Source organism: Pan paniscus, chromosome 8, assembly GCF_029289425.2.
Source record: "Pan paniscus chromosome 8, NHGRI_mPanPan1-v2.0_pri, whole genome shotgun sequence".
NCBI classification, from domain to species: Eukaryota; Metazoa; Chordata; class Mammalia; order Primates; family Hominidae; genus Pan; species Pan paniscus.
The window spans coordinates 7,945,397-8,089,575 of record NC_073257.2 but is presented as its reverse complement, the minus strand read 5'-3'; positions in this window follow the sequence as shown (position 1 = coordinate 8,089,575).

The window sequence follows — 144,179 nt, the reverse complement described above, 5'->3', positions numbered from 1 at the left end:
ATTATAAAATTATGGGATTTAAAAATTGTATTATAAAACTTTGAAATTTTCAAACTTTCAGAAAAGCAGAGAGATGAGATTAATGACACTCACAGGCAAGCATAGAACATAGATTGTAAACATTTTGCTATATTTGTGTCGTGACTATTTTTTGCTTGTGTTTGAAATTATATTAAAGAAAATGATATTTTACCCCTAAATTCTTTAGTACAGATTTCTAAAAAAAAAGAACATTTTCCTGTATAGTTACAAAATCATCTTTTCAAACAAAATAAAAAATGGCTTTTTTATATCATTTATTACCCAGTCCACATTCAGATTTCCTCAATTATTATGAAATGTCCTTTTATTTTTTGAGACAAAGTCTTGCTCTTTCACACAGCCTGAAGTGCAGTGAAACAATCATAGCTCATTGCAGCCTCAAACTCCTGGGCTCAAGTGATCTTCCTGCCTCAGCTTCCTGAGTAGCTAGGAGTATAGATGCACACCACCATGCCCAGCTAATTGATTGTTTTTGTAGAGATGGAGGTCTTACTACATTGCCCAGGCTGGTCTCAAACTCCTGGCCTGAAGTGATCCTTCCAGCTTGGTCTCCCTGAAAAATCTTTTGTGGCTGGTTTGTTCAAATTAGTTTCTTCTAATCAAGGGACACACATTGCATTTGATTATTTAGCTCAAGACTTTTTTAACCTGGAAAATACCCATACTCTTTGTTTATGTATTAATTTAGTGAAATTGACTTGTTGAAAAACTAGTCAGTTGTCCTGTAGAATATTTCCCCTTCTGGAATTTTCTGGTTGCTTTTTATGGTGTCATTTAACTTTTCACTCTGTTTTATCCTGGTTAACTGGAAGTTAGTTCTAAAGGCTTTTAGGCCTGCTATAACAAAATACCAAAAACTGGATGACTTATAAAGAACAGAAATTTATTTCTCACAGTCCTAGAGGCTAGCAAGTTTAAAATCAAGGAGCATGTGGTTTTGATATCTGGTTAGGACCAACTTTCTGGTTCATAGATTGGCCTTCTTGCTGGGCCCTCACATAGTGGGAGAGACTAGCTAGCTCTCTGGGGCCTCTTTTATAAGGGCACTAATTCCAATCATGAAGCCTCTGTCCTTATGATCTAATGACCCCCTAAAGGCCCCACCTTTTAATACCAGCACCTTTGGGGTTAGGATGTCAACATATTAATTTTGGGAAGACATACACGTTCAGCCCATTGCAAGGTTTAGTTAGATTCAGGTTCAACTTCTTTTTTAAAGACTATTTCATAGGCAATAATGTGTATTCACATCCCATCATTAGTGATGGTGAGACGATCGCAAGGTTAGGGTGATCACTGCCTATCTCCTCTGCTATATTCCCCCTTGGGTCAAGCCAGTAGTCTGTGACGTGAACTTTGTACCATGTGTATATTCAGTTATATTCTGTATCAATAGTTACTTGATTGTTTTAGCATTTATTAATGATCCTTGCTTGAGTTGATTATTTCATTAGGGGTTTCAAAATGGTGAATTTCTAATTCTCTAATTCTATCTACATGCTTTAGCTGGCATTTTTCTATAAGCAGACCATTTTCTTCACAACTGGGTTATTTGGCTACCCTGAAACATAGTTCCTTCCGGGAAGGCAGAACATATGTTTATTTCTGTCTTTTAAAAATTACTGGTGTTTGGAGTGAAGATTAGGTGAGTTAACTACCTCCACAGGTGACAAATGAATTTTGTTTTGTCTCACTTTTGCTTTTTTGAATATCACTGTGGCTGCTTGGATTTTTATATTTAATTTGAATGGATTAGGGAATAAATGAGAAGATAGGTTTTATCTGTTTCTGTAGTTTTTATGTGGCTGTGTGAACTTACTTTTAAAAATTCCCAGAAATATTTTAATTCCCCTTTAAAGATATAAACTATGTCATACTATAAAGCAAAAGAAAAACCAATCATGTGAAGAGTAAATAGTATCGTTTAAACGAATTGTGGTTAAGCTTAGTTTGTAACTAATTAGTTTTTTATTTTCTTTCTACTTTTATCTGCTTCAGAGCCTCTTCAGTGATTTAGATCTTCTATGTGTCAAATTATTCTAATCTCTTAAAAAGTTTAAGAGCTAAAATACAACACAATGACTACAAGAATGCCTTTGTCCTTTTCTGGGTAGGTACACCTAAGGCAACTTCTTTTTCTCTTCTTTGTTCTCTTCTTCTTTCTTATTCTTAAATCATCTTCAATATTGGACAGATGACGGCACTATGCCTGCCTCAAGATGTTTCTGACTTTTTCTTTTCTTTTTTTTTTTGAGTTGGAGTCTTGCTCTGTCACCCAGGCTAGAGTGCAGTGGCACAATCTTGGCTCACTACAACTTCTGCCTCCTGGGTTCCAGTGATTCTCCCAACTCAGCCTCCTGAGTAGCTGGGGTTACAGGCATGCACCACCACGCCTAGCTAATTTTTTGTATTTTTACTAGAGACGGGGTTTCACCATGTCGGCCAGGCTGGTCTTGAACTCCTGACCTCAAGGGATCTGCCTGCCTTGGCCTCGCAAAATGCTGGGATTACACGTGTGAGCCACTGCACCCGGCCGTTTCTGACTTTTTCTAAAGTCTTCTTTCTCTGGAGATGACATTATATAATAGCACTGTTCAATAGAAGTTTCTTTGATGATGGAACTGTTCTATAATCTGCATTGTCCCAGCCACTAGCCATATGTGACTACTGTAACACTTGAAATGTGGCTAGAGCAACTGAAGAACTGAATTTTGCATTTTACTGAATTTTAATTAATTAAAATAGAAATGCAAATAACCATAAGTGGTTAGTAGCTACCATATTGGACAGCAAAGATCTATAATTCAGCATTTAAAATCGATTTTGTTTGTTTTCAAAAATGGAGTCAGACTGTTACAACCCAAAAGAACTGTAGGTTAAATTAAGGTAAATCACCAAATACTACATACACATTTGGGAAATCGAAACCAAATTTTTTCATGTGATAACCACACCCTCTTTTGACTTTAGCCTTGGAGGTAATGGAGTATGGCAGAAAAAACCCTGTATCAGCAGCTGGAAGACTCACCTTCTTTTCCTAGCTCTGCCATATATTGACCAAAAGAGTCAAAGTCCATTCAGATGGTTGAGGGGCCTAGGAATTTTGTTTTTGGTTTTCACATACAAGTTGGAGGGCAGATGCGTTAGCCTCTTGAAATACCCAGAAACCACTTGTTTCCTCATCTAAAATTCAGGTATGGCAGGATCATTTAATTATCCTGGAAATCAGATGAAGCACTGCATATGAAAGCACTTTGTAACATCGATAGCACTGGGGAATGTAAAGACCTTTTACTGAAATATAAAGGTGTATGGTCAACTGAATATATCTCAGATAGTTATGATTTGACTGTATATATTGAATATAACCAGTAGTGGGCCCCTTGGTAAACAGCTTACAGTTTTGTTGCAAGTTTTAGCCAAGAGAAAATTTATTTGTTGACTAGTCATGCCCTTTATTGGCCACATGATGAGCAGCAAAGATATTAACACACAGTGCACCTTGCAGAATTCAAGAATGTCTCAGTGTCTTGTGAACTAGGAAGCTGAAATGCAGTGGTATGCAGAAGGCTGGCTCAGTAGGAGCCTTGGGTGTGTCCTCCAGATAGATGTTTGTGCAGGTTGTATTTGATTCCAGTTGGCCATGAAAAGCTGGTTGCTCTAAAGAATGAGAATATACTTGGTTTTGCATTTACTAGAACTATCTGGGGAACAAATCTTGGGGTGGAAGAAAGAAGGGAGGGAGGGAAAGCTGTGCTTCAATACCTAGGGCTTCTTTCCTGGAATGGATCTGAGAATCTGGGATTGGGTGGCTAATAGCTCATCTCTAGAAGGGAGAAAGAACTGGGTGGTGATGGCTTTGTATTTTCTATTGGAGTCCACTACAGAATAGGTGAATGGAATGGGCTGCTATGATCCAGACATTAGGGAGGACAGGTTTGTGATGCATTAGAAAACTTGAATGAGCCCTTCTATGATTCTCTCTTCCCTTTTTCTGCTTCCCGTTCTTAATCACCATCCGCAGGTTGTGGAATTAGCAAATCTATTATGTGAGCAATAGCAAACTTACAGGAGCCCTTGGCTCCATCTATCTCCCTGTTTGTGTCAGTTCCTTCTGGATGCTTTTAGTCTGTGGTCTTCATTCACTCTTTTTCTGGGGAAGTAAAAGGAGTGGGACAGATTATGAGAACAGCTGGGTCCTCCCAGTTGCTGGGGTGTTTATTTTAAGCTTTGTTTAATGTGTCCAGAGACCCAGATGGCATTTTTAACTAAGCTGCTTTATTAAATCTTGTGATAAAGCATAGTGATGTTTATTGAAAAGGCAGACACACATCAGCAACATTATGCGTGAAACTTGCTCTAAGAATTTTGTGTACAACATCTGTTCTCTTTGAGCCTTTTGTGAACTCTGGAAGTTTGCTAGTTTCTATACAGACTTGAGGACAAGAAGTTGGAACCCACTTTTGGAGATGTACAAGCATAGGTATTGGAATCATTAATCCTAACCCTCTCAGTTTTAAGGCCCCGGATACCCTTCTGTTAGACAACAGTAACATGAGCAAGCACTGTAATAACCTTTAAACAAGATTATTTGGAAATAATGGACAAGAAAAATTAGTATACATTGTTTGGGGATTTTAAAATTAAAGATAAAAATCTAGGGCTTCAATGACCTGTGCCAGCCTGTAGCCTTAAGAGTCAATTTGCAAACACTCAAGATTTGGCCAATATGCCTCTACTACTTCTATTTAACACAGTCAAAGGGAAATTTTTAGATTCTTTCATCTGATTTGACTCTCTTAGTTACGAATAAGAGGACATCTAGAATATATATGTGACTTGTTAAAATGAAAATCCACCTTCTCTGAGTCTTCAAATATCTTTCATGTCTTACATTTTTAGTCACATCAACTTTTGTAGTCATCCCCGTAGTTGTATGAAAAGAAAAATTTCAGGAACATTCAACCTCAAAAGTTCTTTTTCTTAGTCTGAAGTCGTAGAAGCATTTGACTTTTACTTTCTCTTTTTAAGTTTGTACTAGTAGGTATTTTGTATAAATATAATATTTAATTATTGCCTTTGTATTCTTTTTCTCTAGTAAACGTCCTGGTTTTTAGCTATCAATATGTAGTTTTACATTTAGGGATTTCTAATGGAAAGAGAAAGGAATCTGAAATCAGAGGACGAGAGTTTATTCTACTTGACCATACACATACAAAATACTGGAAGGAGAGTTTTACAACAAATATTTAATATCTATGACATGTAAAACGTTTTTTGAAATCAAGAAAATTCAAACAATTCAATACAAATATCATCAATAATAACACATGAACAGGTGGCCAACCTTATTAATAACCAGAGAAATATAAATTAAAACAATCCGTCAACTTGTAAAAAAGATGAAATTACCCAGAGTTGGTGTAGGTGATGGAAAATTGTCATGTTTGTATACTGTTCATAGAAGTTAAATTGACATAACTTTTTGGTCAGGCAATTTGGAAGTATATATCTAAATTAATAGAGTAGTTTTCTAATAACCTGGGAAACTGTTAATCTAAGAATCTTTACTGTAGATTTTTCTAGAACAAATGTACAAACATCTGTGTACAAGGGTACTCACTGCAGCATTTTGCTAAGGAAAAACTCAGAAAAAATCTATATGTTCAACAGAGAACAGGTACATAATTTATGACACAACTGCACAATATACACCACTAAAATAAAGGATATAAATTTATATGTAGTATGAAAAAGATGTGAATGATAGCTTGTTGGTGAAAAACAGCAATGACTGGAATATTGTGTGTAACGTAATCCTGCTTTTCTGTATATAATGTAGGCATAGAAAATAGCATTGAAAGGACATACTCTAGTCAACAGTGTATATAGCTTGGGTGGAGGGGGTGTATAATGGGGAAGGAGAGTCCCTTTTCTTATCTATTCCATATACATCTCTGGATTTAAAAGATCATACATGCATATGCATTACCTTCAAAATTAAAATGATAAAGACAAAAGGAGAAGCTTTGGATTTGAATCATGATACTACTTTTTGCAACTTCTATGACCGTGGGGAAGTTGCCTAGCCTCCTGGGGTTTATTTCCTCATTTATAAAAACAGGGAAAGTAATAATACTTGTCTACATATCTTCTAGGGTTGTTGGGAGGATTGAATGTGATAATGGGTTACAGCATTATGAATTATTTATTCATATAACACAATTATTATAAAAAGATTTTGCTCTGATTAAAATAAAAGAAGGACGAGATCGTGTGTGTTTTTCAGTCCCAGTAGCTTTACTAACCAGGAAGCGCCTGCTGATGTGGTGATCACAGTTGCTTTGGTGCAGCTTCCTCTTGACTTTTGGCATTTCTCCATGCTGCTAGCTAAGGCTGAGGTGGCAACTGTGGAAGGTGTGATCTCCTCCCCCTCCCAGCACACATTTGTGTGCATACTCACACTCACGCACACACAAACACACACATGCACACTCTATCACAGTACATGAGGTGGCAGCAGCTGCTCCGGCATAGACTTTCACACAACATAAAGGGCTTTTTTGGTGTGGTCTGTGCATTATTTCCTATTAAGCATGAGCTGAGTCAGTGCCATGCTTTTCCATCTGAAACCTTTCTGAGGCTCAGGCTGTGTTAAGAGCAAACCCTCTCCCCTCCATGCCCACCCCATGGCCCTCTACTGAAGCCAGATCATAATCTGCTCATTTCATGAGGATTTTCAAACCGAATGGACTGGGCCATGTGAGAGACCACTGAAAGGAACAGACCAAGCAGAGGCTAAGAGACTCTACGCTAATCTGCTGAGTCATCTGAAAATGCACAGCTGTGGGAGCTCACGGTGCTTTAAAGTAGTTTGGCAGGATGTTTGTTCAGGGGGCCTGTTCCTGCAGCCCTGCTGAATGTTTGGTTAGGAGGCATAATCATTTTTTGGACAGGATCTCCCAAATGTAAAGTGATAGATGCTAATGTGGAATATAATACAGAAGATACAGCTTGGATGTCATAAATAACAATAAATTGTTTAATCTTGCTGAGTTGTAAATCTATGATTGCCAGAGGTCTTTAGTTCACAGGAACATAGTATGGGGGCAGGGGCACTTAGCAAATTGGCAGTTATTATTTTCCAACCAGACAGAAACTGGTCTGATGGAATTTATCTAAAAAGGCATACACATGTATTTTAATTAATTGTGACAATTACTCAGAGAAAACACATGCCCCTAAAGAGGCTGAGGGGTTTTATTGTTCTACCTATAAATGTATATGTATATTCACCTATATTCTACCTATGTATAAGTAAGAGATTGAGTTTTTTTTGGGGGATATATATTTATAAATATCTATACAGATAGATATACACATACTTAATTTCTGTCTACCTATTAAGGTGCGGTGCCAGATGGAAAGTATTTTTAAACATTTAGATAGCTTATTCTATAGCATATGTGTGCATATAGCCCCCCCATAAAGCTTTGTCTCTTTTCTGGATATATTTAACAAGAGGCTAGAATAGAGTCCAAAATGTCAGAAATGTTTGAACATTCCATAGAAATGAAGGAGGTGTTTCCAAATGACCTATGTTTCTATGGCAATAAATAGAATTTGTGCTGCGTTGGATGGGTCAGGAGTAAGGAATATAAACAGTGTAAGTATGACTATTCCAGGCAGAAATCTACCTTGTAAGAAGAGCTTTGTGCAGTGAGCTCAACAACATTGATCAGTTAGCAGTCCGGTTCAGTACAACATTGATCAGGTAGCAAGCCGGTTCGGCAGTGCCAGTCGGAGACACAGATGGGGACAATCAAAGAAGATGCAGGTCAGGACAAGGATACAGACATGTACCTGTCACTACCATGGAATTCAGCAGCTTCTTAGTGAGCAGGTTTATGATCAAAGAAGAAAGAGATCGTTGATATGTAAGCATGTTACAATTAATTTGCTGTTTAGTTATTAGCAAACTACATCCAGTTTTTAGTTTTTAGGTTTTTTTTTCTTTTTTCTTTTTTGAAACAGGTTCTTGTTCTGTCATCCAGGCTGGAGTGCAGACGTTATCCAAGCTCACTGCAGCCTTAAACTTCTGGGTTCCGTGGATCCTCCCACCTCAGCCTCCCAAGAAGATGGAACTACAGGTGCACGCCACCATGGCCAGTTAATTTTTCTTATTTTTTTGTAGAGATGAGGTCTTGCTGTATTGCCAAGGCTGCTCTTGAGATCCTGGCAGTGTAGATATTTCCAAGTTTATACAGATGGTGGTGTAGATATTTCCATGTTTATACAGATGAGTGTGAAGACATTTCCATGTTTTTAAGGATGGCGGTGAAGATATTTCCATGATTATAGAGATAGCGGTGTAGATATTTCCATGTTTATAGAGATAGCGGTGTAGATATTTCCATATTTACACAGATAGCGGTGTAGTTATTACCATGTTTATACAGATAGCGGTGTAGATATCTCCATGTTTATACAGATCACGGTGTAGATATCTCCATGTTTACATAGATAGCGGTGTAGGTATTTCCATGTTTATACAGATTGTGGTGGAGATATTTCCATCTTTATACAGATAGAGGTGAAGATATTTCCAAGTTTCTACAGAAGGCGGTGTAGATACTCCCATGTTTATACAGATGGCGGTGTAGTTATTTCCATGTTTATACAGCTGGCGGTGTAGATATTTCCATGTTTATACAGCTGGCGGTGTAGATATTTCCATGTCTATAGAGATGGCGGTATAGATATTTCCAGGTCTATAGAGATGGCGGTGCAGATATATCCATGTTTATACAGATGGCGGTGTAGATATATCCAAGTTTATACAGATAGCGGAGTAGATATTTCCAAGTTTATATAGATGGCTGTGTAGATATTTCCATGATTACACAGATGGCGGTGTAGATATTTCCATGTTCATAGAGATAGCATAGTAAATATTTCCATATTTATACAGATAGCGGTGTAGATATATCCATGCTTATAAAGATAGCGGTGTAGATATTTCCATCTTTATACAGACAGTGGTGTAGATATTTCCATGTTTATACAGATCATGGTGTACATATTTCCATGTTTATACAGATCACGGAGTAGATATTTCTCTCTTTCAACAGATGGCAGTATAGACATTTGCATGTTTATACAGATGGCGGTGTATATATTTCCATGTTTATGTAGATGGCGGTGTAGATATTTCCTTGTTTATGCAGATGGCGGTGAAGATATCTCCATGTTTACAGAGATGGCGGTGTACATACCTCCATGTTTATAGAGATAGCGGTGTAGATATTTCCATGTTTATAGAGATAGCGGCGTAGATATTTCAATGTTTATACAGATAGCGGTGTAGATATTTCCATGTTTATACAGCTCGCGGTGTAGATATTTCCATCTTTATACAGATGGCAGAGTAGATATTTCTATGTTTATACAGATGACGGTGTAGATATTTCCATGTTTATACAGATGGCAGTATAGATATTTCCATGTTTATACAGATTGCGGTGTAGATAATTCCATGTTTATGCAGATGGCGGTGTAGATATTTCCAAGTTTATTCAGATGGCGGTGTAGATATTTCCAAGTTTATAGAGATAGCAGAGAAGATATTTCCATGTTTATAGAGATAGCGGTGTAAATATTTCCACGTTTATAGAGATAGCACTGTAAGTATTTCCATGTTTATAGTGATAGCGGTGTAGATATTTCCATGTTTATACAGATAGCGTTGTAGATATTTCCATGTTTATACAGATGGCGGTGTAGATACTTCCATGTTTATACAGATGGCAGTGTTAATACTTCCAGGTTTATAAAGATAGCGGTGTTGATATTTCCATGTTTATACAGATGGCGGTGTAGATATTTCCATGTTTATACCGATGGCGGTGTAGGTATTTCCATGTTTATACAGATGGCAGTATAGAAATTTCCATGTTTATAGTGATGGCGGTGTAGATATTTCCATGTTTATACAGATGGCGGTGTAGATATTTCCATGTTTCCACAGATAGGGGTTTAGGTATTTCCATGTTTACACAGATAGTGGTGCAGGTATTTCCATGTTTATATAGATAGTGGTGTAGATACTTCCATGTTTACACAGAGAGCGGTGTAGATAATTCCAACTTTACACTTACAGCGGTGTAGATATTTCCATCTTTACATTGATAGCGATGTAGATATTTCCATCTTTACACAGATAGCAGTGTGGATATTTCCATGTTTATACAGATGGCGGTGTACATACTTCCATGTTTATAGAGATGGCGGTGTAGATATTTCCATGTTTATAGGGATGGCGTTGCAGATATTTCCATGTTTATACTGATGGCGTTGTATATATTTCCATGTTTATACAGATGGCGGTGTAGATATTTCCATGTTTATACAGATGGCATTGTAGACATTTGCAAGTTTATACAGATGGCGGTGTAGATATTTCCATGTTTATATAAATGGCGGTGTAGATATTTCCTTGTTTATGTAGATGGCAGTGTATATAACTCCATGTTTATAGAGATGGCGGTGTATATATTTCCATGATTATAGAGATAGCGGTGTAGATATTTCCATGTTTATGCAGATAGCGGTGTAGATATTTCCATGTTTATAAAGATAGCGGTGTAGATATTTCCATTTTTATACAGATAGCGGTGTTGGTATTTCCATGTTTATACAGATGGCAGTGCAGATATTTCCATGTTTATACAGTTGGCGGTGTAGATATTTCCATGTTTATACAGATGGCAATGTAGATATTTCCATATTTATACAGATGGCGGTGTAGATATTTCCATATTTATACAGATGGCGGTGTAGTTATTTCCATGTTTGTTCAGATGGCGGTGTAGATATTTCCAAGTTTATAGAGATGGCGGTGAAGATATTTCCGTGTTTATAGAGATAACGGAGAAAATATTTCCATGTTTATAGAGATAACGCTGTAGGTATTTCCGTGTTTATAGTGATAGCGGTGTAGATATTTCCAAGTTTATACAGATAGCGGTGTTGATAATTCCATGTTCATAGTGATAGCGGTGTAGATATTTCCATGTTCATAAAGATAGCGTTGTAGTTATTTCCATGTTTATACAGATAGCGGTGTAGATATTTCCATGTTTATACAGATGGCTGTGTAGATATTTCCATTTGTATACAGATGTCAGTGTAGATAGGTCCATGTTTATAGAGATAGCGGTGTAGATATTTCCATCTTTATAGAGATAGCTGTGTAGGTATTTCCATGTTTAAAGAGATAGCGGTGTAGATATTTCTATGTTTATACAGATGGCTGTGTAGATATTTCCAGGTGTATACAGATGACTGTGTAGATATTTCCATGTTTATAGAGGTATAAACATGGATATTTTCAAGTTTATAGAGATGGCAGTGTAGATATTTCCATGTTTAAAGAGATAGCGGTGTAGATATTTCCATGTTTATAGAGACAGCGGTGTAGGAATTTCCATGTTTATACAGATAGCGTTGTAGATATTTCCATGTTTATACAGCTCACGGTGTAGATATTTTCATGTTTATACAGATGGCGGTGTAGGTATGTCCATGTTTATACAGATGGCGGTGTAGAAATTTCCATGTTTATACAGATGGCGGAGTTGATAGCTCCATGTTTATGGAGATGGCAGTGTAGATATTTTCAAGTTTATAGAGATGGCAGTGTAGATATTTCCATGTTTATAGAGATTGCGGTGTAGATATTTCCGTTATTTTACAGATAGCGGTGTAGATATTTCCATGTTTATACAGCTCTTGGTGTAGATATTTACATCTTTATCCAGATGGCAGTGAAGATGTCTCCCAGTTTATACAGATGGCGGTGTAGATAGCTCCATGTTTATGGAGATGGCAGTGTAGATATTTTCATGTTTATAGAGATGGCGGTGTAGATAGTTCCATGTTTATAGAGATAGTGGTTTAGATATTTGAATGTTTATAGAGATAGTGGTGTAGGTATTTCCATGTTTATAGAGATAGCGGTGTAGATATTTCCATGTTTATACTGATGGCTGTGGAGGTATTTCCATGTGTATACAGAAGGCATTATAGATATTTCCATATTTATACAGATGGTGGTGTAGATATTTCCATGTTTACACAGATGACTTTGTAGAGATTTCCATGTTTTTACAGATGGCGGTGTAGAAATTTCGATGTTTATAGACATAGCGGTGTAGATATTTCCATGTTTTTACGGATGGCATTGTAGATATTTCCATGTTTATACAGATGGCTGTGTAGATATTTCCATGAGTATAGAGATGGCAGTGAAGATATTTCCATGTTTATACAGATGACTGTGTAGGTATTTCCATGTTTTTACAGAAGGCAGTGCATATATTTCCATATTTACAGAGATAGTGGTGTAGATATTTCCATGTTTGTAGAGATAGCGGTGTAGATATTTCGATGTTTATAGAGATAGCTGTGGAGTTATTTCAATGTTTTTAGAGATAGCGGTGTAGATATTTCCATGTTTATACAGATGGCTGTGTATATATTTCCTTTTGTATACAGATGGCAGTGTGGATATTACCATGTTTATTCAGATGGCGGAGAAGATATTTCCATGTTTATACAGATGACTGTGTAGACATTTCCACATCTTTACAGACGGCGGTGTAGATATTTTCCTGTTTATAGAGATAACGATGTAGATATTTCCATGTTTATACATATAGGGGTGTAGATATTTCCATGTGTATAGAGATAGCAGTGTAGATATTTCCATATTTATACTGATAGCGGTTTACATATTTCCATGTATATATAGATATGGGTGTAGATTTTCCATGTTTATACAGATGGTGGTGAGATATTCCTGTGTTTATACAGATGGCTGTGTAGATATTTCCAGGTTTATACAGATGGCAGCGGAGATATTTCCATGTTTCTACAGATGACTGTGTAGATATTTCCATGTTTATACAGATGGCGCTGTAGGTATTTCCATGTTTATAGAGATAGCGCTGTAGATATTTCCATGTTTATAGAGATAGCGGTGTAGATATTTCCATCTTTATACAGATAGCGGTGTAGATATTTCCAAGTTTATAGAGATCACGGTGTAGATATTTCCATGTGTATACAGATAGCATTGAAGATATTTCCATGTTTATGCAGACAGTGGTGTAGATATTTCCATGTTTATACAGATGACCGTGTAGTGATTTCCATGTTTATACAGATGGCGTAGATATTTCCATGTTTATAGGGATAGCCGTGTAGATATTTCCATATTTATACAGATAGCGGTGTTGATAGTTCCATGATTATACTGATAGCGGTTTAGATATTTCCATGTTTATACAGATAGCAGTGTGGATATTTCCATGTTTATAAAGATCGTGGTGTAGATATTTCCATGTTTATGGAGATAGCGGTCTAGATATTTCCAGGTTTATACAGATAGCGGTGTAGATATTTCCATGTTTACAGAGATAGTGGTCTTGATATTTCCATATTTGCACAGATTGCGATGTAGATATTTCCATCAGTACACAGATAGCAGTGTACATATTTCCATGTTTATACAGATAGCGGTGTAGATATTTCCATGTTTATTCAGATCATGGTGTAGATACTTCCGTGTTTATACAGATAGCTGTGTAGGTATTTCCATGTTTATACAGGTAACGGAGTAGAAATTTCCATGTTTATACAGATCGCGGTGTGGCTATTTCCATCTTTCTACAGATGGCAGTGTAGATATTTCCATGTTTATACAGATGGCAGTGTAGATATTTCCATGTATATACAGATAGAGGTGTAGATATTTCCATGTTTATACAGATGACTGTGTAGATATTTCCATGTTTTTACAGATGGCGGTGTAGATATTTCCATGTTTATACAGATAGCGCTGTGGCTATTTCCATGTTTATAGAGATAGCAGTGTAGCTATTTCAATGTTTACAGAGATGGCTTTGAAGATATTTCCATGTTTATACAGATGGCTGTGTATATATTTCCATGTTTATACAGATGTCAGTGTAGATATTTTCGTGTTTATACAGATAGTGATGTAGATATTTCCATTGATATACAGATGACTGTGTACGTAATTCCATGTTTATACAGATGGCGGTGTAGGTTTTTCCATGTTTATAGAGATAGCCATGTAGATATTTCCATGTTTATACAGACAGCGGTGTAGATATTTCCATGTTTACAGAGATAGCAGTGTAGATATTTGCATATTTGCACAGTTTGTGGTCTAGACATTTCCATCTTTACACAGATAGCGAAGTACATATTTCAATGTTTACACCGATAGCTGTGAAGATATTTCCATGTTTACACAGATAGTGTTATAGATATTTCCATGTTTATAAAGATAACGGTGTAGATATTTCCATGTTTATAGAGATAGCGGTGTAGCTGTTTCCATGTTTATACAGATAGTGGTGGAGATATTTCCATGTTTATACAGATACCGGTGGAGATATTTCCATGTTTATAGAGATAGCGGTGGAGCTATTTCCATGTTTATACAGACAGCGGTGTAAATATTTCCATGTTTATACATATAGCGGTGTAGATATTACCATGTTTATACAGATAGCGGTGTAGATAATTCCATGTTTACAGAAAAAGCGGTGTAGATATTTCCATATTTGCACAGATTGCGGTGTAGATATTTCCATCTTTAAAAAGATAGCGGTGTACATATTTCCATGTTTCAACAGATAACTGTTTAGACACTTCCATGATTACACAGATATTGTTGTAGATATTTCCATATTTATACACGTAGAGGTGTAGATATTTCCATGTTTATAAAGATAGTGGTGTAGACATTTCCATGTATATAGAGATACCGCTGGAGTTATTTCTATGTTTATACAGATAGCGATGTAGATATTTCCACGTTTGTTCAGATAGCAGTGTAGATATTTCCTTGTTTTTACAGATAGCGGTGTAGATATTTCAAAGTTTATAAAGATAGCGGTGTAGATATTTCCATCTTTATACAGAGAGCAGTGTAGATATTTCCATGTTTATACAGATTGCGGTGTTGTTATTTCCATGTTTATAGAGATAGCGGTGTAGATATTTCCATGTTTATACAGATGGCTGTGTAGATATTTCCATGTGTATACAGATGGCAGTGTAGTTATTTCCATGTTTCCACAGATGACTGTGTTGACATTTTCATGTTTTTACAGATGAAGGTGTAGATATTTCCAAATTTATACAGATAGCTGTGTGGCAATTTCCATCTTTATACAGATAGCAGTGTAGATATTTCCATGTTTATAGAGATGGCTGGGAAGATATTTCCATGTTTATACAGTTGGTAGTGTAGATAATTCCATGTTTTTACAGAAAGAGGTGTAGATATTTCCATGTTTATACAGATGACTGTGTAGCTATTTCCATGTTTATAGCGATGGCTCTGTAGATATTTCCATGTTTATAGAGATAGCCATGTAGATATTTCCATGTTTATACGTACAGCGTTGCAGATATTTCCATGTTTATAGAGATAGCAGTGTAGATATTTCCATGTTTATACAGATAGCGGCGTAGATATTTCCAAGTTTATAGATATCATGGTGTAGATATGTCCATATTTATACAGATAGCAGTGCAGATATTTCCATGTTGACACAGATAGCAGTGTAGGTATTTCCATGTTATCACAGATAGTGTTGTAGATATTTCCATGTTTATACAGATATCGGTGTAGATATTTCCTAGGTTATACAGATAGCGGTGTAGATATTTCCATTTTTACAGAGATAGTGGTGTAGATATTTCCATATTTGCACAGATTGCGGTGTAGATATTTCCATCTTTACACAGATAGCGGTATAGATATTTCCATGTTTACACAGATAGCGGTGTAGATATTTCGATGTTTACAAAGATAGTGTTGTAGATATTTCCATGTTTATAAAGATAGCGGTGTAGATATTTCCATGTTTATAAAGATAGCGATGTAGATATTTCCATGCTTATACAGATAGCGGTGGAGATATTTCCATGTTTACACAGATAGTGATGTAGATATTTCCATGTTTATACAGAAGACAGTGTAGATATTTCCATGCTTATATAGATAGCGGTGGAGATATTTCCATGCTTACATAGATAGCGGTGGAGATATTTCCATGTTTTTACAGATGGTGGTGTAGATATTTCCATGTTTATACAGATAGCGGTGTGGCTATTTCCATGTTTATACAGATAGCAGTGTAGACATTTCCATGTTTACAGAGATGGCTGTGTAGATATTTCCATGTATATACAGATGGCATTGTCGATATTTCCATGTTTATACAGATAGTGATGTAGATATTTCCATTTTTATACCGATGACTGTGTAGGTATTTCCATGTTTATACAGATGGTGGTATAGGTATTTCCATGTTACAGTGATAGCCATGTTGATATTTCCATGTTTATACACATAGCGGTGTCGACATTTCCATGTTCATAGATATAGCGGTGTAGATATTTCCATATTTACAGATAGCTGTGTAGGTATTTCCATGTTAATACAGGTAGAGGTGTAGATATTTCCATGTTTATGCAGATCTCTGTGTAGATATTTCCATCTTTCTACAGATGGCATTGAAGATATTTCTATGTTTATAGAGATGGCGGTGTAGATAATTCCATGTTTATAAAGATGGCGGTGTAGATATTTCCATGTTTGTGCTGATGGCGGTGTAGATATTTCCATGTTTATAGAGATGGTGGTGTAGATAATTCTAAGTATATAGAGATAACGGTGTAGATAATTCCATGTTTATAGAGATGACGGTGTAGATATTTCCATGTTTACAGAGATAGTTGTGTAGATATTTCCATGTTTCTACAGATAGCGTTGTAGATATTTCCATGTTTATTCAGATAGTGTTGTTGGTATTTCCATGTTTACACAGGTAGCCATGTACATATTTCCATGTTTATACAGCTCGTGGTGTAGATATTTCCATCTTTATACAGATGGCAGTGTAGATATTTCCATGTTTATAGAGATGGCGGTGTAGATATTTCCATGTTTATAGAGATAACGTTGTAGATATTTCCATGTATTTACAGATAGCGGTGTATATATTTCCATGTTTACACTGATAGCTGTGTAGATATTTCCATATTTGCACAGATTGCAGTGTAGTTATTTACATCTTAACACAGATAGCGGGTTAGATATTTCCATGTTTATACAGAGAGCGGTGTTGTTATTTCCATGTGCATACAGATAACGGTGTAGATATTTCCATGTTTATACGGATGGCGGTGTAGATATTTCCATGTTTATGGAGATGGTGGTGTAGATATTTTCATGTTTATAGAGATGGCAGTGCAGATATTTCCATGTTTATAGAGATTGCGGTGTAGATATTCCCATGTTTATACAGATTGTGGTGTAGGTATTTCCATGTTTATACAGGTAGCGGTGTAGATATTTCCATGTTTATACAGATCGCGATGTAGATATTTCCATCTTTCCACAGATGGCAGTGTAGATACTTCCATGTTTATACAGGTGGTGGAGTAGATATTTCCACGTTTATAGACATGATGGTGTAGATATTTCCATACTTTTGCAGATGACTGTGTAGATATTTCCATGTTTATACAGATGGCGGTGTAGATATTTCCATGTTTATAGAGATAGTGGTGTAGATATTTCCATATTTATACAGATAGCAGTGTAGATATTTCCATGTTTATACAGATGGCGCTGTAGATATTTCCATGTTTATAGAGATGGTGGTGTAGATATTTCCATGTTTATAGAGATAGCGGTGTAGATATTTCCAAGTATATACAGATAGCGGTGTAGATATTTCCATGTTTACACAAATAGCGGTGTAGATGTTTCCATCTTTGCACAGATTTCGGTGTAGATATTTCCATCTTCACACAGATAACAGTGTAGATATTTCCATGTTTATACAGATGGCGGTGTAGATAGTTCCATGTTTCTGGAGATGGCGGTGCAGATATTTTCATGTTTATAGAGATTGCGGAGTAGATATTTCCATGTTTATAGAGATCGTGGTGAAGGTATTTCCATGTTTATACAGAAAGCGGTGTAGAAATTTCCATATTTTACAGATGGCGTTGTAGATATTTCCATGTTTATAGGGATAGCGGTGTAGATATTTCCATGTTTATGTAGATGACGGTGTAGGTATTTCCATGTTTATAGGGATAGCGGTGTAGATATTTCCATATTTATATAGATCGTGGTGAATGTATTTCCATGTTTATACAGAAATCGGTGTAGATATTTCCAAGTTTATACAGATAGCGGTGTAGATATTTCCATGTTTATACAGATCGTTGTGTATATATTTCCATGTTTATACAGATAGCGGTGTAGATATTTCCATGTTTATACAGATGGCGTTGTAGATATTTCCATATTTATACAGATGGCGGTGTTGATTCTTCCATGTTTATACAGATGGCGGTGTTGATATTTCCATGTTTATACAGATGGCGGTGTAGATATTTCCATGTTTATACAGATGGCGGTGTAGATATTTCCATGTTTATAGAGATGGCGGTGTAGATATTTCCATGTTTATACAGATGGCTGTGTAGATATTTCCATGTGTATACAGATGGCACTGTAGATATTTCCATGTTTATAGAGATGGTTGTGTAGATATTAACATGTTTATACAGATGGCTGTGTAAATATTTGCATGTTTATGCGGATGGCGGTGTAGATATTTCCATGTTAATAGAGACACTGGTGTAGCTATTTCCATGTTTATAGAGATAGCGGTGTATATATTTCCATGTTTATACAGATGTCTGTGTAGATATTTCCATGTGTATACAGATGGCAGTGTAGATATTTCCATGTTTATACAGATGGTGGTGTAGATATTTCCATGTTTATACAGATGACTGTGTAGACCTCTCCATGTTTTACAGATAGCGATGTAGATATTTCCATGTTAATACAGATAGCGGTGTAGATCTTTCCATGTTTACACAGATCGTGGTGTAAATATTTCCATGTTTATACAGAAAGCGGTGTAGATATTTCCATGTTTATACAGATGGGGGTGTAGATATTTCCAAGTTTATACAGACGGCGGTGTTGATACTTCCATGTTTATACAGAGAGCAGTGTTGATATTTCCATGTTTATACAGATGACTGTGTAGATATTTCCATATTTTACAGATGGCGTTGTAGATATTTCCATGTTTATAGGGATAGCGGTGTAGATATTTCCATGTTTATGTAGATGAGGGTGTAGGTATTTCCATGTTTATACAGATAGCGGTGTAGATATTTCCATATTTATATAGATGGCGGTGTAGTTATTTCCATGTTTATACAGAAATCGGTGTAGATATTTCCAAGTTTATACAGATAGCGGTGTAGATATTTCCATGATTATACCGATATCGATGGAGATATTTCCCTGTTTACACAGATAGCGGTGGAGATATTTCCATGTTTTTACAGATAGCTGTGTAGGTATTTCCATGTGTATACAATTGGCAGTGTAGATATTTCCATGTTTATACAGATGGCAGTGTAGATATTTCATTGTGTATACAGATGAATTTGTAGATATATTCATATTTTTGCAGATGGCGGTGTAGACATTTCCATGTTTATACAGAGAGCGGTGTGGCTATTTCCATATTTATACAGATTGCGGTGTAGGTATTTTCATGTTTATAGAGATAGCAGTGTAGATATTTCTATGTTTATGCAGATGTCTGTGTAGTTATTTCCATGTTTATACAGATGGCAGTGTAGATATTTCCATGTATATACAGATAGAGGTGTAGATATTTCCATGTTTATACAGATGACTGTGTAGATATTTCCATGTTATTACAGATGGCGGTGTAGATATTTCCATGTTTATACAGATAGCGGTGTGGCTATTTCCATGTTTATAGAGATAGCAGTGTAGCTATTTCAATGTTTACAGAGATGGCTTTGAAGATATTTCCATGTTTATACAGATGGCTGTGTATATATTTCCATGTTTATACAGATGTCAGTGTAGATATTTTCGTGTGTATACAGATAGTGATGTAGATATTTCCATTGATATACAGATGACTGTGTACGTAATTCCATGTTTATACAGATGGCGGTGTAGGTTTTTCCATGTTTATAGAGATAGCCATGTAGATATTTCCATGTTTATACAGACAGCGGTGTAGATATTTCCATGTTTACAGAGATAGCAGTGTAGATATTTGCATATTTGTACAGTTTGTGGTCTAGACATTTCCATCTTTACACAGATAGCGAAGTACATATTTCAATGTTTACACCGATAGCTGTGAAGATATTTCCATGTTTACACAGATAGTGTTATAGATATTTCCATGTTTATAAAGATAACGGTGTAGATATTTCCATGTTTATAGAGATAGCGGTGTAGCTGTTTCCATGTTTATACAGATAGTGGTGGAGATATTTCCATGTTTATAAAATACCGGTGGAGATATTTCCATGTTTATAGAGATAGCGGTGGAGCTATTTCCATGTTTATACAGACAGCGGTGTAAATATTTCCATGTTTATACATATAGCGGTGTAGATATTACCATGTTTATACAGATAGCGGTGTAGATAATTCCATGTTTACAGAAAAAGCGGTGTAGATATTTCCATATTTGCACAGATTGCGGTGTAGATATTTCCATCTTTAAAAAGATAGCGGTGTACATATTTCCATGTTTCAACAGATAACTGTTTAGACACTTCCATGATTACACAGATATTGTTGTAGATATTTCCATGTTTATACACGTAGAGGTGTAGATATTTCCATGTTTATAAAGATAGTGGTGTAGACATTTCCATGTATATAGAGATACCGGTGGAGTTATTTCTATGTTTATACAGATAGCGATGTAGATATTTCCACGTTTGTACAGATAGCAGTGTAGATATTTCCTTGTTTTTACAGATAGCGGTGTAGATATTTCAAAGTTTATAAAGATAGCGGTGTAGATATTTCCATCTTTATACAGAGAGCAGTGTAGATATTTCCATGTTTATACAGATTGCAGTGTTGGTATTTCCATGTTTATAGAGATAGCGGTGTAGATATTTCCATGTTTATACAGATGGCTGTGTAGATATTTCCATGTGTATACAGATGGCAGTGTAGTTATTTCCATGTTTATACAGATGGAGGTGTAGATATTTCCATGTTTCCACAGATGACTGTGTTGACATTTTCATGTTTTTACAGATGAAGGTGTAGATATTTCCAAGTTTATACAGATAGCTGTGTGGCAATTTCCATCTTTATACAGATAGCAGTGTAGATATTTCCATGTTTATAGAGATGGTTGGGAAGATATTTCCATGTTTATACAGTTGGTAGTGTAGATAATTCCATGTTTTTACAGAAAGAGGTGTAGATATTTCCATGTTTATACAGATGACTGTGTAGCTATTTCCATGTTTATAGCGATGGCTCTGTAGATATTTCCATGTTTATAGAGATAGCCATGTAGATATTTCCATGTTTATACGTACAGCGTTGCAGATATTTCCATGTTTATAGAGATAGCAGTGTAGATATTTCCATGTTTATAAAGATAGCGGCGTAGATATTTCCAAGTTTATAGATATCATGGTGTAGATATGTCCATATTTATACAGATAGCGGTGCAGATATTTCCATGTTGACACAGATAGCAGTGTAGGTATTTCCATGATATCACAGATAGTGTTGTAGATATTTCCATGTTTATACAGATATCGGTGTAGATATTTCCTAGGTTATACAGATAGCGGTGTAGATATTTCCATTTTTACAGAGATAGTGGTGTAGATATTTCCATATTTGCACAGATTGCGGTGTAGATATTTCCATCTTTACACAGATAGTGGTATAGATATTTCCATGTTTACACAGATAGCGGTGTAGATATTTCGATGTTTACAAAGATAGTGTTGTAGATATTTCCATGTTTATAAAGATAGCGGTGTAGATATTTCCATGTTTATAAAGATAGCGATGTAGATATTTCCATGCTTATACAGATAGCGGTGGAGATATTTCCATGTTTACACAGATAGTGATGTAGATATTTCCATGTTTATACAGAAGACAGTGTAGATATTTCCATGCTTATATAGATAGCGGTGGAGATATTTCCATGCTTACATAGATAGCGGTGGAGATATTTCCATGTTTTTACAGATGGTGGTGTAGATATTTCCATGTTTATACAGATAGCGGTGTGGCTATTTCGATGTTTATACAGATAGCAGTGTAGACATTTCCATGTTTACAGAGATGGCTGTGTAGATATTTCCATGTATATACAGATGGCAGTGTCGATATTTCCATGTTTATACAGATAGTGATGTAGATATTTCCATTTCTATACCGATGACTGTGTAGGTATTTCCATGTTTATACAGATGGTGGTATAGGTATTTCCATGTTACAGTGATAGCCATGTTGATATTTCCATGTTTATACACATAGCGGTGTCGACATTTCCATGTTCATAGATATAGCGGTGTAGATATTTCCATATTTACAGATAGCTGTGTAGGTATTTCCATGTTAATACAGGTAGAGGTGTAGATATTTCCATGTTTATGCAGATCTCGGTGTAGATATTTCCATCTTTCTACAGATGGCATTGAAGATATTTCTATGTTTCTAGAGATGGCGGTGTAGATAATTCCATGTTTATAAAGATGGCGGTGTAGATATTTCCATGTTTGTGCTGATGGCGGTGTAGATATTTCCATGTTTATAGAGATGGTGGTGTAGATAATTCTAAGTATATAGAGATAACGGTGTAGATAATTCCATGTTTATAGAGATGACGGTGTAGATATTTCCATGTTTACAGAGATAGTTGTGTAGATATTTCCATGTTTCTACAGATAGCGTTGTAGATATTTCCATTTTTATTCAGATAGTGTTGTTGGTATTTCCACGTTTACACAGGTAGCCATGTACATATTTCCATGTTTATACAGCTCGCGGTGTAGATATTTCCATCTTTATACAGATGGCAGTGTAGATATTTCCATGTTTATAGAGATGGCGGTGTAGATATTTCCATGTTTATAGAGATAACGTTGTAGATATTTCCATGTATATACAGATAGCGGTGTATATATTTCCATGTTTACACTGATAGCTGTGTAGATATTTCCATATTTGCACAGATTGCAGTGTAGTTATGTACATCTTAACACAGATAGCGGGTTAGATATTTCCATGTTTATACAGAGAGCGGTGTTGTTATTTCCATGTGCATACAGATAACGGTGTAGATATTTCCATGTTTATACGGATGGCGGTGTAGATATTTCCATGTTTATGGAGATGGTGGTGTAGATATTTTCATGTTTATAGAGATGGCAGTGCAGATATTTCCATGTTTATAGAGATTGCGGTGTAGATATTCCCATGTTTATACAGATTGCGGTGTAGGTATTTCCATGTTTATACAGGTAGCGGTGTAGATATTTCCATGTTTATACAGATCGCGATGTAGATATTTCCATCTTTCCACAGATGGCAGTGTAGATACTTCCATGTTTATACGGGTGTTGGAGTAGATATTTCCACGTTTATAGACATGATGGTGTAGATATTTCCATACTTATGCAGATGACTGTGTAGATATTTCCATGTTTATACAGATGGCGGTGTAGATATTTCCATGTTTATAGAGATAGTGGTGTAGATATTTCCATATTTATACAGATAGCAGTGTAGATATTTCCATGTTTATACAGATGGTGCTTTAGATATTTCCATGTTTATAGAGTTGGTGGTGTAGATATTTCCATGTTTATAGAGATAGCGGTGTAGATATTTCCAAGTATATACAGATAGCGGTGTAGATATTTCCATGTTTACACAAATAGCGGTGTAGATGTTTCCATCTTTGCACAGATTTCGGTGTAGATATTTCCATCTTAACACAGATAACAGTGTAGATATTTCCATGTTTATACAGATGGCGGTGTAGATAGTTCCATGTTTCTGGAGATGGCGGTGTAGATATTTTCATGTTTATAGAGATTGCGGAGTAGATATTTCCATGTTTATAGAGATCGTGGTGAAGGTATTTCCATGTTTATACAGAAAGCGGGGTAGAAATTTCCATATTTTACAGATGGCGTTGTAGATATTTCCATGTTTATAGGGATAGCGGTGTAGATATTTCCATGTTTATGTAGATGACGGTGTAGGTATTTCCATGTTTATAGGGATAGCGGTGTAGATATTTCCATATTTATATAGATCGTGGTGAATGTATTTCCATGTTTATACAGAAATCGGTGTAGATATTTCCAAGTTTATACAGATAGCGGTGTAGATATTTCCATGTTTATACAGATCGTTGTGTATATATTTCCATGTTTATACAGATAGCGGTGTAGATATTTCCATGTTTATACAGATGGCGTTGTAGATATTTCCATATTTAAACAGATGGCGGTGTTGATTCTTCCATGTTTATACAGATGGTGGTGTTGATATTTCCATGTTTATACAGATGGCGGTGTAGATATTTCCATGTTTATACAGATGGTGGTGTAGATATTTCCATGTTTATAGAGATGGCGGTGTAGATATTTCCATGTTTATACAGATGGCTGTGTAGATATTTCCATGTGTATACAGATGGCAGTGTAGATATTTCCATGTTTATAGAGATGGTTGTGTAGATATTAACATGTTTATACAGATGGCTGTGTAAATATTTGCATGTTTATGCGGATGGCGGTGTAGATATTTCCATGTTAATAGAGACACTGGTGTAGCTATTTCCATGTTTATAGAGATAGCGGTGTATATATTTCCATGTTTATACAGATGGCTGTGTAGATATTTCCATGTGTATACAGATGGCAGTGTAGATATTTCCATGTTTATACAGATGGTGGTGTAGATATTTCCATGTTTATACAGATGACTGTGTAGACCTCTCCATGTTTTACAGATAGCGATGTAGATATTTCCATGTTAATACAGATAGCGGTGTAGATCTTTCCATGTTTACACAGATCGTGGTGTAAATATTTCCATGTTTATACAGAAAGCGGTGTAGATATTTCCAAGTTTATACAGATGGCGGTGTAGATATTTCCAAGTTTATACAGACGGCGGTGTTGATACTTCCATGTTTATACAGAGAGCAGTGTTGACATTTCCATGTTTAAACAGATGACTGTGTAGATATTTCCATATTTTACAGATGGCGTTGTAGATATTTCCATGTTTATAGGGATAGCGGTGTAGATATTTCCATGTTTATGTAGATGAGGGTGTAGGTATTTCCATGTTTATACAGATAGCGGTGTAGATATTTCCATATTTATATAGATGGCGGTGTAGTTATTTCCATGTTTATACAGAAATCGGTGTAGATATTTCCAAGTTTATACAGATAGCGGTGTAGATATTTCCATGTTCATACAGATCGTTGTGTATATATTTCCATGTTTATACAGATAGCGGTGTAGATATTTCCATGTTTATACAGATGGTGTTGTAGATATTTCCATATTTATACAGATGGCGGTGTTGATTCTTCCATGTTTATAGAGATGGTGGTGTTGATATTTCCATGTTTATACAGATGGCGGTGGAGATATTTAAATGTTTATACAGATGGCTGTGTAGGTATTTCCATGTGTATGCAGATGGCAGTGTAGATATTTACATGTTTATAGAGATGGTTGTGTAGATATTTCCATGTTTAAACAGATGGCTGTGTAAATATTTGCATGTTTATGCAGATGGCGGTGTAGATATTTCCATGTTTATAGAGATAGTGGTGTAGATATTTCCATGTTTATAGAGATAACGGTGTAGATATTTCCATATTTATACAGATAGCGGTGTAGATAATTCCATGTTTATACACATAGCGGTGTAGGTATTTCCATGTTCATGCAGATGGCGTTGTATATATTTCCATGTTTATACAGATAGTGGTGTACATATTTCCATGTTTATACAGATAGCAGTGTAGATATTTCTATGTTTACAGAGACAGCAGTGTAGATATTTCCATGTTTATAGAGATGGGTGTGTAGATATTTCCATGTTTATACAGATGGCAGTGTAGGTATTTCAATGTTTATACAGATAGTTGTGTAGATATTTCCAAGTTTATACAGATAGTGGTGCAGATATTTCCATCTTTATACAGATGTCGGTGTAGATATTTTCAGGTATATATAGATAGCGGTGTAGATATTTGCATGTTTAAACAGATAGCGGTGTAGATATTTCCATGTTTATACAGATAGCGGTGTTGGTATTTCCATGTTTATACAGATAACGGGGTAGATATTTCCAGGTTTATAAAGATAGCGGTGTAGATATTTCCGTGTTTATGCAGATGCGGTGTTGATAGCTCCATGTTTATGGAGATGGCGGTGTAGATATTTTCATGTTTATAGAGATGGCGGTGAAGATATTTCCATGTTTATAGAGATGGCGGTGTAGATATTTCTAAGTTTATACAGATGGCGGTGTATATATTTCCATGTTTGCACAGATAGCGGTGTAGATATTCCGATGTTTGCACAGATAGTGGTGTAGGTATTTCCATGTTTATATAGATAGTGGCGTAGATATTTGCATGTTTACACAGATAGCGGTGTAGATTTTTCCATCTTTACAGTGAGAGTGGTGTAGATTTTTCCATATTTACACAGATAGCGGTGTAGATATTTGCATGTTAACACACATAGCGGTGTAGATATTTCCATGTTTACGCAGATAGCGTTGTAGATAATTCCATGTTTATACATATGGCGGAGTAGGTATTTCCATGTTTATTGAGATAGCGGTGTAGGTATTTCCATATTTATACAGATAGCGGTGTAGATATTTCCATGTTTATACAGATAGTTGTGTAGATATTTCCATGTTTATACAGATAGCGGTGTAGTTATTTCCATGTTTATTGAGATAGCGGTGTAGGTATTTCCATATTTATACAGATAGCGGTGTAGATATTTCCATGTTTATACAGATAGTGGTGTAGATATTTCTATGTTTATACATATAGCAGTGTAGATATTTCCATGTTAATAGAGACACCGGTGTAGCTATTTCTATGTTTATAGAGATAGCGGTGTAGATATTTCCATGTTTATACAGATGGCTGTGTAGATATTTCCATGTGTATACAGATGGCAGTGTAGATATTTCCATGTTTATACAGATGGCGGTGTAGATATTTCCATGTTTATACAGATGACTGTGTAGACCTTTCCATGTTTTACAGATAGCGATGTAGATATTTCCATGTTAATACAGATAGCGGTGTGGATCTTTCCATGTTTACACAGATCGTGGTGTAAATATTTCCATGTTTATACAGAAAGCGTTGTAGATATTTCCATGTTTATACAGATGGCGGTGAAGATATTTCCAAGTTTATACAGACGGCGGTGTTGATACTTCCATGTTTATACAGAGAGCAGTGTTGATATTTCCATGTTTATACAGATGACTGTGTAGATATTTCCAAATTTTACAGATGGCGTTGTAGATATTTCCATGTTTATAGGGATAGCAGTGTAGATATTTCCATGTTTAGGTAGATGACGGTGTAGGTATTTCCACGTTTATAGAGATAGCGGTGTAGATATTTCCATATTTACATAGACGGTGGTGTAGGTATTTCCATGTTTATACAGAAATCGGTGTAGATATTTCCAAGTTTATACAGATAGTGGTGTACATATTTCCATGTTTATACAGATAGCAGTGTAGATATTTCCATGTTTATAGAGATGGGTGTGTAGATATTTCCATGTTTATACAGATGGCAGTGTAGATATTTCAATGTTTATACAGATAGTTGTGTAGATATTTCCAAGTTTATACAGATAGTGGTGCAGAAATTTCCATCTTTATACAGATAGTTGTGTAGATATTTCCAAGTTTATATAGATAGTGGTGCAGATATTTCCATCTTTATACAGATGTCGGTGTAGATATTTTCAGGTTTATATAGATAGCGGTGTAGATATTTCCATGTTTAAACAGATAGCGGTGTAGATATTTCCATGTTTATACAGATAGTGCTGTTGGTATTTCCATGTTTATACAGATAGCGGTGTAGATATTTCAGGTTTATAAAGATAGCGGTGTAGATACTTCCGTGTTTATGAAGATGGCGGTGTTGATAGTTCCATGTTTATGGAGATGGCGGTGTAGATATTTTCATGTTTATAGAGATGGCGGTGAGGATATTTCCATGTATATAGAGATGGCGGTGTAGATATTTCTAAGTTTATACAGATGGCGGTGTATATATTTTCATGTTTGCACAGATAGCGGTGTAGATATTCCGATGTTTGCACAGATAGTGGTGTAGGTATTTCCATGTTTATATAGATAGCGGTGTAGATATTTGCATGTTTACACAGATAGCGGTGTAGATTTTTCCATCTTTACACTGAGAGTGGTGTAGATTTTTCCATATTTACCCAGATAGCGGTGTAGATATTTCCATGTTTACACACATAGCGGTGTAGATATTTCCATGTTTACGCAGATAGCCTTGTAGATAATTCCATGTTTATACATATGGCGGTGTATGTATTTCCATGTTTATGCATATGGTGGTGAAGATATTTCCATGTTTATACAGATAGTGGTGTGCATATTTCCATGTTTATACAGATAGCAGTGGAGATATTTCCATGTTTATACCAATAGCGGTGTAGATATATCCATGTTTATAGACATAGCGGTGTTGATATTTCCATGTTTATACCGATAGCGATGTAGACATTTCCATGTTTATAGAGATGGCTGTGTAGATATTTCCATATTTATACAGAGGGCTGTGTAGATATTTCCATGATTATGCAGATGGCAGTGTAGATATTTCCATGTTTACAGAGATGATTGTGTAGAGATTTCCTTGTTAATACAGGTAGCAGTGTAGATATTTCCATGTATATACAGATAGTGGTGTAGTTAATTCCATGTTTATTGGGATAGCGGTGTAGATATTTCCATATTTATACAGATAGCGGTGTAGATATTTCCATGTTTATACAGATAATTGTGTAGATATTTCCATGTTTATACAGACAGCGGTGTAGTTATTTCCATGTTTATTGAGATAGCGGTGTAGTTATTTCCATATTTATACAGATAGCGGTGTAGATATTTCCATGTTTATACAGATAGTGGTGTAGATATTTCCCTGTTTATGCATATAGTAGTGTAGATATTTCCATGTTTATAGAGATCGCGGTGTAGGTATTTCCGTGTTTATAGAGATAGCGGTGTAGATATTTCCATGTTAATAGAGACACTGGTGTAGCTATTTCCATGTTTATAGAGATAGCGGTGTAGTTATTTCCATGTTTATACATATGGCTGTGTAGATATTTCCATGTGTATACAGATGGCAGTGTAGATATTTCCATGTTTATACAGATGGTGGTGTAGATATTTCCATGTTTATACAGATGACTGTGTAGACCTTTCCATGTTTTACAGATAGCGATGCAGATATTTCCATGTTAATACAGATAGCGGTGTGGATCTTTCCATGTTTACACAGATCGTGGTGTAAATATTTCCATGTTTATACAGAAAGCGTTGTAGATATTTCCATGTTTATACAGATGGCGGTGTAGATATTTCCAAGTTTATACAGTCGGCGGTGTTGATACTTCCATGTTTATACAGAGAGCAGTGTTGATATTTCCATGTTTATACAGATGACTGTGTAGATATTTCCATATTTTACAGATGGCATTGTCGATATTTCCATGTTTATAGGGATAGCGGTGTAGATATTTCCATGTTTATGTAGATGACGGTGTAGGTATTTCCATGTTTATACAGATAGCGGTGTAGATATTTCCATATTTATATAGATGGTGGTGTAGGTATTTCCATGTTTATACAGAAATCGGTGTAGATATTTCCAAGTTTATACAGATAGCGGTGTAGTTATTTCCATGTTTATACAGATCGTTGTGTATATATATCCATGTTTATACAGATAGCGGTGTAGATATTTCCATGTTTATACAGATGGTGTTGTAGATATTTCCATATTTATACAGATGGTGGTGTTGATTCTTCCATGTTTATACAGATGGTGGTGTTGATATTTCCATGTTTATACAGATGGCAGTGTAGATATTTCCATGTTTATACAGATGGCGGTGTAGTTATTTCCATGTTTATACAGATGGCGGTATAGATATTTCCATGTTTATACAGATGGCAGTGTAGATATTTCCATGTTTATAGAGATGGTTGTGTAGATATTTCCATGTTTATACAGATGGCTGTGTAAATATTTGCATGTTTATGCAGACGGCGGTGTAGATATTTCCATGTTTATAAAGATAGTGGTGTAGATATTTCCATGTTTATAGAGATAACGGTGTAGATATTTCCATACTTATACAGATAGCGGTGTAAATATTTCCATGTTTATACAGATGGCGGTGTAGGTATTTCCATGTTTATGCAGATGGCGGTGTATATATTTCCATGTTTATACAGATAGTGGTGTACATATTTCCATGTTAATACAGATAGCATTGTAGATATTTCTATGTTTACAGAGACAGCAGTGTAGATATTTCAATGTTTATACAGATAGTTGTGTAGATATTTCCAAGTTTATACAGATAGTGGTGCAGATATGTCCATCTTTATACAGATGTCGGTGTAGATATTTTCAGGTTTATATAGATAGCGGTGTAGATATTTCCATGTTTAAACAGATAGCAGTGTAGATATTTCCATATTTATACAGATAGCGGTGTTGGTATTTCCATGTTCATACAGATAGCGGTGTAGATATTTCAGGTTTATAAAGACAGCGGTGTAGATATTTCCGTGTTTATGCAGATGGCGGTGTTGATAGTTCCTTGTTTATGGAGATGGCGGTGTATATATTTCCATGTTTATAGAGATGGCGGTGAAGATATTTCCATGTTTATAGAGATGGCGGTGTATATATTTCCATGTTTGCACAGATAGCGGTGTAGATATTCCGATGTTTGCACAGATAGTGGTGTAGGTATTTCCATGTTTATATAGATAGCGGTGTAGATATTTGCATGTTTACACAGATAGCGGTGTAGATTTTTCCATCTTTACACTGAGAGTGGTGTAGATTTTTCCATATTTACCCAGATAGCGGTGTAGATATTTCCATGTTTACACACATAGCAGTGTAGATATTTCCATGTTTACAAAGATAGCGTTGTAGATAATTCCATGTTTATACATATGGCGGTGTAGGTATTTCCATGTTTATGCATATGGCGGTGAATATATTTCCATGTTTGTACAGATAGTGGTGTGCATATTTCCATGTTTATACAGATAGTAATGGAGATATTTCCATGTTTATACCAATTGCGGTGTAGATATATCCAAGTTTATAGACATAGCGGTGTAGATATTTCCATGTTTATACAGATAGCGATGTAGACATTTCCATGTTTATAGAGATGGCTTTGTAGATATTTCCATGTTAATACAGAGGGCTGTGTAGATATTTCCATGATTATGCAGATGGCAGTGTTGATATTTCCATGTTTACAGAGACGATTGTGTAGAGATTTCCATGTTAATACAGGTAGCAGTGTAGATATTTCCATGTAAATAGACATACCGGTGTAGTTATTTCCATGTTAACAGAGATAGCGATGTAGATATTTCCATATTTATACAGATGGCGGTGTAGATATTACCTTGTTTTTGTAGATGGAGGTGTTGATATCTCCATGTTTATAGATATGGCGGTGAATGTATTTCCATGTTTATAGAGATAGTGGTATAGATATTTCCATGTTTATAGAGATAGAGGAGTAGGTATTTCCATGTTTATAGTGATAGCGGTGTAGATGTTTCCATGTTTATACAGCTCGCGGTGTAGATATTTACATCTTTATACAGATGGCAGTGTAGATATTTCAATGATTATAGAGACGGCGTTGTAGATACTTCCACGTTGATGGAGATGGCAGTGTAGATATTTTCATGTTTATAGAGATGGCGGTGTAGATATTTCCATGTTTATAGAAATAGTGATGTAAATATTTCCATGTTTATAGAGATAGCGGTTTAGGTATTTCCATGTTTATAGAGATAGCGGTGTAGTTATTTCCATGTTTATACAGACAGCGGTGTAGATATTTCCATGTGTATACAAATGGCAGTGCAGATATTTCCATGTTTATAAAGATGGTGATGTAGATATTTCCATGTTAATACAGATGACTGTGTAGATATTTCGATGTTTTTACAGATGGCGGTGTAGATATTTCCATGTTTATAGAGATAGCGGTGTAGATATTTCCCTGTTTATATAGATGGTGGTGTTGGTATTTCCATGCTTATACACATAGCCGTCTAGTTATTTCCATGTTTATACAGCTCGCGGTGTACATATTTACATCTTTTACAGATTACAGTGTAGATATTTCCATGTTTATAGAGATACCGGTTTAGTTATTCTCATGTTTATACACAGAGAGGTGTAGACATTTCCATGTTTATAGAGAATGGGGTGTAGATATTTCCATATATAAAGACAGAGCGGTGTAGATATTTCCATATTTATACATATAGCGGTGTAGATATTTCCATGTTCATACAGATAGTCTTGTAGATATTTCCATGTTTATGAAGATAATGGTGCAGATATTTCCATGTTTATAGAGATAGCGGTGTAGATATTTCCATGATTATACATGCAGCGGTGTACAAATATCCAGGTTTATACAGATCGCGGTGTAGATATTTCCATCTTTGTACAGATGGCAGTGTAGATATTTCCATGTTTATACAGATAGCGGTGTAGATATTTCCATGTTTATATAGCTCGCAGTGTAGATATTTGCATCTTTATACAGATGGCAGTGTAGATATTTCCATGTTTATAGAGATAGCGGTGTAGATATTTCCATGTTTATACAGATGGCTGTGTAGACATTTCCATGTGTATACAGATGGCAGTGCAGATATTTCCATGTTTAAAGAGATGGTGGTGTAGTTATTTCCATGTTTATACGGATGACTGTGTAGATATTTCCAATTTTATACAGATCGCGGTGTAGATATTTCCATCTTTCTACAGATGGCAGTGTAGATATTTCCATGTTTATACAGACGGCGGTGTAGATATTTCCATTTTTATATAGATGGCGGTGTAGATACTTCCTTGTTTATGTAGATGGCGGGGTAGATATCTCCATGTTTATAGAGATGGCGGTGTACATATTTGTATGTTTAGACAGACAGCGGTGTAGTTATTTCCATGTTTATACAGATAGCGGTGTAGATATTTCCATGTTTATACAGATAGCGGTGTAGATATTTCCATGTTTATACCGATAGCGGTGTAGAAATTTCCATGTTTATAAAGCTCACAGTGTAGATATACACATCTTTGTATAGATGGCAGTGTAGATATTTCCATGTTTATAAAGATGGCAGTGTAGATATTTCCATTTTTACAGATGGCGGTGTAGATAGTTCCATGATTATGGAGATGGCGGTGTAGATAATTCAATGATTATGGAGATGGCAGTGTAGATATTTTCATGTTTATAGAGATATCGGTGTAGATATTTCCATGTTTATAGCTATAGCGGTGTAGATATTTCCATGTTTTAGATATAGCGGTGTGGGTATTTCCATGTTTATAGAGATAGCGGTGTAGATATTTCCATGTTTATACAGATGACTGTGTAGATATTTCCATGTGTATACAGATGGCAGTGTAGATATTTCCATGTTTATTCAGATGTTGGTGTAGATAATTCCATGTTTATTCAGATGACTGTGTAGATATTTCCATGTCTTTACAGATGGCGGTGTAGATAATTCCTTGTTTATGTAGATGGCGGTGTAGGTATTTCCATGTTTATAGAGATGGCAGTGTATATATTTAAATGTTTATAGAGATAGCAGTGTAGTTATTTCCATGTTTAAAGAGATAGCGGTTTAGATATTTCCATGTATATATAGATAGAGGTGTAGATATTTCCATGTTTTTACAGATACCGGTGTTGGTATTTCCATGTTTATACAGATAGCGGTGTAGATATTTCCGTTTTTATACAGCTCGCGGTGTAGATATTTCCATCTTTCTACAGATGGCAGTGTAGATATTTCCATGTTTATACAGATAGTGGTGTAGATATTTCCATGTTTATAGAGATGGTGGTGTATATAGTTCCATGTCTATGCAGATAGTGGTGTAGATATTTCCATGTTTATACAGATAGCGGTATAGATATTTCCATATTTACAGATATAGCGGTGTAGAAATTTCCATGTTTGCACAGATTCCAGTGAAGATATTTCCACCTTTACACAGATAGCAGTATACATATATCCATGTTTACACAGATAGCTGTGTAGATATTTCCATGTTTACACAGATAGCGTTGTAGAAATTTCCATGTTTATACAGATAGCAGTGTAGAAATTTCCATGTTTATAAAGATAGCGGTGTAGATATTTCCTTGTTTATACAGATAGTTGTGTAGACCTTTCCATCTTTATAGAGATAGCGGTTGAGATATTTCCATGTTTATACAGATAGCGGTGGAGATATTTCCATGTTTATAGAGATAGCAGTTTAGATATTTCCATACTTATACAGATAGCGCTGTAGGCATTCCCATGTTTATAGAGAGAGCAGTGTAGATATTTCCATATTAGAAGAGATAACGGTGTAGATATTTCCAGGTTTATACAGATTGCGGTGTACATATTTCCATGTTCATAGAGATAGTGGTGTAGATATTTCCATGTTTATGAAAATCATGGTGTAGATATTTCCATGTTTGTAGAGATAGCGGTGTAGATATTTACATGTTTATACAGGTAGCGGTGTAGAAATTTCCATGTTTATACAGATCACGGTGTAGATATTTCCATCTTTCTACAGATGGCAGTGTTGATATTTCCATGTTTATACAGATAGCGGTGTAGATATTTCAATGTTTATACAGCTCGCAGTGTAGTTATTTCCATCTTTATACTGATGGCAGTGTAGATATTTCCATGTTTATACAGATAGTGGTGTAGATATTTCCATGTTTATACAGATGGCGGTGTATATACTTCCATGTTTATGGAGATGTCGGTGTAGGTATTTTCATGTTTATAGAGATGGAGGTGTAGATATTTCCATGTTTGTAGAGATAGCGGTGTAGATATTTCCATGTTTATACAGATGGCTGTGTAGATATTTCCATCTGTATACAGATGGCAGTGCAGATATTTCCATTTTTATCGAGATGGTTGTGTAGATATTTCCTTGTATATACAGATGACTGTGTAGATAATTCCATGTTTATACAGATCGCGGTGGAGATATTTACATTTTTCTACAGATGGGAGTGCAGATATTTCCATGTTTATACAGATGGCTGTGTGGATATTTCCATGTGTATATAGATGGCGGTGTAGATATTTCCTTGTTTATGTAGATGGCGGTGTAGATATTTCCATGTGTATAGAGATGGTGGTGTAGATATTTCCATGTTTATACAGATAGCGTTGTAGATATTTCCATGTTCATACAAATAGAGGTGTAGATATTTCTATGTTTATACAGATAGCGGAGTAGATATTTCCATGTTTATACAGCCTGCGGTGTAGATATATACATCTTTATATAGATGGCAGTGTAGATATTTTAGTGTTTATACAGATGGCGGTGTAGATATTTCCATTTTTATACAGATGGCGGTGTAGATCGTTTCATGATTATGTAGATGCTAGTGTAGATATTTTCATGTTTATACAGATGGCGGTGTAGATATTTCCATGTTTATAGAGATAAAGTTGTAGATATTTCCAAATTTGTAGAGATAGCCGTGCAGGTATTTCCATGTTTATAGAGATAGCGGTGTAGATATTTCCATGTTCATACAGATGGCTGTGTAGATATTTCCATGTGTATACAGATGGCAGTGTAGATATTTCCATCTTTATACAGATGGTGGTGTAGATAATTCCATGTTTATTCAGATGACTATGTAGATATTTCCATGTTTTTACAGATGGCGGTGTAAATATTTCCATGTTTAGAGATAGCGGTGTAGATATTTCCATGTTTATATAGATGGCGTTGTTGAAATTTCCTTGTTTATGTAGATGGCGGTGTAGGTATTTCCATGTTGACAGAGATGGCGGTGAATATATTTCCACGTTTATAGAGATAGCGCTGTAGCTATTTCCATGTTTATAGAGATAGTGATGTCAGTATTTCCATGTTTATAGAGATAGCGGTGTTGATATTTCCATGTTTATACTGCTCGTGGTTTAGATATTTGCATCTTTTTAGAGATGGCAGTGTAGATATTTCAATGTTTATACATACAGCGGTGTAGCTATTTCCATGTTTATACAGATAGCGGTGTAGATATTTCCATGTTTTTACAGATATTGGTGTAGATATTTCCATGTTTATACAGCGCGCGGTTTAGATATTTGCATGTTTTTAGAGATGGCAGTGTAGATATTTCAATGTTTATACAGACAGCGGTGTAGATATTTCCAGGTTTATATAGATAGCATGGTAGATATTTCCATGTATATACAGATGGCGGTGTAGATATTTCCATGTTTATGCAGTTAGCGGTGAAGCTATTTCCATGTTTATACAGATAGCGGTGTAGTTATTTCCATGTTTACAGAAATATCGGTGTTGATATTTCCATGTTTGCACAGATTGCAATGTAGATATTTCCACATTTACACAGATAGCAGTATAGATATTTCCATGTTTACACAGAGAGCTGTGTAGATATTTCTATGTTTACACAGATAGCGTTGTAGATGTTTCCATGTTTATACAGATAGGGGTGTAGATATTTCCATGTTTATAAAGAAAGCGTTGTAGATATTTCCTTGTTTATACAGATAGCAGTGTGGATTTTTCCATGTTTATAGAGATAGCGTTGGAGATATTTCCATGTTTATACAGATAGCGGTGGAGATATTTCCATGTTTATACAGACGGCGGTATAGATATTTCCATGTTTATACAGATAGCGGTGTAGATATTTCCAAGTTTATGCAGATAGCGGTGTACATATTTCAATGTTTATGCAGACAGCTGTGTAGATATTTACATGTTTATAAAGATTTTGGTGTAGATATTTCCATGTTTATACAGATAGCGGTGTAGATATTTCCATGTTTACACAAACGGCCGTTGAGATAGTTCCATGTTTATGGAGACGGCGGTGTAGATATTTTCATGTTTACAGAGCTGGCGGTGTAAATATTTCCATGTTTATAGAGATTGCGGCGTAGATATTTCCATGTTTATGGAGATAGCGGTGTAGCTATTTCCATGTGTATGGAGATAGCGGTGTAGATGTTTCCATGTTTATACTGATGGCTGTGTAGATATTTCCATGTGTATAGAGATGGCAGTGTAGATATTTCCATGTTTATGGAGATGGTGGTGTAGATATTTCCATGTTTATACAGATGATTGTGTAGATATTTCCATGATTATACAGATTGCAGTGTAGATATTTTCATGTTTATAGAGATAGCGGTGTAGATATTACCATGTTTGTACAGATAGCGGTGTAGATATTTCCATGTTTATACAGATAACATTGTAGATATTTCCGTGTTTACACAGATAGCATTGTAGATATTACTAAGTTTATAGAGATAGCAGTTTAGATATTTCCATGTTGACACAGATAGCTTGGTAGATATTTCCATGTTTATAGAGATAGCGGTTTAGATATTTCCATGTTTATACAGATAGCGGTGTAGACATTTCCATGATTATGGAGATGGTGGTATAGATATTTCCATATTGAAAGAGATAGCGGTGTAGTTATTTCCATGTTGATACATATAGCGTTGTAGATATTTCCATGTTTATACAGATAGTGGTGTAGATATTTCCATGTTTATGAAGATCGTGGTGTAGATATTTCCATGTTTATAGAGATAGCGGTGTAGATATTTCCATGTTTATTCAGGTAGTGGTGTAGAAATTTCCAAGTTTATACAGATCGCGGTGTAGATACTTCCTTCTTTCTACAGACGGCAGTGTAGATATTTCCATGTTTATACAGATAGCGGTGTTGATATTTCCATTTTTATACAACTCGCAATGTATATATTTCCATCTTTATACAGATGGCAGTGTAGATATATCCTTGCTTATACATATAGCGGTGTAGATATTTCTATGTTTATACAGATGGCAGTGTAGACAGTTCCATGTATATGGAGATGGTGGTGTATATATTTTCATGTTTTTAGAGATGGCGGTGGAGGTTTTTCCATGCCTTTACACATAGCGGTTTTGGTATTTCCTTGTTTATACAGATAGCGGTGTAGATATTTCCACGTTTACACAGATAGCATTGTAGATATTTCCATGTTTATAGAGATAGCAGTATAGGTATTTCCATGTTTACACAGATAGCATTGTACATATTTCCATGTTTAGAGAGATAGCGTTGTAGATATTTCCATGTTTATACAGATAGTGGTGTAGACATTTCCATGTTTTTAGAGATAGCGGTGTTGATATCTTCATAGTTAAAGAGATAGCGGTGTATTTATTTCCATGCTTATACAGATAGTGGTGTAGATATTTCCATGTTTATACAGATAGCGGTGTAGATATTTCCATGTTTATAGAGATAGCGGTGTGCATATTTCTATATTTATACATATAGTGGTGTAGATATTTCCATGCTTATACAGATAGCGGTGTACATATTTCCATGTTTATACAGATAGCGGTGTAGATATTTGTTTCTACAGAACATGGTGTAGATATTTCCATATTTATATAGATAGCGTTTTAGATATTTCCATGTTTATACAGATAGCGCTGTAGATATTTCCATGTTTACACAGATCGCGGTGTAGATATTTCCATATTTATAGAGATAACGATGTACATATTTCCATGTTTATATAGATAGTGGTGTAGATATGTCCATGTTTATTCAGCTCACGATGTAGATATTTCCATCGTTATACAGATGGCAGTGTAGATATTTCCTTGTTTATACAGATAGAGGTGTGGCTATTTCCATGTTTATGCAGATAGCGGTGAAGATATTGACATGTTTATAGAGATGGCTGTGAAGATATTTCCATGTTTATACAGATGGCAATGTAGATATTTCCATGTTTAAACAGATAATGGTGTAGTTATTCCCATGTGTATACAGATGACTGTTTAGCTATTTCCATATTTATACACATGGCGGTGTAGATATTTCCATGTTTATTGAGATAGCGGTGTATGTATTTCCATGTGTATAGAGTTACCGGTGTAGATATTTACATGTTTATACAGATGGCTGTGTAGATATTTCCGTGTGTATACAGATGGCAGTGTGGAAATTTCCATGTTTATAGAGATAGTGGTGTAGATATTTCCATGTTTATACAGATAGCGGTGCAGACATTTCCATGTTTATTCAGATGGCGGTGTAGATATATCCATGATTATACAGATGGCGGTGTAGATATTTCAGTGTTTATACAGATAGCGGTGTAGATATTTCCGTGTTTATACAGATAGCGGTGTTGTTATTTCCCTGTTTACACAGATAGCATTGTAGATATTTCCATCTTTGCACAGATTGTGGTGTAGATATTTCCATTTTTTCACAGATAGCAGTGTAGATATTTCCATGTTTACACAGATAGCTCTGTAGATTTTTCCATGTTTACACAGATAGCGTTGTAGATATTTCCATATTTATACAGATTGCAGTGTAGATATTTCCGTGTTTAGACAGATAACCGTGTAGATGTTTCCATGTTTGTGCAGATATCGGTGGAGATATTTCCATGTTTATAGAGATAGCGGTGTAGATATTTCATTGTTTATGTAGATTGCGGTGGAGATATTTCCATGTTTATAGAGATGGCGGTGTATATATTTCCATGTTTATACAGATAGCGGTGTAGCTATTTTCATGTATATAGACGGCGGTGTAGATATTTCCTTGTTTGTGTAATTGGCGGTGTAGATATTTCCAAGTTTATAGAGATTGCGGTGTACATATTTCCATGTTAATAGAGATAGCGGTGTAGATATTTCCATGTTTATACAGATAACGGTGTAGATATTTCCATGTTTATACAGATAGCGGTGTAGATATTTACATGTTTATACAGCTCACGGTGTAGATATATACATCTTTATATAGATGGCAGTGTAGATATTTCCATGTTTATACAGATGGCGGTGTAGATATTTCCATGTTTTTACAGAAAGCGGTGTAGATATTTCCACGTTTATGCTGATAGTGGTGTAGATATTTCCACATTTATAGAGATAGCGATGTAGATATTTCCAAATTTACAGAGATAGCAGTGTAGATATTTCCATGTTTACAGAGACACCATTGTAGTTATTTCCCCGTTTATAGAGATAGCGGTGTAGATATTTCCATGTTTATAGTGACAGCGTTTTAGATATTTCCACATTTATGGAGATAGGCTTGTAGATATTTCCAAGTTTATGGAGAGGGTGGTGTAGATATTTGCATGTTTATAGAGCAGTGGTGTAGATATTTTCATGTTTTTAGAGACAGCGGTGTACATATTTCCATGTTTATACAGAGAGCGGTGTAGATATGTCCATATTTATGCAGACAGCAATGTAGATATTAATATGTTTATAGAGATAGCGGTGTAGATATTTTCATGTTCATACACACAACAGTGTAGATATTTTCATATTTATAGAAATAGCGTTGTAGATATTTCCATGTTTATAGAGATAGCGGTGTAAATATTTCCATGTTTATACAGATAGCGGTGTAAATATTTCCATGATTATACAGATAGCGGTGTAAATATTTTCATGTTTATAGACACAGCGGTGTAGATATTTCCATGTTTATAGACATATTGGTGTAAATATTTCCATGTTTATACAGATAGCCGTGTAAATGTTTACAAGTTTATAGAGATAGCGGAGTAGGTATTCCCACGTTTATACAGATAGCTGTGTAGATATTTCCACGTTTATAGAGATAGCGGTGTAGGTATTTCCACGTTTATACAGATAGCAGTGAAGATACTTCCTCGTTTACACAGATTGCGTTGTAGATATTTCCAGGTTTATACACATAGCGTTGTAGATATTTCCACGTTTATACACATACCGGTGTAGATATTTCCCTGTTTATACAGAGAGCGGTGTAGATATTTCCACGTTTATAGAAATAGCGATGTGGATATTTCCACGTCTGTACAGATAGCGGTGAAGATATTTCCACGTTAATACAGATAACGGTGTAGATATTTCCAGGTTTATAGAGACAGTGGTGTAGATATTTCCATGTTTATACAGATAGCGTTGTAGATATTTCCATGTTTATACAGTCAGTGGTGTAGATATTTCCATGTTTAAATAAATAGCCGTGTGTATATTTCCATGTTTATACAGACAGCGGTGTAGATATTTCCATGTTTTACAGGTAGTGGTGTAGATATTTCCATGTTTATAGAGATAGCTTTGTAAATATTTCCATGTTTATACAGATAGCGGTGTAAGAATTTCCATGTTTATAGAGATATCGGTGTAGATATTTCCATGTTTATAGCTATTGCGGTGTAGATATTTCCATCTTCATAGAGATAGCAGTGTGGATATTTCCATAGTTATAGAGGTAGCGGTTAAGGTATTCCCATGTTTATGGAGATATCGGTGTAGTTATTTCCATGTTTGTATAGATGGCTGAGTACATATTTCCACGTTTATACAGATAGCGGTGTAAATGTTTACACATTTACAAAGATAGCGGTGTAGATATTTCCACATTTATACAGATAGCGGTTTAGATATTTCCACGTTTACAAATATAGCGGTGTAGATATTTCCACGTTTATGCAGATCGCAGTGTACATATTTCCTCGCTTATAGAGATAGCGGTGTAGATATTTCCACGTTTATACAGATAGCAGTATAGATATTTCCAAGTTTAGATAGCGGTATAGATATTTCCACGTTTCTACAGATTGTGCTGTAGATATTTCCACGTTTATAGAGGTAGCGGTGTAGATATTTCCATGTTTATACAGATATCGGTGTAGATATTTCCACATTTATACTTATAGCGGTGTAGATATTTCCAGGTTTATAGAGATAGCAGTGCAGATGTTTCCACGTTTATAGAGATAGTGGTGTAGATATCTCCATGTTTATAGAGATAGCGGTGTAGATATTTCCAGGTTTATAGAGATAGCGGTGTAGATATTTCCATGTTTCTAGAGACAGTGGTGTAGATATTTCCATGTTTATAGAGATATCGGTGTAGATATTTCCATGTTTATAGAGACAGTGATGTAGATATTTGCATGTTTATAGAGATAGCGTTGTAGATAATTCCATGTTTATAAAGACAGCGGTGTAGATATTTCCATGTTTATACAGATAGAGGTGTAGATATTTCCATGTTTATAGAGACAGCGGTGGAGTTATTTCCATGTTTATACAGATAGCGGTGTTGATATTTCCTTGCTTATAGAGACAGCGGTGTAGATATTTCCATGTTTTTACAGATAGGGTGTAGGTATTTCCATGTTTATAGAGATAGCGGTGTAGGTATTTCCATGTTTATAGAGATAGCTGTTTACATATTTCCATGTTTTTACAGATAGCGGTGTAAATATTTCTTTGTTTATAGAGATAGCAGTGTAGATATTTCCATGTTTATAGAGACGACGGTTTAAATAGTTCCATGTTTATACAGATAGCGTTGTAAATGTTTACACATTTACAGAGTTAGCGATGTAGATATTTCCACGTTTATACAGAAAGCGGTGTAGATATTTCCACGTTTACAGAGATTTTATGAAACTTTATTTTATGAAGATGAAACAAGTCTTTGGGGTCCCAACCTTATGGCATTTTTTACATTGAGAGTTTTCAAAATACCCCTCCCCTAACCAAAACTCTGACAAATAGAGCCAGGGAAGGCCATGCAAAAAAGGATTCTTGGGATTGTATGCCTGATAACAAAATCTTATCACAGAAGACTGCAAAAAACACAATCTTGCACAAAGCCCATTGCAACTTTGCACACAACAATGCTTCTGAAGGATATTTGCCCAACAACTGCCTGTCCAACCTGGGCCTGGCATCACCTTTGTTATTGATCTTTGTAGCCAAGGATAATCATTTCCAAATGATCATATAATCTTCCTCATTTTTTCTTTTGTCTTCCTTTACCTCCGTGAATATGCATATAGTTTACTCTGGCTTGCCTGTTTCTATTGCAAGGCTCTGTTTCCAAAAGAATATCTTTTTCTTGTGGAGAGCCTCTCTCTGTTTGTTATTAAGTTGATAAGAGAAATGGGAACATTTGAGAGCTCAGGTAAAAGGCCTTAGTCTACAGTGAAACTTTTTTGCACCCTTAGATGCTTACTTCCAGTACAACTTGCAGGTGGGCCTTGAAAAGTTCTTGGAATAAGTTTGAGCTTTGGTCTTCTCCGATTCATTTAGCATAGATTCTCAAAATGTGGTCCCTGGACCCACAGCATCAGCATCACCTGGAGATTGTTAGAAATGCAAATCATCGGGCCTCATTCCAGACCCTCAGCTGGAAGCTCTAGGGGCATGGCCAGACCCTCTGTAGCTGAACAAGCCATCCAGGTAGTTTTGATGCAGCTAAAGTTCTGGAACAACTAATGTAGCCCCATTTGGAAAACGTGGCTCTACAGGCCTCCCTAGCTGGTAAGCTGCTAGCATTTTTTGTTTGTTTGTTTCTTTGTTTTGATACAGGGTCTTGCTCTGTTGACCAGACCGTGACCTCCTGTGTTCAGGCGAGGACTCAGCCTCCTGAGTAGCCGGGACTACAGGTATGTGCCACCACCATGCCCAACTACTTTTTGTATTTTTTTTTTGTAGGGATGGGGTTTTAGCCCAGGCTAGTCTCAAACTCCTGGACTCAAGCAATCTGCCCACTTTGGCCTCACGAAGTGCTGGGATTATAGGCATGAGCCACTGTGCCCGGCCCTGCCAGCTTTTTATAAGCTGAGGAGATTTTAAAAATACCTAGACTCAGGGCAAACCCCAGACACTTAAGTCAGATTCTCTGGGAGGTGAAGCCCAGGCACTGGTATTTTTAAAGTCTCTACAGATGGTTCTAATGTGCTGCTAAGTTAGAGAACCGCTGATCTACACCAGGCCTTTTCAAACTTAATGTGCTCGCGAATTACCTGCACCTTTTTAAAATGCAGATTCAGTCTGCATAGGCCTGGGGTGGAGCCTGAGCTTCTGCATTTTTAACAAGTCTCTAGAGGATGCTGCTGCATCTGGGCTGCTAACTACACTTGGAGATAGGAGGTTCTGGAGAGCAGAGGAAGGAGCATGAACCATAACCTAGGGGCTGGTAGTCCTGACTTCCGAGCCAAGGTTTGCCTTTATGTGGCTGGCAACTTGCTTGGACTCCTACCTCAATTCTTTGGGCCCAAGGTTTGTCCTGCCTCAGAAGGATGTCAAGAAAATTGAGTGAGTAATGCAGAATTGTTTCTTAAAGTGTGTGCAGATGCTCCATGAATTTAGAGAGTATGTGGATGCACATTAGTAAATTTTAATAGTTGTGACCATGTTGTTATGAGTACTTAGAACAAGTAATAATGGCTTTTGATGTATAGTAGTAAGAAAGCTTCCTTTTAAAAGGCATGTATTTAAGTTTCAAAAGTGGGGCTATTTAAAAATATATGAAATAAATAATAGTAGAGGTAATTGACAGAGCAAAATTAGGAAGGCAGGATGAGAATGACTCAAGTTGGGAAATGCTGAGAAAGCAGATGCCCAAGGGCTATGAAAACTTAAAAAAATAGGTAGCACTTGATTTTGATTGGCTGAATGAGATGATGTGTTTGATCATTTATGGGGTTGGCATTTGGCAACATGCACTGGGTGGCTGGGATCACTGTTTATTAAAAAATATTTGAGTCTCTACTTTGCACTAAATACTCTTTTAGTCTCTTGGAAAAGGGATTGGGGGGCAGGCAGGATAAAAACAAATCATTTATGCCCACAAGAAAATTGCAGGAAGATAAAAGTCATGAAATAAACTCTATGCTTCTAATTTAATATTTTTTTATAGATTATGAGAAAAAGGTTTTGCTCATTATCAGCTAGGAAAGCTGTCTTAGCACAACCATTCATTCTTGCACAAATCAAAATCAAGACGAGCCAGATTTAATTTAATATTTTTTCACAGATTATGAGAAAAAAGTTCTAATTTAATTTTTTTATAGATTATGAGAAAAAAGTTTCTCTCTCTATCAGCTAGGAAAGCTGTCTTAGCACAACCATTCATTCTTGCACAAATCAAAATCAAGATGAGCCAGAAGGCTCCATTCTGACAGCTTCTAATGGAGAAGCTACATTTACTGGACATGGGGAAAGTTGCTGGGCTCTAAGGACTGTGCTCATTTCTTGAACTAGATAAATGGTCTTGGTGTAGCATAATACCAAAACTTCTTGTTGCAGCCCGTAAGGACAGAACTCAATCAGCCTGAAAAGGAAGTCAGTGACTCCGACTCAACACAGGAATGTTCTGTGATTCCTAAAGAAGGATGTAGGAGTGTGGCACAATTCAACCACAGTCTGTGGCCCTGTGCCTCTGCCATGACATGAGTGGGATTTCCCAGCTGGTCATTTTCTTCTTATCTAAGACATTGGGAACAAATTACTTGACCTCCTCTGGGCTTCAGTACTCCCACTCATCAAATTAGAGGACTGGGCAGTCGCTAGGCTCTCTTTAGGCATCATATTTTAGTTTCTGTGATTTTACATTTGAGAAGGGGTGTCTAAGGGAGAATACATAGGGGAGGGGAAAGGCTTATTAAAAGTGTAGTTAGACACTGAATGTTTAAGAATTGCATTTTGTAATAATACCTTTACCTAATCAGGACTGACAATCTTACCTGATGACAGCACCTGGAGGAATGGCTGCATTCAAAAATAAAAATGAAATAAAACAAGACCTTATTTGAACTTAGCAATAATGCTGATTCCTCTTTTTGATTTGAGGAGGTTATAGCTGTTGTAAATGCTTGAATTGGGTCTGCCCAGGCAAAACGGAGTCAAGAGTCCATGTCGGATGAATTTTAACAATGTAGACAATAGAAAGGGTTGCTTAAACTGCCCCTCTTTTACCAAAACACATTTACAAATGAAAGAACAACACTTCCATTTCTTAAAAACATTTTTTGAGATGAAGTCTTCCTTTGTCACCCAGAGTGGAGTGCAGTGGTGCAATCTTGTCTCACTGCAAACTTTGCCTCCCAGGTTCACGTGATTCTCCTGCCTCATCCTCCCGAGTAGCTGGGACTACAGGCGCCCACCACCATTCCTAGCTAATTTTTGTATTTTTAGTAGAGACAGGGTTTCACCATGTTGGCCAGGCTGGTCTCGAACTCCTGACCCCAGGTGATCTGCCGACCTCGGCCCCTAAAAGTGCTGGGATTACAGGCGTGAGCCAACAGGCGTGGCCAAAAAATTTCCATTTTTAATTGCAGGGTCTGGGGAATTAAAATGCATCCGTAATTTCTTGCATTTCTCCGCTCGGGCTTGCATGAATGCAGAGGGATGGGGAGGACTGCTTGAGGCAAGCATCCGCCTCTTTTCGCCTGCCATCTGGAGAGAGAGGGCTGTGATTTATCTCACTTTAATCAGGAAGGACCCGATGGGTGGATGGAGAGGTCTGACGGCTTTGTTGCTCCATGTGGGAAAGAAACGGACAGAGTGAATTTGTGTATGATCCCTAAGGAGAAAGCGTCTTTGTGCTCTATTTCTTTTTGACCTGGAGCCCCTGAAAGCAAGCTAGTTACAAGTTGAAATAGGCCGTTTCTAAAGTGTGATTCTGTTTGTGTATGAGCCTTGATTACAAAGGGGAAAAAAACCCGCTTAATTTACATGCACCACATGTAGTGCAGGATCCCCTGGGCTGTCTTTTCAGGTATCAGGAAACTTTGATGAAAGTCGCTTGTCTCATCTAGGAGTCATTTCATATTGTTTAGCAGAGCCTGGTATTAACATTTCCTTCCAACTGTTTACTGGAATCTGTGTGTTCCCTTCAAGTGATGCATACTAGGTGCACAGGCTTCCTGCCACTGTCATCCTAATCTTTCCGTGCAGACAGGAGCAGAGGGGAGAGCGCTGAGCCAGGCCCCAGCTTGCTTTTCTTTCCTGACACAGCCCGGCTCCGCTGCACTTCTCAGCTCTTGCTCTAGGTGGTGCTGTTTGACCATTTTCTTCATGTGACCCTCCACTCGGTAATATAAATTCATTCGGAGGATGACCTGATATCAAAAAAAATTCCTTTTGATTAGTAGAATCAACTTGTTTCTTCACACGATACTCTTCCCACTGAGACACATGGAGACAATTCTGACTCCAGGTTTGCAACCTTGAGATTTCTCTCAGATGCAATAAAAAAAACAAAAAAGCATTTTGAGTGGCACAGTGATGCCTAGTGCATGATCATGTTTGTCTGCTCAAACATTAAAGGGAAACTTGTGGGTTTGAGGATGCCCAGCAGCACGACAGCTGCCAATGTAAATGAGCCGTATAGAGAGAGAGGGGGTGGGAGGGGACTACAAACTTCAGAATATGAGCTGATCGTTTATAAGTTAAAAAAAACAAGTCAAAAGGGAGCCCAGGATGGTGCAAGAAAGAGGAGAAAGGAAGATTTTCCTTGCAGCTAATCAGGAGAGTTCAAAAGGGCTGATTACATGAGTGGAAGCCTTAAGTTCTTTTTTTTAAAAAATGTCAAAGTTTGCATATATGTATGTATGTATGTATGTATGTATGTATGTATGTATGTATGTATAGCTTCGTGTATTACCATTATTATTGCAATCAGCAAATGGATTTACTTCCTTTATCTCATGGGCTCCTTCCCACTCACTTCTGGCAGCACATTTTCCTTTCTCCTTCATCCCAGAACACCAAAGAACAGATGTGCTTCCTAACCCTGGCTCCAGGGGACTTTATACAATGTAAACAGTGCACCTCTAACGTGGTTCACCGCTTAGAGAACGTGTGTCCCATTTTAAAACTGTGACTCCTTTATATTTTGCAGTGCTTATTTTAATAAGAGACATTGGACTTGTGACTTATTTTTCATGGAGGAGTGAGCTTAATGGTTGAAAGTAATTGATAAACTTGTTTTTCCTCTGATGCCATCAGCCAAGATCCTATGGCAATAGTAAGAGGATGACACTGGGCTGGCACCCCCTCCATAACATATTTGGACCATGTTTTTCCCCCAGAATGCACATGCAATAGCTTTGGTTTGGTAAGAGAGAGATGGTGTACTTGGTTTCCTTCTGTCACACTTTTGGTGAAATGAATTAGACTTTTAAATCAGGAAATTCAGCGAGATAAGTTAGATTTTTACACAAGAGCAGTGGAGGACTTCCAGCTGGTTGGGGGAATGATACGGAAATATCTTGCTAAATCAGGGTCTGGTGGAATGCTGCTCCCCTTGCAGGCTCCTCTTCACAGGGAGCAATCTGTGGGTTGCTTATAGAACAGAGCGAGCAGGAGGCATAGCATGGTCTTGCTCAGGGGAAGACCCGGTGTTCAGATGTTTGTCATTAGGAACTGGGTGTGGGCTTTTTCAAGTTAAACTGAAGCAGCAGTTCTATTAGGAAGAGCCTCCCAGATCAGCATCTTCTGTTTCTGGATACTCTCCCTTTGAAAAGCCAGATTTCAGCAAAAAGCTTTGCTAAGGGTGAAATTGCGCAACCGAAACCCTATGGGAGCAATAGGAAAGATGGAGAAAGAGGTGGTTATATCATGTACTTCAACAGTTTATTTAGAGGCTGTTGACGTTAGAATAACAAGCCAAGACAAACAAAAATACTCATTTTGGATGAAAATATTGTCTTTTCATGTTATTATAGATAGCTGAGTCCTAAGACTTCTACAGAAACACATTTTCCTAATGAGTGGCTGATTTTTCTGGTTGTGCAAGTAATATCCAAATTATTGTACAAATTTTTGGCTCAGGAGCAAACATTGTATTGCACATTGAGCTAATCACTTGCCCTTTCTAAGGTAAGCCCTTACCTCTGCTTTCCCTTCATCTTGTCATTTCTGTTTGTTGGGTACAGGTTTCCTGTTGGTTCTTTCTGTTGGCTCTGATGTAACATGAATGAAGTTCTTAACATCCTTTCAGACATAAACACAACTTAGCTCATTGTTTCTGAGTTCATATAGAGGTTTTCTTGCCCCTGAGACTTTCGTGTCAGACAGCTGGATGTTGCTGTGTTCAAGGCTCTATATGTTGATTTTGTATCCTACAACTTTACTGATTTCACCTATCAGTTCAGTTCTAACAGTTTTCAAATTTTATTTATTTGTTTTTGTTTTTTAAATATTGCATGTTTCATTTTAGAGTCAGGAGGGTAGATGTACAGGTTTCTTAAACAGGTATATTGCATGGAGCTGAGGTTTCGGCTTCTAATGATCCCACCACCCAAGCAGTGAGCATAGTAATCGATAGGTAGTTTTTCAACCCTTGCTCCCACCATCCTTCCCTCCCACCTTTGGAGTCCCCCAGTGTCTATTGTTCCCTTCTTTGTGTGGAGTTCTAACCTTTTTTTAGTGAAGTTTGTAGGGTTTTCTATATATAACAAGATCATGCCGTCAGTAGAGACTGTTTCACTTCTTCCTTTCCTATTAGGATGCCTTTTATTTCTTTCTTTTGCCTAATTAACCTGAGAAGTGGTGTCTGTGGGCATCCTTGTCTTGTTCCTGATGGTAGAGGAAAAGTTTCAACTTTTCACCATTGATTATGGTGTTAGCTATGGGTTTGTCATATATGGCCTTTATTTTCTTGGGATACAGTCCCTCAATACGTGATCTGTTGGGTGTTTTTTTTTTTTCACCATGAAAGGGTTTCGAATTTTGTCAAAAGCTTTTTCTATATCTATTGTGATGGCCATATAGTTTCTATCCTTTATTTTTCTAATATGGTATATTATATGTATTGATTTGCTTATGTTGAACCATGACATGATCATGGTGAATGATTCTTTCAATGTGCTATTGAATTTGGTTTGCTAGGATTTTGTTGAGGATTTTTGCATCTATGTAGATCAAGGATATTGGCCTGTCATTTTCCTTTCTTGTAGTATTCTTGTCTGGCTTTGGAATCAGGGTAATGCTGGCCCTGTAAGATAAGTTTGGAAGTATTCCCTCCACTTCAGCTTTTTGGAAGAGTTTGAGAAGGACTGGTATTAGTTCTTAAAATATTTGGTAGAATTAATCTGGGAAGCCATCTAGTTTTGGGTTTTTCATTGATAGGAGACATTTTCTTACTGATTCAACCTCCTTGCTTGCTATTAGTCTGTTCAGATTTTTAAATTTCTTCATGAGTCAATCTTGGTAGGTTTTATGTGTCTGGGAATTTATCCATTTCTTCTAGATGATCCAATTAGTTAGTGTGTAATTATACCTAGCAGTTTCTTAGGATCCTTTGTATTTCTGTGATATTGGCTATGATGTTTCATCTTTCATTTCTGATTTTATGCTCTATTGAAAACATGAGGCATAGCAGGTAGGGGGCACTGGTCAGGACTTGGGGTATAAACTGGCAGATGTTAAGGTGGGTGATTCTGGTTAACTCAGAAACTCCGAAGTCCCGTGTGGAAGAATTAACTGCCTGTACTCACCTAGTAATGTATATCCTTGGTCAAAAAAGATCCAGCTGAGAATGTTGGATGAAGGGACCAAATCAATATTCATCATTATATTGAAAACAAGTCAGATTGGCTGTGGTCTTTTGACAGCAGGTCAGTGGCTAAGTCTATTTGAACAAAGTTAGGGCAGGTTCAAGGGAGAATCCTGAGATCGGTATTCTTTGTTCCATACAAACTTGCCTTTCAGTTTCTTCTCCCCATGCCTCCAGGATGTCCCTGCACAGCCCGTAGGGCCCCCTCCTTCAGTACCTTGCCTTACGAAGGGGAGAAAATGAGTTTTCCAATGTTAGCATATATTTAGCCTTCCAAAATTTTCTATTTCTATTTTAGGGGAGCTCTAGGAAAACAGCAGATTACTCTAAATCCCCAGGTAAAAATCTGAAATGGTGGAATTTCATATGACCAGGAGACATATTTTGGGGCAAGTGGGCTTTTCACAATCACTTGGACATGAAGGCATCTGCTTCTTCTATGCCTAAAATAGTCCTTCAATGTAGTAGTTTAATTCCTCTTCCTCTTTTTCAAATTTCAAGACAATACATGTAGTGACTGAACAATTTGGATCCAAGTTTCACTATTTAACTGCCAGTGTGACCTTGGGCGAGTCACTTAATCTTTTCAAGGCTCAATTTCCTCATGTAAAGTAGAAGTACAAACAATCCCTGACTTAGAATATTTTGACTTATGATTTTTCAAATTTAAGATAGTTTGAAAGCAATACACATTCAGCAGAAGCTGTACTTTGAGTACTCATACAACCATTCTGTTTTCCACTTTCAGTACAGTATTCATTATATTACATGAGATATTCAAAGCCCACTTTATTATAAAATGGGCTTTCTGTTAGATGATTTTGCCTAACTGTAGGTTAATGTGAGTGTTTAAGGTAGGCCGAGCTAAGCTATGATATTTAGTAGGTTAAGTGTATTAAATGCATTTTCAGCTTACAGTATTTTCATAAGTTTATTGGAATATAACCCCATTGTAAATTGAGGGGTATTTGTAATAATGATATCTCTTCAAGGAGACTTTGTGTGCCTCTCATAGGAAAATGCATACACAGATGCATATAAATATATAATCTTTCTTTTCCATACATATGATATTCTTTAAGGATATTCAAAAATCTGGAAACAGTTGCCTCCAGGGAGATAAATGGTAGTGGGTTGGGAAACTTTTAACTGTATACGCTTTTGTACCTTTTGCATTTTGAATCAGATGAATGTATAATCTACATAAAATGTTAAGATTAAAACATCACCGAATAACTTATCAGGAGTTTGGTGAACATAAGGGAAGGCCACCTATGGTGGCTGTATTTTATTCAGTGTTGGTCACTGTTGGGCACTTCATAGAGCTTATTTCATTTCATCCTCACAAGCGCCGTAGGAGGAAGGGGCCCCAGAGGGATTCATGGTTAGAATAGCAGAGTAGGAGCATTTGGCAGCTATATTCTGTGTAGGTGATAACTTTAAAGATATTTTTGTTATAAAATGTTTCAAACATACAAAAAATATAGAGAAGCAGTTTTCTATAGTTATTAAATATTCTTAATGGGTAGTCACAGAAATTATCATCCAAAGTGGGATATTCTTGAGAGAAAAAGGAGGTTCTATTTATAATTATGGTGGGATAACAAACTTAAGATGAACAGCTCTGGACAAACTGGGTTGTATGGTCCCTGGAAAACAAGGATTACTGTAAATGTGAGTCCCGCCTTGTGCTTCTCTCTGTCCCACCAAGAAAATATGATCTTGATACAGATGTTCATTGTGTCAAGGCCACCATGGCAACCATGATCTAGATACACTGTTCAAGTTTTATGCTGATCCTACCTATATATGTCTCAGGAACTTTCCAGAGTTTCCTTTGAGTGCTTCTAAATTTTGCATAAATGGTATGTTGTCCCTTGTCTCTTTTTAAAACCAGTAAGCCATTTTCCCTTCTTTTCCTGGAAAATTAAAGGAACAAAGACCAGGAAATAACAATGTATTAGCTAAGGTTCTGTTGATTGAAAGCAACAGAACCTAATTCTTGCTAGCTTAAACCATGCTAGGATTTAATGAAGAATACTGCAGAATCTTAGATATCTTATGACTGGGAAAGAGGAGGTTCAGGCAGTTCCTGGGATGTCAGCAACAGGTAGCTGTCAATTAACTGCCCCCACACCACCCACTGCTGCTGTCATCAATATAGCACACCACGATGGCTCCCAGCCTCTGTACGTCTGGGTTCCTTTGTTCAAATTCTAGAGACAGCAAGAGAAATCCAATTGAGTCAGGGATCCTTCCCTGGGTCACACTCCCTGCATATGGTCAGAAATGCAGGATTATGTACTAAAGACACAGCTAAAGAGGACCCACTTTACTGTTTGGGGACCATTTGCAGGGGAGGCAAAATTGTGAGCTACTCACTTAATGAGGTGATAACCATAAGTTTGCAGGGGAAAAAAATGGAGAAGAGAAGGATAACACTATCCTATGGTTTCTTCTGAAAATGGACGAAGGGAACAGCATTTCCATTTGGAAATTCTCTCGTGGCATTTCAATATTTATGGATTCTGAATTCTGAGAAAAATCAGTTGAGAAATTAGGAAAATGGGAAGGAACATTCTAATTTTCTTGTGAAAATTACAGCTTAATAGTCAGTATAGAGAACTTACTGGCTTGAAGAAATGCACTGACTTCAAGTCAAGCAAGATGAGGAAGCACTGACATGTGGAGATGAAAGTTAAGGTGAACAGGACAGGAGCAGTAAAGGAGCCTCAGTCAGACTTTCTTGTATCTGCTGCTGTGTTACAAGTGTGTGTTCATGGCCTTGTCCACTGCTAACAGTGAACCATTTCTGCAAATAAATATTAATGTGTTCATATGCATAGTATATGTTTTACAAATCCTATGAGAGGTTTTCTAAGAAATGCCAAGTTTTAGAAACAAAATATGCCCTTAAATCGGCCATTTTGACAGTTGCTTCTTTCTAGTGCTATTCATCTTGCCAGGAGATCAGAATGTTATGTTATTTAAATGGTATTGGAGGGGATGATTGATGCCTTGTTTAACAATGTCATGTAAACAATGATTAAAGCATTAAGTATTTGTGGTGTTACCTTTCAATCTTTAAAGGACTTTTCTTTAGCATTTATTTTGTGATAATATTCATTTCTTTTTAATGTTTTCTCTATTAATGCTATTGGATTTTATAATCTTGTTACAATATGTTGGCTCATAATAATAATAAATCATCATTTGTTATCATATCTTTTTAAAACAGAAGACTACTAAAAGTTTTCATATAATCCTGTTACAGAAAAAAACGACTATTTGCTTGTTATTATAGTCACTTATTATTTTTCAAAAACTTGTAAGTGAAGTGTTATGAAAATCATATGAATTTGGGAATTCCCAAGCATTCTCAGAAATTCTATTTCCTTGTTCCCAAATCCCAATGATTAATATCTGCCAGGAGTCGGAAAACAGTGAAAGGAAGTAACATCCTATGTTGGATACCTGGTAGGGTTAGTGAAGAAACGTTATTGCTGAGCTCTGTGTTACGCTCACGAATGATGCCATTGAGGAAGTCACGCTTGTTGAAAGGAACGCAGATACACAAAGAGTTTTGCTGCTGTCTGTTGGATAAGAACCCCCTGGTCGATTTCAGCTCCTACTGCAAGTTACAAAAATCAATCCAATGATAAATGAAAAGTGCCCAGTGTGCTGGGAAATAACTTATTTTTTGGCTTCAGAGGAAATTTTAGAAACAGTGCCAAGTGAAACGTAAAAACAAACTACGAAGACGTTCATGAATTTCCCTCTGAAGCTGACAGCCGTATTTTAGCAGATGGAACTCCTACTATTAGCCCAACTCTTGGGTTGAAGCAGTGTGTCCAGGAAACCCTATGTTAAAATGCAATGTGTTGGGGATATTGTTCCTCTATTTGCTTGAGTTAATTTTCAAATTAGTGTACTCTTGCTTAGCTGTGCTCTGAGGGAATGAACAAAAGATTGGTAAACTCTGATGGAGAACACTGGTCACGCAGGGCACATAGAATCCCTGGGGATGGTGGTTCCTGACAAATGGGGGAGGAGGACCTGAGCCAGGCTTCGGCTGGGCTGGAGGAACATGAAGATGGGATCTACTCACAACCCCCAAAACTGAGGGGTCCTGGTAACACATTATTTCACCCTCAGCCATGCAAATTCATTATTTTTATGGATAAAATAGCTTTAAAAAACTAATTTACATTGAAATGTTAAAATATTTCTATAGAGATTAGAAATATTTATATAGAGATTATTGGGAATCCCCTCCTAAAGCCCAAACATAAAAACTACCAAAAAAAAAAAAATTCCGTGTAGGCTAAGATTGCAAATGACTGATGGAATGTCATTTAAATTAAACATGGAAAATATATTTCCTCTTTAATAAAGATCTAAATTCTATTCTTTTTAGGAGCCTTCAGAAATGAAATTCAACTATTAAAAAAAGTATAGAGAAGCCTTTAGAAAAGAAACTTTTCTTTTGCTGTATTATATATTAAAGAACTTTGGTGAGAATAGTTCTAAAGTGTTTAATAATCGATTCCACTGATGTTTCTAGGTATTGTGGGGAACACCTAGAAATTAAATTTTCATCTTTGGCAGATCAGAGGCCTATTATTTTTAGGTAAAACAATTAAAATCTGCTTTTAATAAATCACAAATTTTGCAAGTTAGCCATTAATAGTAAGTGCTTTTCAAAGTTTGGCCCAATACATGAAAAAGCCAGAAAAACATACCTGCATTAGTTTTGCCCATCACCTTCTTATGCTGGCCTCAGGAGATTTATTAACAGCATTCAATATTTTAGGTAGGCTGGATGTGGTGGCTCATGCATGGAATCCCAGCACTTTGGGAGGCTGAGGTGAGAGGATGGCTTGAGACCAGGAGTTCAAGACCAGCCTGGTCAACCTAGTGAGCCCCTCGGTCTCTCTGAAAAGAAAAAAAATTTAGGTATCCTGTGGCTACCTCCAAAAACAAACTCCAGAGGATCTGAATTTTCTTTTTTATTTCATGTGTTGGGATAATGGCTTCTTTTGCAGTTACTTACGAAGAATTTAAGGGTCAGTAAAAATATTTTTTCATCCTTAATAACATGAATTCTCTAATTTGTGTGTGATATAATGCTAGATATTGTGCCAAAAGTGTTACATAGACATAATCCATGCCCATTTTCAAAGATAATACTAATATAGAGAATAAGAATCATTATTATTGTAGTAATTATTATTTTAGTAATAGTAGTAATAATCAAAACAATTACATCAAACACTTATTAAACCCTTATTATGTGATAGGTACTGTGTAAGCAATTTCCACATATTAGCTCCTTAAATGTGATCACTAACCCCATGAGGTAGGTAGCATTATGTCCATTTTATAGATGCAGAAACTGAGCTTTGAAGAGGGAAAGCAACTTGCCCAAGGCCATGCAGGCAGTCATTGATAAGGGTGGGGAGCGAGAAGTTGAAGTCTGAGATGTAAGTTCACAGACACGAGTACACAAACACGTACAAGATACTCGTATGACATGTGGGGTTGCTTGAAATATGTAATTGACTTTCCCCAGCACAAGAAAGTGTTTGGACAGATTTCAAAGGGATCTAACACTTCCTCAGAGGACTGCCCTACGACATTTTTCCGTGTGCTTTTCTGCCTCTTGTCCTATACTTTTGGCATTTCTTCTGCTCTTAGAGGCAATGAGTCAACAGCATATTTTTAGCACCTCCTGTGTGCATAGAAGTGGCCCCTGACTCAATGGGAGTGTATAACTACCATGGGCCAAATCAGTCTGCTTTCCTGTTAGCCAGGGGATTATAGAAGAACACGCTCCCCTGATTCCAACAGAACTTGCTGCTACTCTGATCTCTTCATTGTAAGGCCTCTAAATGAATGTTCAAGAAATTCATGTTAAAGGCACGTGTCATGTGTGTAACTTGTAAACATTTGTGTACTTGTCTCTGTGTCCTTACACCTCAGGCTTCAACTCTTGTTTTTACCTTTATCAATGACTACCTGTGTGCTGTGTGGCTTTGGACCAATTGCTCACCCCCTCTAAAGCTCAGTTTCTGCATCTGTAAAATGGATATAATGCCATATATACATAGATATAGATATACATACACCAATATATATACACACATATGTATGTGTGTATATACATATATATATATAATATACAAACTGAAATATATAGTTATATAAATATTTCAGTTTAAGTTTCAAAAATCACTGGAGGGTATTTTTATAATACCCTTCAGCAATTTTACCTGCTGCCTTTGCACGTTCTGGTGAATTTCTAAATGGAAGTCTGATAGAGATTAATCTTTTAATGCATCATAAATAAAAAAGAAAATCACAGAATGATGTAGCTGGAGAGGACCCTGGGGATCTAGTGTTTCATGAAAGATTAATGTCCTTGATCTGTTTGTAAGTGTTTTGGAAAAATCTTCCATGGTCAAGTAAAACTTGGCAATGTTGAATTAAAGTTAAATAGTTTTTTTTTTTTTCCTGCAGAACTTCATAGTCTTTAATATGCTAATATGTTTTGTGAATCTACAAGGAATGAAGTGTTTCAATGCTTATTTTACCCAGATTCTCATTTTGGGACAGGCTGGTCAAGCTGAGTCAGATAGTATATTCTCTAGATGGAGATGATGGCTGATGCCTTTTTGAGAGCAAGAGAGTCCCCAGGGGAAGCAAGGGTATATCAGTTGCTCCATTTCATGCCAAGGATCCTCAGTCTTTAGAGGCTCAGAGAAGGCTGAAAGGCTACTCTAGGCTATCAGGGCTACCATTCATTGTGACCCATGCTACAGAGAAGCTTTGAGCTCAGTGCAAAGGAGTGACCAGCCCTTGAGAATTAGGAAAATTTATTTATTCCTGACTTAGTCCACTGAGGACATACAAGGAATGGGGCAGGGGAGTGTCACCAGCTATGGTTACAAGCTAGTCTGATTCTCTTTCATTAAGAAAACTGTTCCCTGTGAGTTTAGATTGGGAAGCACCAGGTTAAAAATTGTTTAGGCCAGGAGTGGTGGCCACTGTACTCCAGCCTGGGTGACAGAGTGAGAATCTGTCTTAAAAAAAAAAAAAAAAAGTTAAGTGATGTCTTCTGTTGAGGACCTCTCAGAACTTTTAATATGAAAGTGTGCATTGTGAAGAATGGGAGTAGAGTGTACAGGAGTTTTAAAAGCTACTTGGTCATGAAACTCTTGCTTTGTGCAGGATTCGAGGGGCACTAACATTCTGAGGAAAATATTTTGGGAAACATTGATCTAATCCAAACTTCTCATTTTACCAGCAAACAACTGTGGGGCCCTCTAAGTTTCCTTTCTCCATCATTGTGACAAATTCATTGGAATTAATTCAATTAAACCTGGGGTCAGCTTTGAAGAGATTTATTTAGCAGGTAAACCTGTTTTGTACATTTTGAGGGAGTTCTGAGTTTCCATAGTCAAAAACCACAGATCAATTTAACCAACCTTTATGGAATATCACCTATGGCCCAAAGACCCTTTAGCTACAGTGATGGTCTACAAAAATATAAACTGTAATTCTTGCAATACAGGAGATTAGTAATAATGGTAAATATAATGATGATGACACCATGAATAGCTAACATTTATTGAATGCCTTTCTATTAGTCAGGCACTTTACTAAGTATTTTAATCCTCCCAACAATTTATGAGGTAGGGATTATAATAATTCCCATCTTATAGTGAGGACACTGAGGTTAGGAAATTATCCTAGCCTAAATGTTAAGTATAAGCATGAATAGAAAGGTGTTATCAGCCTATAAGACATTCCTTTATGAGTGATACAAAGTCCTGTATAAATTCAGAGAAAAGAAAATGGTTTTAGAAATCCTTGATAAGTGAGTGTGAAGCATGTGGTGGCCCGGTTACTGTTTGGTTGCCCATCTGTCCTCCCTCTGGGGATCAGCACCCCCTTACTTTGGAAGAATTGTTTTCCTTTTCACTGTAAGGTTCTTTCTGGCTATGCGATGGGGCACATTGCCTCAAACTAGCCCTGTTCCAGTCTTTGAGAACCTTGAAATTGGAACCAAGGGAAGAGGATTGCCTCTTGAATGGTAATTCTCTAAAATCTAGTCTGAGGTGCTGGTGCCTAATCCCTGGGTCTGTGGAAGGAGCTGGGCTGTGAGAGGGGAGAATGATGTTGATGTCAAGAGAGAGGCAGGTGCTAGGAGCAGAGAGATGGAGGCCTGGAGGGTTTCTGGGCTTCTCTGAGGCTTAGGGTTTGGATCATTGTCTTCGTTACTGGAACAAAGGATTTACCATACCTGCTCTTCTGGGAATGAAACTGTCCTGCTTTGCAAAATAAAGTGTCATTAGAAAGAGATCTTAAAAACCCCACACCATAGACAGGTGCACAGATCCGTAGAAGTGTTAAAGTTCTGTCTGTTGGATGCTAAGCCAAGACTCTTAAGTATGTTCTAAAGAGAAACTGGTGTGTGTAGGCTGTGCACTCCCAGGGAGTTAAAAAGTTAGTAACTTTATGGGTTGGGCTTGGTGGCTCCCACCTGTAATCCCAGCACTGTGGGAGGCTAAAGTGGGCAGATTGATTGAGCTGAGGAGTTCGAGACCAGCCTAGGCAACATGGTGAAACCCCATGTCTACAAAAACTACAAAAATTAGCTGGGCGTGGTGGCATGTACCTGTAGGCGGGAGGATCGCTTGAGCCCAAGAGGGAGAGGGTGCAGTGAGCCATGATTGTGCCACTGCACTCCACCTGGGTGACAGGAACTTTATGGGGAATGGGATCTTGGAGACTGAGTAGAGACTAGAGGAAAAAAAAAAAAAACTACCTCCCCAACTGGCCACACTATTCTTATAAAAAATGTTAATTGACAAATTAAAATTGTATGTATTTATGGAGGTATAATGTGATGTTATGATATATGTATACATTGTGGAATAATTAAATCCAGAGAATTAATAGATTCATCACCTCAAAACCTATCTTTTTTGTGGTGAGAACATTTGAAATTTATTGTCTTAGCAATTTTGAAATACACAATACTTCATTGTTAACTACAGTCACCATGCTGTGCTGTAGATCTCAACAAAATGTATTCTTCCTGTCTCAACTAAAACATTGTACTCTTTGACAACATTTCCCCATTCCTCTCACCCCCTCCAAAAACACCCATTCTTTATGTTGAAGAGAATGGCTAAAAAGTCCCAGCAGGTTTCAACTGACGGCTTCAGTGGTTGTCCCATCACACTTCAATGTTATTAATAGAAAGGGGAGGGGCAATACATAATTCAGACAGGCGGAAAGTACCATTGTAACCACTTTCCTGACTTCACAGAAAAAGTCCTCTTGTTTTCATCTGTAAAATGGGAACTGCGTGAATACCATTCTTCTTTTCTTCAGCCTCCAAAGAAAAAACAGATGCAAAGCATTTTATCAATTGCAAAACAGTATACAATGTGTGTTATTACTCACAGTTGTCTTACTGTGACCAAACACTTTATAAGCCTGCGGCAAGTCAGCCTTACTCTCAGGAAGTGGACAATATTTGGGGAAGGAGAAGCAGCAGGATCTTTCAGGACAGTAGCGTTGGTGGGTCCAAAAATTCCTTGAGCGAAATGGGAGACAAAACTTTCTTCCTGCTTTGGGGTTTATCCTGTTAGTCTTTTCTCTCTTCACTCCTATTTTCTATGGAGAATTTCCTGGTTTTGGAGTTTGGGTGCGTTTTATGGAGAGGAGGCAGAACATCTTTAGCTCCAGCAGAATGAAAGGATACATGCAAAGGAACCTAGCACAGTATGTGGTACCCAGTTCCCCTTTAACTTGGCTTTATTCATTCACTCCTGGTAGGGCATTAATAAGGGATTTAGCTCCCTCCTATTGAAAACGATTAATTCAGGGAAGAGTTCAGGCAGTGTGGACAGATACAGTGTAGGCCAAGCCTGTTTCTAAGGCAGCAGCTGGGTAGGGAGGGTGAGAAGGGCGAGAAGAATAGGGAAATATGTGTCGTCTCTGTTGCTGCTGTTGCAACCACCACAACAAACAAACAAGTGAAAAAAAAAAAAAAAAAAAGAATTGTCCATACCGGCAAGTGTGCTGTTTTGGAGGAGGCTGGGGAAAGTGTGGATGGCTCGAGTGGGTCCTGTTGGATTGAAGTCTGACAGTGGTGATTCCCTTCAACAAATGTTCGGGGTGGGAGGGTACACACACTCACACACACACACACACACCCCACACGCAGCGCCCATCCTCCGATTTCAGCGCTGGCAGGAGATAACCATTCTTAGCTCGCCTTTCCAGGGTTATTTTTGGCTGAGGCCGTTCGCTGATGGCAAAAGTTTTCAGCCCCCTCCCAAATCCCTCCCCGTGCTTGTTCTAAAGAGAAACTGGTGCGTGTAGGCTGCGCACTCCCAGGGAGACAGGGAGACGGGCCTGGCGCCGGAGAGGAACCCGGACTCTGCCCAAAGTCTCACCGCCCGCCGGCTGTTTTCTGGTAAAGGGTGTGCCCCGGAGGGCGGCGATCGCGTGTGAAGGCTGGGGCCAGGCACGGGTGCAGGCGTCACCGGGGTCGGGCTAGCAGGCCCTGGAATCAGGCTTTTGAGACACCCCAAAAGTGAGTCCAACTTGGGGAGAAACTGAGGGCACCTCGGGAGGTCTGGCAGCGGAGAAGGTGGGCGGGAGAAAACATTACAGGAAGGCAGAAGAAATCTCCGCCGAGGGAGTCAGTGAGCGGCTGCGCGGAGAGGAGGGGCAGGCGGTCCCCAGGCGGCGGGCGCAGGGCGCAGGGCGCCGACCTGCCGGAGAGGGGGCCCGGGCGTGAGGTGGAGTCCCAGCACGCGGCCAGTCTGGCGGAGGCCCCCGGCAGGCTGCAGATTCCCTCCGGCCCCAGGAGCAGCAGCAGGACCGGCCAGGAGGCCCCACGGAGGGGAGCCCCATCCCAGTGCTGACAGTGCCCACCGCGCCCTACGAGGACAGGTGGCCGGCCGGCGGCGGGGGTCTGCGGCGACCTACCGGCCTCTTCGAGGGCCAGCGCAACTACCTGCCCAACTTCATCCAGAGCGTGCTGTCGTCCATCGACCTGCGCGACCGTCGTGGCTGCACCACGGTGGTGGGCAGCGACGGCAAGTACTTTAGCAGGACGGCCATCGAGATCGTGGTGCAGTTGGCCGCGGCCAACGGGGTGAGTGTCCGGATGCCCCTCGCTTCCCGCCATGCCGCTGCCTTGCCCTCTCCTAGCCCTTGTCCCCCTGCTGCCTCCGGGCCCAGCTGGGAAGCCCCTGCCCGGCCCCGGCTTTGCTTCCTCACTCCCGCGTCCTCACCCTCCAGCGCCCCACTCCCGCCGTGCTCGCAGCCTCCCCGGCGCACCCCGAACACTGGGTTCTATTAGTACCCACCGCCCCCAAAGGCCTTGAGGGGTGTCCGTCGTTCCTGGAGCCACTCCGGGCGCCCTGGACTCTTCTCCGACTCTGCACACATCCCGCACCTGCTCATTTTTCTTTCGGACATTCTCTTACCCGGCCCTGTAGATTCCAAGGCAGCTCCCAGTTTTCCATATTGTTCCCAACGCGTTCACTGCCCACAGTCCCCACACAAACTTCTTTCCCAGGCTCACAACATAGTCCCTCTGCCCTGTGCCCTTTTTGCAATAATCTGCCAGTCCCCTAAGTCTTAGCTCTGCCTATTTAACAGTAGTGGTGTCTCAGAACACACACACAAACACACACACACACACACACACACACACACACACACGTTCCCTGACATATTTGGCAAGAGTAGGCCCTGAAGGTTTTTAATATTTTGGTTCTTTAACCCAGTGGAATTACTGAATGATTTATTTAATTAGGGTAGGGATGGAGTGGATCCATTTGTTTGATGCTAAACAGCCTGAGCTCGCAGTTCCCAGGGGGCATATCTCTAAATGGTCTGAAACGAGATTTGCAGTGGTTTTCTTAATGCAATTCCCAACTTCTCTCCAAATGCCTTTTGACATTTGACAACATTTCATGCCTCTTCCCCTTTCGCTTTTCATCCTTGTTTTCTCTCCCTTCTCCCACGACCTCGGTAGTCTTCTGCAATCCAGATTCTCAGACTTCGGGTTTTTCTCCCTCTGCCCCTTTCCTCTCTGTCCTATAACTAGAAGCACCTTTTGGCATAGACCCGTATCCCCGTTTCCTCTTTCCCAGGTCCAGCAGCATCTCAAGGACATCTACAAGAGGGATACCTAACTTCAGGGGTCTCTGAATGATATGTGGGAAACATCGTCTAAAAAAGTAATTTTATCCTTATTCATGCAACCAGACCCACACTCATAGAACTTTTCTTTAAGGGGAGTGTCTTGCAGATGTATAAATGAGTGTTAACATCTTTAAAGGTGAAACTGAACAATTCCCTGGCATTTGAATTCCCTCCTTCCTTCCCAACCCTCTCCTTTTCATTTTCTCATTTATTATTAAAAACATTTTAAAGGATCTCCATGCTTCATATTTATCTACTATAATTCCTCCTTCTCAGTGTTGCAGGGATGGGGAAAGAGGATTTTTTAAAAAACACAACAAAAAGCAATTGGGAGAAACAGGGCCAGTGGTGTTGGGCTGGGTAGTGGAATTGTGATTTTTGACTCCAGTAGACAATGATGCTGGATATATGGGGTTTGATTTCTCTCTGGCTCCTCACTTGAGATTGATGAAGTTTGGCTAGAATCAGGGAGTTGAAGAGAGGTTGACAAATGGTCTTTCACTCTTCTCTGACAGGCTGTTCCTGTGGAGTGATGGAGAATAATGAGCCTTGGGAGAGCTATGGGAGCTCTCATACTCCTTCCCGAGCCAATTTTTTAGGGAGTGAGAGAAACATGGCCTGTCTAATACTTGTTGTGGGTCAGGATATTTTTGAGGCTACGGTTGTTGATTTGCATGGGAAAATTATTACGTCTTATTATTTCTTGTCCCACTTTACCATAAGGGCTCCTCAGCTTCTTACTTCAATGGGTCTTCCATGACAAACACACTTTATTAACTCTAAGAGTGGAATTTATTTTAACAGATAATTAGCATAGGTCAATATATGCTTAAAATAGAGTCAAATTAAACCTACTAGCTGTTATAAAGGACAGATGACAAAATCCACATAGAAGCATCGACTCTTAAATAATCTGAAAGTACTACTTCTAAGAGGGGTGGGCATGGGTGAAGGGATTGGTGGACATGTTTCAGAATTTCAAACGCCAACTTTAACCAATCGTTTCCTCATTTTGTTCACCTTCTTGGGGGCTTATGCTAAAGTGAAGTGAATAGCCATAAGGCTGGCTTCAGGAGAAAGGTGGTCTAAAAGAACTGGATAATTATAAGCAAAATTGGTCTCGTATGATTGAAAATTGATGAGAATGTGCTTGTCTCCTGATTTGGCATCCTGAGTTAGACTCAGGAATACTGAACATGGATGCCAAAGGCTTTGGTCTTTTTTGATATCCTATTGGATAATCATAAGCAGGCTAGAAAAATAGGAAACTAGAATTTATTCTCTTTGAACTGACAAATCTGACCAGTGGGATGCATTCTCTATATCTGAAAAATCTTGGTTTTGATTGAAAAAGTTAATTTTACAAAGCAATTTTCTTTTTTTAAATTAAATTTCATTTTTTTTGAGACAGGGTCTCACTTTGTTGCCCAGGCTGGAGTGCAATGGTACAGTCTTGGCTCACTGTAGCCTTGACCTCCCCAGATTCAGGTGATCTTCCCACCTCAGCCTCCTGAGTAGCTGGGGCTATAGGTGCACACCACTACGCACAGCTGATTTTTGTGTTTTTACTACTCATAGGGTTTCTCTGTGTTGCCCAGTCTAGTCTCAAACTCCTGATCTCAAGAGATCTGCCTGCCTTGGCCTCCTAAAGTGTCATGAACCACCATGCCCAGCCTACAAAGCAATGTTCTAGGAAAAACTACAGTTACTCTTTGATTATGTAATTGCTGGAGAAGAAAAGCATGGCATTTCTAAAATGATGAACTATATTACTAATATTTTAATATCTCATAAAGTTTGAAATAGACATTTCAAACATAAACATGTATAAAAATTTTTATAAATTAAAATATAAAATCAAAAACATTTTACAATGATTTCATTATAAAATTATTATAGAATCAAAAACATTATAAATTTAAACAACTTTTTAAAAAATTTATTTTGGGATTTCCCATGGAGTGATGGAGAATAATGAGCCTTGGGAGAGCTATGACAGCTCTCATACTCCTTCCTGGGCCAAAATTTTAGGAAATGGGAGAAATATACCCTGTTCAATGTTTATTGTGGGTCAGGATATTTTTGAAGCTATAGTTGTTGATTTGCTTCAAAGTTTAAAAAAATTATTATAAAATTATGGGATGTAAAAAAATTTATTATAAAACTTTGAAATTTTCAAACTTTCAGAAAAGCAGAGAGATGAGATTAATGGCACTCACAGGCAAGCATAGAACATAGATTGTAAACATTTTGCTATATTTGTGTCATGACTATTTTTTGCTTGTGTTTGAAAGTCTATTAAAGAAAATGATATTTTACCCCTAAATTCTTTAGTACAGATTTCTAAAAAAATAAGAACATTTTCCTGTATAGTTACAAAATCATCTTTTCAAACAAAATAAAAAATGGCTTTTTTATATCATTTATTACCCAGTCCACATTCAGATTTCCTCAATTATTATGAAATGTCCTTTTATTTTTTGAGACAAAGTCTTGCTCTTTCACACAGCCTGAAGTGCAGTGAAACAATCATAGCTCATTGCAGCCTCAAACTCCTGGGCTCAAGTGATCTTCCTGCCTCAGCTTCCTGAGTAGCTAGGACTATAGGTGCACACCACCATGCCCAGCTAATTTATTGTTTTTGTAGAGATGGAGGTCTTACTACATTGCCCAGGCTGGTCTCAAACTCCTGGCCTCAAGTGATCCTTCCAGCTTGGTCTCCCTGAAATATCTTTTGTGGCTGGCTTGTTCAAATTAGTTTCTTCTAATCAAGGGACACACATTGCATTTGATTATTTAGCTCAAGACTTTTTTAACCTGGAAAATACCCATACTCTTTGTTTATGTATTTATTTAGTGAAATTGACTTGTTGAAAAACTAGTCAGTTGTCCTGTAGAATATTTCCCCTTCTGGAATTTTCTGGTTGCTTTTTATGGTGTCATTTAACTTTTCACTCTGTTTTTTCCTGGTTAACTGGAAGTTAGTTCTAAAGGCTTTTAGGCCTGCTATAACAAAATACCAAAAACTGGATGACTTATAAAGAACAGAAATTTATTTCTCACAGTCCTAGAAGCTAGCAAGTTTAAGATCAAGGAGCATGTGGTTTTGATATCTGGTTAGGACCAACTTTCTGGTTCATAGATTGGCCTTCTTGCTGGGCCCTCACATAGTGGGAGAGACTACCTAGCTCTCTGGGGCCTCTTTTATAAGGGCACTAATTCCAATCATGAAGCCTCTGTCCTTATGATCTAATGACCCCCTAAAGGCCCCACCTTTTAATACCAGCACCTTTGGGGTTAGGATGTCAACATATTAATTTGGGGAAGACATACACGTTCAGCCCATTGCAAGGTTTAGTTAGATTCAGGTTCAACTTCTTTTTTTAAAGACTATTTCATAGGCAATAATGTGTATTCACATCCCATCATTAGTGATGGTGAGATGATCGCAAGGTTAGGGTGATCACTGCCTATCTCCTCTGCTATATTCCCCCTTGGGTCAAGCCAGTAGTCTGTGACGTGAACTTTGTACCATGTGTATATTCAGTTATATTCTGTATCAATAGTTACTTGATTGTTTTAGCATTTATTAATGATCCTTGCTTGAGTTGATTATTTCATTAGGGGTTTCAAAATGGTGAATTTCTAATTCTCTAATTCTATCTACATGTTTTAGCTGGCATTTTTCTATAAGCAGACCATTTTCTTCACAACTGGGTTATTTGGCTATCCTGAAACATAGTTCCTTCCGGGAAGGCAGAACATGTTTATTTCTGTCTTTTAAAAATTATTGGTGTTTGGAGTGAAGATTAGGTGAGTTAACTACCTCCACAGGTGACAAATGAATTTTGTTTTGTCTCATTTTTGCTTTTTTGAATATCACTGTGGCTGCTTGGATTTTTATATTTAATTTGAATGGATTAGGGAATAAATGAGAAGATAGGTTTTATCTGTTTCTGTAGTTTTTATGTGGCTGTGTGAACTTACTTTTAAAAATTCCCAGAAATATTTTAATTCCCCTTTAAAGATATAAACTATGTCATACTATAAAGCAAAAGAAAAACCAATCATGTGAAGAGTAAATAGTATCGTTTAAATGAATTGTGGTTAAGCTTAGTTTGTAACTAATTAGTTTTTTATTTTCTTTCTACTTTTATCTGCTTCAGAGCCTCTTCAGTGGTTTAGATCTTCTATGTGTCAAATTATTCTAATCTCTTAAAAAGTTTAAGAGCTAAAATACAACACAATGACTACAAGAATGCCTTTGTCCTTTTCTGGGTAGGTACACCTAAGGCAACTTCTTTTTCTCTTCTTTGTTCTCTTCTTCTTTCTTATTCTTTAATCATCTTCAATATTGGACAGATGACAGCACTATGCCTGCCTCAAGATGTTTCTGACTTTTTCTTTTTCTTTTTCTTTTTTTTTTTTTTGAGTTGGAGTCTTGCTCTGTCACCCAGGCTAGAGTGCAGTGGCACAATCTTGGCTCACTACAACTTCTGCCTCCTGGGTTCCAGTGATTCTCCCAACTCAGCCTCCTGAGTAGCTGGGGTTACAGGCATGCACCACCACGCCTAACTAATTTTTTGTAGTTTTACTAGAGATGGGGTTTCACCATGTCGGCCAGGCTGGTCTTGAACTCCTGACCTCAAGGGATCTTCCTGCCTTGGCCTCCCAAAGTGCTGGGATTACACGTGTGAGCCACTGCGCCCGGCCGTTTCTGACTTTTTCTAAAGTCTTCTTTCTCTGGAGATGACATTATATAATAGCACTGTTCAATAGAAGTTTCTTTGATGATGGAACTGTTCTATAATCTTCATTGTCCCAGCCACTAGCCATATGTGACTACTGTAACACTTGAAATGTGGCTAGAGCAACTGAAGAACTGAATTTTGCATTTTACTTAATTTTAATTATTTAAAATAGAAATGCAAATAACCATAAGTGGTTAGTAGCTACCATACTGGACAGCAAAGATCTATAATTCAGCATTTAAAATCGATTTTGTTTTGTTTTCAAAAATGGAGTCAGACTTTTACAACCCAAAAGAACTGTAGGTTAAATTAAGGTAAATCACCAAATACTACATACACATTTGGGAAATCCAAACCAGATTTTTTCATGTGATAACCACACCCTCTTTTGACTTTAGCCTTGGAGGTAATGGAGTATGGCAGAAAAAACCCTGTATCAGCAGCTGGAAGACTCACCTTCTTTTCCTAGCTCTGCCATATATTGACCAAAAGAGTCAAAGTCCATTCAGATGGTTGAGGGGCCTTGGAATTTTGTTTTTGGTTTTCACATACAAGTTGGAGGGCAGATGCGTTAGCCTCTTGAAATACCCAGAAACCACTTGTTTCCTCATCTAAAAATCAGGTATGACAGGATCATTTAATTATCCTGCAAATCAGATGAAGCACTGCATATGAAAGCACTTTGTAACATCGATAGCACTGGGAAATGTAAAGACCTTTTACTGAAATATAAAGGTGTATGGTCAACTGAATATATCTCAGATAGTTAGGATTTGACTGTATAAATTGAATATAACCTGTAGTGGGCCCCTTGTTAAACAGCTTACAGTTTTGTTGCAAGTTTTAGCCAAGAGAAAATTTATTTGTTGACTAGTCATGCCCTTTATTGGCCACATGATGAGCAGCAAAGATATTAACACACAGTGCACCTTGCAGAATTCAAGAATGTCTCAGTGTCTTGTGAACTAGGAAGCTGAAATGCAGTGGTATGTAGAAGGCTGGCTCAGTAGGAGCCTTGGGAGTGTCCTCCAGAGAGATGTTTGTGCTGGTTGTATTTGATTCCAGTTGGCCATGAAAAGCTGGTTGCTCTAAAGAATGATAATATACTTGGTATTGCATTTACTAGAACTATCTGGGGAACAAATCTTGGGGTGGAAGAAAGAAGGGAGGGAGGGAAAGCTGTGCTTCAATACCTAGGGCTTCTTTCCTGGAATGGATCTGAGATTCTGGGATTGGGTGGCTAATAGCTCATCTCTAGAAGGGAGAAAGAACTGGGTGGTGATGGCTTTGTATTTTCTATTGGAGTTCACTACAGAATAGGTGAATGGAATGGGCTGCTATGATCCAGACATTAGGGAGGACAGGTTTGTGATACATTAGAAAACTTGAATGAGCCCTTCTATGATTCTCTCTTCCCTCTTTCTGCTTCCCGTTCTTAATTACCATCCGCAGGTTGTGGAATGAGCAAATCTATTATGTGAGCAATAGCAAACTTACAGGAGCCCTTGGCTCCATCTATCTCCCTGTTTGTGTCAGTTCCTTCTGGATGCGTTTAGTCTGTGTTCTTCATTCACTCTTTTTATGGGGAAGTAAAAGGAGTGGGACAGATTATGAGAACAGCTGGGTCCTCCCAGTTGCTGGGGTGGTTATTTTAAGCTTTGTTTAATGTGTCCAGAGACCCAGATGGCATTTTTAACTAAGCTGCTTTATTAAATCTAGTGATAAAGCATAGTGATGTTTATTGAAAAGGCAGACACACATCAGCAACATTATGCGTGAAACTTGCTCTAAGAATTTTCTATAAAACATCTGTTCTCTTTGAGCCTTTTGTGAACTCTGGAAGTTTGCTAGTTTCTATACAGACTTGAGGACAAGAAGTTGGAACCCACTTTTGGAGATGTCCAAGCATAGGTATTGGAATCATTAATCCTAACCCTCTCAGTTTTAAGGCCCCGGATACCCTTCTGTTAGACAACAGTAACATGAACAAGCACTGTAATAACATTTAAACAAGATTATTTGGAAATAATGGACAAGAAAAATTAGTATAAATTGTTTGGGGATTTTAAAATTAAAGATAAAAAGCTAGGGCTTCAATGACCTGTGCCAGCCCATAGCCTTAAGAGTCAATTTGCAAACACTCAAGATTTGGCCAATATGCCTCTACTACTTCTACTTAACACAGTCAAAGGGAAATTTTTAGATTCTTTCATCTGATTTGACTCTCTTAGTTACGAATAAGAGGATATCTAGAATATATATGTGACTTGTTAAAATGAAAATCCACCTTCTCTGAGTCTTCAAATATCTTTCATATCTTACATTTTTAGTCACATCAACTTTTGAAGTCATGTCCGTAGTTGTATGAAAAGAAAAATTTCAGGAACATTCAACCTCAAAAGTTCTTTTTCTTAGTCTGAAGTCGTAGAAGCATTTGACTTTTACTTTCTCTTTTTAAGTTTGTACTAGTAGGTATTTTGTATAAATATAATATTTAATTATTGCCTTTGTATTCTTTTTCTCTAGTAAACATCCTGGTTTTTAGCTATCAATATGTAGTTTTACATTTAGGGATTTCTAATGGAAAGAGAAAGGAATCTGAAATCAGAGGACGAGAGTTTATTCTACTTGACCAAACACATACAAAATACTGGAAGGAGAGTTTTACAACAAATATTTAATATCTATGACATGTAAAACGTTTTTTGAAATCAAGAAAATTCAAACAATTCAATACAAATATCAATAGTAACACATGAACAGGTGGCCAAACTTATTAATAACCAGAGAAATATAAATTAAAACAATCCATCAACTTGTAAAAAAGATGAAATTACCCAGAGTTGGTGTAGGTGATGGAAAATTGTCATGTTTGTATACTGTTCATAGAAGTTAAATTGACATAACTTTTTGGTCAGGCAATTTGGAAGTATATATCTAAATTAATAGAGTAGTTTTCTAATAACCTGGGAATCTCTTAATCTAAGAATCTTTACTGTAGATTTTTCTAGAACAAATGTACAAACATCTGTGTACAAGGGTACTCACTGCAGCATTTTGCTAAGGAAAAACTCAGAAAAAATCTATATGTTCAACAGAGAACAGGTACATAATTTATGACACAACTGCACAATATACACCACTAAAATAAAGGATATAAATTTATATGTAGTATGAAAAAGATGTGAATGATAGCTTGTTGGTGAAAAACAGCAATGACTGGAATATTGTGTGTAGCGTAATCCTGCTTTTCTGTATATAATGTAGGCATAGAAAATAGGATTGAAAGGACATACTCTAGTCAACAGTGTATATAGCTTGGGTGGAGGGGGTGTATAATGGGAAAGGAGAGTCCCTTTTCCTATCTATTCCATATACATCTCTGGATTTAAAAGATCATACATGCATATGCATTACCTTCAAAATTAAAATGATAAAGACACAAGGAGAAGCTTTGGATTTGAATCATGATACTACTTTTTGCAAATTCTATGACCGTGGGGAAGTCGCCTAGCCTCCTGGGGTTTATTTCCTCATTTATAAAAATAGGGAAAGTAATAATACTTGTCTACATAACTTCTAGGGTTGTTGGGAGGATTGAATGTGATAATGGGTTACAGCATTATGAATTATTTATTCATATAACACAATTATTATAAAAATAGTTTGCTCTGATTAAAATAAAAGAAGGATGAGATCGTGTGTGTTTTTCAGTCCCAGTAGCTTTACTAACCAGAAAGCGCCTGCTGATGTGGTAATCACAGTTGCTTTTGTGCAGCTTCCTCTTGACTTTTGGCATTTCTGCATGCTGCTAGCTAAGGCTGAGGTGGCGACTGTGGAAAGTGTGATCTCCTCCCCCTCCCAGCACACATTTGTGTGCATACTCACACTCACGGACACACAAACACACACATGCACACTCTATCACAGTACATGAGGTGGCAGCAGCTGCTCCGGCATAGACTTTCACACAACATAAAGGGCTTTTTTGGTGTGGTCTGTGCATTATTTCCTGTTAAGCATGAGCTGAGTCAGTGCCATGCTTTTCCATCTGAAACCTTTCTGAGGCTCAGGCTGTGTTAAGAGCAAACCCTCTCCCCTCCATGCCCACCCCATGGTCCTCTACTGAAGCCAGATCATAATCTGCTCATTTCATGAGGATTTTCAAACCGAATGGACTGGGCCATGTGAGAGATCACTGAAAGGAATAGAACAAGCAGAGGCTAAGAGACTCCACGTTAATCTGCTGGTTCGTCTGAAAATGCACAGCTGTGGGAGCTCACGGTGCTTTAAAGTACTTTGGCAGGATGTTTGTTCAGGGGGCCTGTTCCTGCAGCCCTGCTGAATGTTTGGTTAGGAGGCATAATCATTTTTTGGACAGGATCTCCCAAATGTAAAGTGATAGATGCTAATGTGGAATATAATACAGAAGATCCAGCTTGGATGTCATAAATAACAATAAACTGTTTAATCTTGCTGAGTTGTAAATCTATGATTGCCAGAGGTCTTTAGTTCACTGGAACATAGTATGGGGGCAGGGGCACTTAGCAAATAGGCAGTTATTATTTTCCAACCAGACAGAAACTGGTCTGATGGAATTTATCTAAAAAGGCATACACATGTATTTTAATTAATTGTGACAATTACTCAGAGAAAACACATGGCCCTAAAGAGGCTGAGGGTTTTTTTTTGTTCTACCTATAAATGTATATGTATATTCACCTATATTGTACCTATGTATAAGTAAGAGAATGAGTTTTTGTTTTGGGGATATATATTTATACGTATCTATACAGATAGATATACACATACTTAATTTCTGTCTACCTATTAAGGTGCGGTGCCAGATGGAAAGTATTTCTAAGCATTTAGATAGCTTATTCTATAGCATATGTGTGCATATAGCCCCCCATCATAAAGCTTTGTCTCTTTTCTGGATACATTTAACAAGAGGCTAGAACAGAGTCCAAAATGTCAGAAGTGTTTGATCATTCCATAGAAATGAAGGAGGTGTTTCCAAATGACCTATGTTTCTATGGCAATAAATAGAACTTGTGCTGCGTCGGATGGGTCAGGAGTAAGGAATATAAACTGTGCAAGTATGACTATTCCAGGCAGAAATCTACCTTGTAAGAACAGCTTTGTGCAGTGAGCTCAACAACATTGATCAGTTAGCAGTTCGGTTCAGTACAACATTGATCAGGTAGCAAGCCGGTTCGGCAGTGCCAGTCGGAGACACAGATGGCGACAATCAAAGAAGATGCAGGTCAGGACAAGGATGCAGACATGTACCTGTCACTGCCATGGACTACAGCAGCTTCTTAGTGAGCAGGTTTATGATCAAAGAAGAAAGACATCGTTGATCTGTAAGCATGTTACAATTAATTTGCTGTTTAGTTATTAGGAAACTACAACCAGTTTTTAGTATTTAGGTTGTTTTTTCTTTTTTCTTTTTTGAAACAGGTTCTTGTTCTGTCATCCAGGCTGGAGTGCAGACGTTATCCAAGCTCACTGCAGCCTTAAATTTCTGGGCTCCGTGGAACCTCCCACCTCAGCCTCCCAAGAAGCTGGGACTACAGGTGCACGCCACCATGGCCAGCTAATTTTACCTATTTTTTTGGAGAGATGAGGTCTTGCTGTATTGCCCAGGCTGCTCTTGAGCTCCTGTCAGTGTAGATATTTCCATGTTTATACAGATGGTGGTGTAGATATTTCCATGTTTATACAGATACCGGTGTAGATATTTCCATGTTTATACAGATGAGTGTGTAGATATTTCCGTGTTTATAAAGATGGCGGTGTAGATATTTTTGTGTTTATAGAGATAGCGGTGTAGATATTTCCATGTTTATACAGGTAGCATTGTAGATATTTCCATGTGTATAGAGATAGCGGTGTAGATATTTCCACATTTATACAGATAGCAGTGTAGATATTTCCATGTTTATACAGATCGTGGTGTACATATTTCCATGCTTATACATATAGCGGTCTAGATATTCCCATATTTATAAAGGTAGCGGTGTAGAAATTTCATGTGTATACAGATCACAGTGTAGATATTTCCATTTTTCTACAGATGGCAGTGTAGATATTTCCAAATTTATACAGATGGCGGTGTAGATATTTCCATATTTATACAGATGGCGGTGTAGATATTTCCATGTTTATAGAGATGGCGGTGTATATATTCCCATGCTTATAGAGATAGCGGTGTAGATATTTCCATATTTTTACAGATGGCTGTGTGGATAATTCCATATATATACAGACGGCAGTGTGGATTTTTCCATCTTTATAGTGATGGTGGTGTAGGTATATCCGTGTTTATACAGACGACTTTGTAGATATTTCCATGTTTATACAGGTGGCGGTGTAGATATTTCCATGTTTATACAGAGAGCGGAGGAACTATTTCCAAGTCTACAGAGATAGCGGTGTAGATATTTCCAAGTTTACACAGACAGCTGTGTAGATATTTCCATGTTTACAAAGATAGTGTTGTAGATATTTCCATGTTTACACAGATAGCGAAGGAGATATTTACGTTTATACAGAGAGCGATGTAGATATTTAAATGTTTATAAAGACAGCGGTGTAGGTATTTCCATGATTATTGAGATAGTGGTGTAGATATTTACATATTTGTACAGATAGCGGTGTAGATATTTCCATGTTTATACAGATGGCGGTGAAGATATTTCCATGTTTATACAGATGGCGGTGTATATAAATCCTTGTGTATACAGAAAGCGGTGCAGATCTTTCCATGTTTATAGAGATTACGGTGCAGATATTTCCATGTTTATAGAGATAGCCCTGTAGGTATTTCCATGTTCACAGATATAGCGGTGTAGATATTCCATGATTATACAGACGTCTGTGTAGATATTTCTATGGGTATACAGATGGCTGTGTAAATATTTCTATATTTATAGAGATGGTGCTGTAGATATTTCCATGTTTATACAGATGACTGTGTAGATATTTACATGTTTATACAGATAGCGGTGTAGATATTTCCAAATTTATGCAGACAGCGGTGTAGATATTTCCATGTTTATGCAGATGGCGGTGTAGATATTTCCATGTTTATAAAGATATCGGTGTAGATATTTCCATGTTTATGCAGATAGCGGTGTAGATATTTCCATGTTTACAGAGATAGCGGTGTAGATATTTCCATCTTTGCACAGATTGTGGTGTAGGTATTTCCATCTTTACACAGATAGTGTTGTAGATATTTCCAAGCTTACAGAGTTAGCTGTGTAGATATTTCCATGTTTACACAGATAGCATTGTAGATATTTCAATGTCTATACAGATAGTGCTGTAGATATTTTCATGTTTATACAGATAGCGGTGTAGATATTTACACGTTTATACGGATAGCACTGTAGATATTTCCATGTTTGTACAGACAGTGATATAGACATTTCCATGTTTATACAGATAGCGGTATAGATATTTCCATGTTTATAGAGATAGCGGTGTAAATATTTCCATGTTTATACAGATGGCTGTGTAGATATTTCCATGTGTATACAGATGGCAGTGTAGATATTTCCATGTTTATAGAGATGGTGGTGTAGATATTTCCATGTTTACAAAGATGACTGTGTAGATATTTGCATGTTTATACAGATGGTGGTGTAGATATTTCCATGTTTATGGAGATAGTGGTGTAGATATTTCCAAGTTTATACAGATAGCGGAGTAGATATTTCCATGTTTATAGAGACAGTGGTGTAGATATTCCCATATTTATACAGATAGCGGTGTAGATATTGCCATCTTTACACAGATAGCGTTGTAGATATTTCCAAGTTTACACAGATAGCTGTGTAGATATGTACATGTTTACACAGATAACGTTGTAGATATATCCATGTTTATACAGATAGCAGTGTAGATATTTCCATGTTTATACAGATAGCGGTGTAGATATTTCCATGTTTATACAGACAGTGTTGTAGACATTTCCATGTTTATACAGAGAGAGATAGAGATATCTCCATGATTATAGAGATAGTGGTGTATATATTTCCATGTTTATACAGATCGCTGTGTACATATTTTCATGTGTATACAGATGGCAGTGTAGATATTTCCATGTTTATAGAGATGGTGGTGTAGATATTTCCATGTTTATACAGATGACTGTGTAGATATTTGCATGGTTATACAGATGGCGGTGTAGGTATTTCCATGTTTGCAGAGATAGCGGTGTAGATATTTCCATATTTGCACAGATTCCGGTGTAGGTATTTCCATCTTTACACAGATAGCGGAGTATATATTTGCAAGTTTAGAAAGATAGCTGTGTAGATATTTCCATGTTTACACAGATAGCGTTGTAGACATTTCCATGTTTATACAGATAGTGGTGTAGATATTTCCATGTTTATACACATAGCGCTGTAGATATTTCCATGTTTATACAGACAGCAGTGTAGATATTTCCAAGTTTACAGTGATAACGGTGTAGATATTTCCAAATTTATATAGATAACGGTGTAGACATTTCCATGTTTATACAGATAGTGGTGTGGATATTTCCATGTGTATACAGATGGCTGTGTAGATATTTCCATGTTTATACAGATAGCGGTGTAGATATTTCCATATTCATGGAGATGGCGGTGTAGATATTTCCATGTTTATAGGGATAGCGGTGTAGATATTTGCATGTTTATACAGATGGCTGTGTAGATATTTCCATGTTTATACAGATGGCAGTTTAGATACTTCCATCTTTATAGAGATGCTGGTGTAGATATTTCCATATTTATACAGATGACTTTGTAGATATTTCCATGTTCATACAGATGGCGGTGTATATATTTCTATGTTTATGCAGATGGCGGTGTAGATATTTCCATGTTTACAGTGATAGCGGTGTAGATATTTCCATCTTTGCCCAGATTGCGGTGCAGATATTTCGATCTTTACACACATAGCTGTGTAGATATTTCCAAGTTTACACAGATAGCACTGTAGATATATCCATGTTTCTACAGTTAGAGGTGTAGATATTTCCGTGTTTACAGAGATAGCGGTGTAGATATTTCCATGTTTATACAGATAGCGGTGTAGATATTTTCATGTTTATACAGATAGCGGAGGAGATATTTCCTTTTTTATACAGATCGTGGCGTAGAAATTTCCATGTTTATTCAGATAGCGTTGAAGACATTTCCATGTCTATACAGGTAGCGGTGTAGATATTTCCATGTATATACAGATCGCAGTGTAGATATTTCCATTTTCCTCAGATGGCAGTGTAGATATTTCCATGATTATAGAGATGGCGGTGTAGATATTTGCATGTGTAAAGAGATGGTGGTGAAAGTATTTCCATTTTTATTGAGATAGTGGTGTAGATATTAACAGCTTTAAACAGATAGCGGTGTTGGTATTTCTATGTTTATACAGATAGCAGTGTAGATATTTCCATGTTTATACAGCTCGTGGTGTAAATATTTCGATGTTTATACAGATGGCGTTGTAGATATTTCCATGTTTATAGAGATAGCGCTGTAGGTATTTCCATGTTTATAGAGATAGCGTTGTAGATATTTCCATGTTTATACAGGTGGCTGTGTAGATATTACCATGTGTATACAGATGGCAGTGAAGATATTTCCATGTTTATAGAGATGGTGTTGTAGATATTTCCACGTTTATGCAGATGACTGTGTAGATATTTGCATGTTCATACTGATGGAGGTGAAGATATTTCCATGTTCATAGAGATAACGTTGTAGATTTTTCCATATTTATACATATAGTCGTGTAGTTATTTCCATGTTTATACAGATGATTGTGTAGATATTTCCATGTTTATTCAGATGGCGGTGTTTATATTTCCATGTTTATGCAGATGACTTCGTGGATATTTCCATGTTTATGCAGATGGCGGTGTAGATATTTCCATGTTTATATGGATAGTGGCGTTGATATTTCCATGTTTACAGAGATAGCGGTTTATATATTTACAAATTTATACAGATAGCCGTGTAGATATATCCATATTTATGCAGATGACAGTGAAGGTATTTCTATGTTTATGCAGATGGTGGTGTAGATATTTCCTTGTTTATACAGATAGCTGTGGAGATATTTCCATGTTTATACCGAAGTCTGTGTAGATATTTCCATGGGTATTCAGATGTCTGTGTAGATATTTCCATATTTATAGAGATGGTGCTGTAGATATTTCCATGTTTATATGGAAGACTTTGTAGATATTTACATGTTTATACAGATAGCGGTGTAGATATTTCCAAGTTTATATGGATAGCGGTGTAGATATTTCCATATTTATGCAGATAGTGGTGTAGATATTTCCATGTTTATACAGATGGCGGTGTAGACATTTCCATGTTTATACAGATGGCAGTCTATATATTTCCATGTTTATACACATAGCAGTGTAGGTATTTCCATGTTTATGCAGATAGCGGTGTAGATATTTCCATATTTCCAGAGGCTGCGGTGTAGATATTTCCATCTTTGCACAGATTGCGGTGTACATATTTCCATCTTTGCACAGATAGTGTTGTAGATATTTCCAAGTTTACACAGATAGCTGTGTAGATATTTCCATGTTTACAGAGATAGCGATGCAGATATATCCATGTTTATACATAAAGCGGTGTAGATATTTCCATGTTTATAAAGATAGCGGTGAAGATATTTCCATGTTAGTACAGACAGTGATGTAGACATTTCTATGTTTATACAGATAGCGGTATAGATATATCCATGTTTGCAGAGATAGCGGTGTAGGTATTTCCATGTTTACACAGATAGCTGTGTAGATTTTTCCATGTTTACACAGGTAGCATTGTAGATATTTCCATATTTATACAGATAGCGGTGTACATATTTCCATGTTTATACAGATAGCGTTGGAGATATTTCCATGTTTATACAGATTGCGGTGGGGCTATTTCCATGTTTATACAGATAGCGGTTTAGATATTTCCATGTTTACACAGATTTCTGTGTAGATATTTCCATGTTTATACAGATGGCTTTGTAGATATTTCCATGTTTATACAGATGACTGTGTAGGTATTTCCATGTTTATACAGATGACGGTGTAGATATTTCCATGTTTATAGAGATAGCCATGCAGATATTTCCATGGTTGTACAGATAGCGGTGTAGACATTTCCATGTCTATAGAGATAGCGGTGTAGATAATTCCATATTTATACAGAAAGCGGTGTTGGTATTTCCGTGTTTATACAGATAGCGGTGTAGATATTTCCACGTTTATACAGCTCGTGGTGTAGATATTTCCACGTTTATACAGATAGCGGTTTAGATATCTCCGTGTTTACACAGATAGTGGTGTAGATAGTTCTATGTTAATGGAGATGGCGGTGTAGATATTTTCATGTTTATGGAGATGGCGGTGTAGATATTTCCATATTTATACATACGGTGGTGTAGATATTTCCATGTTTATACAGATGACTGTGTAGATATTTCCATGTTTACAAGGATGGCGGTGTAGACATTTCCATGTTTATAGGGATTGCGGTGTAGATATTTCCACGTTTATTGAGCTAGCAGTGTAGGTATTTCCATGTTTATACAGATGACTGTGAAGGTATTTCCATGTATATATAAATCGTGGTGTACATATTTCCATCTTTCTACAGATGGTGATGTAGATATTTCCATGTTTATAGACATACCTGTTGAAATATTTCCATGTTTCTACAGATAGCCGTGTAGATATTTCCAGGTTTATACAGATAGCGGTGTAGATATTTCCATGTTAATACAGATCATTCTGTAGGTATTTCCATGTTTTTACAGATCACGGTGTAGATATTTCCATCTTGCTACAGACGGCATTGTAGATATTTCCATGTTCATACAGATGGCGGTCTAGATATTTTCATGTTTATGTACTTGGCAGTGTAGATATTTCCTTGTTTATGTAGATGGCGGTGTAGATATATCCACCTTTATAGAGATGGCGGTGAGTATATTTCCATGTTTAAAGAGATAGCAGTGTAGATATTTCCAAGTTTATACAGATAGCGGTGTAGGTATTTCCATGTTTATAGAGATAGCGGTGTAGATATTTCCATGTTTATACAGATAGTGGTGTAGTTATTTCCACGTTTATACAGATAGCTGTGTAGATATTTCCTTGTTTGTACCGATGGATGTGTAGATATTTCCATGTTTATACAGAGAGCGGTGTTGGTATTTCCATGTTTATACAGATAGTGGTGTACATATTTCCATCTTTTCACAGATGGCAGTGTAGATATTTCCATGTTTATACAGACAGCGGTGTAGATATTTCCATGTTTACTCAGATAGCGGTGTTGGTATATCCATGTTTATACAGATAGCGGTGTACATATTTCCCTGTTTATACAGATCGCGGTGTAGATATTTCCATGCTTATACAGATAGCGGCGTAGATATTTCCATGTTTATACTTGTAGCGGTGTAGATTTTTCCATGTTTATACAGATAATGGTGTAGATATTTCCATGTTTATATAGATAGCGTTGTAGATATTTCCAGGTTTATACAGATAACGCTGTAGATATTTCCACGTTTATACAGATCACAGTGTAGATATTTCCATCTATCTACAGATGGCAGTGTAGATATTTCCATGTTTATCCAGATGGCGGTGTAGATATTTCCATGTTTATATAGATGGTGGTGTAGATATTTCCTTGTTTATGTAGATGGCGGTGAAGATATTTCCATGTTTATAGAGATGACGGTGTATATATTTCCATGTTTATAGAGATAGCGGTGTAGATATTTCCATGTTTATACAGATAGCCGTGTAGGTATTTCCATGTTTATACAGCTCGCGGTGTAGATATTTACATCTTTATACAGATTTCAGTGTAGATATTTCCACGTTTATACAGATGGCGGTGTAGATAGTTCCATGTTTATTGAGATGCCATTGTAGATATTTTCATGTTTACACATATGGCGGTGTAGATAGTTTCATGTTTATAGAGATAGCGGTGTAGATATTTCCATGTTTATACAGATAGCGATATACATATTTCCATGTTTATACAAATAGCATTGTAGATATTACCATGTTTATAGAGATATCCGTGTAGATAGTTCCATGTTTTTACAGATGGGTGTGTAGATATTTCCATATGTATACAGATGGCAGTTTAGATATTTCCATGTTTATACAGATGGAGGTGCAGATATTTCCAGGTTTATACAGATGACTGTGACGATATCTCCATGTTTTTACAGATTGCAGTGTAGATATTTCCAAGTTTATACAGATAGCGGTGTGGATATTTCCATGTTTATACAGATAGCAGTGTAGATGTTTCCATGTTTATAGAGATGGCTGTGTAGATATTTCCATGTTTCTACAGATGGCAGTGTAGATATTTCCATGTTTGTACAGATGGCGGTGTAGGTATTTCTATGTTTATACCGATGACTGTGTAGATATTTCCATGTTTATACAGATAGTGGCGTAGATATTTTCTTGTTTAAATAGATCGTGTTGTAGATATTTCAATCTTTATACAGATGGCAGTGTACATATTTCCAAGTTTATACAGATAGCGGTGTAGATATTTCCATGTTTATACAAATGGTGGTGTAGATAGTTCCATGTTTATGGAGTTGGTGTTGTAGATATTTCCATGTTTATGCTGATGGTCGTGTAGATATTTCCATGTTTATGCAGATGGCGGTGTAGTTATTTCCAAGGTAACAGAGATGGCCGTGTTGATATTTCCGTGTTTATGGAGACTGCGGTGTAGGTATTTCCTTGTTTACTGTGATAGCTCTGTAGATATTTCCGTGTTTATACAGATAGCGGTGTAGATATTTCCATGTTTATACAGATAGCGGTGGTGATATTTCCATATGTATACAGATGGTGGAGTAGCTATTTCCATGTTTATACAGATGATTTTGTAGGTATTTTCATGGTTATACAGATGTCGAAGTAGATATTTTCACGTTTATAGAGATAACGGTGTAGATATTTCCATGTTTATACAGATAGCAGTGTAGACATTTGCAGGTTTATAGGGATAGCGGTGTAGATATTTCCATATTTATACAGATAGCGGTGAAGTTATTTCCATGTTTATATAGATAGCGGGGTAGATATTTCCATGTTTATAGAGATGGCGGTGTAGTTATTTCCATGTTTATAGAGATAGCGGTGTAGATATTTCCATGTTTATACAGATAGTGGTGTAAATATTTCCATGTTTATACAGATAGCGATGTTGGTATTTCCATGTTTATACAGATAGCGGTGTAGATATTTTCATGTTTATACAGATCGTGGTGTAGATATTTCTATATTTATACAGATGGCAATGTAGATATTTCCAAGTTTATAGAGATAGCGGTGAAGATATTTCCATGTTTATACAGATAGTGGTGTAGATATTTCCACGTTTATACAGATGTCGGTGTAGATAGTTCCATGTTTATGGAGAAGGTGGTGTAGATATTTTCATGTTTATAGAGATGGCGGTGTAGATATTTCCATGCTTATACAGATAGCGGTGTAGATATTTCCATGTTTGTACAGATTGCAGTGTAGATATTTCCATGTTTATACTGATATTGGTGTAGGTATTTCCATATTCATACAGATGGCGGTGTAGATATTTCCATGTTTATAAAGATTGCCGTGTAGATACTACCATGTTTTTAGAGAGAGCAGTGTAGGTATTTCCATGTTTATAGAGATAGCAGTGTATATATTTCCATGTTTATACAGATAGCGGTATAGATGTTTCCATGTGTATACAGATAGCGGTGGAGATATTTCCATGTTTATACAGATAGCGTTGTAGATATTTCTGTGTTTATACAGATAGCGGTGAAGATATTTCCATGTTAATACAGATGGCTGTGTAGATATTTCCATGTGCATACCGATGGCAGTGTAGATATTTCCATGTTTATGGAGATGGTTGTGTAAACATTTCCATGTTTATAGAGATAGCTGTGTAGATATTTCCATGTTTATACAGATGGCTGTGTAGTTATTTCCATGTGTATACAGATGGCGGTGTAGATATTTCCATGTTTATAGAGATGGTTGTGTAGATATTTCCATGTTTATACAGATGACTGTGTAGATATTTGCATGTGTATACATATGGCGGTGTAGATATTTCTATGTTTACAGAGATGGCTGTGTAGATATTTCCATGTTTATACAGATGGCAGTGTAGATATTTCCATGTTTATATAGATAGCGGTGTAGATGTTTCCATATTTATACAGATATCGGTGTAGGTATTTCTACGTTTATAGAGATATCGGTGTAGATAATTTCATCTTACAGACAGCGGTGTAGATATTTCCATGTTTATATAGATAGCTGTGTACATATTTATATGTTTATACAGATAGCGGTGTAAATACTTTCATGTTTATACAGATGGCGGTGTAAATATTTTCATGTTTATAGAGATAGCGGTGTAGATATTTCCATCTTTGCAAAGATTGCGGTGTAGTTATTTCCATTCTTACAGAGATAGCTGTGTAGATATTTCCATGTTTACAAAGATAGCATTGTAGTTTTTTCTATGTTTACAAACATGGCTGTGTAGATATTTCCATGTTTATACAGATGTCAGTGTTGATATTTCCATGTTTATAGAGATAGCAGTGTAGATATTTCCACTTTCATAGAGATAGCAGTGTAGATATTTCCATCTTTATGCAGATAGCGGTGTAGATATTTCCATGTTTACACAGATAGAGTTGTAGATATTTCCATGTTTACACAGATAGCGTTTCAGATATTTCCATGTTTATACAGATAGCCTTGTAGACATTTCCATGTCGATGAAGATGGCAGTGTCGATATTTCCATGTTTATGCAGATGGCGGTGTAGATATTTCCTAGTTTGTAGAGATGTCGGTGTAGTTATTTCCATGTTTACAGAGATAGCGGTGTAGATATTTCCATGTTTATATAGATAGCGGCGTAAGTATTTCCATGTTTATAGTGATAGCGGTGTAGATATTTCCCTGTTTAGACACATAGCGGTGCAGATATTTCCATGTTTATAGGGATAGCGGTATTGATATTGCCATGTTTACACAGATAGCTGTGTAGATATTTCCAAGTTTACACAGATAGCTGTGTAGACATTTCCATGTTTACACAGATAGTGTTGTAGATATTTCCATGTTTGTACAGATAGCGGAGTAGATATTTCCACGTTTATACAGATAGTGTTGTAGATATTTCCACATTTATACAGAAAGCTGTGTAGATATTTCCACGTTTATACAGATAGCGGTGTAGATATTTCCATCTTTATGCAGATAGTGGTGTAGATATTTCCATGTTTACACAGATAGCGGTGTAGATATTTCCATGTTTACACAGATAGCGTTGCAGATATTTCCAGGTTTACTGATAGCCGTGTAGATATTTCCATGTGTATTCAAATGGCAGTGTAGATAGTTCCATGTTTATGCAGATGGCGGTGTAGATATTTCCTAGTTTGTAGAGATGGCGGTGTAGATGTTTCCATGTTTGTAGAGATAGCTGTGTAGATATTTCCATGTTTATAGAGATAGAAGTGAAGGTATTTCCATGTTTATACTGATAGCGTTGTAGATATTTCCAAGTTTATACAGATTGCGATGTGGATACTTCCATGTTTATGTGGATAGCGGTGTTGATATCTCCATGTTTATAGGGATAGCGGTGTAGATATTAACATGTTTATACAGATAGCGGTGTAGGTATTTCCATATTTATGCAGATAGCGGTGTTTATATTTCATTGTTTATAGAGATGGCTGTGTAGATATTTCCATGTTTATAAAGATGGCAGTGTAGATATTTCCATGTTTATACAGATGGTGGTGTAGATATTTCCATGTTTATAGAGATGACTGTGTAGGTATCTCCATGTTTATACAGATGTTGTTGTAGATATTTTCATGTTTATAGAGATAGCGCTATAGATATTTCCATGATTATACAGATAGCGGTGTAGACATTTCCATGTTTACAGAGATAATGGTGTAGGTATTTCCATATTTATACAGATAGCAGTGTAGATATTTCCATGATTATATTGGTAGCGCTGTGGATATTTCCATGTTTACAGAGAAACCGGTGTAGATATTTCCATGTTTATAGAAATGGCGGTGTAGCTATTTCCATGTTTATAGAGATATTGGTGTAGATATTTCCACGTTTATACAGATAGCGGTGTAGATATTTCCATGTTTATACAGATAGTGGTGTTGTTATTTCCTTGTTTGTATAGATAGCGATGTAGACATTTCCATGTTTATAGAGCTTGCGGTGTAGATATTTCCATCTTTATACTAATGGCTATGTAGATATTTCCATGTTTATAGAGATGGCGGTGTAGGTTTTTCCATGTTTATAGGGATAGCGTTGTAGATTTTTCCATGTTTATACCGATAGCGGTGTAGATATTTCCATGTTTATACAGATAGCGGTGTAGATATTTCCATGTTTATGCAGATCATCTTGTAGATATTTCCATGTTTATACAGATAGCGGTGTAGATATTTCCATGTTTATACTGATCATCTTGTAGATATTACCCTGTTAATACAGATAGCATTGTAGATATTTCCATGTTTATACAGATGGCGGTGTAGATATTTCCATGTTTATACAGATAACAGTGCAGATAGTTACATTTTTATAGAGATAGCGGTGTAAATATTTCCATATTTATACCGATAATGGTGTAGATATTTCCATGTTTATACAGATAGCGGTGTAGATATTTCCATGTTTATAGAGATAACGGCATAGATATTTCCATGTTTCTGGAGATAGAGGTGTAGCTATTAGCAAGTTTATAGGGATAGCGGTGTAGGTATTTCCATGTTTATACAGATGGCTGTGTAGATAATTCCATGTGTATACAGATGGCAGTGTAGATATTTCCATGTTTATACAGATGGTGGTGTAGACATTTCCAAGTTTATACAGATGACTGTGTAGATATTTCCATGTTTTTACAGATGGCGGTGTAGTTATTTCCATGTTTATACAGATGACTGTGTAGATATTTCTATGTTTTTACAGATGGCGGTGTATAGATTTCCATGTTTATACAGATAGAGTTGTAGATATTTCCATGTTTATATAGATGGCAGTGTAGATATTTCCTTGTTTATGTAGATGTCGTTGTAGATACTTCCATGTTTATAGAGATGGCGGTGTATATATTTCCATGTTTATAGAGATAGTGGTGTAGATATTTCCATGTTTATGGAGATAGAGTTGTAGGTATTTCCATGTTTATAGAGATAGCGTTGTAGATATTTCCATGTTTATACAGATGGTTGTGCGGATATTTCCTTGTGAATACAGACGGCAGTGTAGATATTTCCATGTTTATAGAGATAGCGTTGTTGGTATTTCCATGTTTATAGAGATAGCGGTATAGATAATTCCATGTTTATACAGCTCACGGTGTAGATATTTACATATTTATATAGATGGCGTTGTAAATATTTCCATGTTGATGAAGATGACTGTGTAGATAATTCCATGTTTATAAAGATGGCGGTGTAGATAATTCCTTGTTTATAGAGATAGCGGTGTAGCTATTTCTATGTTTATAGTGATAGCGGTGTAGATATTTCCATGTTTATAGTGATAGCGGTGTAGATATTTCCATGTTTATAGAGATAGCGGTGTGGATATTTCCATGTTTATACAGATAGCAGTGTAGTTATTTCCACTTCTTTACAGATCGCGGTGTAGATATTTCCATGTTTATACAGATTGCAGTGTAGTTATTTCGAGATTTATATAGATGGCGTTGTAGATATTTCCATGTTTACACAGATGGCAGTGCAGATATTTCCATGTTTATGCAGATGGCGGTGTAGATATTTCCATGTTTATGCAGATGACATTGTAGATATTTCCAAGATAATTGAGATGGTGGTGTAGATATTTCCGTGTTTATAGTGATAGTGGTGTAGATATTTACATGTTTATACAGATAGCGGTGTTGATATTTCCATGTTTATAGGGATAGCGGTGTAGATATTTCCATGTTTATAGGGGTAGCGGTGTAGATATTTTCATGTTTAAACAGATAGCTGTGTAGTTATTTCCATGTTTATACAGAGAGCGTTATAGATATTTCCAAGTTTATACAGATGACTTTGTAGATATTTCCAGGTTTATACAGAAGGCGGTGTAGATATTTCCATGTTCATACAGATGATGGTGTATATATTTCAATGTTTATACAGATGACTGTGTAGGTAATTCCATGTTTCTACAGATGGCGGTGTTGACATTTCCAAGTACATAGAGATAGCGGTGAAGGTATTTCCATGTTTATTCAGATGGCATTGTAGCTATTTCCATGTTTATACAGATGGTTGTGCGGATATTTCCTTGTGAATACAGACGGCAGTGTAGATATTTCCATGTTTATGCAGATGATGGTGTAGATATTTCCCTGTTTACACAGATGACTGTGTAGATATTTTCATGTTTTTGCAGATGGCGGTGTAGATATTTCCATGTTGATAGAGATAGTGGTGTAGATATTTCCATGTTTATAAAGATAACTGTGTAGATATTTCCATGTTTATAGAGATAGCGGTGTAGACATTTCCATATTTATACAGAAAGCGGTGTAGATATTTACTTGTTTATACAGATCACGGTGTAGGTGTTTTAAAGTTTATACAGATGTCAGTGAAGGTACTTCCATGTTTATACAGATCGCGGTCTACATATTTCCATGTTTATAAGGATGGCAGTGTAGATATTTCCATGTTTATACAGATGGCGGTGTAGACATTTCCACGTGTACACAGAAGGCGGTGTAGATATTTCCATGTTTATACAGATGGTGGTGTAGGTATTTCCACGTTTATAGAGATAGCGTTGTAGATATTTCTACGTTTATACAGATAGCGTTGTAGTTATTTCCATGTGTATACAGATAGCGGTGTAGACATTTCCACATTTACACAGATAGCGTTGAAGATATTTCCATATTTATACAGATAGCGGTGTAGATATTTCCATGTTTACACAGATAGCTGTGTATATATTTCCATGTTTATACAGATAGCGGTGTAGATATTACCATGTTTACAGGGATAGCGGTGTAGATGTTTGCATGTTTATACAGATAGCGGTGTAAGTATTTCCATGTTTATGCAGATAGCAGTGTAGATATTTCCATGTTTATAGAGATGGCTGTGCAGATATTTCCATGTTTATACAGATGGCGGTGTAGATATTTCCATGTTTATACAGACGGTGGTGTGGATATTATCACGATTACACAGATTACTGTGTAGGTAATTCCATGTTTATACAGATGTCGGTGGCGAAATTTTCATGTTTATAGAGATAGCATTATTGATATTTCCATGTTTATACAGATAGCGGTGCAGACCTTTCCATGTTTCCAGAGATGCTGGTGTAGATATTTCCATATTTATACAGATAGCGGTGTAGATATTTTCACGTTTTAGAAATGGCGGTGTAGCTATTTCCATGTTTATAGAGATATGGGTGTAGATATTTCCATGTTTATAGAGATAACGGTGTAGATATTTCCATGTTTATACAGATATTGGTGTAGATATTTCCATATTCATACAGATGGTGGTGTAGATATTTCCATGTTTATAAAGATTGCCGTGTAGATATTACCATGTTTTTAGAGAGAGCAGTGTAGGTATTTCCATGTTTATAGAGATAGCGGTGTAGTTATTTCCATGTTTATACAGAGAGCAGTGTAGGTATTTCCATGTTTATAGAGATAGCGGTGTAGTTATTTCCATGTTTATACAGATAGCGGTGTAGATATTTCCATGTTTATACTTATATTGGTGTAGATATTTCCATATTCATACAGATGGTGGTGTAGATATTTCCATGTTTATAAAGATTGCCGTGTAGATATTACCATGTTTTTAGAGAGAGCATTGTAGGTATTACCATGTTTATAGAGATAGCGGTGTAGATATTTCCATGTTTATACAGATAGCGGTGTAGATATTTCCATGTTTATACAGGTAGCATTGTAGATATTTCCATGTTTATACAGATCATCTTGTAGATATTTCCATGTTTATACAGATAGCGTTGTAGATATTTCCATGTTTACACACATAGCTGTGTAGATATTTCCATGTTTACCCAAATAGCATTGTATATATTTCCATGTTTATACAGATAGCGGTGTAGATATTTCCATGTTTATAAACATAGCGGTTTAGATATTTCCATGTTTATACAGATTGCGGTGGAGATGTTTCCATGTTTATACAGATAGGGATGTAGATATTTCCATATATATACAGATAGTGTTGTGTATATTTCCAAGTTTATAAAGATAGCAGTGTAGATATTTGCAGGTTTATACAGATAGCGGTGTAGATATTTCCATGTTTATACAGACAGCCGTGTAGATATTTCCATGTTTATAGAGATAGCGGTGTAGAGATTTCCATGTTTATACTGATGGCTGTGAAGATATTTCCATGTGTATACAGATGGCAGTGTTGATATTTCCATGTTTATACTCATGGAGGTGTAGATATTTCCATGTTTATACAGATGGCGGTGAGGATATTTGCATGATTATACAGATGGCGGTGTTGATATTTCCATGTTTATACAGATGGCAGTGTAGATATTTCCATGTTTATACAGATGGCGATGTAGATATTTAGATGTTTATGCAGATGGCGATGTAGACATTTTCATGTATATAGAGATAGCGGTGTAGATATTTCCATATTTATACAGAAAGCGGTGAAGATATTTCCATGTTTATACAGATGACTGTGTAGATATTTTCACGTTTATACAGATGGCAGTGAGGATACTTCCATGTTTATAGAGATAGCGGTGTAGAAATTTTCCTGTTTATACAGATAGCGGTGTAGGTGTTTCCATGTTTATACAGATGGCGGTGTAGATGTTTCCATGTTTATACAGATAGCGGTGTAGATATTTCCATGTCTATAGAGACGACGGTGTAGATATATCCGTGTTTATATAGATGGAGGTGTAGATATTTCCATGTTTATACAGATGGCGGTGTAGATATTTCCATGTTTATACAGATTGCGGTGTAGATATTTCCATGTTTTTGCAGATGGCGGTGTAGATATTTCCATGTTTATAGAGATAGTGTGTATTTTTTCCATGTTTATAGAGATGGCGGTGTAAGTCTTTCCATGTTTACAGAGATAGCGTTGTAGATTTTTCCATGTTTATACAGATAGCAGTGTAGATATTTCCATGATTATACAGATAGCGGTGCAGATATTTCAATGTTTATACAGATCATCTTGTAGATTTTTCCATGTTTATACAGATTGCGTTGTATATATTTCCATGTTTAGACAGATAGCTGTGTAGATATTTCCATGTTTACCCAAATAGCGTTGTATATATTTCCATGTTTATACAGAGAGCGGTGTAGATATTTCCATGTTTATAAACATAGCGGTGTAGATATTTCCATGTTTATACAGATAGCGGTGGAGATGTTTCCATGTTAATACAGATAGCGATGTAGATATTTCCATATTTATACAGATAGCGTTGTGTATATTTCCAAGTTTATACAGATAGCGGTGTAGATATTTCCATGTTTATACAGATAGCGGTGTAGATATTTCCATTTTTATACAGAGAGCACTGTAGGTATTCCCATGTTTATAGAGATAGCAGTGTAGATATTTCCATGTTTATACTGATGGCTGTTTAGATATATCCAAGTGTATACAGATGGCAGTGTAGATATTTCCATCTTTATACTCATGGAGGTGTAGATATTTCCATGTTTATACAGATGACTGTTTAGATATTTCCATGTTTTTACAGATGGATGTGTAGATATTTCCATGTTTATAGAGATGGCGGTGAGGATATTTTCATGATTATACAGATGGCGGTGTTGATATGTCCATGTTTATACAGATGGCGGTGTAAATATTTCCATGTTTATACAGATGGCGGTGTAGATATTTAAATGTTTATGCAGATGGCGGTGTAGATATTTCCATGTTTATACAGATGGCGGTGAATATATTTCCATGTTTACACAGATAGCGGTGTTGATATTTCCATGTTTACACAGAGAGTTGTTTAGATATTTCCATGTTTACACAGATATCATTGTAGATATTTCCATGTTTATACAGACAGCCGTGTAGATATTTCCATGTTTATAGAGATAGCGGTGTAGAGATTTCCATGTTTATACTGATGGCTGTGAAGATATTTCCATGTGTATACAGATGGCAGTGTTGATATTTCCATGTTTATACTCATGGAGGTGTAGATATTTCCATGTTTATACAGATGGCGGTGAGGATATTTGCATGATTATACAGATGGCGGTGTTGATATTTCCATGTTTATACAGATGGCAGTGTAGATATTTCCATGTTTATACAGATGGCGATGTAGATATTTAGATGTTTATGCAGATGGCGATGTAGACATTTTCATGTATATAGAGATAGCGGTGTAGATATTTCCATATTTATACAGAAAGCGGTGAAGATATTTCCATGTTTATACAGATGACTGTGTAGATATTTTCACGTTTATACAGATGGCAGTGAGGATACTTCCATGTTTATAGAGATAGCGGTGTAGAAATTTTCCTGTTTATACAGATAGCGGTGTAGGTGTTTCCATGTTTATACAGATGGCGGTGTAGATGTTTCCATGTTTATACAGATAGCGGTGTAGATATTTCCATGTCTATAGAGACGACGGTGTAGATATATCCGTGTTTATATAGATGGAGGTGTAGATATTTCCATGTTTATACAGATGGCGGTGTAGATATTTCCATGTTTATACAGATTGCGGTGTAGATATTTCCATGTTTTTGCAGATGGCGGTGTAGATATTTCCATGTTTATAGAGATAGTGTATATTTTTTCCATGTTTATAGAGATGGCGGTGTAAGTCTTTCCATGTTTACAGAGATAGCGTTGTAGATTTTTCCATGTTTATACAGATAGCAGTGTAGATATTTCCATGATTATACAGATAGCGGTGCAGATATTTCAATGTTTATACAGATCATCTTGTAGATTTTTCCATGTTTATACAGATTGCGTTGTATATATTTCCATGTTTAGACAGATAGCTGTGTAGATATTTCCATGTTTACCCAAATAGCGTTGTATATATTTCCATGTTTATACAGAGAGCGGTGTAGATATTTCCATGTTTATAAACATAGCGGTGTAGATATTTCCATGTTTATACAGATAGCGGTGGAGATGTTTCCATGTTAATACAGATAGCGATGTAGATATTTCCATATTTATACAGATAGCGTTGTGTATATTTCCAAGTTTATACAGATAGCGGTGTAGATATTTCCATGTTTATACAGATAGCGGTGTAGATATTTCCATTTTTATACAGAGAGCACTGTAGGTATTCCCATGTTTATAGAGATAGCAGTGTAGATATTTCCATGTTTATACTGATGGCTGTTTAGATATATCCAAGTGTATACAGATGGCAGTGTAGATATTTCCATCTTTATACTCATGGAGGTGTAGATATTTCCATGTTTATACAGATGACTGTTTAGATATTTCCATGTTTTTACAGATGGATGTGTAGATATTTCCATGTTTATAGAGATGGCGGTGAGGATATTTTCATGATTATACAGATGGCGGTGTTGATATGTCCATGTTTATACAGATGGCGGTGTAAATATTTCCATGTTTATACAGATGGCGGTGTAGATATTTAAATGTTTATGCAGATGGCGGTGTAGATATTTCCATGTTTATACAGATGGCGGTGAATATATTTCCATGTTTACACAGATAGCGGTGTTGATATTTCCATGTTTACACAGAGAGTTGTTTAGATATTTCCATGTTTACACAGATATCATTGTAGATATTTCCATGTTTATACAGATAGCGGTGTAGATATTTCCATGTTTACACACATAGCGGTGTAGATATTTCCATGTTTATACAGATGGCGGTGAGGATATTTGCATGACTATACAGATGGCGGTGTTGATATTTCCATGTTTTTACAGATGGCGGTGTACACATTTCTAGGTTTATACAGATGGCGGTGTAGGTATTTAGATGTTTATGCAGATGGGGATGTAGATATTTCCATGTTTACAGAGATAGCGGTGTAGACATTTTCCTGTTTATACAGATAGCGATGTAGGTGTTTCCATGTTTATACAGATAGCGATGTAGATATTTCCATGTTTATACAGATAGTGGTGTAGATATTTCCATGTTTATAGAGATGACGGTGAAGATATTTCCGTGTTTATATAGATGGTGGTGTAGATATTTACATGTTTATACAGCTGGCGGTGTAGATATTTCCGTGTTTATACAGATGGCGGTGTAGATATTTCCATGTTTACACAGATAGCGGTGTAGATATTTCCATGTTTACACAGAGAGTTGTTTAGATATTTCCATGTTTACACAGATAGCGGTGTAGACATTTCCACTTTTATAGAGATAGCGGTGTATGTATTTCCATATTTATGCTGATAGCGGTGTAGATATTTCCATGTTTATTGATAGCGGTGTAGATATTTCCATGTTTATACAGATAGCGGTGCAGATATTTACATGTTTATACAGATATCGTTGTAGGTATTTCCATGTTTATACAGATAGTGGTGTAGATATTTCCATATTTATACAGATAGCGGTGGAGATATTTCCATGTTTATACAGATGGAGGTGTAGATATTTCCATGTTTATACAGATGACTGTGTAGTTATTTCCATGTTTATACAGATAGTGGTGTAGGTAATTCCATGTTTATACAGATGGCTGTGTTGATATTCTCATGTGTATACAGATGGCCGTGCAGATAATTCCATGTTGACACAGATGGAGGTTTAGATATTTCCATGTTTCTACAGATGACTCTGTAGATATTTCCATGTTTTTACAGATGGCGGTGTAGATATTTCCATGTTTATACAGATAGCAGTGTAGATATTTCCTTGTTTATACAGATAGCGGTGGAGATATTTCCATGTTTATACAGATAGCGGTGGAGATATTCCACGTTTGTAAACTTTGCGTTGTAGATATTTCCATGTATATGCAGATAGCGGAGTAGATATTTCCATATTTATAGAGATAGCGGTGTAGTTATTTCCATGTTTATTCAGATGGCAGTGTAGATATTTCCTTGTTTATACAGATAGCGGTGTGGCTGTTCCATGTTTATACAGATGGCAGTGTAGATATTTCCATGTTTATACAGATAGTGGTGTAGATATTTCCATGTTTATAAAGATAACCTTGTAGATATTTCCATGTTTATAGAGATAGCGGTGGAGATATTTAAATATTTATAGAGATAGCGGTCGAGATATTTCCATGTTTATACAGACAATGATGTAGATATTTCCATGTTTATACTGATAGCGGTGTAGATATTTCCATGTTTATAGAGATGGCTGTGTAGATAATTCCAGGTTTATGCAGATGGCAGTGAAGATATTTCCATGTTTATACAGATACTGATGTAGGTATTTCCATGTTTACAGAGCTGGAGGTGTAGATATTTCCATCTTCTGACAGATAGCAGTGGGCATATTTGCATGTATACACAGACAGCTGTGTAGATACATCTATCTTTACACAGATAGTGTTGTAGGTATTTCCACGTTTATACAGATTGCGGTGTAGATATTTCCATGTTTATAAAGATAGCGGTGTAGATATTTCCATGTTTATACAGATAGCAGTGGAGATATTTCCATGTTTATACAGATAGTGATGTTGATTTTTCCAAGTTTATACAGATAGTGGTGTAGATATCTCCATGTTTATACAGATAGCGGTAGAGATATTTCCATTTTTACACAGAGAGCGATGTAGACATTTCCAAGTTTACACAGGTAGCGGTTTACATATTTCCACGTTTACAGAGATAGCAGTGTATATATTTCCATGTTTATATTGATGGGTGTGTAGATATTTCCACGTGTATACAGATGGCAGTGTAGATATTTCCATGTTTATACTGATGGAGGTGTAGATAATTCCATGTTTATACAGATGATTGTGTAGATATTTCCATGTTTTCACAGATGGCGGTGTGGATATTCCCATGATTATGCAGATGGTGGTGTTGATATTTCCATGTTTATACAGATAGCGTTGTAGATATTTCCATGTTTATAGAGATAGCGGTGTTGGTATTTCCATGTTTATACAGGTAGCTGTGTAGATATTTCCAGGTTTACACACATAGCGGTGTAGATATTTCCATGTTTATACAGATGGCGGTGAGGATATTTGCATGATTATACAGATGGCGGTGTTAATATTTCCATGTTTATAGAGATAGCGGTGTAGATATTTTCCTGTTTATACAGATAGCGGTGTAGTTGTTTCCATGTTTATACAGATAGTGATGTAGATATTTCCATGTTTATACAGGTAGCGGTGTAGATATTTCCATGTTTATAGAGATGACGGTGTTGATATTTCCGTGTTTATGTAGATGGCGGTGTAGATATTTCCATGTTTATACAGATGGCGGTGTATATATTTCCATGATTATACAGATTGCGGTTTAGATATTTCCATGTTTTTGCAGATGGCGGTGAAGATATTTCCATGTTTATAGAGATTTCAGTGTAGATATTTCCATGTTTATAGAGATGGCGGTGTAAGTCTTTCCATGTTTACAGAGATAGCATTGTAGATTTTTCCATGTTTATACAGATAGCGGTGTAGATATTTCCATGTTTATACAGATAGCGGTGTAGATATTTCTATGTTTATACAGATCATCTTGTAGATATTTCCATGTTTATACAGATAGTGTTGTAGATATTTCCATGTTTACACAGATAGCTGTGTAGATATTTCCATGTTTACCCAAATAACGTTGTGTATACTTCCATGTTTATACTGATAGCGGTGTAGATATTTCCATGTTTATAAACATAGCGGTGTACATATTTCCATGTTTATACAGATAGCGGTGGAGATGTTTCCATGTTTATACATATAGCGATGTAGATATTTCCATATTTATACAGATAGTGTTGTGTATATTTCCAAGTTTATACAGATAGCGTTGTAGATATTTCCATGTTTATACAGATAGCGGTGTAGATATTTCCATGTTTATACAGAGAGACGTGTAGGTATTTCCATGTTTATAGATATAGCGGAGTAGATATTTCCATGTTTATACTGATGGCTGTGTAGATATTTCCAAGTGTATACAGATGGCAGTGTAGATATTTCCATGTTTATACTCATGGAGGTGTAGATATGTCCATGTTTATACAGATGACAGTCTAGATATTTCCATGTTTTTACAAATGGATGTCTAGATATTTCCATCTTTATACAGAAGGCGGTGAGGATATTTTCATGATTATACAGATGGTGGTGTAGATATTTCCATGTTTATACAGATGGCGGTGTAAATATTTAGATGTTTATGCAGATGGCGATGTAGATATTTTCATGTTTATAGAGATAGCGGTGTAGATATTTCCATATTTATACAGAAAGCGGTGTAGATATTTCCATGTTTATAGAGATGGCTGTGTAGATATTTTCACGTTTATACAGATGGCGGTGTAGATATTTCCATGTTTATAGAGACAGCAGTGTAGATATTTTCCCGTTTAAAGAGTCAGCAGTGTAGATATTTCCAGGTTTATACAGATAGTGGTGTAGATATTTCCATCTTTGCACAGATTGTGGTGTAGATATTTCCATCTTAACACAGACAGCAGTGTAGATATTTCCATGTTTACAGAGACAGCTGTGTAGATATTTCCATGTTTACACAGATAGCCTTGTAGATATTTCCATATTTACAGATAGCGATGTAGATATTTCCATGTTTATACGGATAGCGGTGTAGATATTTCCGTGTTTATACAGATAGCGGTGGAGATATTTCCATGTATGTACAGATAGCGATGTAGATATTTCCATGTTTATAAAGATAGCGGTGTAGTTATTTCTGTGTTTATAACGATAGCGGTGTAGATATTTCCATGCTTATACAGAAAGCGGTGTAGATATTTCCATGTTTATAGAGATGGCTGTGTAGATATTTCCATGATTATACAGATGGCAGTGTAGGTATTTCCGTGTTTATATAGATGGCGGTGTAGATAATTCCATATTTATAGAGATAGCCATGTAGATATTTCTAAGTTTATGCAGATAGCGGTGTACACATTTCCAAGTTTATAGAGATAGCGGTGTAGATATTTCCATATTTATGCAGATAGAGTTGTAGATAATTCCATGTTTATACAGAGAGCAGTGTAAGTATTTCCATGCTTATACAGATAGTGGTGAAGTTATTTCCATGTTTATACAGATCGTGTTGCAGATATTTCCATGTTTATACAGATGACTGTGTAGGTATTTCCGTGTTTTTACACATGGCGGTGTAGATATTTCCATGTTTATACAGATAGCAGTGTGGCTATTTCCATTTTTATACAGATAGCGATGTAGATATTTCCATGTTTATAGAGATGTCTGTGTACATATTTCCATGTTTATACAGATAGCGGTGTAGACATTTCCATATTTATAGAGATAGATGTGTACTTATTTCCATATTTATACTGATAGCGGTGTAGATATTTCCATGTTTATACAGATAGCGGTGTATTTTTTCCATGTTTATACAGATGACTGTGTGTATATTTCCATGATTATACAGATGACGGTGGAGATATTTCCATGTTTATAGAGATTGCGGTGTAGACATTTCCATGTTTATACAGATAGCCGTGTAGATATTTCCATGTTTATAGAGACAGCGGTGGAGATATTTCCATGTTTATACAGATAACGATGTAGATATTTTCATGTTTATACAGATAGCTGTGGAGATATTTCCATGTTTATACACATGGCTGTTTGGATATTTCCATGTGTATACAGAAGGCAGTGTAGATATTTCCACGTTTACACAGATGAAGGAGTAGATATTTCCATTTTTATACAGATAGCGGTGGAGATATTTCCATGTTTGTACATATAGCAGTGTAGACATTTCCATGTTTATAGAGATAGCGGTGTACATATTTCCATATTTATACATGTAGTGGGATATATATTTCCATGTTTATACAGATAGCAGTGTAGATATTTCCAGGTTTATACAGATAGCGGTGTGGCTCCTTCCATGTTTATAAAGATGGCAGTGTAGGTATTTCCATTTTTACACAGATAGCGATGTTGATATTTCCATCTTTATACAGATAGCGGTGTAGATATTTCCATGTTTATACAGATAGCGGTGTACATACTTCCATTTTTATAGAGATGACGGTGTAGATATTTCCATGTTTATACAGATAGCGGTGGAGATATTTCCATGTTTATAGAGATAGCGGTGTAGATATTTCCAATTTCGTACAGATGGCGGTGTAGATATTTCCGTGTTTATAGAGATGGCTGTGTAGATATTTCCATGTTTATACAGATAGCGGTGTGGATGTTTCCATGTTTATACAGATAGCGGTGAAGGTTTTTCCATGTTTATACAGATAGCGGTGTAGATATATCTATGTCCATCCAGATCATGGTGTAGATATTTCCAAGTTTTCACAGATAGTGGTGTAGATATTTCCAAGTTTATACAGATAGCAGTGTAGATATTTCCATATTTAAAGAGATAGAGGTGCAGATTTCCGTATTTGCACGGATTGCGGTGTAGATATTTCCATCTTCACACAGATAGCGGTGTACATATTTGCATGTTTACACAGACAGCTGTGTAGATGTTTCCATGTTTACACAGATAGTGTTGTAGATATTACCATGTTAACACAGATAGCTGTGTAGATATTTCCATCTTTGCACAGACTGCGGTGTAGATATTTCCATCTTTACACAGATAGCGGGGAAGATATTTCCATGTTTATACAGATTGCAGTGTAGAAATTTCCATGTTTACTCAGATAGCGTTGTAGATATTTGCATGTTTATACAGATAGCGGAGGAGATATTTCCATGTTTATACAGATAGCGGTGTAGATATTTCCATGTTTATACAGATAGCAGTGGAGATATTTCCATGTTTATACTGATGGCGGTGGAGATATTTCCATGTTTATACTGATGGCAGTGTAGATATTTCCATGTTTTCACATATGGTGGTTTAGATATTTCCATGTTTCTACTGATGACTGTGTAGTTATTTCCATGTTTATGCAGATGGCGGTTTAGATATTTCCATGTTCATACAGATAGCCATGTAGATATTTCCATGCTTCTACAGATAGCTTTGTAGAAATTTCCATGTTTATACAGATAGCGGTGTAGGTATTTCGATATTTATACAGATAGCGGTGTAAATATTTCTATGTTTATACAAATAACGGTGTAGATATTTCCATGTTTATACAGATAGCGGTGTAGTTATTTCCATGTTTATACAGATGACTGTGTATATATTTCCATGTTTATACAGATGGCGGTGTAGATATTTCCATGTTTATAGAGATAGCCATGTAGATATTTCCGTGTTCATACACATAGCGGTGTAGATATATCCATGTTTATACAGATCGTGGAGTACATATATTCATGTTTATACAGGTAGCGGTGTAGGTATTTCCATGTTTACAGACATGCAGGTGTAGATATTTCCATCTTCAGACAGATAGCAGTGTGCATATTTGCATGTTTACACAGACAGATGTGTAGATATATCTATCTTTACACAGATAGTTTTGTAGGTATTACCATGTTTATACAGATTGCGGTGTAGATATTTCCATGTTTATAAAGATAGCGGTGTAGATATTTCCATGTTTATACAGATAGCGGTGGAGATATTTCCATGTTTATACTGATAGCGATGTTGATATTTCCAAGTTTATACAGATAGCGGTGTAGATAAGCCCATGTTTATACAGATAGCGGTAGAGATATTTCCATTTTTACACAGAGAGCGATGTAGATATTTCCAAGTTTGCACAGATAGCGGTTTAGATATTTCCACGTTTACAGAGATAGCAGTGTATATATTTCCATGTTTATATTGATGGGTGTGTAGATATTTCCATGTGTATACAGTTGGCAGTGTAGATATTTCCATGTTTATACTGATGGAGGTGTAGATATTTCCATGTTTATACAGCTGATTGTGTGGATATTTCCATGTTTTTACAGATGGCGGTGTGGATATTTCCATGATTATACAGATGGCGGTGTTGATATTTCCATGTTTATACAGATAGCGTTGTAGATATTTCCATGTTTATAGAGATAGCGGTGTTGGTATTCCCATGTTTATACAGGTAGCATTGTAGATATTTCCAGGTTTATACAGCTTGTGGTGTCGATATTTCCATCTTTATACAGATGGCATTGTAGATATTTCCATGTTTATAGAGATAGCGGTGTACATATTTCCATGTTTTTACATATAGCATTGTAAATATTTCCATGTTTATAGAGATAGCGGTGTAAATATTTCCATGTTTATACAGATAACAGTTTAAATGTTTACACATTTACAGAGATAGCAGTGTAGATATTTCCACGTTTATACAGAAAGTGGTGTAGGTATTTCCACGTTTATACACATAGCTATGTAGATATTTCCAAGTTTATAGATATAGCGGTGTAGATATTTCCACGTTTATACACATAGCGGTGTACTTATTTCCACGTTTATAGAGATAGCGGTGTAGATATTTCCACGTTTATACAGATAGCCTTGTAGATATTTCCTTGTTTATACAGATGGTGGTGTAGATATTTCCATGTTTATACAGATGGCGCTGTATATATTTCCATGTTTATACAGATGGAGGAGTAGATATTTCCATGTTTATACAGATAGCGGTGTAGCTATTACCATGTTTACACAGATAGCAGTGTAGATATTTCCATCTTTGCACAGATTGCGGTGTAGTTATTTACATCTTTACACAGATAGCGGTGTAGATATTTCCATGTTTACACTGATAGTGGTGTAGATATTTCTATGTTTGCCCAGATAGCGTTGTAGATATTTGCATGTTTATACAGATAGCGGTGTAGATATTTCCATTTTTATACAGATAATGGTGTAGATGTTTCCATGTTTATTCAGATAGCGGTGGAGATATTTCCAAGTTTATATTGATCGCCATGTAGATATTTCCATGTTTTTACAGATAGCTGTGTAGACATTTCTATGTTTATAGAGATAGCAGTGTAGATATTTCCATATTTATACAGATAGCAGTGAAGGTATTTCCATGTTCATACAGATAGCCGTGTAGACGTTTCCATGTTTATACAGAAAGCGGTGTAGATATTTCCATGTTTATACAGATCGTGGTGTAGATATTTCCATGTTTATATTGATAGCGGTGTAGATATTTCCATGTTTATACAGGTAGCGGTGTAGATATTGCCATGTTTATACAGATTGCGGTGTTGACATTTCCATCTTTCTACAGATGGCAGCGTAGATATTTCTATGTTTACACAGAAATCCGTGTAGGTATTTCCATGTTTATACAGATGGTTGTGTAGTTATTTCCATGTTTATACAGATGACTGTGTATATATTTCCATGTATATACAGATGACGTTGGAGATATTTCTATGTTTATAGAGATTGCAGTGTAGATATTTCCATGTGTATACAGAGAGCTATGTAGATATTTCCATGTTTATACAGATGGAGGTGTAGATTCTTCCTTGTTTCTACAGATGACTGTGTAGATATTTCCATGTTTTTACACATGTCGGTGTAGATATTTCCATGTGTATAGATATACCCATGTAGATATTTCCATGTTTATACAGACAGCCGTGTAGACATTTCCATGTTTATAGAGATAGCGGTGTAGACATTTCCATATTTACACAGATAGCGTTGTAGATATTTTCATGTTTATACCGATAGCGGTGTAGATATTTCCATGTTTATACAGATGACTGTGTAGGTATGTCCATGTTTATAGATATGGCGGTGGAGATATTTCCATGTTTATAGAGATAGCCATGTAGATATTTCCATGTTTAAACAGAGAGTGGTGTAGACATTTCAATGTTTATGGACATAGCAGTGTAGGTATTTCCAAATTTAGACAGATGGCGGTGTAGATATTTCCATGTTTATTGAGATAGCCATGTAGATATTTCCATGTTTATACAGATAGCGGTGTAGACATTTCCACTTTATAGAGATAGCGGTGTATGTATTTCCATATTTATGCTGATAGCGGTGTAGATATTTCCATGTTTATTCAGATAGCGGTGTAGATATTTCCATGTTTATACAGAGAGCGGTGCAGATATTTACATGTTTATACAGATATCGTTGTAGGTATTTCCATGTTTATACAGATAGTGGTGTAGATATTTCCATATTTATACAGATAGCAGTGGAGATATTGCCATGTTTATACAGATGGAGGTGTAGATATTTCCATGTTTATACAGATGACTGTGTAGGTATTTCCATGTTTATACAGATAGTGGTGTAGGTAATTCCATGTTTATACACATGGCTGTGTTGATATTTTCATGTGTATACAGATGGCAGTGCAGATAATTCCATGTTGACACAGATGGAGGTTTAGATATTTCCATGTTTCTACAGATGACTCTGTAGATATTTCCATGTTTTTACAGATGGCGGTGTAGATATTTCCATGTTTATACAGATAGCGTTGTGGCTATTTCCATGTTTATAGAGATAGCAATGTAGATATTTCCATGTTTATACAGATAGCAGTGTAGATATTTCCTTGTTTATACAGATAGCGGTGGAGGTATTTCCATGTTTATACAGATAGCGGTGGAGATATTCCATGTTTGTAAACTTTGCGTTGTAGATATTTCCATGTATATGCAGATAGCAGTGTAGATATTTCCATATTTATAGAGATAGCGGTGTAGTTATTTCCATGTTTATTCAGATGGCGGTGTAGATATTTCCTTGTTTATACTGATAGCTGTGTGGCTGATCCATGTTTATACAGATGGCAGTGTAGATATTTCCATGTTTATACAGATAGTGGTGTAGATATTTCCATGTTTATAAAGATAACCTTGTAGATATTTCCATGTTTATAGAGATAGCGGTGGAGATATTTCCATATTTATAGAGATAGTGGTCGAGATATTTCCATGTTTATACAGATAATGATGTAGATATTTCCATGTTTATACTGATAGCGGTGTAGATATTTCCATGTTTATAGAGATGGCTGTGTAGATAATTCCATGTTTATGCAGATGGCATTGAAGATATTTCCATGTTTATACAGATACTGATGTAGGTATTTCCATGTTTATACAGAAGACTGTGTAGGTATTTACATGTTTATAGATATGGCGGTGGAGATATTTCCATGCTTATACAGATTTCGGTGTAGATATTTCCATGTTTATACAGATGGAGGTGTAGATATTTCCATGTTTCTACAGATGACTGTGTAGATATTTCCATGTTTTTACAGATGGCAGTGAAGATATTTCTATGTTTACACAGATAGCGGTGTAGGTATTTCCATGTTTACAGAGATGGAGGTGTAGATATTTCCATCATCTGACAGATAGCAGTGGGCATATTTGCATGTTGACACAGACAGCTGTGTAGATACATCTATCTTTACACAGATAGTGTTGTAGATATTTCCATGTTTTTACAGATTGCGTTGTAGATATTTCCATGTTTATAAAGATAGCGGTGTAGATATTTCCATGTTTATACAGATAGCGGTGGAGATATTTCCATGTTTATACAGATAGCGATGTTGATATTTCCAAGTTTATACAGATAGCGGTGTAGATATCTCCGTGTTTATACAGATAGCGGTAGAGATATTTCCATTTTTACACAGAGAGCGATGTAGATATTTCCAAGTTTACACAGATAGCGGTTTAGATATTCCCACGTTTACAGAGATAGCAGTGTATATATTTCCATGTTTATATTGATGGGTGTGTAGATATTTCCATGTGTATACAGATGGCAGTGTAGAAATTTCCATGTTTATACTGATGGAGGTGTAGATAATTCCATGTTTATACAGATGATTGTGTAGATATTTCCATGTTTTTACAGATGGCGGTGTGGATATTTCCATGATTATACAGATGGCGGTGTTGATATTTCCATGTTTATACAGATAGCGTTGTAGATAGTTCCATGTTTATAGAGATAGCGGTGTTGGTATTTCCAAGTTTATACGGGTAGCGGTGTAGATATTTCCAGGTTTATACAGCTTGCGGTGTTGATGTTTCCATCTTTATACAGATGGCATTGTAGATATTTCCATGTTTATAGAGATAGCGGTTTTGATATTTCACATTTATACAGATAGCGGTGTAGATATTTCCATGTTTATACAGATTGCGGTGTAGATATTTCCATGTTTATACAGATAGCAGTGTAGATATTTCCACGTTTATACAGATGGCGGTGCAGATATTTCCATATTTCTGCAAATGGCAGCGTAGATATTTCCAGGTTTATAGAGATGGCGGTGTATATATTTCCATGTTTATATAGATGGCAATGTAGATTATTTCTTGTTTATGTAGATGGCGTTTTAGATATCTCCATGTTTAAAGAGATGGCGGTGTATATATTTCCATGTTGATGGAGATAGCGGTGTAGATATTTCCATGTTTATAGAGATAGCAGTGTAGTTATTGCCATGTTTAAACAGATAGCGTTGTAGATATTTTCATATTTCTACAGATGAGTGTGTAGATATTTCCATGTTCGTACAGATGGCAGTGTAGATATTTCCATGTTTATAGAGATAGCGGTGTAGATATTTTCATGTTTATACAGATTGGGGTGGAGGTATGTCCATGTTTATACAGATAGCAATGGAGATATTTCCACGTTAATACACTTAGCGGTGTAGATATTTCCATGTTGATACAGATAGCGGTGTAGATATTTCCATGTTTATACAGATGGCTGTGTCGATATTTCCATGTTTATGCAGATTTCTCTGTAGATATTTCCATGTTTATATAGATGACAGTGTAGATATTTCCAGCTTTATACAGATGACTGTGTAGATATTTCCGTGTTAATACAGATGGCGGTGTAGATATTTCCATGTTTATAGAGATAGCTGTGTAGATATTTCCATGTTTATTGAGATAGCGGTGTAAATATTTCCATATTTTTACAGATGGAGTAGATATTTCCATGTTTTTACAGTTAGCGGTGTAGTTATTTCCATCTTTATTCAGAGAGTGCTGTACATATTTCCATGTTTATACACATCCCTGTGTAGATATTTCCATGTTTATACTGATAACGTTGTAGATATTTCCATCTTTATATAACGGTGGTGTAGATATTTTCATGTTCCTACACATGACTGTGTAGTTATTTCCATGTTTATACAGATGGCGGTGTAGATACTTCCATATTTATAGAGATAGCATTGTAGATATTTCCAGGTTTATACAGATCGTGGTGTAGATATTTCCATGTTTATACAGATACAGGTGTAGGTATTTCCATATTTATACAGACTGCAGTGTAGGTATTTCTATGTTTATACAGATAGCAGTGTAGATATTTCCATGTATGTACAGATGGCGGTGTTGATATTTCCATCTGTACACAGATTTCCGTGTAGATATTTCCATCTTTATACAGATGGCGTTGTAGATATTTCCATGGATATGCAGATGGCGGTGTGGATATTTCCATGTTTATAGAGATAGCGGTGTAGGTATTTCCATGTTTATAGACATAGCGGTGTAGATATTTCCATGTTTATACAGACTGCAGTGTCGGTATTTCTATGTTTATAAGATAGCGGTGTAGATATTTCCATATTTGTACAGATGGCGGTGTTGATATTTCCATCTGTACACAGATTGCCGTGTAGATATTTCCATCTTTATACAGATGGCATTGTATATATTTCCATGGATATGCAGATGGCGGTGTAGGTATTTCCATGTTTATAGACATAGCGGTGTAGGTATTTCCATGTTTATATGGATGGCGTTGTAGATATTTCCATGTTTTTACCAACAGCGGTGTTGGTATTTCCACGTTTATACAGACAGCGATGTAGATATTTCTATGTTTATACAGCTCACGGTGCAGATATTTATATCTTTATACAGATGGCATTGTAGATATTTCCTTATTCACACAGATGGCGGTGTAGATGTTTCCATGTTTATACAGATGGCGGAGTAGTTACTTCCATGTTTATGGAGATGGCAGTGTAGATATTTTCATGTTTATAGAGATGGCGGTGTAGATGTTTCCATGTTTATAGAGATACCAGTGTAGATATTTACATGTTTATACAGATGGCTGTGTAGATATTTCCATGTGTATACAGATGGTATTGTAGATATTTCCATGTTTATACAGATGACTGTATAGGTATTTCCATGTTTTTACAGATGGCAGTGCAGATATTTCCATGTTTATAGAGATAGCGGTGTAGATATTTCCATGTTTGTACAGATGGCGGTACTGATATTTCCATCTATACACAGATGGCCGTGTAGATATTTCCATGTTTATACAGATGGCGGCGTAGATATTTCCATGGACATGCAGATGGTGGTGTAGATATTTCCGTGTTTATACACATGGCGGGGTAGATACTTCCATCTTTATGGAGATGGCAGTGTAGATATTTTCATGTTTATAGAGATGGCGGAGTAGATATTTCCATATTTATAGAGATAGCGGTGTAGATATTTCCATCTTTCTACAGATGGCAGTGTAGATATTTCCATGTTTATACAGATGGCGGTGTAGATATTTCCATATTTATACAGATGTCTGTGTAGATATTTCCAAGTGTATACAGATGGAATTGTAGGTATTTCCATGTTTATACAGACGGTGGTGTAGATATTTCCATGTTTATTCAGATGTCTGTCTAGATATTTCCATGTTTCTACAGACAGCAGTGTGGATATTTCAATGTTTATAGAGATGGCGCTGTAGATATTTCCATGTTTATACAGATAATGGTGGAGATATTTCCACGTTTATAAAGAGAGCAGTGGAGATATTTTTATGTTTATACACAAAGCGGTGTACATACTTCCATGTTTATAGAGACAGCGGTGTAGGTATTTCCATGTTTATACAGATATCGGTACAGTTATTTCCATGTTTATATGGATGCCTATGCAGATATCTCCATATTTATACAGAGGGCTGTGTAGATATTTCTATGTTTATACAGATGGCAGTGTAGATATTTCCATGTTCCTACACATGACTGTGTAGATATTTCCATGTTTATACAGATGGCTTTGTAGATATTTCCATGTCTATAGAGATAGCGGTACAGATATTTCCATGTTTTTAAATATAGCGGTGTATATATCCATGTTTATACAGATCGTGTTGTAAATATTTCCATGTTAATACAGATACCGGTGTAGATATTTCCATGTTTATACAGACCGCAATGTATATATTTCCATGTTTATAGAGGTAGAAGTGTAGATATTTCCAAGTTTGTACAGATGGCAGTGTTGAAGTTTCCATCTATACACAGATTGCCGTGTAGGTATTTCCATGTTTATAGAGATGACATTGTAGATATTTTCATGTTTATACAGATGGTTGTGTAGATATTTCCATGTTTACACAGATGAATGTGTGGGTATTTCCATGTTTATACAGATGGCGGTATAGATATTTCCATGTTTATAGAGATAGCGGAGTAGATATTTCCATATTTATACAGATAACGGTGTAGAAATTTCCATGTTTATACAGATAGCGTTGTAAATATTTCCATGTTTATACAAGTTACGTTGTAGATATTTCCTTGTTTATACAAATAGCGGTGTAGTTATTTCCATGTTTATACAGATAGCGGCGTAGATATTTCCATGTATATACAGATGGCTGTGTAGATATTTCCATGTTTATGCAGATGGCATTGTAGATATTTCCATGTTTATACAGATGACTTTGTAGGTATTTCCATGTTTATTCAGATGGCGGTGTAGATATTTCCTTGTTTATACAAATATCGGTGTAGTTATTTCCATGTTTATACAGATAGCGGTGTAGATATTTCCATGTTTATACAGATCACGGTGTAGATATTTCCATGTTTATAAAGATCGCGGAGTAGATATTTCCATGTTTATACAGATAGCGTTGTAGATATTTCCATGTTTATACAGATAGCGGTGTAGATATTTCCATGTTTACACAGATTGCTGTGTAGATATTTCCATCTTTCTACAGATGGCATTGTAGATATTTCCATGTTTATACAGATGGTGGTGTAGATATTTCCATGTTTGTACAGATGGCGGTGTTGATATTTCCATCTATACACAGATGGCCATGTAGATATTTCGTGTTTATACAGATGGCGGCGTAGATATTTCCATGTATATACAGATGGCGGAGTAGATATTTCCATGTTTATACAGATAGCGGTGTAGGTATTTCCATGTTAAAACAGATGGTGGTGTAGATATTTCCGTGTTTATACACATGGCGGAGTAGATATTTCCATCTTTATGGAGATGGCAGTGTAGATATTTTCATGTTTATAGAGATGTCGGTGTAGATATTTCCATATTTATAGAGATAGCGGTGTAGATATTTCCATCTTTCTACAGATGGCAGTGTAGATAATTCCATGTTTATACAGATGGCCGTGTAGATATTTCCATGTGTATACAGATGGTATTGTAGGTATTTCCATGTTTATACAGATAGCGGTGCAGATATTTTCAGGTTTACACAGATGCCTATGCAGATATTTCCATATTTATACAGAGGGCTGTGTAGATATTTCTATGTTTATACAGATGGAAGTGTAGATATTTAAATGTTCCTACACATGCCTGTGTAGGTATTTCCATGTTTATACAGATGTCTTTGTAGATATTTCCATGTTTATAGAGATAGCGGTGCAGACATTTCCATGTTTATACAGATACCGGTGTATATATTTCCATGATTATACAGATCATGGTGTAGATATTTCCATGATTATGCAGATACCGGTGTAGATATTTCCATGTTTATACAGACCGCAGTGTAGATATTCCCATGTTTAGAGTGATAGCAGTGTAGATATTTCCATGTTTGTACAGATGGCGGTGTTGATGTTTCCACCTATACACAGATTGCTGTGTAGGTATTTCCATGTGTATACAGATGGTATTGTAGATATTTCCATGTTTATACAGATGGTTGTGTAGATATTTCCATGTTTACACAGATGACTGTTTAGGTATTTCCAAGTTTATACAGATGGCGGTGTAGATATTTCCATGTTTATAGAGATAGCGGTGTAGATATTTCCATATTTATACAGATAACGGTGTAGAAATTTCCATGTTTATACAGATAGCGGTGTAAATATTTCCATGTTTATACAAGTCACGGTGTAGATATTTCCCTGTTCATACAAATAGTGGTGTAGTTATTTCCATGTTTATACAGATAGTGGTGTAGATATTTCCATGTATATACAGATGGCTGTGTAGATATTTCCATGTTTATACAGATGGCTTTGTAGATATTTCCATGTTTATACAGATGACATTGTAGGTATTTCCAAGTTTATACAGATGGCGGTGTAGATATTTCCATGTTTATAGAGATAGCTTTGTAGATATTTCCATGTTTATACAGATCGTGATATAGATATTTCCATGTTTATACAGATATCGGTGTAGATATTTCCATGTTTATACACATGGCTTTGAAGATATTTCCATGTTTATACAGATGACATTGTAGGTATTTCCATGTTTACACAGATGACGGTGTAGATATTTCCATGTTTATAGAGATAGCTTTGTAGATATTTCCATGTTTATACAGATCGCGGTGTACATATTTCCATGTTTATGCAGATAGCGGTGTAGATATTTCCATGTTTATACAGATAGCGGTGTATATATTTCCATGTTTATAGAGATAGCGGTGTAGTTATTTCCATGTTTATAGACATAGCGGTGTAGATATTTTCATGTTTATATAGATGGCATTGTAGATATTTCTATGTTTATACCAATAGCGGTTTTGGTATTTCCACGTTTATACAGACAGCGATGTAGATATTTCTATGTTTATGCAGCTCACGGTGCAGATATTTATATCTTTATACAGATGGCATTGTAGATATTTCCTTATTCACACAGATGGCGGTGTAGATGTTTCCATGTTTATACAGATGGCGGAGTAGTTACTTCCATGTTTATGGAGATGGCAGTGTAGATATTTTCATGTTTATAGAGATGGCGGTGTAGATGTTTCCATGTTTATAGAGATACCAGTGTAGATATTTACACGTTTATACAGATGGCTGTGTAGATATTTCCATGGGTATACAGATGGCATTGTAGATATTTCCATGTTTATACAGATGACTGTATAGGTATTTCCATGTTTTTACAGATGGCAGTGCAGATATTTCCATGTTTATAGAGATAGCGGTGTAGATATTTCCATGTTTGTACAGATGGCGGTACTGATATTTCCATCTATACACAGATGGCCGTGTAGATATTTCCATGTTTATACAGATGGCGGCGTAGATATTTCCATGTTTACACAGATGGTGGTGTAGATATTTCCGTGTTTATACACATGGCGGAGTAGATACTTCCATCTTTATGGAGATGGCAGTGTAGATATTTTCATGTTTATAGAGATTGCGGTGTAGATATTTCCATATTTATAGAGATAGCGGTGTAGATATTTCCATCTTTCTACAGATGGCAGTGTAGATATTTCCATGTTTATACAGATGGCGGTGTAGATATTTCCATATTTATACAGATGTCTGTGTAGATATTTCCAAGTGTATACAGATGGAATTGTAGGTATTTCCATGTTTATACAGACGGTGGTGTAGATATTTCCATGTTTATTCAGATGTCTGTCTAGATATTTCCATGTTTCTACAGACAGCAGTGTGGATATTTCAATGTTTATAGAGATGGCGCTGTAGATATTTCCATGTTTATACAGATAACGGTGGAGATATTTCCACGTTTATACAGAGAGCAGTGGAGATATTTTTATGTTTATACACAAAGCGGTGTACAGACTTCCATGTTTATAGAGACAGCGGTGTAGGTATTTCCATGTTTATACAGATATCGGTACAGTTATTTCCATGTTTATATGGATGCCTATGCAGACATCTCCATATTTATACAGAGGGCTGTGTAGGTATTTCTATGTTTATACAGATGGCAGTGTAGATATTTCCATGTTCCTACACATGACTGTGTAGTTATTTCCATGTTTATACAGATGGCTTTGTAGATAATTCCATGTCTATAGAGATAGCGGTACAGATATTTCCATGTTTTTAAATATAGCGGTGTATATATTTCCATGTTTATACAGATCGTGTTGTAAATATTTCCATGTTAATACAGATACCGGTGTAGATATTTCCATGTTTATACAGACCGCAATGTATATATTTCCATGTTTATAGAGGTAGCAGTGTAGATATTTCCAAGTTTGTACAGATGGCAGTGTTGAAGTTTCCATCTATACACAGATTGCCGTGTAGGTATTTCCATGTGTATACAGATGACATTGTAGATATTTTCATGTTTATACAGATGGTTGTGTAGATATTTCCATGTTTACACAGATGAATGTGTGGGTATTTCCATGTTTATACAGATGGCGGTATAGATATTTGCATGTTTATAGAGATAGCGGAGTAGATATTTCCATATTTATACAGATAACGGTGTAGAAATTTCCATGTTTATACAGATAGCGTTGTAAATATTTCCATGTTTATACAAGTTACGTTGTAGATATTTCCTTGTTTATACAAATAGCGGTGTAGTTATTTCCATGCTTATACAGATAGCGGCGTAGATATTTCCATGTATATACAGATGGCTGTGTAGATATTTCCATGTTTATGCAGATGGCATTGTAGATATTTCCATGTTTATACAGATGACTTTGTAGGTATTTCCATGTTTATTCAGATGGCGGTGTAGATATTTCCTTGTTTATACATATAGCGGTGTAGTTATTTCCATGTTTATACAGATAGCGGTGTAGATATTTCCATGTTTATACAGATCACGGTGTAGATATTTCCATGTTTATAAAGATCACGGAGTAGATATTTCCATGTTTATACAGATAGCGTTGTAGATATTTCCATGTTTATACAGATAGCGGTGTAGATATTTCCATGTTTACACAGATTGCTGTGTAGATATTTCCATCTTTCTGCAGATGGCATTGTAGATATTTCCATGTTTATACAGATGGTGGTGTAGATATTTCCATGTTTATACAGATGACTGTATAAGTATTTCCATGTTTATTCTGATGGCGGTGTAGGTATTTCCATATTTCTACAGATAACGGTGCAGAAATTTCCATGTTTATACAGATAGCGTTGCAGATATTTCCATGTTTGTACAGATGGCGGTGTTGATATTTCCATCTATACACAGATGACCGTGTAGATACTTCCATGTTTATACAGATGCCAGTGCAGATATTTCTATGGATATGTAGATGGTGGTGTAGATATTTCCATGTATATACAGATAGCGCTGTACTTATTTCCATGTTTATATAGAGAGCGGTGAAGACATTTCCATGTATGTACACATGGCTGTCTAGATATTTCCATGTTTATACAGATGGCGTTGTAGATATTTCCATGTTTATAGAGATAACTTTGTAAGTATTTCCATGTTTATACAGATGGCGGTGTCGATATTTCGATGTTTATAGAGATAGCAGTGGAGATATTTCCATGTTTATACAGATAGCGGTGCAGATATTTCCATGTTTATACTGATCGCGGTGTAGATATTTCCATGTTTATAGAGATGGTGGTGTAGATATTTCCATGTTCATAGAGGTAGCGGTGTTGATTTTTCCATGTTTATAGAGATAGCTGTGTGGATATTTCCATGTTTATACAGATAGGGGTGTAGATATTTCCATGTTTATAGAGATGGCGGTGTAGATATTTCCATGTTTACAGGGAAAGCGGTTGAAATATTTCTACATTTATACAGAGAGCGGTGTAGTTATTAGCATGTTTATACTGATAGCGGTGTAGATATTTCCATGTATAAACAGATGTCTGTGTATATATTTCCGTGTTTAAACAGATGGCGGTGTAGTTATTTCCTTGTTTATACAAATAGCGGTGTAGTTATTTCCATGTTTCTGCAGATAGCTGTGTATATATTTCCATGTATATACAGATGGCTGTGTAGATATTTCCATGTTTATACAGATAACTTTGTATATATTTCCATGTTTATACAGATGGCGGTGTAGATATTTCCATGTTTACAGAGATCGCTGTGTAGATATTTCCATGTTTATACAGATAGCGGTGTATATATTTCCATGTTTATACAGATAGGGGTGTAGATATTTCCATGTTTATAGAGATAGCGGTGTAGGTATTTCCATGTTTATAGACATAGCGGTGTAGATATTTCCATGTTTATATAGATGGCGTTGAAGATATTTCCATGTTTATACCGATAGCGGTGTTGGTATTTCCACGTTTATACAGATAGCGATGTAGATGTTTCCATGTTTATGCAGCTCGCGGTGCAGATATTTATATCTTTATACAGATGGCATTGTAGATATTTCCTTATTCACAGAGATGGCGGTGTAGATGTTTCCATGTTTATACAGAAGGCGGAGTAGTTAGTTCCATGTTTATGGAGATGGCAGTGTAGATATTTTCATGTTTATAGAGCTGGCGGTGGAGATATTTCCATGTTTAGAGAGATAGCACTGTAGATATTTACATGTTTATACAGATGGCTGTGTAGATATTTCCATGAGTATACAGATGGCATTGTAGATATTTCCATGTTTATACAGATGACTGTATAGGCATTTCCATGTTTTTACAGATGGCAGTGCAGATATTTCCATGTTTATAGAGATAGCGGTGTAGATATTTCCATGTTTCTACAGATGGCGGTGTTGGTATTTCCATCTATACACAGATGGCCGTGTAGATATTTCCATGTTTATACAGATGGCGGCGTAGATATTTCCAAGGACATGCACATGGCGGTGTAGATATTTCCATGTTTCTACAGATAGCGGTGTTGATATTTCCATGTTTACACAGATGGTGGTGTAGAGATTTCCGTGTTTATACACATGGCGGAGTAGATACTTCCATCTTTATGGTGATGGCAGTGTAGATATTTTCATGTTTATAGAGATGGCGGTGTAGATATTTCCATATTTATAGAGATAGCGGTGTAGATATTTCCATCTTTCTACAGATGGCAGTGTAAATATTTCCATGTTTATACAGATGGCGGTGTAGATATTTCCATATTTATACAGATGTCTGTGTAGATATTTCCATGTGTATACAGATGATATTGTAGCTATTTCCATGTTTATACAGATGGTGGTGTAGATATTTCCATGTTTATTCAGATGACTGTGTAGATATTTCCATGTTTTTACAGATGGCAGTGTAGATATTTCAATGTTTATAGAGATGGCGCTGTAGATATTTCCATGTTTATACAGATAACGGTGGAGATATTTCCATGTTTATACAGAGAGCAGTGGAGATATTTCCATGTTTGTACACATAGCGGTGTACATATTTCCATGTTTATAGAGACAGCGTTGTAGGTATTTCCATGTTTATACAGATAGCAGTGCAGATATTTCCATGTTTACACAGATGCCTATGTAGATATTTCCATATTTTTACAGAGGGCTGTGTAGATATTTCTATGTTTATACAGATGGCAGTGTAGATATTTAAATGTTCCTACACATGACGGTGTAGGTATTTCCATGTTTATACAGATGTCTTTGTAGATATTTCCATGTGTATAGAGATAGTGGTGCAGATATTTCCATGTTTATACAGATAGCGGTGTAGATATTTCCATGTTTATACAGACCGCAGTGTAGATATTTCCGTGATTATAGAGATAGCAGTCTAGATATTTCCATGTTTGTACAGATGGCGGTGTTGATGTTTCCATCTATACACAGATTGCCGTGTAGGTATTTCCATGTGTATTCAGAGGGCATTTTACATATTTCCATGTTTATAAAGATGGTGGTGTAGATATTTCCATGTTTACACAGATGGCTGTATAGGTATTTCCTTGTTTATACAGATGGCGGTGTAGATATTTACATATTTATACAGACAACGGTGTAGAAATTTCCATGTTTATACAGATAGCGTTGTAAATATTTCCATGTTTATACAGATCACGGAGTAGATATTTCCATGTTTATAGAGATAGCGGTGTAGATATTTCCATGTTTATACAGATAGTGGAGTAGGTATTTCCATGTTTATACAGACCACGGTGTAGATATTTCCATGTTTATACAGATGGCTGTGTAGATATTTCGATGTTTATAGAGATAGCAGTGGAGATATTTCCATGTTTATACAGATAGCGGTGTAGATATTTCCATGTTTATACCGATCGTTGTGTAGATATTTCCATGTTTATAGAGATGGCGGTGTAGATATTTCCATGTTCATAGAGATAGCGGTGTTGATTTTTCCATGTTTATAGAGATAGCGGTGTGGATATTTCCATGTTTATACAGATAGGGGTGTAGATATTTCCATGTTTTTACAGATATTGTTGTAGATATTTGCATGTTTACACAGATTGCGGTGAAGATATTTCCATCTTTCTACAGATGGCATTGTAGATATTTTCATGTTTATACAGATGGCGGTGTAGATATTTCCATGTTTATATAGATGGTGGTGTAGATATTACCATGTTTATACAGATAGCGGTGTAGATATTTCCATGTTTCTATAGATAGCGGTGTAGATATTTCCATGTATATACACATGGCTGTGTAGATATTTCCATGTTTATACAGATGGCGGTGTAGATATTTCCATGTTTATACAGATAACTTTGTAAGTATTTCCATGTCTATATAGATGGCGGTGTAGATATTTCGATGTTTATAGAGATAGCATTGGAGATATTTCCATGTTTATACAGATAGCGGTGTAGATGTTTCCATGTTTATACTGATCGTGGTGTAGATATTTCCATGTTTATAGAGATGGCGGGGTAGATATTTCCATTTTCATAGAGATAGCGGTGTAGATTTTTCCATGTTTATAGAGATAGCGGTGTGGATATTTCCATGTTTATACAGATAGGGTTGTAGATATTTCCATGTTTATAGAGATGGAGGTGTAGATATTTCCATTTTTATATAGATCACGGTGTAGATATTTGCTTGTTTAAACAAATAGCGGTGTAGTTATTTCCATGTTTATACAGATAGCGGTGTAGATATTTCCATGTATATACAGATGGCTGTGTAGTTATTTCCATGTTTATACAGATGGCTGTGTAGGTATTTCCATGTTTTTACAGATGACTTTGTAGGTATTTGCATGTTTATACAGATGGCGGTGTAGATTTTCCATGTTTATAGTGATAGCTGTGTAGATATTTCCATGTTTATACAGATAGCGGTGTTGATATTTCCATGTTTATACAGATCGCGGTGTAGATATTTCCATGTTTATACAGATCACGATGTAGATATTTCCATGTTTATAGATATAGCGATGTAGATATTTCCATGTTTTTACAGATATCGGTGTAGATATTTCCATGTTTACACAGATTGCGGTGTAGATATTTCCATCTTTCTACAGATGGTATTGTAGATATTTCCATGTTTATACACATGGTGGTGTAGATATTTCCATGTTTATAAAGATGGTGGTGTAGATATTACCATGTTTATACAGATAGCGGTGTAGATATTTCCATGTTTGTACAGATCGTGGTGAAGATATGTCCATGTTTATACAGATCGCGGTGTAGATATTTCCATGTTTATACAGATCGCGGTGTAGATATTTCCATGTTTATACAGATAGCGGTGTAGATATTTCCATGTTTATACAGATAGTGGTGTAGATATTTCCATGTTTATAGAGATAGCGGTGTAGGTATTTCCATGTTTATAGACATAGCGGTGTAGATATTTCCATGTTTATATACATGGCGTTGTAGATATTTCCATGTTTATACCGACAGTGGTGTTGGTATATGCACATTTATACATATAGCGATGTAGATATTTCCATGTTTATACAGCTCGCGGTGCAGATATTTATGTCTTTATACAGATGGCATTGTAGATATTTCCTTATTCACACAGATGGCGGTGTAGGTGTTTCCATGTTTATACAGATGGCAGAGTAGTTAGTTCCATGTTTATGGAGATGGCAGTGTAGATATTTTCATGTTTATAGAGATGGCGGAGTAGATATTTCCATGTTTATAGAGATAGCAGTGTAGATATTTACATGTTTATACAGATGGCTGTGTAGATATTTCCATGTGTATACAGATGGCATTGTAGATATTTCCATGTTTATACAGATGACTGTATACCTATTTCCATGTTTTTACAGATGGCAGTGCAGATATTTCCATGTTTATACAGATAGCGGTGCAGATATTTCCATGTTTGTAAAGATGGCGGGGTTGATATTTCCATCTATTCACAGATGGCCGTGTAGATATTTCCATGTTTATACAGATGGTGGCGTAGATATTTCCATGGACATGCAGATGGCGGTGTAGATATTTCCAAGTTTAAACAGATAGCGGAGTAGATATTTCCATGTTTACACAGATGGTGGTGTAGATATTTCCGTGTTTATACACATGGCAGAGTAGATACTTCCATCTTTATGGAGATGGCAGTGTAGATATTTTCATGTTTATAGAGATGGCGGTGTAGATATTTCCATATTTATAGAGATAGCGGTGTAGATATTTCCATCTTTCTACAGATGGCAGTGTAGGTATTTCCATGTTTATACAGATGGCGGTGTAGATATTTCCATGATTATACAGATGTCTGTGTAGATATTTCCATGTATATACAGATGGTATTGTAGGTATTTCCATGTTTATACAGACGGCGGTGAAGATATTTCCATGTTTATTCAGATGACTGTGTAGATATTTTCATGTTTTCACAGATGGCAGTGTAGACATTTCAATGTTTATAGAGATGGCGCTGTAGATATTTCCATGTTTATACAGATAACGGTGGAGATATTTCCATGTTTATACAGAGAGCAGTGGAGATATTTCCATGTTTATACACATAGCGGTGTACATATTTCCATATTTATAGTGACAGCGGTGTAGGTATTTCCATGTTTATGCAGATAGCGGTGCAGATATTTCCATGTTTACACAGATGCCTATGCAGATGTTTCCATATTTATACAGAGGGCTGTGTAGATATTTCTATGTTTATACAGAAGACAGTGTAGATATTTAAATGTTCCTACACATGACTGAGTAGGTATTTCCATGTTTATACAGATGTCTTTGTAGATATTTCCATGTTAATAGAGATAGCGGTGCAGACATTTCCATGTTTATACAGATAGCGGTGTAGATATTTCCATGTTTATACAGATAGTGGTGTAGATATTTCCATGTTTATACAGACCGCGGTGTAGATATTTCCATGTTTATACACATAGCGGTGCAGATATTTCCATGTTTGTACAGATGGCGGTGTTGATATTTCCATTTATACACAGATGACCGTGTAGATATTTCCATGTTTATACAGATGGCGGCGCAGATATTTTCATGCATATGTAGATGGTGGTGTAGATATTTCCATGTTTATACAGATTGCGGTGTAGTTATTTCCATGTTTATATAGATAGCGGTGTCGTTATTTCCATGTATATACACATGGCTGTGTAGATATTTCCATGTTTATACAGATAACTTTGTAAGTATTTCCATGTTTATACAGATGGCGGTGTAGATATTTTCATGTCTATAGAGATAGCAGTGGAGATATTTCCATGTTTATACAGATGGCGGTGAAGATATTTCCATGTTTAAAGAGAGAGCAGTGTAGATATTTCCACGTTTATACAGACCACGGTGTAGATATTTCCATGTTTATACAAATAGCGGTGCAGATATTTCCATGTTTGTACAGATGGCGGTGTTGATATTTCCATCTATACACAGATGACCGTGTAGATATTTCCATGTTTATACAGATGGCGGTGCAGATATTTCCATGGATATGTAGATGGCGGTGTAGATATTACCAAGTTTATAGAGATTGCGGTGTAGTTATTTCCATGTTTATATAGATAGCGGTGTTGTTATTTCCATGTATATACACATGGCTGTGTAGATATTTCCATCTTTATACAGATGGCGGTGTAGATATTTCCATGTTTATACAGATAACTTTGTAAGAATTTCCATGTTTATACAGATGGCGGTGTAGATATTTCCATGTGTATAGAGATAGCAGTGGACATATTTCCATGTTTATACAGATAGCGGTGTAGATATTTCCATGTTTATTCTGATCGTGGTGTAGATATTTCCATGTTTATAGAGATGGCGGTGTAGATATTTCCATGTTCATAGAGATAGCGGTGTTGATTTTTCCATGTTTATAGAGACAGCGGTGTGGATATTTCCATGCTTATACAGATAGGGGTGTAGATATTACCATGTTTATAGAGATAGCGGTGTAGATATTTCCATGTTTATACAGATCACGGTGTAGATATTTCCTTGTTTATACTAATAACGGTGTAGTTATTTCCATGTTTATACAGATAGCGGTGTAGATATTTCCATGTATATACAGATGGCTGTGTAGATATTTCTATGTTTATACAGATGGCTGTGTAGATATTTCCATGTTTATGCAGATAACTTTGTAGGTATTTGCATGTTTATACAGATGGCGGTGTAGATTTTCCATGTTTATACAGATAGCGGTGTAGATATTTCCACATTTATACAGATGGCGGTGCAGATATTTCCATCTTTCTACAAATGGCAGTGTAGATATTTCCATGTTTATAGAGATGGCGGTGTACATATTTCCATGTTTATATAGATGGCAACGTAGATATTTCTTGTTTATGTAGATGGCGTTGTAGATATCTCCATGTTTAAAGAGATGGCGGTGTATATATTTCCATGTTGATGGAGATAGCGGTGTAGATATTTACATGTTTATAGAGATAGCGGTGTAGTTATTTCCTTGTTTATACAGATAGCGGTGTAGATGTTTCCTTGTTTATACAAATAGCGGTGTAGATATTTACATGTTTATACAGATCATGGTGTAGGTTTTTCCTTGTTTATACAAATAGAGGTGTAGTTATTTCCATGTTTATACAGATAGCGGTGTAGATATTTCCATGTGTATACAGATGGCTGTGTGGATATTTCCATGTGTATACAGATGGCTGTGTAGATATTTCCATGTTTCTACAGATGAATTTGTAGGTATTTCCATGTTTATACAGATGGTGGTGTAGATATTTCCATGTTTATAGAGATAGCTGTGTAGATGTTTCCATGTTTATAGAGATAGTGCTGTAGATATTTCCATGTTTGTACAGATGGCGGTGTTGGTATTTCCATCTGTACGCAGATTGCCGTGTAGATATTTCCATCTTTATACAGATGAAGTTGTAGATATTTCCATGGATATGCAGATGGCGGTGTGGATATTTCCATGTTTATAGAGATAGCGGAGTAGGTATTTCCATGTTTATAGACATAGCGGTGTAGATATTTCCATGTTTATATAGATGGCGTTGTAGATATTTCCATGTTTATAGCGATAGCGTTGTTGGTATTTCCACGTTTATACAGATAGCGATGTAGATATTTCCATGTTTATACAGCTCGCGGTGCAGATATTTATATCTTTACACAGATGGCATTGTAGATATTTCCTTATCCACACAGATGGCGGCGTAGATGTTTCCATGTTTATACAGATGGTGGAGTAGTTAGTTCCATGTTTATGGAGATGGCAGTGTAGATATTTTCATGTTCATAGAGATGGCGGTGTAGATATTTCCATGTTTATAGAGATAGCAGTGTAGATATTTCCATGTTTATACAGATGGCTGTGTAGATATTTCCATGTGTATACAGATGGCATTGTAGATATTTCCATGTTTACACAGATGACTGTACAGGTATTTCCATGTTTTTACAGATGGCAGTGCAGATATTTCCATGTTTATATAGATAGCGGTGTAGATATTTCCATGTTTGTACAGATGGCGGTGTTGATGTTTCCATCTATACACAGATTGCCGTGTAGGTATTTCCATGTGTATACAGACGGCATTGTAGATATTTCCATGTTTATACAGATGGTGGTGCAGATATTTCCATGTTTACACAGATGACTGTATAGGTATTTCCATGTTTATACAGAAGGCGGTGGAGATATTTCCATGTTTATAGAGATAGCGGTGAAGATATTTCCATATTTATACCGATAACGGTGTAGAAATTTCCATGTTTATACAGATCACGGTGTAGATATTTCCATGTATATACACATGGCTGTGTAGATATTTCCATGTTTATACAGATGGCGGTGTAGATATTTCCATGTTTATACAGATAACTTTGTAAGTATTTCCATGTTTATACAGATGGCGGTGTAGACATTTCGATGTTTATAGAGATAGCAGTGGAGATATTTCCATGTTTATACACATGGCGGTGTAGATATTTCCATGTTTATATAGATGGTGGTGTAGATATTACCATGTTTATACAGATAGCGGTGTAGATATTTCCATGTTTATACAGATCGTGGTGAAGATATTTCCATGTTTATACTGATCGCGGTGTAGATATTTCCATGTTTATACAGATCGCAGTGTAGATATTTCCATGTTTATACAGATAGCGGTGTAGATATTTCCATGTTTATACAGGTAGCTGTGTAGATATTTCCATGTTTATACAGATGGCGGTGTATATATTTCCATGTTTATAGAGATGGCTGTGTAGACATTTCCATGTTCATAGAGACAGCGGTGTAGATATATCCATGTTCATAGAGATAGCAGTGAGGATATTTCCATGTTTATACAGATAGCTGTGTAGATATTTCCATTTTTATAGAGATAGCGGTTTTGATATTTCATATTTATACAGATAGCGGTGTAGATATTTCCATGTTTATACAGATTGCGGTGTAGATATTTCCATGTTTATACAGATAGCGGTGTAGATATTTCCACATTTATACAGATGGCAGTGCAGATATTTCCATCTTTCTACAAATGGCAGTGTAGATATTTCCATGTTTATAGAGATGGCGGTGTGCATATTTCCATGTTTATATAGATGGCAACGTAGATATTTTCTTGTTTATGTAGATGGCGTTGTAGATATCTCCATGTTTAAAGAGATGGCGGTGTATATATTTCCATGTTGATGGATATAGCGGTGTAGATATTTACATGTTTACAGAGATAGCGGTGTAGTTATTTCCTTGTTTATACAGATAGCGGTGTAGATATTTCCTTGTTTATACAAATAGCGGTGTAGATATTTACATGTTTATACAGATCATGGTGTAGGTTTTTCCTTGTTTATACAAATAGAGGTGTAGTTATTTCCATGTTTATACAGATAGCGGTGTAGATAATTCCATGTGTATACAGATGGCTGTGTAGATATTTCCATGTTTATACAGATGGCTGTGTAGATATTTCCATGTTTCTACAGATGAATTTGTAGGTATTTCCATGTTTATATAGATGGCGGTGTAGATATTTCCATGTTTATAGAGATAGCTGTGTAGATATTTCCATGTTTATAGAGATACTGCTGTAGATATTTCCATGTTTGTACAGATGGCGGTGTTGATATTTCCATCTGTACGCAGATTGCCGTGTAGATATTTCCATCTTTATACAGATGACGTTGTAGATATTTCCATGGATATGCAGATGGCGGTGTGGATATTTCCATGTTTATAGAGATAGCGGAGTAGGTATTTCCATGTTTATAGACATAGCGGTGTAGATATTTCCATGTTTATATAGATGGCGTTGTAGATATTTCCATGTTTATAGGGATAGCGGTGTAGGTATTTCCACGTTTATACAGATAGCGATGTAGATATTTCCATGTTTATACAGCTCGCGGTGCAGATATTTATATCTTTACACAGATGGCATTGTAGATATTTCCTTATCCACACAGATGGCGGCGTAGATGTTTCCATGTTTATACAGATGGTGGAGTAGTTAGTACCATGTTTATGGAGATGGCAGTGTAGATATTTTCAGGTTCATAGAGATGGCGGTGTAGATATTTCCATGTTTATAGAGAGAGCAGTGTAGATATTTACATGTTTATACAGATGGCTGTGTAGATATTTCCATGTTTATACAGATGGCATTGTAGATATTTCCATGTTTACACAGATGACTGTACAGTTATTTCCATGTTTTTACAGATGGCAGTGCAGATATTTCCATGTTTATAGAGATAGCGGTGTAGATATTTCCATGTTTATACAGATCACGGTGTAGATATTTCCTTGTTTATACTAATAACGGTGTAGTTATTTCCATGTTTATACAGATAGCGGTGTAGATATTTCCATGTATATACAGATGGCTGTGTAGATATTTCTATGTTTATACAGATGGCTGTGTAGATATTTCCATGTTTATGCAGATGACTTTGTAGGTATTTGCATGTTTATACAGATGGCGGTGTAGATTTTCCATGTTTATACAGATAGCGGTGTAGATATTTCCACATTTATACAGATGGCGGTGCAGATATTTCCATCTTTCTACAAATGGCAGTGTAGATATTTCCATGTTTATAGAGATGGCGGTGTACGTATTTCCATGTTTATATAGATGGCAACGTAGATATTTCTTGTTTATGTAGATGGCGTTGTAGATATCTCCATGTTTAAAGAGATGGCGGTGTATATATTTCGATGTTGATGGAGATAGCGGTGTAGATATTTACATGTTTATAGAGATAGCGGTGTAGTTATTTCCTTGTTTATACAGATAGCGGTGTAGATATTTCCTTGTTTATACAAATAGCGGTGTAGGTATTTACATGTTTATACAGATCATGGTGTAGGTTTTTCCTTGTTTATACAAATAGAGGTGTAGTTATTTCCATGTTTATACAGATAGCGGTGTAGATATTTCCATGTGTATACAGATGGCTGTGTGGATATTTCCATGTGTATACAGATGGCTGTGTAGATATTTCCATGTTTCTACAGATGAATTTGTAGGTATTTCCATGTTTATACAGATGGTGGTGTAGATATTTCCATGTTTATAGAGATAGCTATGTAGATGTTTCCATGTTTATAGAGATAGTGCTGTAGATATTTCCATGTTTGTACAGATGGCGGTGTTGGTATTTCCATCTGTACGCAGATTGCCGTGTAGATATTTCCATCTTTATACAGATGAAGTTGTAGATATTTCCATGGATATGCAGATGGCGGTGTGGATATTTCCATGTTTATAGAGATAGCGGAGTAGGTATTTCCATGTTTATAGACATAGCGGTGTAGATATTTCCATGTTTATATAGATGGCGTTGTAGATATTTCCATGTTTATAGCGATAGCGTTGTTGGTATTTCCACGTTTATACAGATAGCGATGTAGATATTTCCATGTTTATACAGCTCGCGGTGCAGATATTTATATCTTTACACAGATGGCATTGTAGATATTTCCTTATCCACACAGATGGCGGCGTAGATGTTTCCATGTTTATACAGATGGTGGAGTAGTTAGTTCCATGTTTATGGAGATGGCAGTGTAGATATTTTCATGTTCATAGAGATGGCGGTGTAGATATTTCCATGTTTATAGAGATAGCAGTGTAGATATTTCCATGTTTATACAGATGGCTGTGTAGATATTTCCATGTGTATACAGATGGCATTGTAGATATTTCCATGTTTACACAGATGACTGTACAGGTATTTCCATGTTTTTACAGATGGCAGTGCAGATATTTCCATGTTTATAGAGATAGCGGTGTAGATATTTCCATGTTTGTACAGATGGCGGTGTTGATGTTTCCATCTATACACAGATTGCCGTGTAGGTATTTCCATGTGTATACAGACGGCATTGTAGATATTTCCATGTTTATACAGATGGTGGTGCAGATATTTCCATGTTTACACAGATGACTGTATAGGTATTTCCATGTTTATACAGAAGGCGGTGGAGATATTTCCATGTTTATAGAGATAGCGGTGAAGATATTTCCATATTTATACAGATAACGGTGTAGAAATTTCCATGTTTATACAGATCACGGTGTAGATATTTCCATGTATATACACATGGCTGTGTAGATATTTCCATGTTTATACAGATGGCGGTGTAGATATTTCAAGTTTATACAGATAACTTTGTAAGTATTTCCATGTTTATACAGATGGCGGTGTAGACATTTCGATGTTTATAGAGATAGCAGTGGAGATATTTCCATGTTTATACACATGGCGGTGTAGATATTTCCATGTTTATATAGATGGTGGTGTAGATATTACCATGTTTATACAGATAGCGGTGTAGATATTTCCATGTTTATACAGATCGTGGTGAAGATATTTCCATGTTTATGCTGATCGCGGTGTAGATATTTCCATGTTTATACAGATCGCAGTGTAGATATTTCCATGTTTAAACAGATAGCGGTGTAGATATTTCCATGTTTATACAGGTAGCTGTGTAGATATTTCCATGTTTATACAGATGGCGGTGTATATATTTCCATGTTTATAGAGATGGCTGTGTAGATATTTCCATGTTCATAGAGACAGCGGTGTAGATATATCCATGTTCATAGAGATAGCAGTGAGGATATTTCCATGTTTATACAGATAGCTGTGTAGATATTTCCATTTTTATAGAGATAGCGGTTTTGATATTTCATATTTATACAGATAGCGGTGTAGATATTTCCATGTTTATACAGATTGCGGTGTAGATATTTCCATGTTTATACAGATAGCGGTGTAGATATTTCCACATTTATACAGATGGCGGTGCAGATATTTCCATCTTTCTACAAATGGCAGTGTAGATATTTCCATGTTTATAGAGATGGCGGTGTACGTATTTCCATGTTTATATAGATGGCAACGTAGATATTTCTTGTTTATGTAGATGGCGTTGTAGATATCTCCATGTTGAAAGAGATGGCGGTGTATATATTTCCATGTTGATGGAGATAGCGGTGTAGATATTTACATGTTTATAGAGATAGCGGTGTAGTTATTTCCTTGTTTATACAGATAGCGGTGTAGATATTTCCTTGTTTATACAAATAGCGGTGTAGGTATTTACATGTTTATACAGATCATGGTGTAGGTTTTTCCTTGTTTATACAAATAGAGGTGTAGTTATTTCCATGTTTATACAGATATCGGTGTAGATATTTCCATGTGTATACAGATGGCTGTGTGGATATTTCCATGTGTATACAGATGGCTGTGTAGATATTTCCATGTTTCTACAGATGAATTTGTAGGTATTTCCATGTTTATACAGATGGTGGTGTAGTTATTTCCATGTTTATAGAGATAGCTGTGTAGATGTTTCCATGTTTATAGAGATAGTGCTGTAGATATTTCCATGTTTGTACAGATGGCGGTGTTGGTATTTCCATCTGTACGCAGATTGCCGTGTAGATATTTCCATCTTTATACAGATGAAGTTGTAGATATTTCCATGGATATGCAGATGGCGGTGTGGATATTTCCATGTTTATAGAGATAGCGGAGTAGGTATTTCCATGTTTATAGACATAGCGGTGTAGATATTTCCATGTTTATATAGATGGAGTTGTAGATATTTCCATGTTTATAGCGATAGCATTGTTGGTATTTCCACGTTTATACAGATAGCGATGTAGATATTTCCATGTTTATACAGCTCGCGGTGCAGATATATATATCTTTACACAGATGGCATTGTAGATATTTCCTTATCCACACAGATGGCGGCGTAGATGTTTCCATGTTTATACAGATGGTGGAGTAGTTAGTTCCATGTTTATGGAGATGGCAGTGTAGATATTTTCATGTTCATAGAGATGGCGGTGTAGATATTTCCATGTTTATAGAGATAGCAGTGTAGATATTTCCATGTTTATACAGATGGCTGTGTAGATATTTCCATGTGTATACAGATGGCATTGTAGATATTTCCATGTTTACACACATGACTGTACAGGTATTTCCATGTTTTTACAGATGGCAGTGCAGATATTTCCATGTTTATAGAGATAGCGGTGTAGATATTTCCATGTTTGTACAGATGGCGGTGTTGATGTTTCCATCTATACACAGATTGCCGTGTAGGTATTTCCATGTGTATACAGACGGCATTGTAGATATTTCCATGTTTATACAGATGGTGGTGCAGATATTTCCATGTTTACACAGATGACTGTATAGGTATTTCCATGTTTATACAGAAGGCGGTGGAGATATTTCCATGTTTATAGAGATAGCGGTGAAGATATTTCCATATTTATACAGATAACGGTGTAGAAATTTCCATGTTTATACAGATCACGGTGTAGATATTTCCATGTATATACACATGGCTGTGTAGATATTTCCATGTTTATACAGATGGCGGTGTAGATATTTCCATGTTTATACAGATAACTTTGTAAGTATTTCCATGTTTATACAGATGGCGGTGTAGACATTTCGATGTTTATAGAGATAGCAGTGGAGATATTTCCATGTTTATACACATGGCGGTGTAGATATTTCCAGGTTTATATAGATGGTGGTGTAGGTATTACCATGTTTATACAGATGACTGTGTAGGTATTTCCATGTTTTTACAGATGGCAGTTCAGATATGTCCATGTTTGTAGAGATAGCAGTGTAGATATTTCCATGTTTGTACAGATGGCGGTGTTGATATTTCCATCTATACACAGATGGCCGTGTGGACATTTCCATGTTTATGCAGATGGTGGCGTAGATATTTACATGGACATGCAGATAGCGGTGTAGATATTTCCATGTTTATACAGATAGCGGTGTAGGTATTTCCATGTTTACACAGATGGTGGTATAGATATTTCCGTGTTTATACACATGGTGGAGTAGATACTTCCATCTTTATGGAGATGGCAGTGTAGATATTTTCATGTTTATAGAGATGGCGGTGTAGATATTTCCATATTTATAGAGATTGCTGTGTAGATATTTCCATTTTTCTATAGATGGCAGTGTAGATAATTCCATGTTTATACAGATGGCCGTGTAGTTATTTACATGTGTATACAGATGGAATTGTAGGTATTTCCATGTTTATACAGATGGTGGTGTAGATATTTCCATGTTTACTCAGATGACTGTGTAGATATTTCCATGTTTTTACAGATGGCAGTGTAGATTTGTCAATGTTTATAGACATGGCGCTGTAGATATTTCCATGTTTATACAGATAATGGTGGAGATATTTCCATGTTTATACAGAGAGCAGTGGAGATATTTCCATATTTATACACGTAGCGGTGTACATATTTCCATGTTTATAGAGACAGAGGTGTAGGTATTTCCATGTTTATACAGATAGCAGTGCAGATATTTCCAGGTTTACACAGATGCCTATGCAGATATTTCCATATTTATACAGAGGGCTGTGTAGATATTTCTATGTTTACACAGATGGCAGTGTAGATATTTAAATGTTCCTACACATGACTGTGTAGGTATTTCCATGTTTATACAGATGTCTTTGTAGATATTTCCATATTTAAAGAGATAGCCGTGCAGATATTTCCATGTTTATACAGATAGCGGTGTATATATTTCCATGTTTATACAGATCTTGGTGTAGATATTTCCATGTTTACAAGGATACCGGTGTAGATATTTCCATGTTTATACAGACCGCAGTGTAGATATTTCCATGTTTATATAGATAGCAGTGTAGATATTTCCATGTTTGTACAGATGGCGGTGTTGATTTTTCCATCTATACACAGATTTCCGTGTAGGTATTTCCATGTGTATACAGATGGCATTGTAGATATTTCCATGTTTATACAGATGGTGGTGTAGATAATTTCATGTTTACACAGATGACTGTATAGGTATTTCCATGTTTATACAGATGGCGGTGTAGATATTTCCATCTTTTTAGAGATAGCGGTGAAGATATTTCCATATTTATATAGATAACGGTGTAGAAATTTCCATGTTTATACAGATAGCGGTGTAAATATTTCCATGTTTATACAGATCACGGTGTAGATATTTCCCTGTTTATAGAGGTAGCGGTGTAGATATTTCCATGTTTATAGAGACTGCGGTGTAGATATTTCCATGTTTATACAGATAGCGGTGCAGATATTTCCATGTTTGTACAGATGGTGGTGTTGATATTTCCATCTATACACAGATAACCCTGTCGATATTTCCATGTTTATACAGATGGCGGCGCAGATATTTCCATGGATATGTAGATGGCTGTGTAGATATTTTCATGTTTTTACAGATAGCGGTGTAGTTATTTCCATGTTTATATAGATAGCGGTGTAGATGTTTCCATGTATTTACACATGGTTGTGTAGATATTTCCATGTTTATACAGATGGCGGTGTAGATATTTCCATGTTTATACTAATGGCGTCGTAGATATTTCCATGGACATGCAGATGGCGGTGTAGGTATTTCCATGTTTATACAGATAGCGGTGTAGATATTTCCATGTTTACACAGATGGTGGTGTAGATATTTCCGTGTTTATACACATGGCGGAGTAGATACTTCCATCTTTATGGAGATGGCAGTGTAGACATTTTCATGTTTATAGAGATGGCGGTGTAGATATTTCCATATTTATAGAGATAGCGGTGTACATATTTCCATCTTTCTACAGATGGCAGTGTAGATAATTCCATGTTTATACAGACGGCCGTGTAGATATTTCCATATTTATACAGATGTCTGTGTAGATATATCCATGTGTATACAGATGGTATTGTAGGTATTTCCATGTTTATACAGATGGTGGTGTAGATATTTCCATGTTTATTCAGATGACTGTGTAGATATTTCCATGTTTTTACAGATGGCAGTGTAGATATTTCAATGTTTATAGAGATGGCGCTGTAGATATTTCCATGTTTAAACAGATAACGGTGGAGATATTTCCACGTTTATACAGAGAGCAGTGGAGATATTTTTATGTTTATACACAAAGCGGTGTACATACTTCCATGTTTATAGAGACAGCGGTGTAGGTATTTCCATATTTATACAGATATTGGTACAGTTATTTCCATGTTTATATGGATGCCTATGCAGACATCTCCATATTTATACAGAGGGCTGTGTAGATATTTCTATGTTTATACAGATGGCAGTGTAGATATTTCCATGTTCCTACACATGACTGTGTAGTTATTTCCATGTTTATACAGATGGCTTTGTAGATATTTCCATGTCTATAGAGATAGCGGTACAGATATTTCCATGTTTTTAAATATAGCGGTGTATATATTTCCATGTTTATACAGATCGTGTTGTAAATATTTCCATGTTAATACAGATACCGGTGTAGATATTTCCATGTTTATACAGACCGCAATGTATATATTTCCATGTTTATAGAGGTAGCAGTGTAGATATTTCCAAGTTTGTACAGATGGCAGTGTTGAAGTTTCCATCTATACACAGATTGCCGTGTAGGTATTTCCATGTGTATACAGATGACATTGTAGATATTTTCATGTTTATACAGATGGTTGTGTAGATATTTCCATGTTTACACAGATGAATGTGTGGGTATTTCCATGTTTATACAGATGGCGGTATAGATATTTCCATGTTTATAGAGATAGCGGAGTAGATATTTCCATATTTATACAGATAACGGTGTAGAAATTTCCATGTTTATACAGATAGCGTTGTAAATATTTCCATGTTTATACAAGTTACGTTGTAGATATTTCCTTGTTTATACAAATAGCGGTGTAGTTATTTCCATGCTTATACAGATAGCGGCGTAGATATTTCCATGTATATACAGATGGCTGTGTAGATATTTCCATGTTTATGCAGATGGCATTGTAGATATTTCCATGTTTATACAGATGACTTTGTAGGTATTTCCATGTTTATTCAGATGGCGGTGTAGATATTTCCTTGTTTATACATATAGCGGTGTAGTTATTTCCATGTTTATACAGATAGCGGTGTAGATATTTCCATGTTTATACAGATCACGGTGTAGATATTTCCATGTTTATAAAGATCACGGAGTAGATATTTCCATGTTTATACAGATAGCGTTGTAGATATTTCCATGTTTATACAGATAGCGGTGTAGATATTTCCATGTTTACACAGATTGCTGTGTAGATATTTCCATCTTTCTGCAGATGGCATTGTAGATATTTCCATGTTTATACAGATGGTGGTGTAGATATTTCCATGTTTATACAGATGACTGTATAAGTATTTCCATGTTTATTCTGATGGCGGTGTAGGTATTTCCATATTTCTACAGATAACGGTGCAGAAATTTCCATGTTTATACAGATAGCGTTGCAGATATTTCCATGTTTGTACAGATGGCGGTGTTGATATTTCCATCTATACACAGATGACCGTGTAGATACTTCCATGTTTATACAGATGCCGGTGCAGATATTTCTATGGATATGTAGATGGTGGTGTAGATATTTCCATGTATATACAGATAGCGCTGTACTTATTTCCATGTTTATATAGAGAGCGGTGAAGACATTTCCATGTATGTACACATGGCTGTGTAGATATTTCCATGTTTATACAGATGGCGTTGTAGATATTTCCATGTTTATAGAGATAACTTTGTAAGTATTTCCATGTTTATACAGATGGCGGTGTCGATATTTCGATGTTTATAGAGATAGCAGTGGAGATATTTCCATGTTTATACAGATAGCGGTGCAGATATTTCCATGTTTATACTGATCGCGGTGTAGATATTTCCATGTTTATAGAGATGGTGGTGTAGATATTTCCATGTTCATAGAGGTAGCGGTGTTGATTTTTCCATGTTTATAGAGATAGCTGTGTGGATATTTCCATGTTTATACAGATAGGGGTGTAGATATTTCCATGTTTATAGAGATGGCGGTGTAGATATTTCCATGTTTATACAGATACGGGTGTAGTTATTTCCATGTTTATAGAGATGGCGGTGTAGATATTTCCATGTTTATACAGATCATGGTGTAGATATTTCCATGTTTATACAGATCGCGGTGATGATATTACCATGTTTACAGGGAAAGCGGTTGAAATATTTCTACATTTATACAGAGAGCGGTGTAGTTATTAGCATGTTTATACTGATAGCGGTGTAGATATTTCCATGTATAAACAGATGTCTGTGTATATATTTCCATGTTTAAACAGATGGCGGTGTAGTTATTTCCTTGTTTATACAAATAGCGGTGTAGTTATTTCCATGTTTCTGCAGATAGCTGTGTATATATTTCCATGTATATACAGATGGCTGTGTAGATATTTCCATGTTTATACAGATAACTTTGTATATATTTCCATGTTTATACAGATGGCGGTGTAGATATTTCCATGTTTACAGAGATCGCTGTGTAGATATTTCCATGTTTATACAGATAGCGGTGTATATATTTCCATGTTTATACAGATAGCGGTGTAGATATTTCCATGTTTATAGAGATAGCGGTGTAGGTATTTCCATGTTTATAGACATAGCGGTGTAGATATTTCCATGTTTATATAGATGGCGTTGAAGATATTTCCATGTTTATACCGATAGCGGTGTTGGTATTTCCACGTTTATACAGATAGCGATGTAGATGTTTCCATGTTTATGCAGCTCGCGGTGCAGATATTTATATCTTTATACAGATGGCATTGTAGATATTTCCTTATTCACAGAGATGGCGGTGTAGATGTTTCCATGTTTATACAGAAGGCGGAGTAGTTAGTTCCATGTTTATGGAGATGGCAGTGTAGATATTTTCATGTTTATAGAGCTGGCGGTGGAGATATTTCCATGTTTAGAGAGATAGCACTGTAGATATTTACATGTTTATACAGATGGCTGTGTAGATATTTCCATGAGTATACAGATGGCATTGTAGATATTTCCATGTTTATACAGATGACTGTATAGGTATTTCCATGTTTTTACAGATGGCAGTGCAGATATTTCCATGTTTATAGAGATAGCGGTGTAGATATTTCCATGTTTCTACAGATGGCGGTGTTGGTATTTCCATCTATACACAGATTCCCGTGTAGATATTTCCATGTTTATACAGATGGCGGCGTAGATATTTCCACGGACATGCACATGGCGGTGTAGATATTTCCATGTTTCTACAGATAGCGGTGTTGATATTTCCATGTTTACACAGATGGTGGTGTAGATATTTCCGTGTTTATACACATGGCGGAGTAGATACTTCCATCTTTATGGTGATGGCAGTGTAGATATTTTCATGTTTATAGAGATGGCGGTGTAGATATTTCCATATTTATAGAGATAGCGGTGTAGATATTTCCATCTTTCTACAGATGGCAGTGTAAATATTTCCATGTTTATACAGATGGCGGTGTAGATATTTCCATATTTATACAGATGTCTGTGTAGATATTTCCATGTGTATACAGATGATATTGTAGCTATTTCCATGTTTATACAGATGGTGGTGTAGATATTTCCATGTTTATTCAGATGACTGTGTAGATATTTCCATGTTTTTACAGATGGCAGTGTAGATATTTCAATGTTTATAGAGATGGCGCTGTAGATATTTCCATGTTTATACAGATAACGGTGGAGATATTTCCATGTTTATACAGAGAGCAGTGGAGATATTTCCATGTTTGTACACATAGCGGTGTACATATTTCCATGTTTATAGAGACAGCGTTGTAGGTATTTCCATGTTTATACAGATAGCAGTGCAGATATTTCCATGTTTACACAGATGCCTATGTAGATATTTCCATATTTTTACAGAGGGCTGTGTAGATATTTCTATGTTTATACAGATGGCAGTGTAGATATTTAAATGTTTCTACACATGACGGTGTAGGTATTTCCATGTTTATACAGATGTCTTTGTAGATATTTCCATGTGTATAGAGATAGTGGTGCAGATATTTCCATGTTTATACAGATAGCGGTGTAGATATTTCCATGTTTATACAGACCGCAGTGTAGATATTTCCGTGATTATAGAGATAGCAGTGTAGATATTTCCATGTTTGTACAGATGGCGGTGTTGATGTTTCCATCTATACACAGATTGCCGTGTAGGTATTTCCATGTGTATTCAGAGGGCATTTTACATATTTCCATGTTTATAAAGATGGTGGTGTAGATATTTCCATGTTTACACAGATGGCTGTATAGGTATTTCCTTGTTTATACAGATGGCGGTGTAGATATTTACATATTTATACAGACAACGGTGTAGAAATTTCCATGTTTATACAGATAGCGTAGTAAATATTTCCATGTTTATACAGATCACGGAGTAGATATTTCCATGTTTATAGAGATAGCGGTGTAGATATTTCCATGTTTATACAGATAGTGGAGTAGGTATTTCCATGTTTATACAGACCACGGTGTAGATATTTCCATGTTTATACAGATGGCTGTGTAGATATTTCGATGTTTATAGAGATAGCAGTGGAGATATTTCCATGTTTATACAGATAGCGGTGTAGATATTTCCATGTTTATACCGATCGTTGTGTAGATATTTCCATGTTTATAGAGATGGCGGTGTAGATATTTCCATGTTCATAGAGATAGCGGTGTTGATTTTTCCATGTTTATAGAGATAGCGGTGTGGATATTTCCATGTTTATACAGATAGGGGTGTAGATATTTCCATGTTTTTACAGATATTGTTGTAGATATTTGCATGTTTACACAGATTGCGGTGAAGATATTTCCATCTTTCTACAGATGGCATTGTAGATATTTTCATGTTTATACAGATGGCGGTGTAGATATTTCCATGTTTATATAGATGGTGGTGTAGATATTACCATGTTTATACAGATAGCGGTGTAGATATTTCCATGTTTCTATAGATAGCGGTGTAGATATTTCCATGTATATACACATGGCTGTGTAGATATTTCCATGTTTATACAGATGGCGGTGTAGATATTTCCATGTTTATACAGATAACTTTGTAAGTATTTCCATGTCTATATAGATGGCGGTGTAGATATTTCGATGTTTATAGAGATAGCATTGGAGATATTTCCATGTTTATACAGATAGCGGTGTAGATGTTTCCATGTTTATACTGATCGTGGTGTAGATATTTCCATGTTTATAGAGATGGCGGGGTAGATATTTCCATTTTCATAGAGATAGCGGTGTAGATTTTTCCATGTTTATAGAGATAGCGGTGTGGATATTTCCATGTTTATACAGATAGGGTTGTAGATATTTCCATGTTTATAGAGATGGAGGTGTAGATATTTCCATTTTTATATAGATCACAGTGTAGATATTTGCTTGTTTAAACAAATAGCGGTGTAGTTATTTCCATGTTTATACAGATAGCGGTGTAGATATTTCCATGTATATACAGATGGCTGTGTAGTTATTTCCATGTTTATACAGATGGCTGTGTAGGTATTTCCATGTTTTTACAGATGACTTTGTAGGTATTTGCATGTTTATACAGATGGCGGTGTAGATTTTCCATGTTTATAGTGATAGCTGTGTAGATATTTCCATGTTTATACAGATAGCGGTGTTGATATTTCCATGTTTATACAGATCGCGGTGTAGATATTTCCATGTTTATACAGATCACGATGTAGATATTTCCATGTTTATAGATATAGCGATGTAGATATTTCCATGTTTTTACAGATATCGGTGTAGATATTTCCATGTTTACACAGATTGCGGTGTAGATATTTCCATCTTTCTACAGATGGTATTGTAGATATTTCCATGTTTATACACATGGTGGTGTAGATATTTCCATGTTTATAAAGATGGTGGTGTAGATATTACCATGTTTATACAGATAGCGGTGTAGATATTTCCATGTTTGTACAGATCGTGGTGAAGATATGTCCATGTTTATACAGATCGCGGTGTAGATATTTCCATGTTTATACAGATCGCGGTGTAGATATTTCCATGTTTATACAGATAGCGGTGTAGATATTTCCATGTTTATACAGATAGTGGTGTAGATATTTCCATGTTTATAGAGATAGCGGTGTAGGTATTTCCATGTTTATAGACATAGCGGTGTAGATATTTCCATGTTTATATACATGGCGTTGTAGATATTTCCATGTTTATACCGACAGTGGTGTTGGTATATGCACATTTATACATATAGCGATGTAGATATTTCCATGTTTATACAGCTCGCGGTGCAGATATTTATGTCTTTATACAGATGGCATTGTAGATATTTCCTTATTCACACAGATGGCGGTGTAGGTGTTTCCATGTTTATACAGATGGCAGAGTAGTTAGTTCCATGTTTATGGAGATGGCAGTGTAGATATTTTCATGTTTATAGAGATGGCGGAGTAGATATTTCCATGTTTATAGAGATAGCAGTGTAGATATTTACATGTTTATACAGATGGCTGTGTAGATATTTCCATGTGTATACAGATGGCATTGTAGATATTTCCATGTTTATACAGATGACTGTATACCTATTTCCATGTTTTTACAGATGGCAGTGAAGATATTTCCATGTTTATACAGATAGCGGTGCAGATATTTCCATGTTTGTAAACATGGCGGGGTTGATATTTCCATCTATACACAGATGGCCGTGTAGATATTTCCATGTTTATACAGATGGTGGCGTAGATATTTCCATGGACATGCAGATGGCGGTGTAGATATTTCCAAGTTTAAACAGATAGCGGAGTAGATATTTCCATGTTTACACAGATGGTGGTGTAGATATTTCCGTGTTTATACACATGGCAGAGTAGATACTTCCATCTTTATGGAGATGGCAGTGTAGATATTTTCATGTTTATAGAGATGGCGGTGTAGATATTTCCATATTTATAGAGATAGCGGTGTAGATATTTCCATCTTTCTACAGATGGCAGTGTAGGTATTTCCATGTTTATACAGATGGCGGTGTAGATATTTCCATGATTATACAGATGTCTGTGTAGATATTTCCATGTGTATACAGATGGTATTGTAGGTATTTCCATGTTTATACAGACGGCGGTGAAGATATTTCCATGTTTATTCAGATGACTGTGTAGATATTTTCATGTTTTCACAGATGGCAGTGTAGATATTTCAATGTTTATAGAGATGGCGCTGTAGATATTTCCATGTTTATACAGATAACGGTGGAGATATTTCCATGTTTATACAGAGAGCAGTGGAGATATTTCCATGTTTATACACATAGCGGTGTACATATTTCCATATTTATAGTGACAGCGGTGTAGGTATTTCCATGTTTATGCAGATAGCGGTGCAGATATTTCCATGTTTACACAGATGCCTATGCAGATATTTCCATATTTATACAGAGGGCTGTGTAGATATTTCTATGTTTATACAGAAGACAGTGTAGATATTTAAATGTTCCTACACATGACTGAGTAGGTATTTCCATGTTTATACAGATGTCTTTGTAGATATTTCCATGTGTATAGAGATAGTGGTGCAGATATTTCCATGTTTATACAGATAGCGGTGTAGATATTTCCATGTTTATACAGACCGCAGTGTAGATATTTCCGTGATTATAGAGATAGCAGTGTAGATATTTCCATGTTTGTACAGATGGCGGTGTTGATGTTTCCATCTATACACAGATTGCCGTGTAGGTATTTCCATGTGTATTCAGAGGGCATTTTACATATTTCCATGTTTATAAAGATGGTGGTGTAGATATTTCCATGTTTACACAGATGGCTGTATAGGTATTTCCTTGTTTATACAGATGGCGGTGTAGATATTTACATATTTATACAGACAACGGTGTAGAAATTTCCATGTTTATACAGATAGCGTTGTAAATATTACCATGTTTATACAGATCACGGAGTAGATATTTCCATGTTTATAGAGATAGCGGTGTAGATATTTCCATGTTTATACAGATAGTGGAGTAGGTATTTCCATGTTTATACAGACCACGGTGTAGATATTTCCATGTTTATACAGATGGCTGTGTAGATATTTCGATGTTTATAGAGATAGCAGTGGAGATATTTCCATGTTTATACAGATAGCGGTGTAGATATTTCCATGTTTATACCGATCGTTGTGTAGATATTTCCATGTTTATAGAGATGGCGGTGTAGATATTTCCATGTTCATAGAGATAGCGGTGTTGATTTTTCCATGTTTATAGAGATAGCGGTGTGGATATTTCCATGTTTATACAGATAGGGGTGTAGATATTTCCATGTTTTTACAGATATTGTTGTAGATATTTGCATGTTTACACAGATTGCGGTGAAGATATTTCCATCTTTCTACAGATGGCATTGTAGATATTTTCATGTTTATACAGATGGCGGTGTAGATATTTCCATGTTTATATAGATGGTGGTGTAGATATTACCATGTTTATACAGATAGCGGTGTAGATATTTCCATGTTTCTATAGATAGCGGTGTAAATATTTCCATGTATATACACATGGCTGTGTAGATATTTCCATGTTTATACAGATGGCGGTGTAGATATTTCCATGTTTATACAGATAACTTTGTAAGTATTTCCATGTCTATATAGATGGCGGTGTAGATATTTCGATGTTTATAGAGATAGCATTGGAGATATTTCCAGGTTTATACAGATAGCGGTGTAGATGTTTCCATGTTTATACTGATCGTGGTGTAGATATTTCCATGTTTATAGAGATGGCGGGGTAGATATTTCCATTTTCATAGAGATTGCGGTGTAGATTTTTCCATGTTTATAGAGATAGCGGTGTGGATATTTCCATGTTTATACAGATAGGGTTGTAGATATTTCCATGTTTATAGAGATGGAGGTGTAGATATTTCCATTTTTATATAGATCGCGGTGTAGATATTTGCTTGTTTAAACAAATAGCGGTGTAGTTATTTCCATGTTTATACAGATAGCGGTGTAGATATTTCCATGTATATACAGATGGCTGTGTAGTTATTTCCATGTTTATACAGATGGCTGTGTAGGTATTTCCATGTTTTTACAGATGACTTTGTAGGTATTTGCATGTTTATACAGATGGCGGTGTAGATTTTCCATGTTTATAGTGATAGCTGTGTAGATATTTCCATGTTTATACAGATAGCGGTGTTGATATTTCCATGTTTATACAGATCGCGGTGTAGATATTTCCATGTTTATACAGATCACGATGTAGATATTTCCATGTTTATAGATATAGCGATGTAGATATTTCCATGTTTTTACAGATATCGGTGTAGATATTTCCATGTTTACACAGATTGCGGTGTAGATATTTCCATCTTTCTACAGATGGTATTGTAGATATTTCCATGTTTATACACATGGTGGTGTAGATATTTCCATGTTTATAAAGATGGTGGTGTAGATATTACCATGTTTATACAGATAGCGGTGTAGATATTTCCATGTTTGTACAGATCGTGGTGAAGATATGTCCATGTTTATACAGATCGCGGTGTAGATATTTCCATGTTTATACAGATCGCGGTGGAGATATTTCCATGTTTATACAGATAGCGGTGTAGATATTTCCATGTTTATACAGATAGTGGTGTAGATATTTCCATGTTTATAGAGATAGCGGTGTAGGTATTTCCATGTTTATAGACATAGCGATGTAGATATTTCCATGTTTATATACATGGCGTTGTAGATATTTCCATGTTTATACCGACAGTGGTGTTGGTATATGCACATTTATACATATAGCGATGTAGATATTTCCATGTTTATACAGCTCGCGGTGCAGATATTTATGTCTTTATACAGATGGCATTGTAGATATTTCCTTATTCACACAGATGGCGGTGTAGGTGTTTCCATGTTTATACAGATGGCAGAGTAGTTAGTTCCATGTTTATGGAGATGGCAGTGTAGATATTTTCATGTTTATAGAGATGGCGGAGTAGATATTTCCATGTTTATAGAGATAGCAGTGTAGATATTTACATGTTTATACAGATGGCTGTGTAGATATTTCCATGTGTATACAGATGGCATTGTAGATATTTCCATGTTTATACAGATGACTGTATACCTATTTCCATGTTTTTACAGATGGCAGTGCAGATATTTCCATGTTTATACAGATAGCGGTGCAGATATTTCCATGTTTGTAAAGATGGCGGGGTTGATATTTCCATCTATACACAGATGGCCGTGTAGATATTTCCATGTTTATACAGATGGCGGCGTAGATATTTCCATGGACATGCAGATGGCGGTGTAGATATTTCCAAGTTTAAACAGATAGCGGAGTAGATATTTCCATGTTTACACAGATGGTGGTGTAGATATTTCCGTGTTTATACACATGGCAGAGTAGATACTTCCATCTTTATGGAGATGGCAGTGTAGATATTTTCATGTTTATAGAGATGGCGGTGTAGATATTTCCATATTTATAGAGATAGCGGTGTAGATATTTCCATCTTTCTACAGATGGCAGTGTAGGTATTTCCATGTTTATACAGATGGCGGTGTAGATATTTCCATGATTATACAGATGTCTGTGTAGATATTTCCATGTGTATACAGATGGTATTGTAGGTATTTCCATGTTTATACAGACGGCGGTGAAGATATTTCCATGTTTATTCAGATGACTGTGTAGATATTTTCATGTTTTCACAGATGGCAGTGTAGATATTTCAATGTTTATAGAGATGGCGCTGTAGATATTTCCATGTTTATACAGATAACGGTGGAGATATTTCCATGTTTATACAGAGAGCAGTGGAGATATTTCCATGTTTATACACATAGCGGTGTACATATTTCCATATTTATAGTGACAGCGGTGTAGGTATTTCCATGTTTATGCAGATAGCGGTGCAGATATTTCCATGTTTACACAGATGCCTATGCAGATATTTCCATATTTATACAGAGGGCTGTGTAGATATTTCTATGTTTATACAGAAGACAGTGTAGATATTTACATGTTCCTACACATGACTGAGTAGGTATTTCCATGTTTATACAGATGTCTTTGTAGATATTTCCATGTTAATAGAGATAGCGGTGCAGACATTTCCATGTTTATACAGATAGCGGTGTAGATATTTCCATGTTTATACAGATAGTGGTGTAGATATTTCCATGTTTATACAGACCGCGGTGTAGATATTTCCATGTTTATACACATAGCGGTGCAGATATTTCCATGTTTGTACAGATGGCGGTGTTGATATTTCCATTTATACACAGATGACCGTGTAGATATTTCCATGTTTATACAGATGGCGGCGCAGATATTTTCATGCATATGTAGATGGTGGTGTAGATATTTCCATGTTTATACAGATTGCGGTGTAGTTATTTCCATGTTTATATAGATAGCGGTGTCGTTATTTCCATGTATATACACATGGCTGTGTAGACATTCCCATGTTTATACAGATAACTTTGTAAGTATTTCCATGTTTATACAGATGGCGGTGTAGATATTTTCATGTCTATAGAGATAGCAGTGGAGATATTTCCATGTTTATACAGATGGCGGTGAAGATATTTCCATGTTTAAAGAGAGAGCAGTGTAGATATTTCCATGTTTATACAGACCACGGTGTAGATATTTCCATGTTTATACAAATAGCGGTGCAGATATTTCCATGTTTGTACAGATGGCGGTGTTGATATTTCCATCTATACACAGATGACCGTGTAGATATTTCCATGTTTATACAGATGGCGGTGCAGATATTTCCATGGATATGTAGATGGCGGTGTAGATATTTCCATGTTTATAGAGATTGCGGTGTAGTTATTTCCATGTTTATATAGATAGCGGTGTTGTTATTTCCATGTATATACACATGGCTGTGTAGATATTTCCATCTTTATACAGATGGCGGTGTAGATATTTCCATGTTTATACAGATAACTTTGTAAGAATTTCCATGTTTATACAGATGGCGGTGTAGATATTTCCATGTGTATAGAGATAGCAGTGGACATATTTCCATGTTTATACAGATAGCGGTGTAGATATTTCCATGTTTATTCTGATCGTGGTGTAGATATTTCCATGTTTATAGAGATGGCGGTGTAGATATTTCCATGTTCATAGAGATAGCGGTGTTGATTTTTCCATGTTTATAGAGACAGCGGTGTGGATATTTCCATGCTTATACAGATAGGGGTGTAGATATTACCATGTTTATAGAGATAGCGGTGTAGATATTTCCATGTTTATACAGATCACGGTGTAGATATTTCCTTGTTTATACTAATAACGGTGTAGTTATTTCCATGTTTATACAGATAGCGTTGTAGATATTTCCATGTATATACAGATGGCTGTGTAGATATTTCTATGTTTATACAGATGGCTGTGTAGATATTTCCATGTTTATGCAGATGACTTTGTAGGTATTTGCATGTTTATACAGATGGCGGTGTAGATTTTCCATGTTTATACAGATCGTGGTGAAGATATTTCCATGTTTATACTGATCGCGGTGTAGATATTTCCATGTTTATACAGATCGCAGTGTAGATATTTCCATGTTTATACAGATAGCGGTGTAGATATTTCCATGTTTATACAGGTAGCTGTGTAGATATTTCCATGTTTATACAGATGGCGGTGTATATATTTCCATGTTTATAGAGATGGCTGTGTAGATATTTCCATGTTCTTAGAGACAGCGGTGTAGATATATCCATGTTCATAGAGATAGCAGTGAGGATATTTCCATGTTTATACAGATAGCTGTGTAGATATTTCCATTTTTATAGAGATAGCGGTTTTGATATTTCATATTTATACAGATAGCGGTGTAGATATTTCCATGTTTATACAGATTGCGGTGTAGATATTTCCATGTTTATACAGATAGCGGTGTAGATATTTCCACATTTATACAGATGGCAGTGCAGATATTTCCATCTTTCTACAAATGGCAGTGTAGATATTTCCATGTTTATAGAGATGGCGGTGTGCATATTTCCATGTTTATATAGATGGCAACGTAGATATTTTCTTGTTTATGTAGATGGCGTTGTAGATATCTCCATGTTTAAAGAGATGGCGGTGTATATATTTCCATGTTGATGGATATAGCGGTGTAGATATTTACATGTTTACAGAGATAGCGGTGTAGTTATTTCCTTGTTTATACAGATAGCGGTGTAGATATTTCCTTGTTTATACAAATAGCGGTGTAGATATTTACATGTTTATACAGATCATGGTGTAGGTTTTTCCTTGTTTATACAAATAGAGGTGTAGTTATTTCCATGTTTATACAGATAGCGGTGTAGATAATTCCATGTGTATACAGATGGCTGTGTAGATATTTCCATGTTTATACAGATGGCTGTGTAGATATTTCCATGTTTCTACAGATGAATTTGTAGGTATTTCCATGTTTATGTAGATGGCGGTGTAGATATTTCCATGTTTATAGAGATAGCTGTGTAGATATTTCCATGTTTATAGAGATACTGCTGTAGATATTTCCATGTTTGTACAGATGGCGGTGTTGATATTTCCATCTGTACGCAGATTGCCGTGTAGATATTTCCATCTTTATACAGATGACGTTGTAGATATTTCCATGGATATGCAGATGGCGGTGTGGATATTTCCATGTTTATAGAGATAGCGGAGTAGGTATTTCCATGTTTATAGACATAGCGGTGTAGATATTTCCATGTTTATATAGATGGCGTTGTAGATATTTCCATGTTTATAGGGATAGCGGTGTAGGTATTTCCACGTTTATACAGATAGCGATGTAGATATTTCCATGTTTATACAGCTCGCGGTGCAGATATTTATATCTTTACACAGATGGCATTGTAGATATTTCCTTATCCACACAGATGGCGGCGTAGATGTTTCCATGTTTATACAGATGGTGGAGTAGTTAGTTCCATGTTTATGGAGATGGCAGTGTAGATATTTTCAGGTTCATAGAGATGGCGGTGTAGATATTTCCATGTTTATAGAGATAGCAGTGTAGATATTTACATGTTTATACAGATGGCTGTGTAGATATTTCCATGTTTATACAGATGGCATTGTAGATATTTCCATGTTTACACAGATGACTGTACAGTTATTTCCATGTTTTTACAGATGGCAGTGCAGATATTTCCATGTTTATAGAGATAGCGGTGTAGATATTTCCATGTTTGTACAGATGGCGGTGTTGATGTTTCCATCT